The sequence below is a fragment of the Pseudocercospora fijiensis genome (assembly GCF_000340215.1).
Source record: "Pseudocercospora fijiensis CIRAD86 unplaced genomic scaffold MYCFIscaffold_10, whole genome shotgun sequence".
Taxonomy (NCBI): Eukaryota; Fungi; Ascomycota; class Dothideomycetes; order Mycosphaerellales; family Mycosphaerellaceae; genus Pseudocercospora; species Pseudocercospora fijiensis.
Window position 1 is genome coordinate 261,294 of NW_006921541.1, and position 140,829 is coordinate 402,122.

At 44.7% G+C, this 140,829-nt stretch overlaps 19 protein-coding genes across 19 annotated transcripts; 9 read left to right on the top strand and 10 right to left on the bottom strand.

The window, feature by feature from the left end:
* Positions 1–61,851: 61,851 nt before the first annotated feature.
* On the top strand, positions 61,852–71,825 carry MYCFIDRAFT_179068 (uncharacterized protein; the record flags this gene model as incomplete). Its single annotated transcript, XM_007933181.1, has 6 exons — positions 61,852–61,874; positions 71,395–71,442; positions 71,473–71,516; positions 71,551–71,681; positions 71,707–71,753; positions 71,810–71,825. The coding sequence occupies 6 exons, from the start codon at positions 61,852–61,854 to the stop codon at positions 71,823–71,825; spliced, it is 309 nt and encodes a 102-aa protein (XP_007931372.1).
* A 303-nt stretch (positions 71,826–72,128) lies between these two features.
* MYCFIDRAFT_212504 (uncharacterized protein) lies at positions 72,129–73,398 on the bottom strand. The gene has a single exon (XM_007933182.1). It carries the CDS (start codon positions 72,993–72,995, stop codon positions 72,195–72,197), a length of 801 nt encoding a protein of 266 aa, XP_007931373.1. The 5' UTR covers positions 72,996–73,398; the 3' UTR covers positions 72,129–72,194.
* Positions 73,399–75,156: 1,758 nt separating this feature from the next.
* MYCFIDRAFT_216809 (uncharacterized protein) lies at positions 75,157–76,285 on the top strand (the record flags this gene model as incomplete). The annotated part of the gene is made up of 1 exon (XM_007933183.1): positions 75,157–76,285. One exon carries the CDS (start codon positions 75,157–75,159, stop codon positions 76,015–76,017), a length of 861 nt encoding a protein of 286 aa, XP_007931374.1. The 3' UTR covers positions 76,018–76,285.
* Positions 76,286–76,970: 685 nt separating this feature from the next.
* Positions 76,971–78,302, top strand: MYCFIDRAFT_200052 (uncharacterized protein; the record flags this gene model as incomplete). Its single annotated transcript, XM_007933184.1, has 1 exon — positions 76,971–78,302. One exon carries the CDS (start codon positions 76,971–76,973, stop codon positions 78,300–78,302), a length of 1,332 nt encoding a protein of 443 aa, XP_007931375.1.
* A 431-nt stretch (positions 78,303–78,733) lies between these two features.
* On the bottom strand, positions 78,734–81,044 carry MYCFIDRAFT_179071 (uncharacterized protein; the record flags this gene model as incomplete). Its single annotated transcript, XM_007933185.1, has 15 exons — positions 78,734–78,752; positions 78,784–78,809; positions 78,853–78,871; positions 78,915–78,987; positions 79,017–79,065; positions 79,092–79,111; positions 79,159–79,309; positions 79,336–79,345; positions 79,371–79,384; positions 79,421–79,550; positions 79,579–80,589; positions 80,629–80,737; positions 80,758–80,773; positions 80,830–80,866; positions 80,890–81,044. 15 exons carry the CDS (start codon positions 81,042–81,044, stop codon positions 78,734–78,736), a joined length of 1,839 nt encoding a protein of 612 aa, XP_007931376.1.
* Positions 81,045–81,097: 53 nt separating this feature from the next.
* Positions 81,098–82,973, bottom strand: MYCFIDRAFT_216810 (uncharacterized protein; the record flags this gene model as incomplete). Its single annotated transcript, XM_007933186.1, has 3 exons — positions 81,098–82,259; positions 82,320–82,487; positions 82,799–82,973. 3 exons carry the CDS (start codon positions 82,971–82,973, stop codon positions 81,241–81,243), a joined length of 1,362 nt encoding a protein of 453 aa, XP_007931377.1. The 3' UTR covers positions 81,098–81,240.
* A 264-nt stretch (positions 82,974–83,237) lies between these two features.
* MYCFIDRAFT_19863 (uncharacterized protein) lies at positions 83,238–83,447 on the top strand (the record flags this gene model as incomplete). The annotated part of the gene is made up of 1 exon (XM_007933014.1): positions 83,238–83,447. A coding segment is annotated over one exon (210 nt), but the record flags the coding sequence as incomplete, so codon positions are not given.
* A 2,059-nt stretch (positions 83,448–85,506) lies between these two features.
* On the bottom strand, positions 85,507–87,082 carry MYCFIDRAFT_97848 (uncharacterized protein; the record flags this gene model as incomplete). The annotated part of the gene is made up of 2 exons (XM_007933187.2): positions 85,507–86,875; positions 86,931–87,082. 2 exons carry the CDS (start codon positions 87,080–87,082, stop codon positions 85,507–85,509), a joined length of 1,521 nt encoding a protein of 506 aa, XP_007931378.1.
* A 2,647-nt stretch (positions 87,083–89,729) lies between these two features.
* On the bottom strand, positions 89,730–90,490 carry MYCFIDRAFT_191046 (uncharacterized protein; the record flags this gene model as incomplete). The annotated part of the gene is made up of 2 exons (XM_007933188.1): positions 89,730–90,149; positions 90,227–90,490. The coding sequence occupies 2 exons, from the start codon at positions 90,488–90,490 to the stop codon at positions 89,730–89,732; spliced, it is 684 nt and encodes a 227-aa protein (XP_007931379.1).
* Positions 90,491–90,783: 293 nt separating this feature from the next.
* On the bottom strand, positions 90,784–92,398 carry MYCFIDRAFT_60797 (uncharacterized protein). The gene is made up of 2 exons (XM_007933141.1): positions 92,045–92,398; positions 90,784–91,996 (listed from the first exon to the last, which is right to left on the bottom strand). Exons 1-2 carry the CDS (start codon positions 92,329–92,331, stop codon positions 90,940–90,942), a joined length of 1,344 nt encoding a protein of 447 aa, XP_007931332.1. The 5' UTR covers positions 92,332–92,398; the 3' UTR covers positions 90,784–90,939.
* Positions 92,399–92,811: 413 nt separating this feature from the next.
* On the top strand, positions 92,812–93,672 carry MYCFIDRAFT_191048 (uncharacterized protein; the record flags this gene model as incomplete). Its single annotated transcript, XM_007933189.1, has 2 exons — positions 92,812–92,869; positions 92,927–93,672. The coding sequence occupies 2 exons, from the start codon at positions 92,812–92,814 to the stop codon at positions 93,670–93,672; spliced, it is 804 nt and encodes a 267-aa protein (XP_007931380.1).
* Positions 93,673–96,021: 2,349 nt separating this feature from the next.
* On the bottom strand, positions 96,022–96,788 carry MYCFIDRAFT_205223 (uncharacterized protein). The gene has a single exon (XM_007933190.1). The coding sequence runs from the start codon at positions 96,759–96,761 to the stop codon at positions 96,450–96,452; it is 312 nt and encodes a 103-aa protein (XP_007931381.1). The 5' UTR covers positions 96,762–96,788; the 3' UTR covers positions 96,022–96,449.
* A 622-nt stretch (positions 96,789–97,410) lies between these two features.
* On the bottom strand, positions 97,411–99,121 carry MYCFIDRAFT_44922 (uncharacterized protein; the record flags this gene model as incomplete). The annotated part of the gene is made up of 3 exons (XM_007933082.1): positions 97,411–98,804; positions 98,872–98,964; positions 99,064–99,121. The coding sequence occupies 3 exons, from the start codon at positions 99,119–99,121 to the stop codon at positions 97,411–97,413; spliced, it is 1,545 nt and encodes a 514-aa protein (XP_007931273.1).
* A 32-nt stretch (positions 99,122–99,153) lies between these two features.
* On the top strand, positions 99,154–99,889 carry MYCFIDRAFT_179079 (uncharacterized protein; the record flags this gene model as incomplete). The annotated part of the gene is made up of 8 exons (XM_007933191.1): positions 99,154–99,206; positions 99,237–99,298; positions 99,324–99,426; positions 99,454–99,488; positions 99,521–99,605; positions 99,637–99,740; positions 99,798–99,827; positions 99,852–99,889. The coding sequence occupies 8 exons, from the start codon at positions 99,154–99,156 to the stop codon at positions 99,887–99,889; spliced, it is 510 nt and encodes a 169-aa protein (XP_007931382.1).
* A 246-nt stretch (positions 99,890–100,135) lies between these two features.
* On the bottom strand, positions 100,136–103,927 carry MYCFIDRAFT_114189 (uncharacterized protein; the record flags this gene model as incomplete). The annotated part of the gene is made up of 5 exons (XM_007933192.1): positions 100,136–102,073; positions 102,131–102,630; positions 102,759–103,008; positions 103,063–103,115; positions 103,273–103,927. Coding segments are annotated over 5 exons (3,396 nt in total), but the record flags the coding sequence as incomplete, so codon positions are not given.
* A 1,614-nt stretch (positions 103,928–105,541) lies between these two features.
* Positions 105,542–107,848, top strand: MYCFIDRAFT_179081 (uncharacterized protein; the record flags this gene model as incomplete). The annotated part of the gene is made up of 9 exons (XM_007933193.1): positions 105,542–105,598; positions 105,628–105,756; positions 105,788–106,034; positions 106,060–106,108; positions 106,140–106,605; positions 106,631–106,665; positions 106,694–106,735; positions 106,768–107,054; positions 107,109–107,848. 9 exons carry the CDS (start codon positions 105,542–105,544, stop codon positions 107,846–107,848), a joined length of 2,052 nt encoding a protein of 683 aa, XP_007931384.1.
* Positions 107,849–108,347: 499 nt separating this feature from the next.
* Positions 108,348–111,197, bottom strand: MYCFIDRAFT_89066 (uncharacterized protein). Its single transcript, XM_007933194.1, has 3 exons — positions 111,050–111,197; positions 110,365–111,003; positions 108,348–110,298 (listed from the first exon to the last, which is right to left on the bottom strand). Exons 1-3 carry the CDS (start codon positions 111,164–111,166, stop codon positions 108,595–108,597), a joined length of 2,460 nt encoding a protein of 819 aa, XP_007931385.1. The 5' UTR covers positions 111,167–111,197; the 3' UTR covers positions 108,348–108,594.
* Positions 111,198–111,707: 510 nt separating this feature from the next.
* Positions 111,708–112,222, top strand: MYCFIDRAFT_205225 (uncharacterized protein; the record flags this gene model as incomplete). The annotated part of the gene is made up of 2 exons (XM_007933195.1): positions 111,708–111,966; positions 112,062–112,222. Coding segments are annotated over exons 1-2 (339 nt in total), but the record flags the coding sequence as incomplete, so codon positions are not given.
* Positions 112,223–112,540: 318 nt separating this feature from the next.
* Positions 112,541–116,014, top strand: MYCFIDRAFT_60792 (uncharacterized protein; the record flags this gene model as incomplete). The annotated part of the gene is made up of 4 exons (XM_007933140.1): positions 112,541–113,779; positions 113,878–114,726; positions 114,778–115,160; positions 115,346–116,014. 4 exons carry the CDS (start codon positions 112,541–112,543, stop codon positions 115,920–115,922), a joined length of 3,048 nt encoding a protein of 1,015 aa, XP_007931331.1. The 3' UTR covers positions 115,923–116,014.
* Between the last annotated feature and the right edge of the window lie 24,815 nt (positions 116,015–140,829).

A 140,829-nucleotide genomic window follows, 5' to 3' on the forward strand; every position in this document is an offset into this window, starting at 1 on the left:
AATAATAAGTACTAGGATAGCTCCTCCCTCGGTATCGGTATAGTATATAAAAGAGCTATAAGGTAGCTCTATACAACGTTCTACTAGTTACTCGCTATACTAAGGCCGAATACTAGTTCGTTCCTTAGAACTCTTAGTTATTTAGGAGATATTAAGGGTAGGGTAGGTAGTAACTTCGTATTATATAAGGAGGTAGAGGCTACTATAGAGGAGTCCTTTAACCTATAGAAGATAGTAAAAGATATAGAGGCAGCTGTAGGTCTAGGTACCTAGTTGAATTTCTAGTAGATAGAGTATAAGGATATTTAAAGGGAGTATCAGATAGAGTTGCGAAGGCAGGTATATAATATAGTCTAGAAAACAGGGATAATGCCTATAACTATAAGCATTAGGCTCTTTAATCTTCCTTATTTTTCCCTGTTTTCTTTTTATAAAAATCCAAACTAATACAAATCAACCGGAATATCTATCTTCTTTTAGTTCTTTAAAAAACCTAGTAGCGTAGCCGGTAGCGTAGCCGGTAGCGTAGCCGGTAGCGTAGCCGGCCTTTTTACTTCTTAGTACTAACGGGATTTTCGAAGACTTCTATTCCGTACGGCTAATAAAGTATACTATACTATATATATATACTTAGAGAGTATTTAGAGCGCGGTATATAGCGCCGTATAATAGCGGCTTATTTCGTATATAGAAAAGCTTATAGACGATACTACGAACATCCTTCCTACTAGAATATCTATCCTACCTAGCACTATCTCGAATATAGACATTCTAGCCTTTTAGAATCTAATCGAGTGCTTTAAAATCCTTCTCTATAATCGTTATACGCTTCGCGTAGATAGCTATAAGGTTAACCGCTAAAATAGTATTAGTATAGTCTAAAAAGAGGTAGAAGAGAAATATACATTCGAAGATACGAACTACGTAGGCTTCTATAGCCTCTTAAAGGGCGCCTATCGCGGAGGCTTAGAAGCGAAGGTCGGTTCTATAATCCTAGGCAATTTCGTAAATAAGTCGTTAGAAAGGAGCTTTATAGATTAGGAGATTAGAACTCTTCTAATACTTCCGAATCTTACGGAGGGCTACGGCTAAAGAAGGATTAGTAAAAAGATAGTAAGAATGCCGGCTACGCTACCGGCTACGCTACCGGCTATAAATAGGACTTATTTCCTAGGCGCTATCGACGCTTCGTACGATTGTTACTACTAGTATTAGAAGCGCTAGTCGTCGTCTTACGTAGAGCCTTGCCTACCGTTGTCTTACGCGGAGCCTTACTCGCGACGCCCTTTCTAGTACCGGAGCTAGCGGTAGTAGTAGTAGCCTTCTTACGTTAATATACTATACTCGTTCTACTATTTCCGGTCTTATTACAATCCGTAGAAGTAGTAGGTCCCTTCTTACAAGGCGTCGTAACTTAGTTAAGTAGACTCGGTATTATAAAAGTCGTCGAATTAAGGAAAAAAGTACGTTACGAAGGTATACGAAGGCGCGCGTAGAGCGAGGGTATTACGGAGGCAGTAGATACAGAGCGTAGAGGTATAGGTATCGATACGAAGGTTAAATATAGCGAGAGAGATACTATCGCGATATCGCTAGGTAATAGAGTAAGCGTCGCGTAAGCCTAGATTATAGTAACGTTAGAGTAAGGAAAGAAGGCAGGTACGGCTAAAAAAGGCAGGTACGGCAAACTTTGAAATATAGCCGGTATATATAGCTAGTATAGTAATAGGCGAAAGCCTCCTTTTAATAAATAGCCGGCGTAATAATAGTATCCTACTATAGTATAGATATTCTTTAGTAATGCCCTTACTAGCTATAGTAATCTTATAAGTAACCTAGGCCTATTGCTAGGAAATATAAGAAATATTAGGTAGGCTATACTAAACAAGCTAGTTATTTAGTAGGAAAAGGCCTACTACCGTCTCTATATACCGGCTACGAGTGCCGGCTATCGCTCTAAATTTAACTCTGCCCTATCTCGGAGGCTAAGGTACCGAGCGGAAACCCTATAGCTTATATTTACTCGGTTATCGCGGAGCGCTTATAGGTAAGGTATTAGAAAAGAGTATAAAAAGTACGAGAAGAGTATCCTAGGATATAGGTCGTAAGTGAATAAGAGTAGAACGCCTAGTTATATATATAGTACGTTACTCTATACGACTAAGAGCCTATATTATCTCGTACTTCGCTTATAAGACCTCGACTCTACTAATATACTATTAATCTCCTCCTCGGTCGCTATCTTAATTCTTCTTCGAGTTGCCGGACTTAGTACGTATCTATCGCTATATAATAGCGCTACGTATTATAGAGAATTAACTCCGCCGTATCTCGAAGGCTAAGGTACCGAGCGGAAATCCTATAGCTTATATCCACTCGGTTATCGCGGAGCGATTACAGGTAAGGTATTAGAAAAGAGTATAAAAAGTACGAGAAGAGTATCCTAGGATACAGGTCGTAAGTAAATAAGAGTAGTACGCCTAGTTATTTATATAGTACGTTACTCTAAATAACTAGGAGCCTATATTATCTTACACTTCGCTTACAAGACCTCGACTCTATTAGTATACTATCGATCTCCTCCTCGGTCGCTAATACGCTATCTTAATTCTTCTTCGAGTTGCCGGACTTAGTACGTATCTATCGCTATACAATAGCGCTACGTATTATAGAGAATCTCTCGTTAAAGTTTCTCTCTCGCAGGCTTACCATCCACCTCGCAGCACAGAGGATTAAAGTGCTAATACTAAAGAATCTCCTTATAGTTAGGATACTAGGGCTCCTTAGGACCTTTGTGTTTTAGGTCTAAATAGAGATGCATTATAAACGTTCTATCGCCCTTTCGCTTACTACCTACTAGGTCGCGATATGCGAAGAAACTAATCTAAATATAGCTCGTCTCTATAATAGCCGGGTAAATATAAAGCGCTAGGTTTCTACTTCGTACCTTAGATTTACGGACGGCGCGGAGATAAAATTAGAAATATAGCCGGCACCTATAGCCGGCAAAAGGATACAAAAATAGGCCTCCTCCTAGGTTAATCTAACGACTAAATACAATTTCTAACTAATCCGCTATAAACCGACGCCGAATTTTAGCTAGAAGCTATATATCTTTATTTTAAAGAGTAACCCGCTTCGTATAGATAGTAAGGAGGTTTAAAAGCTTAAGCTCGGTTACGAGAAATACCTCCGTAGCTTCCTAAAGAGTACTAATCGCCTTAGCCGTAAATCGTATACTAGACCGAAAATCTAATATAATTTCTCGGACGAGTCGCTAGAAGGGAGTCTTAGGGATTAAAAGCTCGGTCTCTCTTTTATTTTAGAAAAGCCGGATCTAGCGAAGGGTAATAGTGCCTAGTTTAAAGCGCCGCTTCTTTATTATTAAGTCCTGCCTTATTCCCTTTTTTTTAATAGAAAGATAACTTTTCTTCGCGATAGCCTTCGTCCGCCTACTCTTTTTAGCCTTCTCCTATCTACCTAAAGCCTTCTTATTTTTCGGTACTATTTTCCGAGGAACCCCCTTCCTTCGTATATACTACGGAGAGTCTTACTCTTCCGATATCTCGTTCTCGCTACGGTCTCCCTATACTTAGCTTACTTTATAATTGCCCTTTAGCCTCTAAAGATATTTATCTACGCGTTTAGTCGACGAGGGTATATCGGTAGGACCTAGAAAATTAATAAGTATATAATCGTAAGGAGACATTTATACTTCTTACCTTCTAGAATAAATAGTCTTCTATTAAACCGCCTTAGTAGGTTATCGTTAAATTCGTATAAAGGATAGTAGCTTAAGGAAGGGGAGGTAGCCGGCTTAGGAAGGCCCGAAGAGCCGAATCCTTAAGGTATATTTATCTTTAAGAATATAGAGAAAGGGAAGAAGGATAGGAAGAGCGAATAGAGAATTAGAAATAGTCTGTATATAAGCGGGGTAGGTTGCTATAGCAACTAGTCTATTTAGGTCCTAGGAATTCGAAATATATTAAAGATATATACCGGCTATATACGCTAGCTATATTACCTTCTATATAAACGCTTCGTCTCCTTAAAGCTACTCTAAGCTTATATACGTTTCTACTTCTCGACCTAGTATCGCCTTCTACCTCCGCCCTCCTCCTCTTCGTTATCGCTAATTAGGGTTCCGCTTAAACTAAATTTCGTATTCTCTTCGCGCTCCTAGGTTTCTTCGATCTTAAGGTTTTCTAATTCCTCGATTAAGTCCTTTAGTATAATCTTAAGTGTCCTATATTAGCGACTCTAGCAGAGGAGATAGTATCGGAATACTATAATAGATTCGAAGATAGTAGGCGAGTATATTCGATTAAAGCGGCCCTAGTAACGAGCGATACTAAAAGACCTCTTATAGCCTATACCTACGCTCGGGATAGCGAGGACGTCCCGAGCGACCGACGCTATCGTTAGAAACTTAGGCTCTAACCGCTACTATATAGCGAGAATATCGTCTCCGAATTCGTCTAGAAGACTAGTAAGATCTAGAGATTATTAGCCCTCTTTCCGAGCCTACGGGTTTAGTACTTACCCGCGCGCCGATAGAGATCGAACTCTTCTTTATTTACTTTAGTAGTTGCTTCCTCTTCTGCCTCTATTTCCTACCTACGAAATAGGTATAATATCGGAGCCTTCTAAACCTTCTATTTCTTTATAGGAGCTATATTTAGACTAGTTTCTTTCCGACGCTCGTAGAATATCTTTTCTAGAATAGTCTAGTAATACTTAGGCTATTCCTCGTCCCCCTTCTATTCTAGCTTCTACTAGTATATATCCTTTTCTACCGGGTTAAGCAAGTACGTAACGCTATAGATATCCCCGAACGACTAAAAGGTAGCACTATAATATTTATATAACTTAGTATAGGAGGTATCTATAGCTTTCGTTATAGCTACTTTCTAGAGAACGCTCTTCTTAGCTAGCTTAGTATCAGCTAGTAACCGGCCCTACACCTATAGGCTAGTTTTGAGCCTATATAAGAGGCCTCCTTCTATAGAGTAGATAGATTATTAACCTCGTATAGCACATTGTTTATGTTGCACTTCTACAATGCCTATATTACAGGGCTCTCGTTACTAGTCTAAGCGACAGTCTCGTTATCCTATTATGCTAAATATAGCTGCCTATATTGCTATAGGTTATGTTACCCTCGGTTGCCTATACTATTGCTGCTAGTAGTAGTAGTAGTGTTAGTTTCCGTCCTTTATTAGCTACGGTTTCGTCGAGCTCGTTAAAGAGCTAGTTATAGTACGTAAAGATAAGGTAGATCGTCGGTCCTTAGGTTCTTCTAATCGTAGTAGTAACCTTCGCGTAATACTTACTAATATCGACGAGATACTCTACTTAGCGCTATTTAGCGGGAGTAAGCCCGAGCTACTTAATACCCTCGGAACTCTAATAGATCTCGAGAGCGGTACGTAAAGTATATCCTCTCGTAACTATATAGAAAGTTAAATCGAACCGGGTCTTAACGTCTTAGGTAAAACAGAGTAGGCGCTAAGGAGGCCGCTTTTGCTATCGCTTATTCTATACGATATTCTAGGTATCGGTTTTAGGGCGCTCGATTAGGTTCTTCTAAATAGCCTTAAATCGGTTATATCTCTATAAGCTCGAGTTCGTATATATTACTAGACGACGAAGCTAGAGAAAAAGAGTTAGAACTATACTAGGTTGCCGGCTACGGGTACCGGCTACGGACAAAAGTTATACCTTATATAAAACGAGAGCGAGGCTCTCTACCTTATCCCGTCTTATTACTATAACGAGTTTCTCGACTTTCGACCTTGCTTTATCCTTATCTAGGATCTTCTATTAGTCGTCGTTTAATAGTATAATTTTAAGCGTCTTAAAGAGGGCTTAGATTGCGATTTAAACTATATAAGCGAGATAGGGAAACTTTTATAGGGATATAACTAGCATCGACGTCGGCTCCGATTTAATAGGGCTAGGGCTATTACTATGCTCCTCTTTATCGTTATTATCGTACGTATTATCGTACGTATCCGGAATCGTAGCGAGCTTAATATTCGGAAGATTAAGCTAGATTATAGACCTTATAATCTCCTCTACGTACTCGGCCCTATCGATACGATTAGTAATTTTAAAGATATATACGAGTAAATTATATATATAACGCCTTATATAATATTCGATTATTAGTAGCGTTGTCCGTAGTAATCGAGATTACTTTCGTTATTACGCTAACCCTATCTATTGCCGTATAGACAAGCTTCGCTATATCCTTACTAGTATAGGAACCTAGAATTTTAGGGAATCCGATTATAAGTTCCTAGAGTTTCTAATCCGAATTAATAAAGTATAGTGTAATCGAGAGGAAGGAGGCTCTTATAGTCCGGCTTAACTAGCTATCGATAGTAATAGCTGCTTAGCGAGTATTACGGAGGATTTCCCGAATATCGTCTAACGTAGCCTCTTTATTCTTTTCGAATATAATACGCTAGGTTGTCGCGCCGAGAAATAGGGGAGGGTAGTTTATAAGATATAGGTATATCTTCTATATAGACTCCCTTTCGTAGAAGTCTTCCGGAAGACCGTTTATAGCTAGTATTTCGTTTGCTAGTTACTTAAAGTCTTCTAGGGAGAAATCGGTAGCCTTAAATCCTAGAGCTTCCTTAAGCGTAGCCTATAATAATTAGCTAGATCTCTACGGTTAATTAAAGTAGCCGGCAGCTGTAGCCGGCAGCTATAGCTGGCAGCCGTAGCCGACATTTTAGAAGACGTACCTCTTTCTAGAACGCTATATCTATATCAACCCTCCTCTCTCCTTAAGATTCCTAATACTATTTAGAATAGAGATAGTTCGTAGGCGATAAGTTCCTATCCCCTAGTTTCGGGTGTTTTAAGATTAAACCGTAGAGGTTATAGACAATTACTAGTTAACCTTTAAGTTAAGAAGTCGTATAACGGTATAATGCCCCCTCTATAAAGAACTTCTAGAATATATCCGTTCGCTCCTTACTACCCTATCGTATCGAGTACTTCTGGAGTTTATACTCTTTTAAACGTAAGTATAAAGGGAACTATATCTTATAGACCTATTAATTAAACTGCTCGGTATACTCGGGTTTCTAAAGATACGTCTAGCTAGCCTTTTTAAAGATATCCGGGTTAATACTCGATATTCTTATATCTCCGAACAACCTTCTACTTAGACTCCGTGGACCGTAAAGGTAAGGACTAGGTAGTAGTACCCTATAATAAATTCCTACTACTAGGATTCGGAGAAGATAAATCTAGCCCTAACCGTCGTCTAGAACTCGATAGGCTCGAAGGTAAGTATACGACCTCCTCTTAACGTTATCGCAATCTCGCTCGTATACTAGACTATTTCGACTATCGTCTCGTTATTACCCTTCCTAGTATAGCGCCTAGTATTTATATAATATCGGTCGGTATGTTTTAAAGTTTCGTACGGTAAGGTAAGGACTTAGGATTAGTAGATATATACTAGTAGCTATAGGGAAATACCCTTTCTTTTATAGCATCGTATCGTTAGGAATAGCTAGGTAGTAAATAGCTAGCTACCTTTTTTTTTGTTTCCTAGCTACCTAACTACTAGATTTTTTTCCTAGCTACCCTAGCTAGCCTAACTACTAGAATTTCTTTCCTAGCTACCCTAACTACCTAAATTTTGCCTTCTATACGGCGGCTCTCTCCTACTAACGGAACCGAGCTACTATACCTAACGAATCTAAGCTCGTTTTTAGTCTTAATCTATCCTCTTTTAGTATAAGACACTCGATAAGTAAATGCTTAGGCCGAGTCTAACTACGAAACCTAAGACTAACTAATAGCTCTATTAACTAATCCTAATCCTCGAACTCCTTCCGCTTCTTAGTAAAGACCTTAAAGAGCGCTCGAGCTTCTTCGGGTACTAACGGAGTAGTCGAGATAAAGCTATATCGCTAAAATAGGTAATCCTTCGGAGGCTTATATAGAGATTTAGAGAATTCTAACGCTAACCTATCCTACTAGTAGCTTAGATTCCGGATACAAGCCCTCTCTGCCTTAGTAAAGATTTTATATAGTAGTAGTACTCTGCCTTCGAGAAACGCTTTCTATTTAACTATTAGTATCTGCCGGCTACGAACGCCGGCTATATATACCGAGTATAGAATAATTACCTATACCCCTTCCTCCTATAGTAATACTTCTACCGTCCCTAGATACCTAGCCCCGATTGTATTAATCGTAAGCTACTTTGCCTTTATAGATGTAAAGGCTTCGCTCTAATACTAATAAAGAAACTTCTACTCTATATCGAGGATATAAAGACAACTAGTCTCGATTCTAATCCTTACTAGCTTTTTGTAGTAGCTTTAACTATAATTTTCTAGATTAATAGGACTTATACCTTAGCCCTTTACTAGTATCTCGTCTCTTTAACTATACTTGATCTACTCCTAGCGCTTATCGTCTATAGCGTTAGGCCCTAAGACTATACCTATTACTAGATCGACGTATAGTATCTCCTCGCTTTTTTTAGTTCCTTTATTTATAGTATTAAGCTCTATCGCGGTATCCTAAACTCTAGTATTATTATTCTCGGCTATCTAAATATCTCCGTTACTATCGGTCGTATCGATAGAGGTAGCGGCTATAGGTCTAAATGCTATTAGTTAACGTCTTAAAGAAAAATATACCGGCTATAGCTGCTAGCTACGGCCGCTAGCTAGATTAACTTGCGCTACTAGAACTTTACGCTCGAAAGCTAGCCGCAATTCCTTCCTCCTCTTAGCCTTCTCTTAGGTTATCTTCTTATTCTAACCTTTACTTTTTTCTATAGGCGCTAGCTATCGATAAAATGCCTTATTCCGCGCCTTTCTTCTCTTATCCTTAGCTCTTTTATCCTTATTTATCTTCTCCTTTCTCTCGCGGTCTCGTACGGAATTCTTCTTCGTAGAGTGCTCCTCTTTAGTCTTACGCTTTTTAGTTAGATACTTAGGTAAAACAAACTCGCGGTCTTTAGTTCTATCTTCTGTTTAGCGCGCGGCGCGCTTCTCTCTTACTATTATAGGGAAAAGGGGCGGGGGCGTAGCGTGTAGTGGTTATTATTAGTGTAGGTATAGAGGAAGAAGTTAAAAGATATAAGAATATCGCGAAGCCCTAATTGTTGCCGCCTACGTAACGTTATATAGGTAAGCTTTCGCAACTATAGTAACTACGCCCCGGTAATAGCAACTACGCCCTAGTAACGGTAACTACGCCCTAGCAACGGCAACTACGCCCTAGTAACGGCAATAGAGCGTAGTAAATATAACCTAGTAACTATTATAGCCGGCAATCGTAGCCGGTAGTCGAATAAGAGTGTCCTTATAGTAAAACTACGCCCTAGTAACGGCAACTACGCTCTAGTAACGGTAAAAGAGCGTAGTAAATGTAACATAGTTACTATTATAGCCGGCAATCGTAGCCGGCAGTCGAATAAGAGTGTCCTTATAGTAAAACTAATATAGTCTCTAGTTTAAACTAGGAATCTATATAGTTCGAAAAAACCAAACCGGAACTAGGGAGCTAGTTCGCCGCTAAGAAACTAAACTATATACGTTTAGTAGTTCGGAAACCGAACTACTATAGGGTCTATCTACGATTGCTAAGAGCTCTTACTCGTAGGTCTCGTATCGACGCTCTATATCGATTATCTTTCGTAAAAAGAAGGCAATCGGGTACTAGTAGGTATTATTAGCCTACTATAATATAATAGCTAATATAGCGAACTATAAAGCGTTAGTCTCAATTCGGATCTGTTTGCTTAGTACGAAATAGTATAGTAAGGGGACTTTAGTAAAGCGTTGCTTTAGACCGTTAAAAGCGGCTTGTGTTTTATTAGTCTATTTAAACTCTCTAGAAGGATTTGCCTTAGTCTTAGTAAGCTTAGTTAATAGTATTACATGCCTCGAATAGCCCTTAATAAATCGACGGTAAAAGTTAGTAAAACCTAGGAATAACTAAAGTTCCTTAAGGCTAGTAGGGGTTAGCTATTCGGTAATAGTCTTAATCCGATTAGGATTAGCCTTAATACTATTAGTTAATACGAGGAAGCTAAGGAAGGCTACCTCCTTAGTAGTAAAGGTACATTTAGAAGGCTTATAATATAAGCTATAGGTTCTTAGGCGATCGAGTACCTTACGGACTATAGCCTAGTAATCCGCAATATTAGGTAAGTATATATAAACTAGGATATTATCTAGGTAAACTATATAGAGGTAGTCTAATAGGCCTAATAAGGCCCGATTAATATAGGACTAGAATGTCGTAGAGGCGTTAGCTAGCCTAAATAGCATAACTAAGTACTTAAAATAGCTATAACGGGTACGGAAGGCTATTTTCTATTTATCGCCCTTGCGAATACAGATACGATAGTACGCATCCTTAATATCTAATATAGTATAGAAATAGGCGCTAGATAGGCGATCGAGGGTCTCGTTAATAAGCGGAAGTAGATAGCGGTCTTTAATAGTAATAGTATTAAGTCTACGGTAATTAATATATAAGCGTAGGCTACTATCCTTCTTTAGAACAAACAGGATTAGTATACTAGTAGGGCTGTTGCTATACTAAATTCGACTATTAGCTAGGTTTTTATCTAGGTATTTACGCAATATAGCAAGCTCTCGTTTACTAAGGTTGTAGAGTAGCCTAAAAGGAACCTCTTTGCCCTCTATAATATTAATCTTATAATCTGTCTCTTTAAATATAGGCAATGTCGATGCTAGGTAGTGCTTAAATATATTAATATAGGTTTCTCGAATAGGCTATAGTATACGAGTAAGCTAATTAGGGTCTATGCTATTAGGGGGCATAGGTTTATCGTTATTACTACCGAGTAGATCGGCAGTCGGATTAGCTAAGGCAGGTGTTAGGTTGCTAATAAATAGGACCTTAATATTGTTAGGACACTCGCTAACGTTAATGTGCTTAATGTCCTCTTTCCTAGCGATTCTAAATCGCTACTATTAGCTGCCTAAGTCTATAGCTACGGCGTGTTGCTTAAGGATAGGGTTACTAATAACAATATTAGATAGAAGGTTGTCTATATCTACTACGTAGGTAGTACAATCTAGCAAGCGCTCGTTACCGAGGTCGTCTCTTAGAACTATAGGGATATAGTAAGCTCTATAGGTTAAGTGCCGAGCGTTATTAAACTAAGTAAGGATTGGCATATTAGTCCTCTTTAGTTGTCGAAGGTCTAATTGCTTAGCTAGGCGGTAGTTAATAAGGGCACTAACTAAATTGCCTAGGTCTAGCACAACCTTAGTCTTATAGTTAGTGCTATGCGTGTCCCCTACGAAATAGGTACGTATAATAGCTAGTATAATATCGATAGTTTTACGCCGTATAAGGCTAATAGTTAGTGCGGCGCTTATTCCTTTTTCGAAGGTTAGCCTATAGGGGTAGCGTTAGCCGCTAAAAGGTGCCTCCTATACTCGGCGGAAGCACGGTTAATTCGGGCCTAATCCTTAGGTTTATCGTATTAGCCTAGTAGATAGCTAGTGCTATTATAGTTATAGCACTTTAATCCGGTTAGGGCATTGCTATAGCTATTACTACTATTTTTAGCCGAGCGATTAGTATTATAGGGATACGAGCCTCTTCTACGGCCCCTATTATAGCCTCCTCTATATAGCCGTCGGCTACGGCTTCTTCTACGGTTAATGTAACTATTTCTATTATTAGTATTGTTACCTTAGTAGGAACCTTAGTTTCCTCCGTAGGTACTATAGTTGCTACGGTTAGTACTAGCTAGTCGGATCCTCGACTCTAGTCGTTACTAGAGATAAATAGCTCGTTTAGCTGTTTCTACTTCGACTATAAATTAAATACGTATTAGGTTAGCCTATTTAAATACACGGCGGCGGTCTAGTTTAAGGATAAGCTCCTATCTAAGCTTTAGGCGTATTTCCGAGATCTGTATAGAATTAGTCTTAGCCGGAAGGTCGTCCTCGAGGGTCTTTAAATAGGCCTCGAATAAGCGAGCCGATTAATTAGTCTTTTATTTAGCTCGGAGGTACTAATCCTAAGTATATTATTGCCTTAGTATAGGATTTCTAAGGGTATCTAGTATAATAGTTTTGTAGGTTTACTACTAAACGGTAGTCTAATCGTCGAGGGAGTTAAAATAGTTATCCTAGGTGCGTTTTAGGTCGCCGTCGATATACTATATAGCGTAGACGACTAACGAATAGTCGTCTAGAAGAGCCCTCGGTATATTCCGCTAGTTAAGCTTATAATCGCGTATGTAATTATTATACTGCTTGCGACTAGAGCCGTTAAATACGGTATAGTCTCTAAGCTTAGCATCCTTCTTCTAGACTAGTAGTAAGGGAGGCCCTACTATTAGTTTAGCATTAGTTGCTAGGGCTTCCTATAGGCGGCGAATCTCGAGGAGATTATCCTTTAGCTACTACTCTTAACGCAGGGCAGTAAGCCTGTTTCAAGTAGCTTCTTAAAGTCTCCCTACTAGTTAGGGGCTAAAGGCTAGTTAGCTATATCTTCGATTAATAATATTATTAAGAGTATCGTTAATAGGCAATTCTAGATTATTACCTAGAACTATAGGCTCCTTAATAGGCTCTATACTACTAGTATTATTATTGCTAGCGCTGCTAGCGGCGCCGCGGTTGTTATTATTTTGTAATAAACTAGCTATTATAAGGGGTAGTACTAATAGTATATCGTAGGCCCCTATAATACGGATATAGCGGAATTAGTAGATATCGGCCTAGTACGATTAACTTAGTATAATAGGCCGTATAGAAGGCCTTGCTTAATAATTGGTACGGTTGTTTTAGTAGAATAGTACGTATAGGTCCTATTCTTCGGGCGTAATATAGTTAAATCGATAGTTTTTATAGCTATACCGCTAAAAGCTTAAAATAAGGACTATCTAGCTACTACCCTTAAAGGGTAGATCGAATACTATATAAGAAGGGTATATTAGTAGGTAGATAGGATAGTAGTAGGTATAAGTAGTATTCGATAAGGATCTAGGAGAAGAGGGAGGAAAGTAGGGAAGTTAGCCTAACGCTAAGCGCTAAGCCCTACCTAAGGCATTAAGACCCGGGCTTTACTTGGCCTAGTTATATGCCAATTACGTGCAGCCTCTATAGTCCTAACAATAATATATTAAAAAGCAGGGCTTAGTCTCTAGATAGCTAACCTAATAGAGAGGCAATTAATCTATATATTAAAGCCGCTAGCTATTAAGGGAAACGACTAATAACTTTTTAGAAAATCTTAGATCTGTAAAGGAGTAGTAGGATATAGCTATCTCCGATAATAGCTTTAAGTTATAGCGACCTCTAGGGTCTTCGCTAAATAGGCTATCTTAGATACTTAAATACTATTCTAGTACTTTATAGTATATATAAGGCTTCGATAGGCCTAGACTCTATTACGGGGTAACCTTCCTATTTATAGTTATAGATGCCTTAGGCATTAGTTCTTAGCGCTGCGACGACTTTTACGCTTCTCGCGCCCTCTCGTAGATAGACATCTTCGAGAACTCGTTATAAACTATCTACTTAGTTGCCGCCCTTAATATTTCTCGAAAATCCTAAATAGATTAAAATACGACTATTCGGAAACTAAATCGTATCTTAGTCCTACTCGTATATAGACCGGTGCGCCTAAAGCGCGTCTAACTACTATATAAACGGTATAGTATTACAAACGTAACTATAGTGCTAAATAGACTCTTTATAGCTAGAAGACATATTTGTATATATTATTAATAACAAGTTATTAGGTAAGGATAGTATATCCTAGTAGTAGGAGGCCGATATGCCTCTACCGCTAGTTCTATAGCATAGTAATAATAATAGCAACTAGCAGTCTACCTAGTCTTAGACTCTACGTAAACAATTAAACCTAGATCCTACCGACGACGAATCCTTCGACTTTAATACTAGTCTTAAAGATAAGTCGGAAGAGGAGGAAGGTAGCGAGTTCGTACCTATCGGCGAACCTAAGCTAGGGCAATATATATAGGAAGAGTTCGAAGAAATTATAGGTACTAGCTATACCGGCTATACTAACCTAGATATCGACGACGCTCGCTTCTTAGAAGACGACCCTCTAACTAAGAAGCTAGAGAAGCGTAACCGCTTACTATACCCTAATAATACTAAGGACGAAGGCAATATATTACTACGTCGCGGTAGGAATAACCGCTAAGAGTATAAGTCTTACGGTTCCTAACTCCCGTCTCTAATATATTCTCCTCGCTCGGTTAAGTTATTAAGGAACAAGTCTAAGCTACGCGGTCCTAGTCCGAACGCTTCTAGTTCTAACTCTAGACGTATTATCCCGAATAACGAACAAGGCACTAGAGCCCGCCTAGGCCTATATCTCGACTTCTTAGAGTTTATACCTAATAACTATACTTAAGCTAGTAAAGCTATTCTTCGTTATAACCTAAAGCACTTTCGCAATATTATAGACGCTAATAATCTAGCTATACGCGTATAGCAGCACCTAGACAAGTAGCTTAACGTGCTTAATAATACTATCCTCTTATTCGCTAACTAACTAGCTATCCTCTAAGATACTATTAACGAGATCGAATAAACAAAGAAGGAACGAGATAGCGCCGTTACTCGTAATAGCTACCTTAAGAACGCTAATAACGCCCTTACTATCTAAGTAAAAGAGCTAACCGAGAAGTATAAGCGCTACGAGCCGGCTCTTAAGACTGCCTAAGACTATATCGCTAGATACTATTACATTCGAGACGAAGATAAAGCTAATATCGACAAGCTCTAAAGCAAAGTTAAAGATTTAGAGATACAACTAGCAACTGCTAACGCTAAAGCTACCTAGGCTAATACTAGATATACGCTAGCCGAGCGTCGTAAGAAGTAGAAGCTATAGCTACGAATAGATAACGAAGACCTCCTCGCCTAACTCGAACGATACTCTAACGACGACGAGGACGTTTACTTTACTATACGTTAAAACAAAGGTACTAGCGGTACTAGATATACCGGTCGTACTTAGAAGATTACTACAAAGAGCTCGCGTAATACTCCGCTTAAGACGCGCCTCGATCGTAAGCGCGCGCGGCGTAATAAGTTAGAAAATACCTATACTACTATAGACGAAGACGATAGAGACAATAACCTAGGTTCTAACTCTAGTACCTTATCTTTAGATAACGATCGCCGAGGTCGCCGCTACTGCTATAATAGCCGTAACCGGACGTATAAGCGTAAGGACAAATCTACGAAGCTTCTAGCAATCTATACTATAGATAATAAGGCTAAAGATAAGGATATACCCTTCTGCGAATAGAAAAGTAAGATATTGTTCGCCCTCGGAAAGAGTAAGAAGTCTAAGAGGAAGAAGATTCGTATAGTACTAGATAATACGATATCTAACGCTTTTAACTACCTCGAACTAGTTATCGACTCCTTTACGTCCTATAAGGAAGCCCTCTAGTTTATAGAAGAGCGCTAGGTTAATTAGTACTAGAAATATACAAAGCGCGCTAAGTTTACTACTCTTTAGTAAGGCAAAGATAAATCCTTCTCTAACTTCTAGCCGCGGTTTATCTATTATTAACTATTTCTTAGCTTCGGTAATAACGACGAGGAGATAATAGACAACCTACGGGACAAGTTAAACGATAGCTTAGTAAGTACTCGATCCGATTAAAGTTCTTTACGTCGCTAACTACGATACGGGACGAGTTACGTATCTATAATATTAATAATAACTATAAGCAAGCTAGAAGCGGCTAGATTAAGCAAGTCCTATATATCGAATTAGACCTTAACGGTATATAAGAAAAGATTAATATATAGGTTATAGATATTAGCTAGTACGACTTTATCCTTAGTATCGATTAGTAGACTAGATACCGACCTACCGATATCGACTAAGCGGTAGGTATTATTACTCTCCGATTCGGCTATTAGTTTAAATACAAGATAGTAGATTACGGCTCCGCGTTTATAATACCCTCCTTTACTTCCGAACCTTCCTAACCGACTCCTATCGTCCTATAGATCGCCTTTATAACTATTAGCAAAGCTTACTTTAAAGAGAAAGACGACTCTACGTACCTAATATAGAACTTTACGGACATCTCTTATAGTACTAACGACGCGCTAGCTATAGTAGTAATATACGCTTATACTATGTCGCCGGAAGACGTAGATATATATATAAAGGGCAAGGTACCGATTAATAAGCAAATAGCTAAAGACCTACTACTACTAGAATTCTAAGAGTTCTAGGATATATTCTAATAGGAACGCTCGAAACGCCTCCCTATATACCGTAAAGGGCTAGACCTAGCAATCGACTTCTAAAAGAGCGCTAAGCTACTATATTTACGCCTAAGACTAGTTAGTATATAAGACAATATAGTTATTAAGAAGTATATCGACGACTAGAAAGCTAATAGTACTATCCGAGAGGCTTTACTACGAGTAGCCTCCCCTATACTTATCGTTAAGAAACTAGGTAGAGGGCTACGCGTATACGTCGACTACCGAGCTATTAATAAAATTACCCTTAAGGATCGATACCCTATTCCGTAAGTACGAGAGACAATAGTACGTGTAGCCTAGGCTAAGTACTAAGTAGTTTACTATATTAGACGTTGTCGCCGCGTTTAATATACTCTGTATTAAGGCAGGTAATAAATAGAAGACAGCTTTTACTATACGATATAGCATATATAAGTACTTAGTAGTCCTATTCGGGTTATGTAACGCGCTAGCCGTATTCTAAAGATATATTAATAAGGCTCTATCTAAATACCTCGACGAGTTCTATTCCGCCTATTTCGACGATACTATAGTCTTTACGGATAGAGAGAGGGATCTCTATAACTAGTATATTAAGGCTATACTCTAACGCTTCTGCGAGTACGAGCTGCCTATTAATATCTTTAAGAGCAAGTTCTTCGCTAAAGAAGTTAAATACCTAGGCATTATAATTACTTAGGAAGGCATTAAGATAGATCCCTCTAAAGTAAAAGCTATTATCGAATAGGCGACGCTACATAACGTAAAGGACGTTCTAGTATTCCTAGGAATAGCTAATTTCTATAGACGCTTTATTACAAACTTCTCTACTATCGCTCTGCCTATAACGGCACTTACTAAAGGCATAAACGCTAAAGATCCGAAGTAGCGAGCGCTATTGTAATAGACTGCTATATACTAAGCCTCCTTCGAAGCTCTTAAGGATGCTTTTACTAAGGCTCTAGTACTAGTATATTATAATCCCGAGAAGCTATATACCGTCGAGACTAACTCTTCTAACAGAGTAATAGGTAGTATACTATCGCAACTAAGCGATAAAGATAGTATACTTAAGCTAGTCGCGTTCTACTCTAAGAAGATGTCTCTAGCCGAATATAACTACGAGATCTACGATAAGGAGCTTATAGCTATCGTTAAGGCCTTCGAAGAATAGAGACCCGAACTAATAGATATAGAACACGTTATTAAGGTGTAAGACGGGTTATGTTAGCAGGTAGATAGGGTAGTAGTAGGTACGAGTAGTATTTAATAAGGAGCTAGGAGGAGAGGGAGGAAGGCGGACAAGTTAGCCTATTACTAAGCGCTAAGCCCTACCTAAGGCATTAAGACCCTAGCTTTACTCGAGCCTAGTTACATACTAATTACGTATAACCTCTTTAGTCCTAATACACGCTTCCCTTCTAAAGGCCGCGCCCTCGTAGCCGGTCTATATCTAATCTTAACCTCTATTACTACTAACTTAGTAGGTCTAATAAGCCGCTTAGTCCGCGCTAAATTAAACGCTTAACTACCTAATTATATAACTATATTAAACCTTACCTTCTAACACTATGTCTAACTCTAACTGCGCTATCCTTATATATAATAAAGTAATATATAACTAATAGAATTAAGGACTATCGACTAATTATAATATAAGCGCGCCTTCCCTACTATAATAGGTAGGCGTACGAGGTATTATAGCACTGCCTCTATTCTAAGTAATGTTGTACCGAGTTCTTTGCGTCTACTCTTAAAAGACCTAGCAATGTCTGCTCCCGAGGGTTGTTCTTATTGTTACGAGGGCTATTATTTACTGTCGTAGTTTTACTAGCCCTAATTAGTTAGGTTTAGTAGCCTTTAATTGTTAATCTTATCTTATCTCTTTAAAAAAAACACAGTTCGTCTAGTTTCTATAAGTAAAGGCTATTATAAGTGTAATAGTTAAGGTTCGCCTCGCTTAAAAGGTCGGAAAGATCGAGGAGTAACCTATTGTCCGTAAGATCGACCCTAGCTAGCTTAGCTCTATAGTTTTGCCCTTAGTTAGTCTATTAGTCGCTTAATCTTTTAAGCGGCTTAAAGTTTTGCTCTAAGTTTTAATTAAACCCTTAGTAGGTTCAATCTTTTAACTTAGTTAGTATAGTGCTTTAGGCTCGTAGTATAGGTAAGGTTATACCTACGGCGTAGTAATAATAGCAAGTAATATTAACAATAGCGGCGCTAGCCGTCTTAGCGCTAACTTTACCTTGCTTCTAATTTCCTTCTTTAACTAACAACAACTTAGCAATACCGTTACTAATATAGCCGCGCCGGCCGCCGGCATACTGCTAGCTCGTAGCGCGACACTATTATCTTTATTACCGTTATTTATACGCGCGCGCGCGTATCGCTAATTGCCTAGGCTTCGAGGCCCTATAAATAGATAAACAAGAGGTAGAGCCTTTAAAAGAGTAGCGACTAATTAACGCGTCGTAGCGCGCCTAGTATAGTCTTATTATCCTAGTTTGCCGGCCCCTAATTAGTTAGCTAATAGCACCCCGGGGGTGCTATTAATCCTAAGCCTTAGTAACATTACGAGCTTTTAGCCTTCTTCTTATTCTTTACGCTAGTCTAATACTTATCTAACAACTCGGCTATATCCTCGAAGGAGTCTTTAGCCTCCTACGAGTCCTATTTAGGTAAATAGCCCTACTATCTTAAGAGGTATTCCTTCTTGCCTTGCCTAGTCCGGTGCTTTAGAATACGTTCTATAGACTATAGCTCTTCGCTATTAGCTAGTATATCCTCGGATTTAGTAGGCGCTTTATCCCCTTCGCGTAGGTAGTATAGCTTAAGGAGGGATATATAGAAGGTGTTATAGATAGTGTAATAAGGTAGAAGCTATAGTTAATAGGCCTAGGTGCCCCTAGGTTCTCGGACATAGAAAGGGCTAATATACCTTAGTACGAGTTTAGGCCTTGTTTTGCTATTAGGCGAGGGGTGTTTGCGGATGCATAGGTTCTTCGTACTAAGTATAACTATATCGCCCTTCCGGAAGGTTATTAGAAGGTAGTGTTTATTATAGTAGGTCTTCTAATAGGCCTAGGCCTTTGCTAGTTTGTTAGCTATCTTAGCGTGAATTTCTCTTATCTTTTGAACCCTCTTAATAGCCGCTAGTGTCTTAGGGGTTGGTACTTAATACGCTTCCCTTTCCTTACGCTCGGCCTCGAGCGATAAAGGGTCTTATAGTATAGCAGCGTTCTAGCCTATTATAGCTATATATAGTAAGACCTTAGTTAATAAGTAGACACTGTTATTATACACGAATTTAGCTAGTTATAGGAGGTTAACCTAGTCGTTAGGGTTCTTATTAATGTAGCTACGTAGGTACTGCTATAGGGTAGTATTTTGCCTCTCGGTTTAGCTATCTGTTTGTAGGTAGAAGGCTATAGATAGCCGATGCTTAAGTCTTAGCTATAGGCATATCTCGCTCTAATAATAAGATATAAATGTCGAGCCTCGGTCGGAGACTATCCCTTTAGGGGTTCCCTAATAGCTATAGAAGATATTGTTCTATAGTGCTTTAGCTATATTAATAGCTATTTAATCCTTCCGAGTAGGGATATAGCGAGCACCCTTAGTAAATCGGTCTATAACGACTAGTATAGCGTTAAAGACGTCTCTGCTTCCTCTTCGTTTAGTAGAGGGAAGACCTATAATAAAATCTATTATAAGCTCTATAAATAGCTTATTAGGGATTGGTAGTAAAGACAACTCCCTAAAAGGCTAATACTTTAGTGCCTTAATACGTTAATATATAGCATACGTATTAACGTATTCTTTTATATCCCGCTTACTATTTAGCTAGTAGTATATACGCGATAGCAGCTCGTGCGACCTCTCTATACTATAGTAACTAGCAAGCTTACTATTATAGTGTCGCTTAAGAAGTTCTTATCGGATCGAATACTCGGTAGGAACATACAATCTACCCTTATAGCGTAAATAGCTATCGGCATTAATCGACTAATTCTTGCTAGATCTAGTCTTACGGCTACTTCTAAGCTAATCTATACGAGCAGTAGCAAAAGCGTCCCTTTGCTAAGCACGTAATAGCTTATCTATAAACGCTCGTCTATCCCCTTCTATAAGTTCGCTTAATAGTACCCTCGCTATCTTACGTAGTACGCACTATATACATCTAGTAGCACTAGCAGCCGGATTAACTGTATTAGTACTCTAATCGCTATTACTATATATAGCGATATCGACTAGGGAGTTATTATAACTTCTCCTATCTATATTCTTAACACGTACTATTAATATAGTAAGAGTATTAATATGCTTTAAGCCGTCGCAGAGTCCGGTAAGCCGCTTATCCTACGCTTGCTTATTAATAATACGGGCTATAGCAATCTTATACTATAGGGTTAGAAATAGAGAATTAATAGATTAATAAGTCTTGCTATCGTAATTAGGTCGCCTCGATAGGCTATTAGTAGGGTTGCTTACGCCTAGCTAATATAATACATTAAAATTAAACCTAGCGAGGTAGACGGCCTATCTAGCCTATCGACCTATAACCCTAGTAACCTTAGTAATGCTACGGAGGTTGTTATAGTCCGTATAGACCTGTATTGTATATTAAGCCCTATCGAGGTAGTGCCTCTAATACTTAAAGGCCTCGATAATAGCTAGCAACTCTTACTCGTAGGTCTCGTAGCGACGCTTAGCGTCGATTATTTTCCGCGAGAAGAAGGCGATCGGGTGCTAATAATAGTCCTTATCCGATTGTTGTAATATAATAGCTAATATAGCAAACTTTAAAGCGTCAGTCTTAATGCGGATTAGTTTGCTTAGTACGAAGTAGTATAATAAGGGGACTTTAGTAAAGCGTTGCTTTAAACTGTTAAAAGCGGCTTGTGCTTTATTAGTCTATTTAAACTCTCTAGATAGATTGGCCTTAGTTTTAGTAAGCTTAGTTAGGGGCATTATATACTATAAATAGCCCTTAATAAAGCGACGATAGAAATTAGCGAAGCCGAGGAACGACTATAGCTCCTTAATTAACGTGGGAATAGGCTATTTAGTAATAGTTTTAATCCGATTAGGATCAGCCTTAACACTATTAGTTAATACAATAAAGCCGAGGAAGGCTACCTCCTTAGTAGCGAAGGTGCATTTAGAAGGCTTACAATACAAGCTATAGGCCCGCAGGCGGTCGAGTACCTTACGTATAGCGGCCTAATATTCTACAATGTTAGGTAAGTATATATAGACTAGGATATCGTCTAGGTAAACTATATAGAGGTAGTCTAATAGGCCCGAAAGGGCCCGATTAATATAGGACTAGAATGTTATAGGGGCATTAGCTAAGCCGAATAGTATAACTAAGTACTCGAAATAGCTATAACGAGTGCGAAAGGCTGTCTTCTATTTATCGCCCTTACGAATACAGATGCGGTAATAGGCGTCTTTAATGTCTAATATAGTATAGTAGTAGGTACTAGAAAGGCAATCGAGGGTCTTATTAACAAGCGGAAGTAGATAGCGGTCTTTAATAGTAATAGCATTAAGTCTACGGTAATTAACACATAGGCGTAGGCTACTATCCTTCTTTAGTACGAATAGGATAGGTATACTAGTAGGGCTATTGCTATACCGAATTCGACTATTAGCTAGGTTCTTATCTAGGTACTTACGCAATATAGCAAGCTCTCGTTTACTAAGGTTATAGAGTAGACTAAAAGGAACCTCTTTGCCTTCTATTATATTAATCTTATAGTCCGTCTCTTTAAATATAGGCAATGTCGATGCCAAGTAGTGTTTAAACACCTCGATATAGGTCTCTCGGATAGTCTAGGGTATACGAGCGAGCTAATTAGGGTCTATACTATTAGGGGGTATAGGCTTATCGTTATTACTACCGAGCAGGTCGGCAGTTAGATCCGCTAAGGCGGAAGCAGGTATAAGGGTGCTAATAAATAGGACCCTAATATCGTTAGGGCACTCGCTAATATTAATGTATTTAATATCCTTTTTCCTAGCGATTCTAAATCGCTACTTCTAGAGGCCTAAGTCTATAGCTATAGCATAGTACTTAAGATTAGGGTTGCTAATAACAATATCGGATAGAAGGCTATCTATATCTACTATATAGGCAGTAAAGTTTAGTAGGCGCTTATTGCCGAGGTCGTCTCTTAGAACTATATAAACATAGTAGGCTCTATAGGTTAAGTGCCGAGCGTTATTAAACCAAGTAAGGGTTAGTAGGTTAGTCCTAGGCAATTGTCGGAGGTCTAATTGCTATCGATAGTCTTACGCCGTATAAGGCTAATAGTTAGTGCGGCGCTTATTCTTTTTTCGAAGGTTAGCCTATAGGGGTAGCGTTAGCTGCTAAGAGGTGCTTTTAGTGCTTAGCGGCAGTACGGTCGATTCGGGCCTAGTCCGTAGGTTTTTCGCATTAGCCTAGCAGATAGCTAGTGCTATTACAGTTAAAGCACTTCAATCCGGTTAGGGGATTGCTATAGCCGCTGTTACTGCTATTATTAGTTAAGCGATTAGTATTATAGGGATACGAGCCCCTTCTACGGCCTCTATTACGGCCTCCTTTATATAGCCGCTAGCTACGGCCTCTTCTACGGTTATTGTTACTATTCCTATTGTTAGCATTGTTGTTTTAGTAGGAACCCTAGTTTCTACTACGGCTACGGTTGTTAGCGGCTAGTCGTGTCTTAGATTCTAACCGTTGCTAAAGCTATACTATACGCTCTATAGTTTCGACTTCTACTATAAATTAAATATATATAAGATTAGCCTATTTGAACATACGGCGGCGGTCTAATTTAAGGACTAATTCCCATCTTAATTCAGGTCGTACTTCGGAGATCCAGATAGAGCTAGTCTTAGCTAGCAAATCGTCTTTAAGGGTTTTTAAATAGGCCTCGAAGGATCGACAGGATTAGTCGGCCTTTTGCTTAGTACGTAGGTATTAGTCCTATATATATTGCTATTATAATATAGGGTTGCTAAGGGTGTTTAGCATAATAGTCTTACAGTCTTGCTATTAAACAGCGGTCTAGTCGTAAAGGGAATCAAAATAGTTATCCTATATACGCTTAGGGTTACCGTTAATATACTATATAGCATAGACAATTAAGGAGTAGTCGTCTAGTAGCGCTCTTAGTACGTTGCGCTAGTTAAGCTCGCAGTCACGAATGTACTTATTATACCACTTTCGACTAGAGCTATTAAATACGGTATAGTCCTTAAGCTTAGCATCCTTCTTCTAAACTAGGACGGATAGTAATAAAGGCCCTGCTATCGGCTTAGTATTAGTTATTAGGGCTTCCTATAGGCGGCGAATTTCGAGGAGGTTGTCCTTTAGCTATTGTTTTTAACGCAAAGTAGCGAGCCTGTTTTAGGCAGCTTCTTAAAGTCTCGCTACTAGCTAGGGGCTAAAGGCTAGTTAGCTATATCGACGGTTAACAATATTACTAAGAATATCGTCGACGGGCAACGATAGGTTATCCCCTTCGATTATAGGTTCTTTAGTAGGCCCTCTAGTAGGCTCTTTAACAGGTACTTTAGCAGGCCCCGTGCTACTAGTATTGTTATTGCTAGCGCTACTAGCGGCGCCGCGGTTGTTATTGCTTCGTAATAAGCCGGCTATTATAATAAAGGGTAATACTAATAATATATTATAGGCCCCTATAGTCCGGATATAGCGGAATTAGTAGATATCGGCCTAGTGCGATTAACTTAGTATAATAGGCCGTATAGAAGGCCTTGCTTAATAATTGGTACGGTTGTTTAATAGAATAGTACGTGTAGGTCCCGTTCTTTAGGCGCAATATAGTTAGATTAACGGTTTTCGTAGCTATACCGCTAAAAGCTTAAAATAAGGACTATCTAGCTACTGCCCTTAAAGGGTAGATTAAATACTATATAAGAAGGGTTATATTAGTAGGTAGATAGGGTAGTAGTGGGTACGAGTAGTATTTAATAAGGAGCTAGGAGGAGAGGGAGGAAGGCGGACAAGTTAGCCTATTACTAAGCGCTAAGCCCTGCCTAAGGCATTAAGACCCTAGCTTCACTCGAGCCTAGTTATATACCAATTACGTGTAACCTCTTTAGTCCTAATATAAGGTTCTTACTAACTACCGTACTCTATAGTATTTTATAATAATAAAGTAGCTTAACCGTTACTAAGCCTAATAGAGCGAATTCCTCTTAGCCTTCCGCTTTAAGATCGACTATCGCCCTAGTAAGCAAAATATTAAAGTAGACGCCCTTACCTGTCGCGCTTAAGACTAAGACGCTACTAACGATGTCTATAATCGGTAATAGGCTATCCTTAAACCTTATAATATCTCCGAAGGTATAGTACCGTAGGTCGCCTATCTAACGATAGAGATATCTAAAGCTACTAACCTCGTATACGATTAGTATTATCTTGCTCTCGCCGCGCTAGAGGTAATTAATATAGGTAATAATAAATCCTCTAAAGAACTTACTAAGGCCGTATACGATAACGACCCGCTCGTAATCGCGATTCGCGAGGCACTAGCCGCCGATAAAGACTATATTAACCCTACCGTCCTCTCTAAGCTTAATGCCGGCATTTCCTTAGTAGACTGCCGTATCGATAACGAAGGTTATATACGCATTTGTAATAAAGTTTACGTCCTAGATAGCGACCTCCGCTAAGAGGTTGTACGTATATACTATAACGAGCCCTCTATAGGACATCTAGGCTATAAGAAGATATATAAGTTAGTCTCGCGGAACTTCTACTAGCCCGGAATATATAACTACATCCGTAGATACGTATACGCCTACGCTATATATCGTCGAATTAAATCCTAGTATAACTAATTCTAAGGCAATCTACGTTAGCTCCCGCTTCCTAACGGTATTTAGACCTAAGTAACGCTCGATTATATTATAGAGCTCCCTACTAGCCTTAACCGACTCGATAACAATACCTACGAGAATATACTTACTACTACTTGTCGTCTATCTAAGCGTAAGAGATTTATACCTGCCTTAAATATAATAGGAGAATATGCCGGAGACCTCTAGTACTAGTATATATAGCGTAATATAGGTTACGTAGAGATCTTCTATACGGATCGAGATAGTTAATAGACTTTAGTATTCTTTAAGCGGCTAATAAAGAACGTCGGTATAGAACAACGTATATCTACGGCCTTCTACCTAATAACTAACGGCTAGTCCGAGAACACTAATAAGGAGCTCGAGTAGTACCTACGAGTATATATTAACTATACCTAGGACGATTAGGTTAACTAGCTTCCGAATATAGAATTCGTAGCAAATAGTATATAATTATCTATTACTAGAGTTAGCGCGTTCTTCGTAATAACTAGCCGCAACCTACGTACGAGATCTACTAAGCCTATAAAACTAGACCTACCTAGCGCGGCCGGGCCTATATACACGTCCGAGCGTAAAGCTAACGAATTTGCTAAACAAATAGAGCTCCTTTACGAATACCTTATTATTTAAATGCAATACGCGCAAGCTCGTATAGTAGCCGCCGACGACAAAGCGCGACGATATAGACTAGCGCGCTTATATAAAATTAGAGATAAGGTATAGCTTAATATACAAAATATCTAGACTAAACGCCTAGCTAAGAAGCTCGACTATAAGTATATCGGACCCTTCGAGGTTACTCGAGTAATTGCCCTAGATATCTATTAGCTCGCGCTACTAAATACTATATATATTTACGACCGCTTCTATACCTTACTACTACGCCTTAATAACGGTAAACCCTTCCTAAACTAGACTAATATAGAGCCACCGCTAGAGGCCGATAAAGAAGTAAAGAGCGCTAGGAAATTAATAAGGTTGTAGCAAGCTAATAGAAGAATAACTATAGTAAGAAGGAGGTAATCTATATAGTATAATAGATAGGAGATATATTAACCGATAATAAGTACGAAAAGGATCTTAAGGGTATAGCCGAGGACGCGATCGCCGACTAGTATTACGATAATCCTCGAGCCGTAGGCCTACCGCCGGGGTAGAAGAAACTACTAGAATAGATACTATATAAGCCTATTAAGAAGCTGCCGCCGCTAGCTATACCTCGCTACTCTATACGCTATCTATCTTCCGCTTAACCTATCTGCTAAAGTATTAAATACCTTACTAGTATAGCCCTCTAGTATAGCTCTCTCTAAAGAGACCCTAGCTAAGGCTCTAACTATAACGGTACTATATTATACCGCTCGTATCGTCCGTAGGATATAGCGCTATATATATAGCCTCTACTCCGCTACTTAGATACTACCGCCGCTATACGCTCTATCGCGTAAGGGACGAATTAGTAGACGTGCTATAGTATAGTATTAGGGTAAGTATCTACGGTTCTACGGAAAGTATATACTAGGCTTAGCTAGCGTACCGTCCCTATCGTAATAGTACCCCTATCCGACAGAACGAAGGCTAGCGTACTATATTAGCTAAACCCCTTCTTATATACTCTTTCCGCTTTTACTCGTTTTCCTTACCGCTCGTATTCGTATTATACGTTCTCGTACGTCTCGAGTATATCCTCCTCTCCTTAGTCTAAGTCTACTAGTTTAGCGCGCGTCTTCTTAGTAGCCGACTTTAGTATAGCCTTAGTATCGGAGCTAGTTAAGAAGTTTGCGTACTAGCGTCGTCTCTTCTAGTTAGATGTCTCGCTAGTACTAGTACTAGCCCGCTTGCGTTTCGCTCCGCCGCTCTTATCTTATGTTTTCCGTATACCGACGTACTAGACTTGCTTTAGCGTCTTAGGTACGGGCATTAAGGCGGATACCGAAGCTAGTAGGGATAAGGCGCGTACGAAGGGTTAGCTTGTCTAGATTTTTAGTAGCTTAGTCTTGTCCTTGCCTTTTAGTAGGGGGAAGGCCTTACCTTTACCCTTAGAGGCTAGGGCGAGGGTACTAGCGTCGGCGGCGCTATACTAAGACTTAGTCTTACGCTTCTCCGATAGTTGCGGCGTAGCTAGCGCTTCTTTATTAGTAGCTACGGTGCTAACGAGAGTTTTAGACTTAATAGCTACGGCGAGCTCGTCTAGTAGGTAGAGGTATAGGTCGGCGCGTTGCTCGTCGGTAAGCGACTAGTATCGTCCTATAATACCTATACGCCCTAGTCCGCGGTATAGCTTTACCGGATCTGCGTCCTCTATAGCGTAATCGTACTTAATATCTTTTAGTAGTAGGCCCTTCTTATTACGGGTAGTAACCTAATCGTAGTTAGCGCTCGGCGTACGGCCTATTTATAGCTAAAGATACGCTATACGTAGGAAATAGTCGAGCGCGATATCCGTCGGTATACCGTCTTCGTTAGTCGTATTATAGGCCTATATGTTTACGAGGGCGTAGTCTAGGATTACTACGATATCGATCTCCGTTAGCTACTCTACTATAGCGGCCTTAAAGGTAAGCTAAGACGGGGAAATAATTTAGAGCTACTTCTTATATAGGTCGTAGTTTAGGTCCTTATAGTACTTCCGCTAGCGCGCCTACTATTAGCGTAAAGAGGTAACTAGCTTAGTTTCGCCCTCGATATCTAGCGGTATTATAGTTGTAATTATCGCCTAGTTGCTTACGTTGTCGATATGCGTCTAGGTAACCTAATCTAGGGCCTTATAGCGGAAGGTACCGCTGCCTATAAGTATAGTGCGATAGATAATAGCGGCAATCTTGTGTGTTCCGTTAGGATACTGCTCGTAGTATAGGTATAGCGGGCCGATTAGCTTACGCTTAGAGCGTAGATATCCCTATGCCTCGACGGAGTATATATACTACTTTCCGAGATCCTTTAAGCCGATAGTCGTATCGTTAACCTTGCGGTATATTATTCCTAATTTGAAGTCGGATAAGCGGGTGCCTATTAGTAGTATATAATCTATTGTCTTAAATCCTAGCGTATTATATATTAGTACTGCTATATTAGCTTAATACTGCGACTCTAACTAGTCTTCTATACTAGTATACTATATACTAGAGCGCTAGAAGTTCTTGTCCTTATCTATATTAACCGCTCTACGGCGTACCTTCTTCTTGTTTATAAAGGCTAGGGCGTCTTCCTAATCGTCGTCCTTATCTGCCTTGCCCTTATTTATCTTAGCTGCTCTAGCCGCTCTACGGCGCTGCTTCTTCTCCTTTATATCTATTAGGGTGTCCTCCTTATCGTCGTCCTCCTTTTATCCCTTAGGCGTATCTATCGCGTCGTCGATAGTAGATATATCGCTAGCGTTATCGATATAGTCCTCGGCTTATATAAGGTCCTAAACGTTAGCGTCCTTAGTATCGGCTTATATAGAGTCCTAATTGTCCTCGGTGTCGTTAGTAGGCTTATCGTAGATAGTAGGATCGGCGCTATCGGTAGGCTCGGCGTAATCGGTAGGCTCGTCCGATATCTCGTTTTTATAGTTAGTAGCTAGGGGGTTAGCGTCGTACTCTACTGCCGTACGTATTTGTAGTAGCGTATAGAGTAATAGGGTCGGTCCTAAGACTAGCGGGCCTCTATAGTATCCTTAGACGCGGTCGAATATAGCTTAGAGCCTACTACGTAGGTCTATACTAGATACCGGAGTAGGGTAAAAGTCGCTAATAAATTCTTTAAAGTACTCGTTTATACGAGTAGTCTTATATACCGAGCTACGGAATTAGTGTTCGTATACTAGTTAGAGCGTAATATGCCCTATACGGGCTAACTTGTCTATTATTATAAGACGCTCGATAGTATTATTATCCTCCTTTATAGCGGCCTTAATAGCGTTTACTATCGTTATATAGGCGAGGGCGGCGGTGCGCTAGCGGGCGCCTAATAATTTTATAGCGTCTCGTATATCTCTATTTATATCGACGCTGTCTAGAATCGGGTATTGCTATCGCTTACCGTTATTCTAATCGCCGTACTATAAGTCGTCGCTATTGTCGGTATTTTAATATACTAGAGAGTCGTCGCTGTCGTTAGAGTTCTTATATACTAGGGAGTCGTAGTCGATAGGGGCTAGGGTATCGTTATACTCGGTCTCCTCGTCGTATACTTACTCGAGTGTTTTAGCCTTAGGGTCGTTTGCTACGACGTACTATCCTAGATTGTACTCGTCGTTAAAATAGGTAGTTTCTATTACGCGAAGCTTCGCCCCTAACCTACCTTTCGAGGTTAGAATAAACGCGTCGCCTACCTCGGTAAGGCTTATACCGACGTTAGCTTCTAGTAACTCCTACGCGAACTTAGCGTCTAGTATAGTCTTTATACTTAGGAACGCGATAGGGACGGCCTCGGTTAGCTACACTACCGTTATAGGCTCTATTACGTAGGCTAGAATTGCCTCTATTGCTATCTCCTAGAGCTCTTCGTTACGTTCTCGCACCTCTATAGAGTCCTACATTTCGATGTCCTATCCTAGAGCCTTACTTCCTACTACGGCTATCTATATAGCGACTAGACCTATATCCTCTATATTCTCGGCGTCCTTAGGTATAGCCTTTAGCGACTTTAGTTGTTCGGTATTAGCGTTATTAGGTATATCCTTTAGCGACTTCTTAGTAGTAGCGTCCTATACGCTATCGACGTTCTTCGGTAGTTGTAGCTACTTAGTAGCCTTTTGCGGTTGCCGCTTATTAATAGTCTTTAGCTAGTATACGCGATCTTGTAATAGCTTAGTATCCGCCTAGGGAAGCTTGCCTACCGCCTTTTTATATACTACTTAGCCGTATAAGGTAAGTACCTACTCGCCGTCTACTATAATTACCGTACTATTCTCGTCTTCTACCTACCTACCGAGCTCCTTGTCGACGGAACGCGCTATTATTATAGTCCTAAGGAGGATCTAGACGTTCTTATAAACGGCGTCGAGCGTTATCTTACGCGGGAAAACGTTCGTAAGTACCGCCTAGATTAGCGTCGGCTAGTGCTTCCGTAGCGAGTTCTTAAGGTAACGGCCCTTAGGTAGCGGTAGATTAGCTTCGGTGTTCGCTATAACGTACTATATCTTAGTGTCTTTTATTAGGATCGTCGCGCTAGACGTTATAGGCTCTAGCTCCTTAGTATCTTACTTGTCTTACGCCGCGTCTATACTTAGCGGGTCTTGCTTGTTATTTACTATAGTCTTGCTTAGCTCGGCGTCCTACTTGTCCTTTAGTGCTACTATAGTTAGCTCGGCGTCCTACTTAGGTTGTAGGGCCTTCTTATTTAGATTTAAGCCCTCGTCGCTCTAGTAGTAGTATAGCGTATTATAATAATCCTTCTACTCTCTGCTTATCTTACGCTTTTATATAATAGTATTGTAGTCGTAGACGACTATAAAGGTACGCTTAGGCTAGTACCGGTATTTAGTCTAGAAGTCTACCGTTAACGCGGTCTATATAGAGTATCGTAGGGGCGTCGCTATCTCGCTAGTAATAGGGTCTACTAGCTCTGCGGCTAGAATCTTCTCTTGCGCCTTAACGTATATTACTACTGTTTACTAATTACGTATCTGTTCGGCCGTAAGGTTCTACTCCTAGGGATACTATCCTAGTAGGTCGTCGCGGTTTAGGCGCTATTCTATCTCGTTGCGGCCTACGACCTAAGCGATCTAGTCGTAGGCTACGACAAGGTCGACGTTTGCGTTATACTATCTAGGTATATCCTTAAGTACCTCGTATAGAGTGCTAATAGCGTTAGAATAGAAACTATACTTTGCTAGCGCGCCGAATAGCTACGTCGCTATCTAGATATAGCCTCTACTATATAGCGCCCCTATCTATAGGTAATTAGTTATACTAATATTAAGCCGCGATAGCGTCCGGATAGCGTAGTATATATCGTAGTTTCGTATAGGTATAGGGATATCGTCTAGGTCGTAGAAAAGCTTCGTATACTAGGGATTAGAGAGCGTAACGACCGCGCCCTCGTCGTTAGTATCGGCTACGTTAGGCGCCTAGTCGAGGAACTAGCAGAATTCTAGCAAGCTAAAGAACCGGGCCTACTCGGAGCAGTCGTCCTTTTTATACCTATAAAGGCTCGCATTTTCCTAGAGTATAATCTTAGTATATTGTAATAAGTTATAGTCCGTTATATTAGGCTCTAGGTCGAGGAGTAGTAGGGCGAAGTCTGTAGCTTCTATATAGTCCTACGCGCGAATGCGCGTAATAAAGGCGCGGTAGGAGCCGTACTTATATAGGAAAAAGTCTACGATCGTAATTAGGTAGATCTTAGTAGCGCGTCCGCGAAGGAGAACTCGTAGAATCGGCGTATTATAGATTCGCGTCTAGATCTTAGCGCTTATAAACTTACCGACGTAGTCGCGGAGCGGCTAGTCTAGTTTGCGGTATACTAGTACTAGCACCTACTCTACTAGGATACTATAATTAAGTTTCTACGCTGCTTCTATTAGCGTAGTAGCGTAGTCGTCGTATAGCTCGAATTTAGGCTCTTAGGAGGCGAAGAATAGTAGGGACTTATAGCGGCGTTTATTTAGCTAGGTCTAGCTAGGGTCGGACAACTCGTCCTAGCGGTATATATATAAGGCAATAGGCGGCAGGCCGTAGTTATTATTCTAAGGGCGGTAGCGTACTATTGCGGTAATATTGCTAGGCGTACTAGCGTCGCTCGATATAATAAGGTTGCCGATAGGGTAGCGGTATATTACTAGAGGGCGTCCGTAGTCGTAGGTTCGCTAGAGTAGGGAGAGGTTAATATCGTATTAAGTTTGATATATACGTAGCAACTAAAAATTTTTAGAGCGTTACTAGGGCGTTCCGCTTTATTATAACGCAAACTTTACCTCGCCTACGCTACGCCGTTTATATATGCGGTACGGCCCGTCGGATTAGAGTAATAATAGGGGAAAGACAATAAAGTAAACTATTTGCGTTTTAAAAATAAAGTAAAGTAAGGTACGATTTAAAATAAGGTAAAGTAGGGTACGATTTAATTATAGACAATAATACTATAACGTAGCGTACTGCGGTAAAGATGCCTATTATTACGTATAGTCCTGCTTAGTTAACCGCCTATAAGGGTGCTCGTTAGGAGTTACGTAAGCTAGGCCTCCGAGAGGGCCGAGCTTGTAGTTCTTCTACTATCGAGGGCGGCGCTATATATTGCGGTACCTGCTATTATAGCGCTTATCGTCGCGTCGTCTGCTATAGATAGAGGCGGTCGTACTCCTAGACGAGTTCCGCTAAATCGCGGAAGTCGTCGATATTATACTAAACGTTATATACGTAACTATAGCTACGCTATTTAACTAGGTACTATGTTTTGCCTCTCGAGATCCTACGTCCGAGGAGCTTTTCGACCTCGTAATATAGCGCTTTTAGGTATAGATAGTCGTTATCGAAGGGCGCTTTATCTACTAGGCCCGGCTCTAGTATCTCTCGGTCGTATAGGTTATAGCCCTTAGGACACAGTTCTAGCTACGAAACTAAGATTATAGGATAGATACGTATTACTAGGGGGAGATCGAGCTCGTACGCGAGGTTGCTAACTAGGCGTAGCACCTTAAATAGTCTAGTACGCTATATAGAGAGCTTACGATTAGGGTTCCCTAGTAGGCGGTATCCTATATATAATTTAAGTAGTACCTTTTAGCCTATATTAAAGGAAATAGGGCGATACTTACGGTCGTATCGGTCCTTTATTATCGCTACCGCCTACGTAAGAGAGTCTGCTACCTAGTCGCGTGCCTCCTATCTTAATACTAAGTAGTCCTTAGTAGGGAGCTCGGTTAGGGGGTTTAGCGCGTCTAGGTTCGTCTTAAATCCTTAAATTAGAATATTAGGTACCTCTCTAGTCGATGTATTCCTAGCGTTATTAAGCTTAGCCTAGATATACGGTAGCGCGTCCGTCTAATTAGCGTCCGGATAATTAGAGGTAAAGAATTAGAGCGCGATCTCTACGGACTAATTAGTTCGCTTAGATTAGCCGTCCGACTAGGGATAGTACGCTGTCGTTACGAAGAACCTCGTACCTAACTTCTTAAAGGCCGCTTTTATAAATTCGCTAAGCTAAATAGGGTCCCGGTCGCCGATTATAATAGCCGGAAGGTTGCGTTCTATTTCGATATGTCCTTAAATCTAATCGCTGCCGTACTACTACGCCGTCTACGTTAATTTGTACTTACGTAGTATAACGCGCTTAGAGTACTTATACGTCTTAGTAAGGAAACTATCGTAGCCGTCTTTATTAGGTAGTAGGCCGTAAACCTAGTCCGTAGTAATAGCGTACTATAGAATAGGCTAGCATTTAATCGGTTGCAATTTACTATATAGAGGATAGCGTAGCGTCTAGTTTAGGATATACTCGGAGCAATAAGCGATATACTTAGAGACCTTGCGCCCGAGCCGGCGTATATAGAAGCTAGCGTATAGACGAGCGTATATGCGGTAGTAACCTACGTAGTAATAATAATCGTAGGCTATTTAGAAAACTTCTTTATATAGGGAACGGGGAATATATAGCCTCTCTCTACCGTTAGTATCGTCCTTAAAATAGATAAGGTCGTTACGTAAGAAAAAGCAGAGTCTTAATAGGCTTAACTCGGCCTCGCCTATAATGTCTGCCTCTTTATAATTAGGGTTAGCGTCCTTATCTAGAGTCCTCTTAGCGGTATCTCGTAGCCGGCGTTCCTCTACTACGTTTAACTACGCTAGAATTGTAGCCTAATAGGGATCCTCGGCGTATCCTACTTTTAAGTCGTCCTTAAATTCTATAGCGAGTTCGACGAGTACGGAGTAGAAAACTATAGGCTTGTTAGAGGTATACGTTCGGCCGGAGTGCTCGTTAATTATAGTAGCGTAAAAACAAATCGCACTCTCGCTTTCGTATAGGTATATATAGTACGTGTTACGATATAACACTATTGTATATACGATAGCAGGCAGCGGTTACTATCGACCGCTGCGGTCGCTATTGCTACTAATAGTAGGACTATTATATAGATAGCTTGCCTCGCGGTACCTTAGAGAATGCATTAACTTTTACACCGTATAACCGTTACGATACCTTCGTACTATAACCGTGTGCCTAGCAACTTAGTAGCTTCGCTTAGCACTTAGTTAGCTTCTATACTAACTACTAGTCCTCTACCCGAATCGACCCCGGTCGTTACGGCTACGACGAGAATCGACGCGATTAGCTACGGGTCCTACCGATCTTCCGCCGATTACTACGATTTAACTCCTACCCGTTACGACGGTACCTATTCGATTTACTACCCTTCCGCACTATACCCTACCGACGCGCGAGCGCCTTATCGGCGATCCTATTAGTACCCCGAGGAGACAGTAGTAGTAGTTTCTACCTTTAGTAGCAATTGCCTACTATACCTAGGTCTAGGGGTAGCTGCTTTCCCTAGGAGGACCTGCCCGATAAGCTACGCTCCTCCGCCTTTAGTCGGTTCTCCGTTATTGTTCTCCGTTTAGAGACTATCTCGCCTCTACCCTCTTACTAATAGTTCACCCGCTTGCCGTAGCTCCTTCGGACTCGCTTTTAACTCCGGTAGAAGCCTCGAAATTAGCTAAGCTAGCGGTTCAACCGCTACCCTAGTACTACAATCTCGGATTGCTAGATATAGAGCCCTATATCCTACGCATCTGTTCCTATATTTAGAACTACGTCGATTATAGCGAGAACTTCGCGACCTAGCTTAGAGCAAAGTACGGCCGAATCGACTTGCTTGCCTTATACGTTCTATATTATTACCCGCTCGTAGGAAATCCGCCGCCTCTATAGACTAAAATCGAGGAACTCTACCTAGACGCCCTTAACGGTTACAACTTCCTAGGATAGTAGGTAGTAGATAAAGGAATCCTAACTAAATCGGTTAAGGAGCTTAAAGCCGCGCTCCTAACGGTGCGCGATTTACGCTATTACCGTTAATTCTACCCGGAGATCTATCTACTACCTATAGTAGAGTAGCGCCTACTAGCCCGACCGCCTTAAGTCCTACCGCGGCCTACGGTTTCGCCTATTACTACGGTAGAAACAACCGTACCGCCGGAATAGCGTCCTAGTTCGCCTAATAGCTCGCTTAAATCGGTTTTCTTACGAAGGCTACTTAAGCTACGATACCCGGCAGACGAGAATCCTTAGAAGCTAAGGGGGCCTCTACCTAAGACTTCCCCTAAGGAACCGTTAGCCGGGCCTTCCGATCTGTCGACGTCGCTATTCTAGGATATCGGTCGCGGCTAATTATCTCTAATAAACGACGGCCTCGCCGACCCGTAGGCTAACGAGCCGCGTAGTCGTTTCTAATATCGCACTCCGGTAGATGCCTCGTAGACAACCGAGGAGATCGATAGGGCGAATATCGCTATATAACAAAACCGTTAGCGTCGTAATTATCTTCGCGAATTAGCTAGACGGAGAGGAGTCTATCTTAACGAAGTCGTATTAGACTTTCTAATAGAACAGGCGATTTTACCGCTATCGGCTACGCGTAAGCTAAGTCCGCCCTAGCCGAACCTAGGTTAATACGATTACTAGTAGAGGGCAGACGCATATATAAATGCCTGTAGGTATAGCCGCTTGCGGCGGGGTAGGTTTGCGCTAGGCGATCCGCCTAGCAATCCGCCTAGTAATCCTCCTAGCAATCTACCCGGAAATCCTCCTAACGATCCTCTACTACCGCTACCTAGTAACTTCGATCCGGATAATTCCCCTTGTAACCCGACGTAGGGTTAGCCTTTGCCCTTTCCGCTATTAGACTTATAGGGTCTGCTATAGGAAGGTAAGAAGCAACGCCGGAAACACCGTCGGTATAGGGATAATCCGAGTAAAAATAGATCTTTATCTAATAGTAAGGATTCGGACGACTCCGATTAATCCTCGTCGGATAACGATAGTTCCTTAGATAGTAGTTATTATAGACACGCCCGCTATCGTAGATACTATTAGCATTATCGGGACTACGTCGTAGAAGCGCTAGTTTCTAAAGCGAGTTATGTCTAGGGGCACTACGCCCGCCCCTAGCGGCTACGGTTCGATCTAGCGTATCTTAGGTTCTTCGATCCCCTACTTAGCGTTACGGATTATAGCGAGGGAGACTACGCCTTAGTCGGGAACAAGATAATATACCGTTCGGTATATACTTTTATCGAAGCGGCTAAGGATTATACTTATATCGTAGGGCGAGAGACGGTTCGTCTTAACCTCTCCCTTTACTTTCAAGGGGTAGCGCTTAGTTAGTATTATAGTTACCTTTCTAGCCGTAACCGAGTAAAGCTCCGCGGCGGACACGGTCTAAAACGCTAGGAACGTTGTCTTAGCAAGAAATAGAAGGTCCCTCTAATAAAGGCGATAGATCTCCTCGATAAGTAATACTTCGACCGGTAGGATATCGCTTTAGGGCGTTTAGTAACGGACTTTATTATTAAGACGGTACGACTCGCTAAGGATACCGGTATGCGGAAATCGAACCGGCTCTTAGAAGCTTATCGTCGAATAGATCTGCGCCTCTAATTAAATATAGACGAGCTAAATCGTTATATAAAGGTCGATAAGTAGGTTACGTACTACGAGAAGTAGGCATTAATCTAGGAACATATACTTTCGTCCTCGTCTAATCGTCGCCTAGACGCTACGACTAGGAACATTAGCCGCGCTAGTAAGGCTACCTAGTAGAACCGATACGAAGGGAATGCCTCTTATGCCCTAGCGAGCTTCGCTCTAGTAAGAGCGTCCCCTAACTACTAGAACCGCGATACTAACCGACCGAACCTACTACGCCTTACTAACGCCTATTAGCAGAATCGCCTACCTAGCGCCCCTTAGTAGAATCGCCTGCCGCCGGTAGGAAATAGTAAAGGACCGTCGAAGGGTAGTAGCCCTATCTTCCTTTCGAAAGACCTAAAGCGAGTCGATTCGCGCCTATTTAATCGATAGAATAGAAAGCGCAACGATCGAGCTCGTAAGTAGGCTAACTTTGCCGATAATAGTAAGAGAGTAGGCGATACTATAAATAATACTAACTAAGCCGACGACGGCTATCGGGAGGATAGTTAGGAGAATAATCGGAGAACCGACGCGGATAATTATAGCTATTTTAGTAACGCCGGAGAAGACGCCGACTACTTTACCGACCTATACGACTCCGATCCGGGCTTAGGAGCTTACTTTACGAGCGTAGGCGATCGCTCGCTATTAGCGTTAAACTCGGTGCTATAGGCTAAAGCGTCCCTACTAGCGGCGATCTAACTATTTGCCTCTACGAAGCATGCTTACAAGGTCTATAGGCGGCGATTTAAGTTAGGCAACCTTCTATACTAGTATGTTCGTAAGGAGCACGTAGGGGCGACGACGCCTTCTACTATTATCGAACGCATATCGGCAAACCCGGAAGTAATTCAGTCGAAGGCGCCCCCGTTAGCTTAGTAAGGTTACGCATTCCGGAATTAGTAATATATAACTTTCCCTCTTCGGTTGTTACTATCCGGTACGTCTATATAGGTCTACCTAGATACCGGCTATACGCTTACTATTGCGGAAAAAGACTTCGTTTTAAGCTATTACCCGGACGTAGAGGTACGTAAGCTACGCGAACCGATCGAAATCGGCGGCATTACCGGCGCGTATCGCTCCGAGGAATACGTCGTATTAGATATATTTGTCCTAGTAGCGAAGACGGACGGTGCAGTCTCCCTAGTACGAATAACTCGCGAGGTTTACCTAGTTCCTAAACTAAAGGCAAAAATCCTAGTTAGTATAGATACGATTACCCTAGAGGGAATAAAAATCGATATTCCCGTACGGACGGTTACCGTAGCTAGTTAGGACAACGCCCGCTTTAAAGTAGCCGTTAAGCGTAAGAAAGGGAAGTCGGTCTAGCGCCCTATAAGGCTAGCGGAGGACGTAACATTAGCGCCGCGTACGGTCGCCCTCGCTCTAGTTAAGTACGGCGGCGACCTCCCTAAGGGCCGGGATTTTATTCTTAACGCCGGTTTCTTAGTCTAGCTAACTAGCAATATATAGGGATTGTCGTTACAAGCTCCGCTATTAGTAACGGCGTATAATTAGGTCGTAGACGCTAATTTTTCTTATATATATATTCGTAACGATGCGACGACTCTAGTAACGATTCGAGCCGGACAGCTGCTCGGTTTATTAAGTAATAGGACTATTGCTAGGGCCTACTATATCGACGTAGCCGACTACAGACTAGCGGGATTGAGTCCTAACGCTTTTACGGCTACGCGGGATATGCTAAATACATAGCGGGAATACCGGCACGCGTTAGGCGTAACGATCTACGGTAACGATAACTAGGCAGACTAAATCGCTATAGCGGTCGAGCGGTACCCGGAGCTTTTTACGGATCGCTAAACGGTAGTCGATATTCCCGAGTACGATTACATACCTATCCTAACCGTACTAAATTACCTAGATCTATTGCCGCCCCCCGTATAATTAACCTAGGTAAGAGGGATCGTAAAGTAGTAGATAAGATATATAACGACCTATACCGCTAGGGGAAGATGTAGTATACAACCGAGCCTACGCCCTTCGGCTTTCTAGTGTTTGTCGTATAGAAGCGCGTTGCTAACGGTAAAGGTAGCATAATTAATAAGCCGCGGGCGGTAGTCGATATATACGCCTTAAATAAGGTAACGATCCCCGACAGCTATTAGATACCGCTCTAGGCGGATCTCTTTACACAGTTAGTAGGGTGCTAGTATATTAGCACTATAGACTATCTAACCTTCTTCTACTAATAGGGCGTAAAGCCGGAGGATCGTTACAAATTAACGATTAATACTTATCGTAGCTAGGAATAGTACAAGGTCGCTATTATAGGATATTCGAACAGTGTCCAATTCGTATAGCGGAAGCTAGATTAGATCCTTCGCGACTATCGTAGCTTTGCGCGAGCTTATATCGACGATATCGTAGTGTTTTCGAAGACGTTGCCGGAGCATCTCGATTATCTAGAAGCGGTCTTCTAGAGATTAGACGCCGTAAGGATTAGCATTAGTCCGAAGAAGACTTTCTTAGGCTTCCCCTCTGCGACCCTTTTAGGCTAGCACGTTAGCGGCCTTAGTCTAGCTACGAGTAAGGAGAAAATCGCGGCGATTACCTTACTTTAGTTCCCGGAAAACGTATAGAAGTTAGAGTATTATCTCGGTCTAACTAATTAGTTGCGGCAACATATCCTATACTACGCGCAGATAGCGGCGCCTCTATAGGCGGAGAAGACGCGCTTATTAAAAGGGGCGCTAGTTACTAGTAATAGTCGTCGCCGGTACGTCGCCGTTACGACGCTAGGTAAAAACGATTAGTACTGCGACGAGCTAGTAAAAGCGTTTCGCTTGTTATAGTCGATGTTCTACGAGCCCTCCTTCCTATACTATTTCGACCCTAACTGTCGCTTATACGCTAATATAGATTCCTCTAAAGAGTTTAGCTATAGCGCGGTGCTCTACTATGTCGATAGGGACCTAGACCCTATTCTGTCTAAGGGAAAGGCGTAGTTGTTTCCTTATTACAAGGTTTAGCCTATTTTGTTCTTAAGCCGAGGCCTAACTTAGGCGGAGATACGATATTAGCTAATAGAGCTCGAATACTCGGGAATCGTATAGATAGTAAAGAAGGTAGGCTATTTAATGTATACTTTATCGAGGCCGACGACTATCTTTATAGACTACTATACCGCGGTCGGTCTTACTAACTCGGTGTTAATAACTACGACTACCGATATAGGTAAGCAGAACCTAAAATTAGTAAGGGTATCGATGTTCCTTTCCTAATATCGAGTCGATATAGTTTACCGTCTAGGGCGGATATACCTAGTTCTAGACGCCCTTAGTCGACTTCTAGGGGATACGGAGTCGCCTAAGCTAACGCCGGACGAGGAGAACTTAGACCCGCTCTCTTACTATACCGACGCTACGCCCTCTTCGGCCGATCTAGAGGAAGTAGCCTACTTCTATACGATATTAGTAGAGCTAGATCCGGATTTCCGACGTCGGTTAAACCGAGCGTACGATAACGACGAATATTAGTCTAGGGTTTTGCGACTAGTTCGATAAGCGTAGGCGCGGAATGCTTTAAAGCGTCTCTATTCGGAGGGAGCTAATATACCTTCGGTAACGAAAACGCTAGTTCGGTATAAGGGTAGCAAAAATCCGGACCTATTCGTAGGTAATAAGTTTAATAGTCCGCTAAGCATTCGATTCTTCGAGAGGGACGGCCTCTTATATTTCCGTAACTAATCTTTAGGGCGCGAGCGACTCTATATCCCTCGAGCCTTAATAGGCGAGATCTTCGAGTAGGCTTACGATAACCGTTGCTACTAAGGCTTTTAGCGCGTCTTCGACCGCATTTAAGCTTCCTTCTTTATATATCGACTCGCTCGCTACCTTCGCCTCTATTTAGATTATTGTTACTAGTATCTCCTTTTACGTACCCCCCGATACGCTCCTTACGGCGAACTTTACCCGATCTAGAATGCGGAGGGCCTATACTATACTATAACGATAGATCTCGTAACCGCCTTGCCGGTTACGACCGATAGATTTAATACACTATATACAATTACTTGTAAGACGTCTAAGCAGGTAGCAGTCGTCCTAGGTAAAGAGGACTAGAAGGCCTACGACTAGGGTATCGCTCTAATCGATAGGCTTTGCTTAATAGATATAAGTATGCCGGCAGTGCTTATCGCTAATCGTAATCCTCGCTAGCTAAGCGACTTCTTTAAGGGCGTTTTCTCGCGCCTACGTACGAAGCTAGCTACGTCTACGGCCTACTATCCTCAAACCGATAGTTAATCCGAGCGAACTAACTAAACGGTCGAGACGGCGATTCGTTACTAGTTAGCGGATTATCCTAGCGAGGATTGGACGACGTTTATCCTATAGCTATAGGCTACGCTTAACAACTCCCGTAATACGACTACCGGTTAGTCGCCGAACGAGGTTGCTACGGGCGTAAGGACGAATCTCGACTCGCTCGATGTACTATACGACTATCCGTATAATAGGGCGGTAGCGTATAGCCGTATCTAGAAGGAAGTCTAGGACGCGATTGCTTAGGCGAACGTAAAAATAAAAGAACAGTATAATAGCAAGCATAAGCCCCTGTTCCTTAAGCTAGGTAACTGTATTATACTTCGCCTATACCGTAGTTACGAAGTGCTAGGTTAGTCGTACAAGTTTGGCTACCGTTTTAAAAGGCCTTTTACGGTTTTCGAGAAGGTCGGACGACTAGCCTACCGTCTCGAGTTGCCGCTATTAATACGTATCTATCCGGTAATATCGGTTTCGCAGTTAGAAAAAGCTCCTAAAGACCTAGATCCTTTTAAGAGAACTATTAATTATAAGCCCCCGCCCGTCGTAGCTAAGGATAGTCTAGGTTCTAGCGACGAGGGCGACTCTTACGAAATCGAGCGCTTTCTTAGGTAACGGACCGTCGTCCGAAGAGGCTAGCCCGTTCTCTAATACCTAGTAAAGTAGAAAGGGTATAGGAGCGCCTATAATATATAGTATAATATCGACGACTTAACGGGCGCGGACGATCTACGTAAAATCTACGATAACGTATACCCTCTAGAGGAGGCACCGCTATCCCGTACCCTCCGTAAGGTAGTAAAGCGGACGAGAGCTCGCTAGCCTTTTTTAGAAGTTGCTAGCTCCGCCGATAAAGGCGAGGCCGGACAATCCCTCGCGGTTCGTCGTAAATCGATACGACTCCGCGGCGCGACTCCTCCTTCGGAGTCGTAATCCGCCTAGGCGTACCCTTATATCGTTATCGTAACTACGTTACTTAGGCAACCGTTATACGTAGACGCGGGCTATCCCTTATTTAGTATCGATCTTTCCGGACGATAAGAGAGCTTTCTATTAATTACCGACGACAATTAGAAACGGCCCTCGAGCGCAATAACCGCGTCCGTCGCGGGGAACGTAAAGTAGCAGCTTTTCGGCAAAAATTTCTATAGTACCGATCGCGACGTAAGCGCTTAAACGTTACATTATACGAGGCGGAGTTATAGCGCGCGTCTCGCTTATACTATAAGGCCGATACGCTCGACCTCCTCTAAGGAGCGATAGCTAAGGAATATCGTAGAAGCGAGGATCGAGACCCTTAGGATACCGCGATAGGGAATAGTAAGATTAACGCTCCTCGCGGGGAACCGCTACTATTAGACGGTCTAGGATCGGCCGGATAGTCCTTATTTGTTACCGGCTCGACGCCTACGCCTAAGCTAGAGAGTAAGGCAAGTAATAAGGATATAGTATTAGATACTACGGTTAAGAATTATACGGCCGCGCCTAAGCTAGAGGACCTAACGGACGAGGCGAATATAGTATTAGATACTACGGTCGAGAGTCGTACGGCCGCGCCGGAGCTAGAGAATATAATAGATAAGGAGGATACGGTATTAGACGAAACGGTCGAGAATCGTATAGCCGCGCTAGAGCCTAGGGCCGTAACGAGTAGAGAGGATGTAGCCTTAGATACCCCGATCGAGATTCCTACGCTCGCGGCTAAGCTTAAGAATATAACGAACGGAAAGGATATAGCGCCTAGCGCTACGGTCGAGATACGTACGGCTACGCCTAAGCTAGAGGATATAGAGAACTCGATAAAGGATTCGGTAGGCAGAGAAGACGCAATAGCGGATTAGATCGGCGAGTATCGTAGGGAGATAGATAACGCTACGCTTAACCCGCAATAAACGTGTCTAGAGGAATACGGTATTAACCTAGCGTAGACGTTAGAGAGCTTTACGATCCTCGCTACGGTAAAAGGCAATCTTCGATAGACCTTTCGTAAGGCGCTATCGCTTATTTCTACTAACAGTAGTTTAAGCACCGGCGAGGTTTAGGCGGTATTAAGCTACGCTACTAAGAATAGACATATACGGCCTTTCCTAATATTTACCGAGGACGGATTAGATATAGAATTATACTACGTATTAACGGACTCCGGCCGACAACTGTTATAGCGATACGCACCGTTGTTCTTAGGCCGTAGTCGCATTAACGATACGCTAATAGCGAGCTTAGCACCGTTACCCCCGGCTAATAATATAGACGGATCCGATTTCGACTTACTCGAGGTAATAGCTCGCCTACAATCGTAGGGGACGCCGGGTAGCGAGTTTAGTACTATATAGCGTTAGACTATTACTAGCCTGTCGATAGTGCTTCCGAATCTAGACTGTCCGCTCTCTAATATTAGACGATTTTCCTTTCTAAAATATTACGTACTAGCGGTTATCGCGGCAGTTAATCTAGATTACGTTTTCGATAGGAAGTCGTTTATATAGGCGGTTACGGCGCTTACTACGAAGAAGAAATAGTTAGCGGAGCTAGCGAAGGCGTTGCTAGGCGAGGGCCGATAGACGGGCCGAGCGCTCTATAAGGCTATAGCCGACTACTTTATCGATAACGACGACCCTCCGCCGCACTATTTAAGTAAATAGGAGTTTGTTTAGAAGGGTAAAGCGTTATAGGTCGAGATCCTAGAGGCCGAGAAGCTATAGGACATCGTACCGGGCTTCTTTACCCTTTACCGAGACGCCGCTACCTACGCGTCTAGTAGCCCGGCTAACGGTACGGAAAGCGGCCCGATTGATCCCGTTAGCGCGCAGCCTCTTAATGCGCCTTCGGCTTTAGAATCGGTACTACCGTTAATAATACCCGCAAATCGACCGGCTTTACTAGAATTACTATCTCCGCTAGCGCGCATACTTCCTAATTTACCGCTACTATAGGTAACCGCCTCCCTAACGCAGGCGCCGAGTAACGGCTCGCTATAAGCGCCCGTACTAGCTCCTCCTAAGCTCCTAGCTACTCCGATCGAGTCGGTTTTTAAGGAACCTCCGGTCCTATCCCTTAAAGAACTCAAGTTCGAGCGGTAGCGGCTTCGAGGCTAGCGCGCGCGCTAGACTTTAATTAATAAGCGTCTCCTTCGCGCTAACGAGACGCCCGAACAAGCTACAATCCGGTAGTACGTAGAGTACGAGGACTGTAATAAGAAAGTCGATACGCTAATCGCCGCTAATCCTATAGAGCGTAATAAGAATAGAGACGTACGCTTTATCTAGGCCGCGAAGCTCGTACGTAACGCGTACGCTAAGGACGCTAACGGTCGGCTGCCTAATCTCTTTCGCCTACGCCTATATAAGCGAATAGTCGAACACTATTTAGTAAGGCTTTAGCATTACCTATATTATCTACACCTTATAGCTAGCGATCGGCGCTTCTAGATTCTACGCGAATTGCATTAGTATATAGGCAAGCTAGTTACCGATTTTGAAAACCTACTCTTTACGTAACCGTACTCCTTCTAAATCGTAAACGACGATCTCGCTCGTAAATACTCTATCTTTAGGACCGACCTCTACTCGGACGGTTACGATACGTAGTAGGAGATTTACGCGATACGCTTTAGCGAGTACGTAGCGCTTATAACGGCGGGCGAATTAAAGGAGCTTCCTAACCTAGCTAACCTCGATACGAATTTTCTGCTAACTATTACTTTCTACTACGCAAAGTTGTAGCACCGACTCCTAGTAAACATTACCCGCTTACGCGAGAACTTCCTCGGCTTAAGTACCTATACCGGCGACTTACGATTCTAGCTAGCACCGTCTCCAATCTGTAATAGAGCCGTCGGTCTTATAGTACGCGCTATCTTACACTTCCTATAGACGGTCGACCTCGTATAAGAGTAGTTCTACCGCTTCGTCCTAAAAGAACATCGCGATAGTATTATAGTAGGCGGTTACCCGGTCCTATATAAGCGTAGCGAGAACGGTAAGGATGTCTCCTACCGCGATTACGGTAAGGAATACTAAAAGACGGGCAAGCGACCTATTAGTAAACACGTCGGAGCGACTAAGTATTATAAGATCGACCTAACTACCTACGGCGAAGTCTAATTCTTGTAGATAGTAGCTACCGGACGACTCTTAATAGTACGCCTGCCTCTACTAGACTCCTAGCTTAAGGACTACACCGTTTAGCTACTACTAATCGGTATAGAGCTTAGTGCCTAGTTGGCTATACAGCTCTATAAGTAGTATAAGTCCTCCCTAAACTCTAGTAGTCTGCCCTACCTACACCGTCGCAACCTAGGTCGCCTAGCTATTACCTAGGACGTCGTCGCTTACACCTAGCGGTATGTTATAGTCCGTAACGCCTATACGCTCCGCGGCGAGGGCTATATATCCGCCCTCTGTACTAATAAGGCGCTTACGGACACGAAGGCTACTAATACGTCGCGTATAGAACAGTACGCTTAGCTTACAGGTAGCGGTCGCTACTAGAACGGTACCTACGCCGCTAATAAGGGCAAAGGCATGCCTCTACTGCTCTTTAACCGTTAGTGCCCGGTAGACTTCGGCCTAGTCTGCTAGCTAACGTAGATCGATCCGGTATACGCCTTATCTACCTTTATCGCCTATATCTAGACGCTTAAGGACGGCGCTATCCCTAATAGATTGTAGCCCGCGCTAACGCTATAGTTCTATAAGTTGCCGTAGACGGCCGCTACCGATCTAGTCTTCGATCCTTTAGGCGTCTAGGAGCGTATTATATAGGGCAATACTATTTTTAAGTACGATAAGATAGTAACGAATAAGAATTACTAGTAGTACAACATCGACTATACTTAGGATCCTATAGGCGTATTCCTAGTACCGTTACCCGACTACTCGCTAGACGAGACCGACCTTACTAACGCGCGCCTCTTTAGTAAAATTATCCCTCCTAAGCTCGCGACTCGGGCTAAGCCGCAACCTCCGGCCGTTGCCCCGCTAACTAAGGCGATCTAGCTAAATTCCTCGCGCGTATTACTATTAACTAAGTTAAACACTCGCTAGAAGCTAACCGCTAGCCCGTTCTTAGCGCCTCGCCTACCGTCGAAGATGCCGCTACCGTCTAACCTATTCTCTACGCCTACGAAGGCTCTAGTTGCGGCTTAGCTACTACCGCCTAACAATACGGTTACGTAGCTATAGTACAAGCTCCTATCGCTTCCGATACGCTTGCTACCTTTGCCCGCCCTATAAGAGAACACTATAGGCGCCTACGGACAATACTAATACAATGTAACGGCAATTAGTATACGTACGCTTAACTTACAAGCTCTCTACTATATACGCTAGTCCGAGTTAGCAGCAACCGAGGTGCACTAGCTTTAATAGATGCTAGCTAAGGTATAGATCCGCGAAGCAACTAAGCGCTAGATAGCCTAGTAGTGTCGTCTTTCCGCTACGGTCTTAAAGGAGTCGCTTACGCTATCGCTAACCTATTTTTACTACGATTTCTTACGCGTCGCGCCGTAATAGGCAATCCCTATACTATACCTAATCTACGAGGACGCTTTTAAGCTACTCGGCGGCGTATAAGGCAATACTACTAAGGATAAGATCGCGAAGCTTAACGTATAGATAGCCGACTACTTTAAGCTATACGGTACTATATACGACGCCGACACGCTGCTATTGCTAGGTACCGACTTCCCTAATATCCCTATCGATTAGTTAGACCGCGCTGCTACTATAGCGGACGCAGTTAATACCTCGCTGTCCGATAATAAGACTATAAAGACCGTCGCGCCGCAGCCGCAGCTAAAGGCGGTTTAGACTATACCGACTAGCTTACGCGACGCCCTTCGTAACCGTCGTAACAAGTAGGCATAAAACCGACGCAGTTATTACTAGAGAGACACGATTCTACACCTAGTATTACCGTTCTAGCATACTGTTTAGGCTTAGCCTTTATACGACGCTATTACGCTCTTTTGCCTTAAACCTTCCTACGGTACGGCCTGCTAAGGACCTTTGTTTTAGGACACTATAGACAGTGCCGACCTTTTTTATAGGGGGGGAGGCTGTTACGATATAATACTATTGCATATACGATAGCAGGCAGCGGTCACTATCGACCGCTACGGTCGCTATTACTACTAATAGTAGGACTATTATATAGATAGCTTGCCTCGCGGCACCTTAGAGAATGTATTAACTTTTATACCGTACAACCGTTACGATACCTTCGTACTATAACCGTATGCCTAGTAGTACGCGTCGATTATATTATTTATAGGGGCCGGATTGTCGTATGCTAGGGGATCTAGCGTATCGTATACTTAATCTGCCGCTCGGTTAAGATCCGCTACGAGCCTACTTAGGGCGTCCGGTATTCTATAAAGGCGTCTTAGGCGGTAGTATACCTTAAGCTTAGGGTACTAAGAGAGGTACTAACTAGCCTATACTAGACGGAGGTTAAGCTTGTCCGTAGACGCAGTTGTCGCTAGGCTCGCTACCGTAGTAATACCTAGGGCCGCTATATAGTTAGAAAACACATATACCGGCTTACGTGCGGCCTATAGGATTATCCGTACCTTGCGTACCGTCTAGACTAGTCCGCCGACCTCGAGCTTAGTAGCTAGGTACCGCTTCTCTACGTCCGTAAGGGCTTTACTAAGGTATATAATAACCTGTACCTTATCCGCCGGGAAGCGTACGGCCTTGCTATTCTCGATAGTCGGCTCTAGGTTACCCTTAACGTAGTATACTACTACCGCGAATCCTCCTACGTAGGTATCTAGGTCGATATATATAGGGCGATTAGGGTCCGCGTAATAGGAGAACTTAACATCGCGGTACATCTGTCTTAGGATGTTAAAGGCCTTATACTCGGTTTCTAGTACCTTATCTACGTCGAAGGCTAGGGTCCTTATAGCGTAGCGCTTGCGCTTATTGCCTTTATTAGCTAGGCTAAAGCGTAAGAGCTCTTTCTTGCGGTTCTCGAATAGTATCGTAATCGTAGAGTAGTATAGAATATGCTAGCGTTGCTAGCTAGTTAGTCCTAAATAAAATTCAATATCCTTTAGGGTAGTAGGGAATTTTAAGTCTAGGATAGCCTAGACCTTTTCCTTATAAGTAGTATATCCTAGTCCTAACACTCGTTAGCCTAAAAGCTTCGTAGATAGATATACGAGGAACGACTTATACGGTGCGATACTAATGTTCTTGCCTGCTAGGCACTCGAATACGGCGTTTAGATACTATAGGTGCTCTTCGAAGGTATAGGAGTAGATAACAATATCGTCGATATAAGTACGGTAGTAGGATTTATATCGCTTAAGGATCTTGTTAAGCTAGCGCTAGATATATTATACGCTATTCGAGAAACCTATAATAGCTATATATATCTATTCCTAGCCGCGGTAGCTATTAACCGCGAATTTGCTATAGTCCTTTTCGGCTACTACCTATTAATAGAAAAACGCGACGGCGTCTACTATTATAATATAGGTAGAGCCGCGTAGCGCCTTAATAATATCCTCTTATCTAGGGAGTAGATAAGAATCCTTAACCGTAATCTTGTTTAGGCCCCTAATATCTACGACTAAACGTCCTTTACGGACTAGCTTACCGTCTACTATCGTTGTTTTCTAGACTACGAAGACTAGGAACCTAAACTAAGTAGGCTTAGTAGTAAAGGATATCTTTCCTTATACGTATAGCGGGTCGAACGTCTTATTTACGACTTCTTTATTAGGGGCGCAGAGTAGGTACGCTACTATAGGAACTTTATCGTTCTTATAGCCTAGCTTTAGCGTAACTTCTAGGTAGTTAGACTTAGGAATGTCTACCGTAGTGCCCTTATCCTTCTATAGATCCTCGTACTTCTTTACTACGGCCTCGATAAGTTATACCTACTCTTCGGTACTATAGGCCGTTACGCTATTAAAAAGCTAGGTCTCCTTTATAGGGTTCGGTAGGTCCGGTAGCGGAAGGCCGGCTACGCCGTAATCTTCCGGCGCGATATAGTAGTAGCTGTAGTAGTTATACTCGCGTATATATCCTATTTTTGTATATCGTAGTAGCGTCTATAGCCGGTTAGTATCGTTACGGACCTATACGAAATTTACCGCAGCGTCTACTACTACGGCGTAGATAGTTAGGGCCTTATTCTTAAGTTCCTAGTTCTACGGGTAGAACGCTACGTCTCGGTCCGAAGGGAGGTGCGTTCTAAACTAGACGGGTACTAAAGTTATAGCCTACGGTACTAGAACGACGTTCTTATCGCCTAAGTATACTACCGTACGGAACTTAATCTAATCTTTACGGCCTACTAGTAGGGGAATCTTCGCCTTTTTATAGGAATTAATCGTTGCGGTACGGTATAGTATATCAATCTTAATACCCTCTAGGCCGATAATATCTATCGCTATAAGAGACTTAGCGCTAAGCTCCTTAACGACGTATACCTTATAACGTATATAGGCGATAACCTTAGAGCCTTTAACGATTCCTAGTACCTAAAAATCGAGATCTACGTACTTACTAATATCCGTTAATCCTACGCCTTTAACCTTTAGTAGGGCTACTAGACGCTTACGCTCGATATCTAGGCGCGTCTAGCGTAGGAAGGCCTTATCGATAAGAGATACGGTAGCGCCTATATCTAGGCAAACCGCGTATTCTATACTGTCCTTCTATAGGCGTACGACTATACGTAGATAATAATAGCCTCGAAACGCGTATCCTTCTTTAACCTTTAGTAGTATAGCGGACTTAATAAGCCTAGCGTCCTCCTCTACGCTATCCTTCTTAGGCGTTAGCTCCGTAGCGTGCTTAGTGCGCCTATAGTCCTATAAGAGATTGTTACTATCGAACTTCGCGCTACAATTTGCGTATAAGAACTTTAAAGGCCGTATCGTAGCAAAGGGTTCTATAGCCGGAGGGAGGTACTTACTAATATATAGAGAAAAGGGCGATAGTAGCGGAACCTCGCTATAGTATACTAATACGGAGTCTTATAAAGAGGCATCGTTATCTACGTCGTCTAATCTATAGTAGATATCTACCTAGTCGTTAAAATATACCGGTACGGAGTGCGGGCTTACTAGCCTCGCCGAGTAGCGTAAGCTTAATTATAGGCGTAAGTATAAACGTAGCTCTAGGATAGATATAGGCTCTCCGACTAGAGGCTCCGGTGCCTGCTTATTAGCGTAATAGTTGCGCGGGGCGTTATTGCCTTAGCGGCCGCGCTCTTACTAACCCTAGGTATTACGTACGTCGTTTCGCGTACCCCTATCTTATCGTTACCTACGATTAGTATTTCGATTACCGCCGCGTGCCTCGTAGCCTCGATTATTATTACGTAGCTCCCTATTACGGTTAGAAGCGTACTCTTTTAGGCGTCCCTCTCCCGCTAGGGCTTGCCTATCGTTTCCTTAATCTCGGCGCTAATACTAGTTTTAATTAGTATAGCTACTATCTCTAGGGCGCTTATTGCCGTAGCCTCCGGCGTAACCGCGACCTAAACTATCGCGATATCCGCGTACTACTAGAGTATATCGATTATCGAAACTACCGGCGTAACTACGACCTAAAGTATCGCGATATACGCCCGAGGAATCGGCGTATCGTTCGTTATTACGAGCGCTTCGATACTATAACTTACCGTTATACCTATTGCGGCCTCGTATAGTACCGTAGCTATCGGACTATAGGTACCTGCGGCACTATGCTTCGTATTTGTCTTCTACGGCTCGCGTAAAAGTGTAAATCGTATCGCTTAGTAAGGGCTTATTAAGCTTGTCCTATAGGCGAGGTTCGAACCGTAACTACGCTTAGTAGAGAAAGGCATAAGGCCTGTTTAGATCTATCTCGAGCCCGGCTTCGCGCACGTAGCGAATGCAATTTATAATAAACTACTAGAGCGCTCTACGGTTGCGTACGTCTTATATAGTATAGGATTCGGCGTATAACTTGTCCTAGGCCTCGATAATAGATCTACTAAATTTATCCCTTAGGGCTTTGTACTAGCGTTTAATACCTTCTCCTCCGCGAATAGTATTACGATTATTGCTCGTAAGCTCGTAAATAAACTGTTACTATACGGCCCTACGTAGGCACTTAGTAAGTTAGGTACGTACGGTGCGGGCGTAATTAACTATAGCGTAATTACAAGCGGCGTCTAGAAAGAGGTATACCGAAGTAAAGGTAACCTTATTGCCGTATATATAGATATCCTAGCCTTTAGAGTCTACGTATAGTACGTCTAGATAGAAGTACCCGATATCTATAGGGTTAAATCTCTCTAGGCGCTAGGAACGCTATAGGCTATAATAGGGCGAGCGGGTAAAGCGGAAATTGTCTATATAGTAAGGGTTAAACCCGTAACCTCGCGGGCTAAAGTTCCTACTATAGGTACTAGAGTCGCTAGGGCTCGGGCTTAGAGGCCCTCCGCTAGTAGTACCGCCTTAGCTATAGCGGCGTTATCTAGCCTCGGCGTTGCGTTATACGTTACGCCGTAACTAATAAGGCTAGGCTTCGACTAGGTTAGGTAGTAGGGCTAATAGAACCTGCTCCTACGGGACCTGTTTATACAAACCTGCCTACGCGAGGCGTTTAGCTCGTCTAGTGTCTAGCCTATCTTATACTAAGCTCGAAGGGATACTTTAGCGTAACTAGTCGATCTCGTCCTAAATCTTATCCCTAAGTTATTAGGTTTAGATAACCTATTAATTTAAGAGTTGTCTAAATAGCTAGCGTATCTTATTACGTAGGACGGCTAAGTTAGCGGCGTTTAGGATTTCGCCGTTAGCGTCTTTAGCGGCCGCGTTAGCGCTAGCGGCGTTCTAGTTCTCGCATACCGGGACCTCTCGAGGGCGTTAAGACTATAGATTGTCGTATATAGGCTGTTTGCCGTTGCGCTAGTTCTAGGAGGATAGTCCTACGCTAGCGTTACGTACTTACTAGCGGTCCGCGACTAGGCGTCTAGCCTCTATACCTAGGACTAAGGAAAGCGTCGACTAATCTATTATAGCGCTACTAGCGAGGAGGCGGGTTACGCTCTATACTAGGCTCTATATATACTAAGTCTATACGCTAGATATCTAGGTCTATATCTTAAGACATATCGACTATATTCTTAGCCGATATAGGAGGGAGTAGTAGCTCTTACTCTTGTCGTCGGGGTCCTCGCTACTAAGTACCTTATCGCTAAAGCTTAGGAGCTAGTAAAGAGGACTCTAGACTGCTTAGAGCCGGGAGCTCCTACTATTCGGGCTTAGGGCTCTATTGCTCCGGAGCTTACTAATTGGGACTCTACTACTCCGTATCCTAGTACTCGGGCTTAGGACTGTATTACTTAGGACCTTGCTATTTAGGACTCTACTGCTTAGGGCCGACTAAACCTAGTAAGGACAAATTAGGACTACTTGTATATAACAGCTCTAAGGCACTAAGTTCTCGTAGACCTAGGGGAAAAACAATTAGTAAGAACCTATAGCGTACGTACGTAATACATTACGTACTAGCTGCCGAAATCGTCCGACGGCGACGTAGCTATAGGCTAGTATCCGGACTTATAGGCACTACTATATCTAGTAAGGGTAGTGCTAGTTCTAGAGTAGGAGCCGCTAAGTCGTTAGGCTCCGTCGTATCTAAAACTACGAGTTAATTACGAAGTGCGATTAGCGTTTTCGCGGCTACTATAACTAAAGGGCGGTTTACTATCTAATCCTAGGGAAAACCGAGGGTAGTACCGCCTCTAGCGTCCGAGAGCTTTCGTAGTATATATTCTTCTAGGGGCTAATAATAAGTAGTAATTGTCGTAACGACTGCTTTTAATAGGTCCCTCTATTTCTAGTATACTAACTTAGTATAACCGGCGTTAGCTAAGAACTCCTTAAAGCAAAAAGCGATGTTTAACGAGTAGGCGTCTAAATCGGGGCGTACGGAAGCTAGTATATTAGTAAATTAAGCGTAGGCTCGCTAGTCTTATAAAAGTAGGATTAGTATAGCGTTAAAAAACTAGACGAAAGTTAGGTAACTATTAGGGTGCCTACAAGCTCTTACCTCGAGTAGTGCCCGCTTCGGCAGGTGCTAGTATCGAGTAAATAAACCTAGATAAGGAAGGCGGGCTACCCGGTCTAGCAATTAGAGGGCTATAGGGCGCCGTCGGTATATAGCTATATATATATAGAAGATAATATATAGAATTTTAGAGGACTGTCGTAATCGTATCGGTATCGAGCGTAGGTAGTTATTATAGTTAGGTAGGTAGGTCGGTGCCGCTAGTACGGGACCTCGCGGTCGCGTTAGGCAGCGGCGGTAGGGGTTTTTTTTTTGTTTTTAAGGTACCCGATCGTCTAGTACTTAGGTACTATTTAATCGGGTCTAGATCTAACTAAAGCGAAGCTACTAATTGTCGCGCAAGGGACGAATTAGTAGACGTGCTATAGTATAGTATTAGGGTAAGTATCTACGGTTCTATAGAAAGTATATACCGGGCTTAGCTAGCGTACCGTCCCTACTATAATACGCTCTTATACTCTATAACGATTTATATAATATACTTCTGCTTATTAAGCGTCGTTACCTCTACTTAAGAGGGGGGGGTAGTATTATAGAGTAACCCTCCTATTTATAGTTATAGATGCCTTAGGTATTAGTTCTTAGCGCTACGATAACTTTTACGCTTCTCGCGCCCTCTTATAAATAGACCCCGTAGTAGTTCTGTTTCCGAACTACTAAACGTATATAGTTTGGTTTCTTAGCGGCGAACTAGCTCCCTAGTTCCGGTTTGGTTTTTTCGAACTATATAGATTCCTAGTTTAAACTAGAGACTGTATTAGTTTTACTATAAGGATACTCTTATTCGACTGCCGGCTACGATTGCCGGCTATAATAGTAACTCTATTACATTTACTACGCTCTTTTGCCGTTGCTAGGGCGTAGTTGCCGTTGCTAGGGCGTAGTTGCCGTTGCTAGGGCGTAGTTGCTATTACTAGGGCGTAGTTGCCGTAGTTACGAAAGCTTACCTATATAACGTTACGTAGGCGGCAACAATTAGGGCTTCGCGATATTCTTATACTTTTAACTTCTTCCTCTATATCTATACCGATAATAACTACTATACGCTACGCCCCCGCCCCTTTCTCTTATAATAGTAAGAGAGAAGCGCGCCGCGCGCTAAACAGAAGATAGAACTAAAGACCGCGAGTTTGTTTTGCCTAAGCGTCTAACTAAAAAGCGTAAGACTAAAGAGGAGTACTCTACGAAGAAGAATTCCGTACGAGACCGCGAGAGAAAGGAGAAGATAGATAAGGATAAGAGAAGAAAGACGCGGAATAAGGCATTCTATCGATAGCTAGCGCCTATAGAAAAAAGTAAAGATTAGAATAAGAAGACAACCTAAGAGAAGGCTAAGAGGAGGAAAGAATTGCGGCTAGTTTTCGAGCGTAAAGTTCTAGTAGCGTAAGTTAATCTAGCTAGCGGCCGTAGCTAGCAGCTATAGCCGGCAGCCGTAGCCGGCAGCTATAGCCGGCATATTTTTCTTTAATACGTTAACTAATAGTATTTAGACCTATAGCCGCTAGCTCTATCGATACGACCGATAGTAACGGAGATATTTAGATAGCCGAGAATAATAATACTAGAGTTTAGGATGCCGCGATAGAGCTTAATACTACGAATAAAGGAACTGAAAAAAGCGAGGAGATACTATACGTCGATCTAGTAATAGGTGCAGTCTTAGGGCCTAACGCTATAGACGATAAGCGCTAGGAGTAGATCGAGTATAGTTAAAGAGACGAGACACCGGTAAAGGGCTAAGGTATAAGTCCTATTAATCTAGAAAATTATAGTTAAAGCTACTACGAAAAGCTAGTAAGGATTAGAATCGAGACTAGTCGTCTTTATATCCTCGATATAGAGTAGAAGTTTCTTTATTAGTATTAGAGCGAAGCCTTTACGTCTATAAAGGCAAAGTAGCTTACGATTAATGCGATCGGGGCTAGGTATCTAGAGATAGTAGAAGTATTACTATAGGAGGAAGAGGTACAGGTAATTATTCTATACTCGGTATATATAGCCGGCGTTCGTAGCCGGCAGATACTAATAGTTAAATAGAAAGCGTTTCTCGAAGGTAGAGTACTACTACTATATAAAATCTTTACTAAGGCAGAGAGGGCTTGTATCCGGAATCTAAGCTACTAGTAGGATAGGTTAGCGTTAGAATTCTCTAAATCTCTATATAAGCCTCCGAAGGATTACCTATTTTAGCGATACGGCTTTATCTCGACTACTCCGTAGGCACCCGAAGAAGCTCGAGCGCTCTTTAAGGTCTTTACTAAGAAGCGGAAGGAGTTCGAGGATTAGGATTAGTTAATAGAGCTATTAGTTAGTCTTAGGTTTCGTAGTTAGACTCGGCCTAAGCATTTGCTTATCGAGTGTCTTATACCGAAAGAGGATAGATTAAGACTAAAAACGAGCTTAGATTCGTTAGGTATAGTAGCTCGGTTCCGTTAGTAGGAGAGAGCCGCCGTATAGAAGGCAAAATTTAGGTAGTTAGGGTAGCTAGGAAAGAAATTCTAGTAGTTAGGCTAGCTAGGGTAGCTAGGAAAAAAAAATCTAGTAGTTAGGTAGCTAGGAAACAAAAAAAAAGGTAGCTAGCTATTTGCTACCTAGCTGTTCCTAACGATACGATACTATAAAAGAAAGGGTGTTTCCCTATAGCTACTAGTATATATCTACTACTCCTAAGTCCTTACCTTACCGTACGAAACCTTAAAATATACCGACCGACATTGTATATATACTAGGCGCTATACTAGGAAGGGTAATAACGAGACGATAGTCGAAATAGTCTAGTATACGAGCGAGATTACGACAACGTCGAGAGGAGGTCGTATACTTACCTTCGAGCCTATCGAGTCCTAGACGACGATTAGGGCTAGATTTATCCTCTCCGAATCCTAGTAGTAGGAATTTATTATAGGGTACTACTACCTAGTCCTTACCTTTACGGAGTCTAAGTAGAAGGTTATTCGGAGATATAAGAACATCGAGTATTAACCCGGAAATCTTCGAAAAGGCTAGCTAGGCGTATCTTTAGAAACCCGAGTATATAGAGTAGTTCAATTAATAGGTCTATAAGATACAGTTCCCTTTACACTTACGTTTAAAGGAGTATAAACTCCGGAAGTACTCGATACGATAGGGGAGTAAGGAGCGAACGGATATATTCTAGAAGTTCTTTATAGAGGGGGCATTGTACCGTTATACGACTTCTCGACTTAAAGGTTAACTAGTAATTGTCTACAACTTCTACGGTTTAATCCTAAAATACCCGAAACTGGGGGATAGGAACTTATCGCCTACGAACTATCTCTATTCTAAACGGTATCGGGAATCTTAAGGAGAGAGGAGAGTTAATATAGATATAGCGTTCTAGAAAGAGGTACGTCTTCTAAAATGCCGGCTATAGCTGCCGGCTATAGCTACCGGCTATAGCTACCGGCTACAGATTCCGGCTATAGATTCCGGCTACCTAAATCAACCGTAGAGGTCTAGCTAATTATTATAGGCTACGCTTAAGGAAGCTCTAAGATTAAAGGCTACCGATTTCTCCCCCGAAGACTTTAAGTAACTAGTAAACGAAATACTAGCTACAAACGGTCTTCCGGAAGACTTCTACGAAAGAGAGTCTATATAGAAGATATACCTATATCTTATAAACTACCCTCCCCTATTTCTCGGCGCGATAACCTAGCGTATTATATTCGAAAAGAATAAAGAGGCTACGTTAGACGACATTCGAGAGATCCTCCGTAATACTTACCGAGTAGCTATTACTATCGATAGCTAGTTAAGCCGGACTATAAGAGCCTCCTTCCTCTCGATTATACTATACTTTATTAATTCGGATTAGAAACTCTAGGAACTTATAATCGGATTCCCTAAAATTCTAGGTTCCTATACTAGTAAGGATATAGCGAAGCTTATCTATACGGTAATAGATAGGGTTAGCGTAATAACGAAACTGATCTCGATTACTACGGACAACGCTAGTAATAATCGAATATTATATAAGGCGTTGTATATACAATTCACTTATATATGTCTTTAAAATTACTAATTGTATCGATAGGGTCGAGTACGTAGAGGAGATTATAAGGTCTATAATTTAGCTTAATCTTCCGAATATTAAGCTCGCTACGATTCCGGATACGCACGATAATACGTACGATAATAACGATAAAGAGGAGCCTATTAATAGCCCTAGCCCTATTGAATCGGAGCCGACGTCGTTACTAGTTATATCCCTATAGAAGTTTCCCTACCTCGCTTATACAGTTTAAATCGCGATCCGAGCCCTCTTTAAGACGCTTAAAATTGCACTATTAAACGACGACTAATAGAAGATCCTAGATAAGGATAAAGTATAGTCGAAAGTCGAGAAACTTATTATAGTAATAAGACAGGATAAGGTAGAGAGCCTCGCTCTCGTTTTGTATAAGGTATAACTTTTGTCCGTAGCCGGCACCTATAGCCGGCAACCTAGTATAGTTCTAACTCTTTTTCTCTAGCTTCGTCGTCTAGTAATATATACGAACTCGAGCTTATAGAGATATAACCGATTCGAGGCTATTTAAAAGAACCTAATCGAGCGCCCTAAAACCGATGCCTAGAATATCGCATAGAATAAGCGATAGCAAAAGCGGCCTCCTTAGCGCCTACTCCGTTTTACCTAAGACGTTAAGACCCGGTTCGATTCGACTTTCTATATAGTTACGAGGGGATATACTTTACGTACCGCTCTTAAGATCTATTAGAGTTCTAAGGGTATTAAGTAGCTCGGCCTTACCGCCGCCGAATAGCGCTAAGCAGAGTATCTCGTCGATATTAGTAAGCATTACGCGAAGGTTACTACTACGATTAGAAGAACCCGAGGACCGACGATCTACCTTATCTTTACGTACTATAACTAGCTCTTTAATAAGCTCGAGGAAACCGTAGCTAAGCTAGCTAAGAAAAGCGTTCCCTAGAAAGTAGCTATAACGAAAGCTATAGATACCTCCTATACTAAGTTATATAAATATTATAGTACTACCTTTAAGTCGTTCGGGGATATCTATAGCGTTACGTACTTGCTTAACCTAGTAGAAAAGGATATATACTAGTAGAGGCTGGAATAGAAGGCGGACGAGGTATAGCCGAAGCATTACTAGACTATTCTAGAAAAGATATTCTACGAGCGTCGGAAAGAAACTAGTCTAGATACAGCTCCTATAAAGAAAAAGAAGGTTTAGAAGACTCCGATATTATATCTATTTCGTAGGTAGGAAGTAGAGGTAGAAGAAGAAGCAACTACTAAAGTAAATAAAGAAGAGTTCGATCTCTATCGGTGCGCGAGTAAGTATAAACCCGTAGGCTCGGAAAGAGGGCTAATAATCTCTAGATCTTACCGGTCTTCTAGACGAATTCGGAGACGATATTCTCGCTATATAGTAGCGGTTAGAGCCTAAGTTTCTAACGATAGCGTCGGTCGCTCGGGACGTCCTCGCTATTCCGAGCGTAGATATAGGCTATAAGAGGTCTTTTAGTATCGCTCGTTACTAGGGCCGCTTTAATCGAATATACTCGCCTACTACCTTCGAATCTATTATAGTATTCCGATACTATCTCCTCTACTAGAATCGCTAAGGTAGGTTACTAAAGATTATACTAAAGGAGTTAATCGAGGAATTAGAAAACCTTAAGATCGAAGAAACCTAGGAGCGCGAAGAGAATACGAAATTTAGTCTAAGCGAAACCCTAATTAGCGATAACGAAGAGGAGGAGGGCGGAGGTAGAAGGCGATACCGGGTCGAGAAGCGGAAATATATATAGGCTTAGAGTAGCTTTAAGGAGACGAAGCGTTTACGTATAAGGTAATATAGCCGGCGTATATAGCCGGTATATATCCGAAATATATTTCGAATTCCTAGGACCTAAACAGACTAGTTGCTATAGCAACCGACCCCGCTTACCTACGGACTATTTCTAATTCTCTATTCGCTCTTCCTCTCCTTCTTCCCTTTCCCTATATTCTTAAAGATAAATATACCTTAAGGATTCGGCTCTTCGGGCCTTCCTAAGCCGGCTACCTCCCCTTCCTTAAGCTACTATCCTTTATTCGAATCTAACGATAACCTACTAAGGCGGTTTAATAGAAGACTATTTGTTCTAGAAGGCAAGAAGCATTAATGTCTCCTTACGATTATATGCTTATTAATTTTCTAGGTCCTACTAATATACACTCGTCGCCTAAACGCGTAGATAAATATCTTTAGAGGCTAAAGGGTAAGGATAAAGCAAGCTAAGTATAGGGAGACCGTAGCGAGAACGAGATATCGGAAGAGCAAGGCTCTCCGTAGTATATACGAAGGAAGGGGGTTCCTCGGAAAATAGTACTAAAAAACAAGAAGGCTATAGGTAGATAGGAGAAGGCTAAAAAGAGTAGACGGACGAAGACTATCGCGAAGAAAAGTTATCTTTCTATTAAAAGAAAGGGAACAAGGTAGGACTCGACGATAAAGAAGCGGCGCTTTAAACTAGGTACTATTACCCTTCGCTAGATCCGGCTTTTCTAAAACAAAAGAGGGACCGAGCTTTTAATCCCTAAGACTCCCTTCTAGCGACTCGTCCGAGAAATTATATTAGATTTTTAGTCTAGTATACGATTTACGGCTAAGGCGATTAGTGCTCTTTAGGAAGCTACGGAGGCATTTCTCGTAACCGAGCTTAAGCTTTTAAACCTCCTTGCTATCTATACGAAGCGGGTTACTCTTTAAAATAAAGATGTATAGCTTCTAGCTAAAATTCAGCGTCGGTTTATAGCGGATTAGTTAGAAATTGTATTTAGTCGTTAGATTAACCTAGGCGGAGGCCTATTTTCGCATCCTTTTACCGGCTATAGGTGCCGGCTATATTTCTAATTTTATCTCCGCGCCGTCCCTAAATCTAAGGTACGAAGTAGAAACCTAGCGCTCTATATTTACCCGGCTATTATAGAGACGAGCTATATTTAGATTAGTTTCTTCGTATATCGCGACCTAGCGAGTAGTAAGCGAAAGGGCGATAGAACGTTTATAATACGTCTCTATTTAGACCTAAAACATAAAGGTCCTAAGGAGCCCTAGTATCCTAACTATAAGGAGATTCTTTAGTATTAGCACTTTAATCCTCTATACTACGAGGTAGATAGCAAGCCTATAAGAGAGAAACTTTAACGAGAAATTCTCTATAATACGTAGCGCTATTGTATAGCTATAGATACGTACTAAGTCCGGCAACTCGAAGAAGAATTAAGATAGCGTATTAGCGACCGAGGAGGAGATCGATAGTGTACTAGTAAAGTCGAGGTCTTATAAGCGAAGTGTGGGATAATATAGGCTCTTAGTCGTATAGAGTAACGTACTATATAAATAACTAGGCGTACTACTCTTATTTACTTACGACCTATATCCTAGGATGCTCTTCTCGTACTTTTTATACTCTTTTCTAATACCTTACCTATAATCGCTCCGCGATAACCGAGTAAATATAAGCTATAGGATTTCCGCTCGGTACCTTAGCCTTCGAGATACGGCGGAGTTGATTCTCTATAATACGTAGCGCTATTATGTGGCTGTAGATACGTACTAAGTCCGGTAACTCGAAGAAGAATTAAGATAGCGTATTAGCGACCGAGGAGGAGATCGATAGTATACTAGTAGAGTCGAGGTCTTATAAGCAAAGCATAAGATAATATAGGCTCTTAGTCGTATAGAGTAACGTACTATATAAATAACTAGGCGTGCTACTCTTATTTACTTACGACCTATATCCTAGGATACTCTTCTCGTACTTTTTATACTCTTTTCTAATACCTTTGATAGGGCTAAAGAGGCTACACGTAATTAGTATATAACTAGGCCAAGTGAAGCTAGGGTCTTAGTGCCTTAGGCAGAGCTTGGCGCTTAGTAATAGGCTAACTTGCCTGCCTTCCTCCCTCTCTTTCGAGCTCCTTATCGAATACTACTCGTACCTACTACTACCCTATCTACCTACTAATATACCCTTCTTATACAGTATTCGATCCACCCTTTAAGGGTAGCAGCTAGATAGTTCTTATTTCAAGCTTTTAGCGGTATAGCTACGAACAAGACTAATCTAACTATATTACGCCCGAAGAACGGGACCTATACGTACTATTCTATCGAAACAACCGTACTAATTATTAAGCAAGGCCTTCTACACGGCCTATTACACTAAGTCAATCGTACTAGACTAATATCTACTAATTCCGCTATATCCGCATCTTAGGGGCTAATAATACATTATTAGTATTACCCCTTATAATAGCCGGTTTATTACGACATAACAACCGTGCTACCGCTAGCAGCGCTAGCAACGACAACGCTAGTAGCACAGTGCCTACTAAAGTGCCTACTAAGGCTCCTGCTAAAGTGCCTCCTACTAAAGGGCCTGCTACTAAGCCTGCTACTAAGCCTGCTAAAGAACCTATAATTCTAGGCGACGACCTAGAATTGCCTATCGACGACATTCTTAACAATATTATTAACCGTCGATATAGCTAACTAGCCTTTAGGCCCTAACTAGTAGGGAGACTCTAAGAAGCTACCTAAAACAGGCTTACTACCTTGCGTTAGGAACAATAGCTAAAGGATAATCTCCTCGAGATTCGCCGCCTATAGGAAGCCCTAATAACTAATACTAAGCCGACAGTAGGGCCTTCCTTACTATTAGTCCTAGTCTAGAAGAAAGATGCTAAACTTAAGGACTGTACCGTGTTTAATAGCTCTAGCCGTAAGCAGTACAATAATTATATACGTAATTGTAAATTAAACTAGCGGAATGCACTAAGGGCCCTGCTAGATAACTACTTATTAGTCGTCCACGCTATATAGTACATTAATAGCGACCTAAAGCGTACCTAGGATAACTATTTTGAATCCCTTAACGATTAGACCGCTATTTAATAGTAGGACTACAAGACTATTATACTAAACACCCTTAGCAACCCTATATTACGCTAGTAGTACGCCTAAGATTAATATCTACGTACTAAACAAAAGGCCGACTAAACCTCTCGATCCTTCGAGGCCTATCTAAAGACCCTTAAGGACGATTTGCCCCCTAAGACCGACTCTATCTAGATATCCGAAATACGCCCCAAATTGCGATAGGAATTAGTCCTTAAATTGGACCGCCGCCGTATGTTTAAACAGGCCAACCTAATACGTATCTAATTTATAGTCGAGGTAGAAATAGCTAAACGAGCTATCTAGCTCTAGCAACGACTAGAATTAAGGATCCGACCTACTAGCAACCGTAGCAACCGTAGCCGCGGAGGAAACTAAGGTTCCTACTAAGACAACAATGCTAATAATAGGAACAGTAACGATCGTAGAAGAGGCCGTAGCCGGCGGCTATATAGAGGAGGCCGCGATAGGGGCCGTAGAAGGGGCTCGTATCCCTATAATACTAACTGCTCGACTAATAATAGTAGTAATAACAGCTACGGCAGTCTACTAACCGGATTGAAGTGCTTCAATTGTAATAGTACTAGCTATCTACTAGGCTAATACGACAAACCTAAGGACTAGGCCCGAATCGACCGTACTACCGCTAAGTACTAAAAGCACCTCTTAGCAGCTAACGCTACCCCTATAGGCTAACCTTCGAAAAAAGAGTAAGCGCCGTACTAACTGTTAGCCTCGTGCGGCGTAAGACTATCGACATTATGCTAGCTATTATACGTACCTGTCTCCTATCTAGGCCCGATACTAACTATAAGGCAAAGGTTATACTAGACCCTAGAAATTTAGTTAGCGCCCTTATTAGCTATCGCCTAGCTAAGCAATTAGACCTTCGACAACTGCCGAGGACTAACCTACTAACCCTTGCTTGGTTTAATAACGCTCGGTACTTAACCTATAAAGCCTACTATATTCCTATAGTTCTAAAAGACGACCTCGGAAATAAACGCCTACTAAACTTCACTACCTACGCAATAGATATAGACAGCCTCCTATCCGATATTGTTATTAGCAACCCTGTTCTTAAGTACTATACTATAGTTATAGACTTAGGCAGTTAATAATAGCGATTTAGAATCGCTAGAAAAGAGGACATTAAATACATTAATATTAGCGAGTGCCCTAATAATATTAGGGTCCTATTTATTAGCAACCTAACCCTAGCTAATCCGACGGCCGACCTGCTCGGTAGTAATAACGATAAACCTGTGCCCCCTAATGATCCTAATTAGCTTGCTCGCATACTAGAGCCTATCCGAGAGACCTATATTAATATGTTTAAACACTACCTAGCGTCGATATTGCCTATGTTTAAAGAGACGGATTATAAGATTAATATTATAGAGGGCAAGGAGGTTCCTTTTAGCCCCCTCTATAACCTTAGTAAACGAGAGCTTGCTATATTGCGTAAGTATCTAGAGGAAAACCTAGCTAATAGCCGGATACGATATAGTAACAGCCCTACTAGTGCACCTATCCTGTTCGTACTAAAGAAGGATAGTAGCCTACGTCTATATGTTAATTACCGTAGGCTTAATGCTGTTACTATTAAAGACCGCTATCTACTTCCGCTTATTAATAAGACCCTCGATCGCCTTTCTAGTGCTTACTTCTATACTATACTAGACATTAAGGATGCGTACTATCGTATCCGCATTCGTAAGGGCGACGAATAGAAAACGGCCTTCCGTACTCGCTATAGCTATTTCGAGTACTTAGTTATACTATTCGGCTTAGCTAATGCCCCTGCAACATTCTAGTCCTATATTAATCGAGCCCTTTTAGGCCTATTAGACTACCTCTATATAGTTTACCTAGATAACATCCTAGTTTATATACACTCCCCTAACATTGCGGAGTACTAGGCTATAGTCTATAAGGTGCTCGATCGCCTACGAGCCTATAGCTTATATTACAAGCCTTCTAAATGTACCTTTGCTACTAAAGAGGTGTTATTCCTCGGCTTCCTCGTATTAACTAAGGGTGTTAAGGCTAATCCTAATCGAATTAAGACTATTACTAAATAGCTAATACCTACTAGTATTAAAGAGCTTTAATTATTCCTAGGTTTTGCTAACTTCTACCGTCGATTTATCGAAGGTTACTCGCGGCACGTAATGCTACTAACTGAACTTACTAAAACTAAGGCTAACCTAACTAGAGAGTTTAAATAGACTAACAGAGCACAAGCCGCTTTTAACGGTTTAAAGAAGCGCTTTACTAAAGTCCCCTTATTGCACTATTTCGTACTAAGCAAACAGATCCGTATTAAGACTAACGCTTCCTAGTTCGCTGTATTAGCTATTATATTACAATAGGCTAATAACAATTACTAGCACCTAATCGCCTTCTTTTTACGGAAGATAATCGATATAGAACGTCGATACGAGACCTACGAGCAAGAGCTCCTAGCAATCGTAGAAGCCTTTAAGCACTAGCGCTACTATCTTAATAGTGCATAGCACACTATTTAGGTCTATACGGACTATAACAACCTACGTAGGATTACGAAGGTTACTAGGGTTATAGGTCGATAGGCTAGATAGGCCGTCTACCTCGCTAGGTTTGATTTTAATATATTATATCGGCTAGGCGTAAGCAACCCTACTAATAGCCTATCGAGGCGACCTAATTACGATAGCGAAACCTAACACATTAATTCTTTGTTTCTAACCCTGCAGTATAAGATTGCTATAGCCCGTATTGTTAATAAGTACGCGTAGGATAAGCGGCTTACCGGACTCCGCGACAGCTTAAAGTATATTAATGCTCTTACTGTATTAATAGTGCGTATTAAGGCAAGAGCTAAGGATACAGATAGGAGAAGTTATAATAACTCCCTAGTCGATATCGCTATATATAGTAATAGCGATTAAAGCACTAATGCAGTTAATCCGGCTGCTAGTACTATTAGATACATATAATGCGTACCTCGTTTAATAGCGAGGGTGCTATTAAATAACCTTGCAAATAGGGATAGTTAATCGTTTATAGATAAGCTATTACAGGCTTAGCAGAGGGACGCCTTTGCTACTAAACGTATCGATAAGCTTATAAGTAGGCGAAAGACTCGATCTAGTAAGAGTAACTAGTCGATCGATAATAAAGGTTATTTAAAGTTTAAGGGTAGATACTATGTCCCCGCTAAACATTCGATCCGATAAGAACTTCTTAAGCGACACTATAATAGTGAGCTTGCCGGTTACTATAGTATAGAGAGGTCGCACGAGCTACTATCGCGTACATACTACTAGCTAAATAGTAAGCGGGATATAAAGGACTACGTAAACACGTATACTGTATAATAACGTGTTAAGGTACTAAAGCATTAGCCTTTTAGCGAGTTGTCCTTATTGCCAATCCCTTACAAGCTATTTACAGAGCTTATAATAGATTTTATTACAGGTCTTCCCCCTACTAAGCGAAGAGGAAGCAAAGATATCTTTAACGCTATCCTAGTCGTTATAGACCGGTTTACTAAGGGCGCTCGATATATCCCGGCGCGGAAAGATTAGACTGCTATTAATATAGCAGAAGCGCTATAGAATAACATCTTCTATACCTATTAGGGGACCCCTAAAGGGATAGTCTCTAACCGAGGCTCGATATTCACATCTTATTATTAGAGTAAGATTTGCCTATAGCTAAGACTCAAGCATCGCCTGTCTATAGTATTCTACCTACAAATAGATAGTCAAACCGAAAGGCAGAATGCTACGCTATAGCAGTACCTACGTAGCTACATTAATAAGAACCCTAATAACTAGGTCAATCTCCTATAACTAGCCGAATTCGTATATAACAATAGTGTCTACTTATCTACTAAGGTGTTACCTTATTTCGCTATAATAGGCTAGAACGCTACTATGCTACAAGACCCCCTACCGCTCGAGGCCGAGCGTAAGGAAAGGGAAGCGTATTAAGTACTAACCCCTAAAACACTAGCGGCTATTAAGAGGGTTTAGAAGATGCGAGAAATTCACGCTAAGATAGCTAACAAACTAGCAAAGGCCTAGGCCTATTAGAAGGCCTACTACGACAAACACTATACGCTAATAACCTTCAAGCAAGGTAATATAGTTATGCTTAGTATAAAGAGTCTCCGCATTCGTAAATACCTATTACCTAATAGCAAAACACGCCCTAAACTAGTACTAAGGTACATTAGCCTATTCCGTATTCGGGAAGTTAAGGGCTCTTCCGCATAGGCCTATTAGTTATAGCTCCCACTATACTACACTATCTATAATACCTTCTATATCTCCCTCCTTAAACTATACTACTACCGCGGAGACTCTAATAAAGAAGCCCCTACTAAACATAAAGAGATACTAGCTAACGGTAAAGAGCTATAGTCTATAGAACGTATTCTAAAGCACCGGACTAGGCAAGGCAAAAAGGAGTACCTCCTAAGATAGTAAGGCTATTTACCTAAATAGGACTTATAGGAGGCTAAAGACTCGTTTAAGAATATAACTAAGTTGTTAGATAAGTATTAGACTAGCGTAAAGAACACGAAGAAGGCTAAGAGCTTATAATACCTATAATGTCGCTAGGGATTAATGCTACCCCCGGGGTGCTATTAGCTAACTAATTAGAGGCAAGCAATTATTAGTAACAAAAGACAATAAGACTATACTACTATAGAATCTACCTCTTTACTAGCGCACCCTATAAGACCCTTCTCTTAGCGCCCCCTCTTATTCCTTTATTCTATAGAGGCCCTAAGGCCTAGTCGGTCGACGGCGCGCGCGCGTATAAATACTAGCGATAATAATAATAACGGCGTTACGCCTATACTAAAGGGCGGCACGGCCGGCGCGGCTATATTAGTAACAGTATTGCGGAGTGTATTGCTGTTTAAGAAAGGAAGGATACAGCTATGTTAGTAACGGTATTGCCGAGTTGTTGCTAGTTAAAGAAGGAAATTAGAAGAAGGTAAAGTTAGCGCTAAGACGACTAGCGCCGCTATTATCAAACATTACCTACTATTGCTACTACACTTGTAAAGACAACCTTACCTATACTACGAGCCTAAGGCACCTTTAATCAAACTTTAATTAAAACTTTAAGGCTAAGTTAAAACTTTGAGCCGCCTAAAAGACTAAGCGACTAATAGACTAACTAAGGGCAAAACTATAGAGCTAAGCTAGCTAGGGTCGATCTTGCGGACAATAGGTTACTCCTCGATCTTTCCGACCCTTTAAGCGAGGCGAACCTCTACTACTACACTTATAATAGCCTTTACTTATAGAAACTAGACGAGCTGTGTTTTTTAAAAAGATAAGATAAGATTGACACTTAAAGGCTGCTAAACCTAGCTAATTAGGGCTAGCGAAACTACGAATAATAAGAATAATAACCCTCGGAAGCGGACAAACCCTCGGAAGCGGACATTGCTAGGTCTTTTAAGAGTAGACGCAAAGAACTCGGTACGACATTACTTAGAGCGGAGGCAGGGCTGCAATACCTCGTACGTCTACCTATTATAGTAGGGAAGACGCGCTCGTATTATAATTAGTCGAAGGCCCTTAATTCTTATAGATATATATTACTTTATAGTTTATTATATATAGGGATAGCGTAGTTAGAGTTAGACATTGTACTATATTAGAGGTAAGGTTTAACATAGTTACATAATTAGGTAGTTAAGTGTTTAATTTAGCGCGGGCTAAGCAGCTTATTAGACTTGCTAAGTTAGCGGTAATAGAGGTCGTAGAATATAGATAGGCTACGAGGGCGCGGCCTTTAGAAGGGAAGCGTATATTAGGGCTAAAGAGGCTATACGTAATTGGCATATAACTAGGCTAAGTAAAGCTAGGGTCTTAGTGCCTTAGGCAGAGCTTAGCGCTTAGCAATAGGCTAACTTGCCTGCCTTCCTCCCTCTCCTCCGAGCTCCTTATCGAATACTACTCGTACCTACTACTACCCTATCTACCTACTAATATACCCTTCTTACAACCTTACCTATAAGCGCTCCGCGATAACCGAGTAAATATAAGCTATAGGGTTTCCGCTCGGTACCTTAGCCTCCGAGATAGAGCAGAGTTGAATTTAGAGCGATAGCCGGCACTCGTAGCCGGTATATAGAGACGGTAGTAGGCCTTTTCCTACTAAATAACTAGCTTGTTTAGTATAGCCTACCTAATATTTCTTATATTTACTAGCAATAGGCCTAGGTTACTTATAAGATTACTATAGCTAGTAAAGGCATTACTAAAGAATATCTATACTATAGTAGGATACTATTATTACGCCGGCTATTTATTAAAAGGAGGCTTTCGCCTATTACTATACCGGCTATATATACCGGCTGTATTTCAAAGTCTGCCGTACCTACCTTTTTTAGCCGTGCCTACCTTTTTTAGCCGTACCTGCCTTCTTTCCTTACTCTAACGTTACTATAATATAGGCTTGCGCGAAGCTTACTCTATTGCCTAGCGATACCGCGATACTACCGCTATATTTAACCTTCGTATTGATACCTATACCTCTACGCTCTATATCTACTACCTCCGTAATACCCTCGCTCCGCGCGCGCCTTCGTATACCTTCGTAACGCACTTTTTTCCTTAATTCGACGACTTTTATAATAGCGAGTCTACTTAACTAAGTTACGACGCCTTATAAGAAGGGACCTAGTGCTTCTACGGGTCGTAACAAGACCGGAAATAGTAGAACGAGTATAGCATATTAACGTAAGAGGGCTGCTACTACTACCGCTAGCTCCGGTACTAGAAAGGGCGTCGCGAGTAAGGCTCCGCGTAAGACAACGGCGGGTAAGGCTCTACGTAAGACGACAACTAGCGCTTCTACTACTAGTAGCAATCGTACGAAGCGTCGATAGCGCCTAGGAAGTAAGTCCTATTTATAGCCGGTAGCGTAGCTAGTAGCGTAGCCGGTAGCGTAGCCGGCATTCTTACTGTCTTTTTACTAATCCTTCTTTAGCCGTAGCCCTCCGTTAGATTCGGTAGTATTAGAAGAGTTCTAAGCTCCTAATCCGCAAAGCTCCTTTCTAACGACTTATTCGCGAAATTGCCTAGGATTATAGAACGGACCTTCGCTTCTAAGCCTCCGCGATAGGCGCCCTTTAAGAGGCTATAGAAGCCTACCTAGTTCGTATCTTCGAATATATATTTCTTTTCTACCTCTTTTCGGACTATACTAATACTATTTTAGCGGTTAACCCTATAGCTATCTACGCGAAGCGTATAACGATTATAGACAAGGATTTTAAAGCACTCGATTAGATTCTAAAAGGCTAGAATGTCTATATTCGAGACGGTGCTAGGTAGGATAGATGTTCTAGTAGGAAGGATGTTCGTAGTATTATCTATAAGCTTTTCTATATACGAAATAAGCCGCTATTATACGGCGCTATATACCGCGCTCTAAATACTCTCTAAGCATATATATATAGTATAGTATGCTTTATTAGCTGTACGGAATAGAAGTCTCCTAAAATCCCGTTAGTACTAAGGAGTAAAAAGGCCGGCTACGCTGCCGGCTACGCTACCGGCTACGCTACTAGGTTTTTTAAAGAACTAAAAGAAGATAGACATTCCGGTTAATTTGTATTAGTTTAGATTTTTATAAAAAGAAAATAGGGAAAAATAAGGAAGGTTGAAGAGCCTAATAGTTATAGTTATAGGCACTATCCCTGTTTTCTAGAGCATATTATATACCTGCCTTCGCAACTCTACCTAATACTCCCTCTAAATATCCCTATACTCTACCTACTAGAAATTCAACTAGGTACCTAGACCTATAGCTGCCTCTATATCTTTTACTATCTTCTATAGGTTAAAGGCCTCTTCTATAGCAGCCTCTACCTCCTTATATAATACGAAGTCACTACCTACCCTACCCTTTATATCTCCTAAATAACTAAGAGTTCTAAGGAACGAACTAGTATTCGGCCTTAGTATAGCGAGTAACTAGTAGAACGTTCTATAGAGCTGCTTTATAGCTCTTTTATATACTATACCGATACTAAGGGAGGAGCTATCCTAGCACTTAATATTGTCGAATAGTTCGGTAGGAAAGTATTAGAACTTCTTAAGGAGGAGGACTTCTAGGGAAATCGATAACTTATAAGTTCTACCTAGATCTAGATAATAACATTCTACCGAGCAGTTAGGGAATTAAATAGCGAGCGAAAGGATAAAATTTATACCTAATAAGTGCAGTTTCTGAACTAAACTATAATAGCTTGTATATATATATACTTTTAATTAGTTAGTGCCCTTAGCTAATTATCTATAGATTTAGGGTTATATAAGTACCTTCCTATAACTGAAAAATGCCGGCTACGCTACCGGCTACACTCTCGTATCTTATAAAGGGCTTGCTTCGAGTTACGTAGACATTCTTATACTTCTAATAAGTGTAGTTTCTAAACTGAACTATAATAGCTTATCTATGTGTATGCTTTTGATTAGTTAGTGCCTTTAGCTAATTGCCTATAGATTTAGGGTTATATAAGTACCTTCCTATAACTAAAAAACGCCGGCTACGCTGCCGGCTATACTCTCGTATCTTATAAAGGGCTTGCTTCGAGTTACGTAGACATTCTTACACTTCTTAGAAACCGATAAATTCTATAGTTCGAACTAGCTACTCTTGTAGTTGCTTAGCAAACCAACCTAAACTAAACTAGATCTTCGGCTTAGCAAACTAAACTAAACTAACCCGAACTACTACGGGGTCTACTTATAAATAGATATCTTTAAGAACTCGTTATAAACTATCTACTTAGTTGCCGCCCTTAATAGACTCCGAGAGCTTAGTATATCCTAAAATAAGAGGGTAATTTTATACTACTATAGAAAGAAAGCTATAGATATATATAAATAGAATATTAATATAAACGTAGAGATACGAAATAATAGCCTATATTATATATTATCTAAAATACCTCTCTCTCTCGATAATCTAGTAATATAATACCTATCCCTTTACCTACTTTCTAGGTAGAACTATATAATATATAAATAGAAGTTATTAGACTTATCTAAGTAGCGGGTATAGTCTAATTTTACGTAAAGTCTAAAATCTAGCCTAAGACGTTTTAGGTATAGACAATAGTAGTAGCCTTAATAGCAACGTAGGAGAGAGGTACAATTAAGCATTAAGCTCGAAGTTAATAGTGTCTAGAACAATACTTCCGTTTGTTGCGTACGCGGAGATTTCAGAAATTTTGTCTTTAGGTATACGAGGTCGAGATCTGTCGGTATATACCCAATCGAGACCTTTAATTTCGCTGTAGTGCAGCTTCCAATCTAATCTTCTTTCTTGCGGATTACCGTGTAGCGAGGTGGAAAGGTAACTGTTGCTTATGGGATAGGCTGCCAGAGAGTCTTCCATGGCAGTTGTTCAACGCAACGAGAAGTCATGGTAGTAATCGATGAAAATCAGACGCGAGCACGAAAAGATAGATGCACGCCACAGGCTCATTGTGACGACGGCAGCCGTATGGCCATACCTGGAAGTACTGGCGGCGTGTACAGCATCGAGGCAATCGAGACGCCTTCAGTCCTCAGTGAGGGCTCTCCTGTGCACCTGAACTTGGGCTTGTGAGTCCTCAGAGGTTAGACCTCGCGACGGAGCTGCTGACCAGACGTTCCCGTAATGCTCGATGATTACGATCCGCGGTCGACCTAGGATGAGACACGAACCTGTAGGTATTGGCACACTTAACGGCCTGAAGGCGAGATCCAGCAGTGTCTTAGTCAATTGCGGTGGTGGGCATCCCTTTGAAAACTCGACGAACAAGATCGTTCATGCAGGTTGCCCCAGTTTTGCCTGTGCGCTCATACAAATTCTGTCTGTGCACACAATTAACCGCCTTTTCTGCTCCACTTATGTTCGCCAAGCACAACCGGTATAACCTGCAAAGGGATGATAAGAAAGAAGGGGAAGAGAGAACGAAGTCAGAACTGATCAGGCGCGGGCTTGGCGACCCCAAATCTCAATCACCAGCACAGCGACACAAAACAGTGTGGGGTAGAAGTATCATCATGATTGGAGTGCGATATCTTCATCCTAAGTGACTTCCAGCCTTAATTCCTAATCCTCCAACTTCGGCACATACCTCTCAACAAAAGCACAAACATCCCTCAGCACAGCTCCATTCAAACTATGTCCCAACCCCTCATACTCACGAACCTCAAGATCACTCTCGTGCACGCCCAACTCCTGCAACTTCTTCAAACTCTGATTCCAAACACTTTTCGGAATCATCTGATCCTTCTGTCCTTTCGCCAAAAAGATCGGAACGGACCCATGATTTGGCGGGAGACCGGCGTGAGATCTCAAATCCTCGATTCTGCGAGCGTTCGCGAGAGGTAAGTATCCCATAAGTCCGACGATGCCGCCTAGTCGGCCGGCGTATTTCTTGGAGGTGAGGTCGAGGAGGAGGGACAAGGCGCAGCCTTGAGAAAAACCGCCGAGGATGATGCGTTCGGACGGGATGCCTTTGTTTCGGCATGCGTCGATGAGGCTCTCGATGTATCCGATGCTCTTCATAAGACCGATCTCGTCTTCTTCAGGTGCCAATTCTGGACGATCTGATGGGAAAGCTGAGAAGGAGTTTGGAGTGTACCAAGCTTTTGTCATGGCTTCTCGACTCTCCATTGCGTTGGGGAGAATCCAATGCATGTATGGGAGCTTGTGGTTGTTCTGGAACTGATCTGCCACATCTTCAAGACCTTCTGCGCTGTCTCCCAGGCCATGTATGAAAATGAAGACTGCTTGGTGGCCGGGGTCTTGAGGTGGGTTCTCTGCGGGTTTGTAGATTGGGTCTTCGCGTTGTGGTTGCGAGGGAAGGGTCATGCGACGCTTGATCGGAGCGATTGGAGCGTCTGCCATGCTGTCTACGGTTCGATCGACGTATTTCTTCGCGCTGATTGTGCCGTAGGCGTAGCTGGCGGCTCGGAAATCGTCCAGCGTGAGCGTGGGTGCAAAGATGGCCAGGCGGGCTCTCAGCTAGATGTGGTTGTTCCTGGGTGAGGAGATGGACGTCCTAAGGCGGTGTATGGGACCCCGCGTGCGTATCTTCTTGTTCAGCCTTGACAGCACGAACTCATGCAGCTCTATGCTTGGATTCCTCGTCCAAGATATACAACAGTAGCCAATGCGTGGTATTGAATGGTTATGCGCTTCGAGTTGCCTCTCTGCCAGTGTCCAGATCTTTGCTTTGTGGTAACAAAGTCGTTCAAGCAGGGAGGCCGTCCAAGAGCAAGACCCGTAGCTATAATAGCTAGACCGTGAGATAGAGGTAGCTGGATGGAGCTCTAAGACTCTGGGTCGCCTATGTACTTACCGAGTGCCTACAGTTACCTGCTCCTGCATACGCTTATTACGTTTAGAAGACCATCCAGACTCGTGCCCCGCCTCTCGATTGCTGCGGCCGTTGTTTGTCTGCCACGATTGTCGTGAGCTCGATGTACTCCGCAGCACCTCGGGTCATATCGGCTGTTTACGCGAGTCGTTGTCAGCAAGCCAAGCGCCATGTCGTCAGAAATCACGGAACCGGCTAGACTAGTGCGGGAAGAGCCGCATCGTGGATCTCCACATGCTTGTTTCCGCGTGCTATGGATGAAGACGTGTTTGAACTTTTTCGCCAGTTCTTCGGTTCTGACGACAAGTCTCTCATGTTGACGAAATCTCTGTGAAAGGTCCTCTCCCTTCATCCCAGCGATCGAACCACACCAACGGCAATTGAGCTGTCTGGGTGTTGCAGTCGATCTCATATCGATCGATTTGACCGACCCATGGGCAGAGTAAAGGGATGGAGGACGGTATAGAAGGTCCAAACTGGTCAAAGATGATGCTACTCTGCCACAGCGCCTCCACGTTTCACCACTCTTCCAACCATGACAGTAATCCGATTATCGAACGTACCTTTCCCGCCGCCTAGCATCTTCGACAACGCCTACTGTAGACGGGCCTGAAAGATGTGCATACACACATCCCCGATATTCTCGCTGCATATCGTTGCCGCTTTCCCGGACACTTCTTTTGTGCACAGAAGTAGTCGTTCTTCTCGACCCATACGCGCTGCCCATCTAGGAGCAGACATCCCAGAGCGCCGAAATTCACACAAGCATCGCGAGCTTGAGCACAACACAAGGAATTTGTAGAGGGTTGGGCAATGGAAGCATTAGTCACAATCCGTTGAAGAGCAGGTGGGTCTTATAAGTTCGGCAGCGCACTGATGGAGGCTACCACAATTTGCTGGAGCGGCACAACAGAAGCGTCCAACGTTCAGGTCTTCGCAGCATGGACACGAGCCAGCGCGTGGATCAGCACCTCCAAGTGCACAAGTGACTTCGGTACGGCGTGAGACAAGTACACCAAGAGTTGCGAGCGCAGGCCGATATGATCATGTGGAATGGGAGGGTGCAAATTACAAGTCCCCAGAGCAGTGAATAGAGGCAGAGCTCGTCAATATTCATGTCTATACAGGTCAACTTGGGACCAAGACCGGGAATCTGCAAATGGCAATTTGCCATGTCGTGACAGAACATATTGTAGCTTCGTCTGCTGAGATGGCCGCGCATGCAGACCACCCCCTACCCGGTTTAGAAAAAGATATCAACGCCGCTCTTGTCTCAGGACATCGTGGTTGGGTCATACTGATTCGAGAGTGTTCGAAAGAGTAGAGTATAAGCAGAGAAAAGGATATCAGGGCCGCCGATCTTTGAATCGATAACCAGCACGCTTTTGACCATTGAAAAGGATTGTAACACCCATACAGTCACGCCGAGGTCCAGCATTGGCAGTGTCACTCGCTTTCTCCAAAGAAAAGCTGGCCTGGCCTGCACGGTGTTTCGTGACGAGTGAACACCTTGACCGCTTACGTAAGCTCATGTAGACTTCGCGTCTCGCGACTGAGATCCGCTTGACAATGTTGCACGCCATCGTACTGTCTCTGGTCCAAGGCATGTATGAACTGAACTAACCGGAATCTGTAAGTAATGCAGTAGGAACCGCCGAAGCTTATTAGGAGGAAGTCTTGGTTGTTATAATGGCGACTGGAGCGCTGCGATTTCGAACACCGTACATCGAGGAGCTGCCTACAGGCACTGCAACGAGACAGGCACCTGGATTTGCGTGGGTAGCCGTAAGCGGTCCATCACAAGACCCAGCTAAGAATTGGGGCACGACAAATCGAAAGCGAGCAAGAACGACAGGCCAGCAGAATGAAGCGCAGCGGGAAGCGCAGACTGCGAGGCAGCAGAGGGACATCGAGCGCAAGATACGCGAACTGAACAGTGACGGCCACAATCGAGAAATCGCCATCCCAGCATCGAAGAAGGAAGGCGGAGGGGCTGCAAGAGCGGGCAAAACGTCCAATACAAAGAAGATCTTGGCCAGCGGCAAGACATTTGCGCATTACTTAGACGATGAAGAGGCAGAAATTGCTCGCACGGGCAGACGGGATGGTGAGGATGTAGAGGCTCGGCCAAAGGAGCCACAGCGAGCGAGTAAGACTCCCATCGCAAGACGAAAAGCACAACTCCAGCGCGAAGAAAGCAGCATGAGCAGTAGTCCAGCTCCAAGCGGAACTTCTACCGCTATACTCCCTCTGACCGCCATTCCTCTACTGCCAGATTTGATGGATCTAGACGCAGACGATGACGAGCTCGATCCGATCGCAGCGCTGCCCTCTCAAGCCGAGATGGAAGCACTTCTGAACGCTCCACCTCTCACATACAATCAGGCGCGATCCGCTCCTCCGCCTGCAAATGCGCCACCACCACGCAAGTTCTGCGAGATCTGTGGATACTGGGGGAGAGTGAGATGTATGAAGTGTGGAAACATGACTTGCAGCGTGGTCTGCAAGGATGCGCATGACGAGCACAAATGTCTCAAGTTCTATGCTTAGCAAGCTGGGACGACCAGGCGTGGACGCTCGGGATGAGAGTATGAAATTTACGATGATGTATGAGCATGGAGTTATGGATGATGTTGAGATGCCCCGATGGCGATCGGAAAGGGGTCAAGAGATTGCGCATATTGGAACTGTGCTTCTTCTTCGCTCGCCTCATCGCACATCAGATCTCCGAGGCGGAGGATGCTTCCGACGTGCTACAAGCTGCTCTATCGCTTGTCCTCGCCAAGCCTTCCGAAGGACGCAGCTTTTGCGAAGCCGTTGAAAGAGCATTGCAGGCAAAATAAAAGTGCGTTGGCAATGGTCCAATGGTAAGACACTCATCTCATCTCCATGTGAAACTACGAGGTTCGGCAAAGACTTGTGGAGTGAAGTGCGATTTTAAGGCCGCAATCAGTGCGTTGAATGAGCGACGCGAATGCAGAGGGAGCCGAGATGAGGGACGCCAGTTCGGGGTTGACCTTCTCCAAACATTGTTCTTTGCTGGAGCGTGTTGGCGTCGGAGTATCGTTTCAATGACATCCTCTGGACCCATGGGACCACTGAGTGGGGTTTCTCTGCAAGAGACAGCGGTGTTCCAGTGAAGATCGGGAAACACGACGGACACTTCACATTACGCAGAATATGGCCTTCACGAAGATTCTCACCCGAACTCTCATGGATCGCAGTCCCACTCCAACTTGCTGGTCGTCCGAAGGCGCACGTTGAAGAATGGAAAGATTTCTTTCGACTCCTGCATTTCGCGCTGAGTACAAAGACGCAGCTGAAATCGAAAGTCGGTGACAACCTTTGAGCAAACGTAGCATAAAGGATGAGCGTGTTGTGTTTGCTCCCGCCAACAAACACCAAGAGTCTGGAGCCCAAGACAGACTACATAAGAAATACCACGTGCTACTTCCACCTCATCCATATCCGGCTTTGGGATCACACTGGACGCACCACCCATCATGCCAAGAAGAACCGTCAGTTCTGAACGCAGAAGTGAGCTTATCAAGGAGCGAGATTCATTCACTCGTGTGGAAAATGGCTTTCAATGCCCAGATATAGGGTGCAAGTTTCATTCAAAGCCAATGGACACCAAGTACCCGGAGAAAATGCAAGCGCACTACCAAAAAGAACACACACGCGGAGGTAAGGTCGAGCTTTTGTGCCGGGAAGAAGGTTGCCCGTCAGTTCTCGGTAGCTACGAATGCTGGGCCTGTCACCCAAGATACCACCAGGAAATCACATGTCCCGTGTCTGCTTGCGACACCAAGAAGAGAAGTGATCTCATGCTTGATCATCTGCGGACTTCCCACGCGATACCCCTACCCGTTGAGCACGGAAGAGATGCTCAGTTCTACGAAGATTGCGACACGATAACTCGAACTTGGGAGGAGACACACAACGTTCAAGGTTTCGATTATCACTTCTACGAACGCCGACGAGGTCTCATTTTTGACCCCGCTGAACATGGCGGTAACAACGATGAATCATCAACGGCTGACATATCGCAAGAAGATCAGGACATCAGTGCTGCAGCTAACGAGGCGCCAAGTATCTCAGCCACAGAGACCCCTGTGCCTGCTCTTGCCTCGTCGACTGTCGTCTCTACTTCAACCGGCAAAACCCGCGGACCACCTCAAGCTCTTCGAGACTTCCTCTCAGATCTGTTCAATCGTCCAAATGAACTTCGCAAAACCGACCTATATCAGACATTCAACAAATCTTTCTTCCTAGGAAGCTTTGTCAACAAGAAACTGTTCCGCAGCTATATCCCGGGGTACAACAACTCTCCTTCATACAACTGCTTCATGCTGGCCTCTAGCATCATGTGGCTGGGCAACGTCGACCTAAGCACTACACTGACGGAGTGCCTCGATCGACAACTCGAAGTCGCTAAGAACTATGGTGACGACGACAGGTCCTTCTTGAAATATCGATCAAAATCCAACAACGCCTTCTACGACTTCCTGTACGGTCTCTACGTCAAGACAAGAATCGACCCCGAGCATGATTGGCCCTCGAGACCCGGATCGGAAAAGCTAGCTCAGCTTGTGTACGATCTTGCAGGTTCTGAGGAACAGGAGGGAATGTATGGCTACGACCTGAAGACGAAGGACATGGTGGCCCTTGTGGATGAGAGGAACATCGACAGGGCGGAGCTGGTAAATTCGGTCTGGACTGACGCGCTAGAGGAGTGGCTTAAGCACTATGGTGAGCCGCAGCATCGCACTTTTGGAGAGTATCTGGGCGAGATTGTGGAGCGAGAGGTCAAGAGGATCAAATTGGAGAAGTAGATCACGGCACCGACATCTTGGGGTCGTGCGTGCGAGACGGCTTCATAAACGTGCTGCTTACACAGCCTCTCCACCACTTGAACTTTCCAGCACTCCGAGAGAAAAGGGTTCGCATTTCAGATCGTAGGATGCATTCATCTCGCTCGCGGGCCACATAAGCTCACAGCCCCATATCTGCCGTCGGTAAGTAGTTCAGCCGCGCACAAGAAACGCAAGATTGATGTAGAGCTATGTAGTGAAGTCTGGGCGCGAATGGAGTCCAAAAGAATCCCCGATACGATACGCGACCCCCGTTCCAAGACCGCCATTTGCTCCTCCATCCAAAATTTCATCCTTTCCACCAACATGCCAAGAATCATCGTGAGTGGCATTCGCACCAGTCCTTCCCAAACATTCAGATAGAAATTCTTCCCCTATTTTCCCTAATAACCCTACGCGCACAGTCTTGGTCTGAAAGGCACTCTCACCCTATCCTCGACACACCACGCTGAATGACTCGTGTGTGTACTGCAGATCAGGCTGTTGCTAGCTACTTCAAATTCGGCTGAACCCGCTGAAGTAAGAGATCACTCGTCGGCCGGTTCGAATCAAAATACCTATATAATAATGGACCGGATGAGGTAATTTTCCAAAGTGCACTTCGACACCGCGGTCGTGCCTCGCTCCAGAGTGAGTGCAAAATTCACTGGGCTTGGTCACATTATCGATGATTACTGGCATCATCTAGCGCTGTTTCGGCAACGGTATCACCTTTCGTTTCGCACTCACCACCTTCCACAATGTCCGCACATGCAGTTCGTATTCACTCGCTCTCAACGCACAGACCACGTACTATTTCCTATCTTCTCTCTTCGACAAAGGTTTTGATGCGAGGTGCGGGGATAGATCGTGTCAAAGGTGCGGGTTAAGAAGATAAGAGGGGGCGGTTGGGAAGAGGTAGGTGCAGGAGAAGGAGCGGCGGCGCTGAGACGGGAGGTACTCGTGGGTTGAACAGCAAAGTAATTCATCTGACTATCTAATCTACACCTTCCACCTTGACGTATCTTCAGATTTGATATTTACACGTACTTCCCAAATAACTCCTAGCAGGCAGGCAGGTTTGCTCGTTCGGTTCCCACGCTCTTTCGCAAGATCGACCAGCGAGGGGTAAGAGCAAGACCAACTTCCAGCCGAACCCCTACCTCTAGACGCTCAGCGGAGTGTCGAGCGCTCAGAAGACTCCATAATCGGACTCTGCTCCCCACCTCGCTGTTGTTGCGCTGCCGCACCAACAAACCCATAATTTCTCCTACTCTCCTCCTCCTCCTCCTCCTCCTCGGGCATAGGTCTACAACTAGGCTCAGTGGACACCTCTCTTTGATCCGAAATCGTATCCTCGGAGGAGTGTCGGGAGAGAGTTCGTGAATTCGAAATCGTACCCTCCGACTCCATCGAAAGAGTTCGTGAATTCGAGACCGTATCCTCCGACTCCTCCCCCTCGCTCCAAGCAGACCGACTCATCTCAAAAAGAATCTCCGCCGCGTGTAACGCCTCGGCCTCCAACATCCCATCCTGTTTCTCCTTCTCCCTCCGCTGAATTCCAAACCTCAAAACCGCCAACTCCGCTCCCTCCTCAGGAGAAACTCCAGCGTCTCGACGATCTTGCTGAAGTCTTCGAACGCGCGAGGCCAAATCTGGTTCCTCCGGATACGCATCGGATAGACTCTTTGGAGAGAGTTTTGGGTCGTTCAAGAGGTCGGAGAGATCTTGAGGGGTGGGTTTGGGTTTTGGGTTCGGGTTTCGAAGTTTGAGGCGTGGAGAAGGCTTCTTCTTTGCTGGAGACTTTGGGGGAGGGGATGCTTTGGCTTTGGCTTTGGGAGTGTTTTGATTCGGACGCTTGACGACTTTGCTGGGCTTTTGTAGAGGTCGTGCTTGGTGGAGAGGTTTGTCTTGCTCTAATGCCAATGCCCGAGCGGTGGGTTTTCGTTGGCGTTTGCCTGAGATGATGTTGGCAGCGGCCTCTGTGCTCCCTGGATCTGCTGGCAGCACCATTTTTGGCGAGCCGTCGGGCACAAGAGGGGTTGAGGGCGCGATTTGGTTGGTATCTGTTTGCATTTGGCCGTATGTGTATCCTTCGTTTGCGTTGATGGAAGACATCTTGAGGGTGTGGCAGGTTTTTCGAATTGTATTCTGTACTTTGATCGCCCAGATATGCTCTTCTGGATCTTCTATCCTTTGTCTTGAATTCTTGTCGCAGGAAGTGCCATGCCAGTAGTATATATACTCGCCTTCCCCCAAAGTTTCATGACTGAGGACATGAAATTTGGGCATATCGATTTGTCCTCACGCCCCAGAAAAGCAAGCCCAGTAGCAATGTGAGCATTTTGTGTGATCTCCACCAGCCTGTCGCCAGTCTTGGATTTCTTCGGAGGCATCTCGTGGTCGTTCACGAGGCTCTGTAGAATTGTGATTTCACGGCTGCGGCGCTCAAGCTCGGTACTTTGCATCATGCTTACTTATATAGGCTTATAGCTATCTCTTCTGCAACATATTGGGGTCGGGAGCTTGACGAAGCAGTTTGGTGACTCGTGATGTGCAATGCATCCACTCGACAACGAGAGAGCGACGTGATGCGGATCTCAGCCTCGGACGGTAGCAAAGTTTGGCTTGGCAGCCTTGGCCTGTCGGGCGTCCTGCCAGTCGTGGAGAGATTTGGGATATACGACAGTAGGCAGGAACTATGCGTCTATTATCGTGGGTCATGTCGCATAGTTGTCGTCACTCAAGGGAAGATGTTATCGCAAAAAGAAAGCAAGCGCAGGAAAATGTGTCTTGACCCTACCTATATTCAGCTCCCCAAAAATGCAATCCATGCCGGCGCTCATGCAACAATACAACTACAATGCCGCCCAAGTCGTGCCGCGTTCATCATGACTTCTCTGAATCGTATCCGGAGCCACTATGCTCCGTTCTGCGCTCCCGCCGTCGTGTCGCTACCCTGAAATCTGGCAGTCATCTGCTCGCGCATGACCTCGTAGAGAAAATTGAATTGGGCTTCGCCTTGCACCATCATCATACGCTGCTGGCGAAGTTGGTCCACAGTTTCGGCGATGGGATCCCTGTCTGGAGGGACAGCGTCGAGCTGGCCGGAGAACATCAAGCTGAGCAGGTAGTCGAGTGCGATAAAGGTGCCTGACCGCCCGACACCTGCCGAGCAGTGGATGATGCGTGGGTTGTCCTCATCAGTGGATGCGAGGTCCTCGGCGAAGGAAGAGCCTGCCGTATTAGTGGCCGTGCTGGAAGAACCGGGCTTGTTCAGCGCAGCCGATAGCCGCACAAGCTCGACAAGTGCTGCTCGATCAGCACCCTCTGGTACCAAGAAGTCCGGCCAACCCGAGAAAAGCAGGTGTAGGATGTCCCTCTCCTCTTGTGAACCATTCGCCGTGGTCGTCTTCATGCGCAATTTCCTCAGCTCGCTGCGAGTCTTGGCATTCTCCTCGATGCTGACTAGTTTCACCTCGCCCTGAAAACCATCCTGAAAATGCTCGTCCGGCCGAATGGTAAGCGGACTCTCCTCCGTCGACAGCGGAAAGTATTGGAAGCACTTCTCCTTGCCAGCCTCGTGCGTCTGAGTAAGCATGACCACCACGGCAGGGCTTTTCAGCTCGGATGCAAGCATGCGATAGAAGTGATTGACACTCGAGTCTTTCGGGCCTTGCGTCGCAATGTACCTCCTCTTGCCCAGCTGGATTGGCGAAGCATTGATGTAGTCATTTCCTCCTTCCGCGACTCGCAGTTTGATTCGATTTTGTGCGTAGGGTTCAACATTCATGTATCGGTTGCGAGCGATGATGGCGGCATCGTTGTTGAGTCGAGCCCATTTCGAGGGTGGGGCGTCTGGTTTCGCAGTAGACTGAGTGCCTTGTAGAAGTCGTTCGCGCTGCTGCCACTCGAGGTCCACGAATTTGGTGTGAAGTTCTAGCATGATGTCAGCATATTGATAGCGACATGTTACGACAGTTGTTTCAGACGGCATACCAGGCCTAGATTGCTTGAGAAAGGCGGGAAGTGGGCGTCGCTGTGTCGCCATGTGTCGGATAGGTGCAGGTGTGTCGCATGCGGCAGCCGAGTGCAGTATTCCTGTGCCTGTGCCTGTGCCTGCGCCTGCGCCTGCGCGTGATCCACCTCTATGCAACTTGGCTCGGGCTGAAGCGATTAGGGAGCGTGGGAGGGAAGATGAGAAGGTCGAGGAGGAGGACGAGGAGGCCGTGGTTGCTGTTTCTACTGCGCCGTCACCACCACCACCGTACTGCACTCTCTCTGCTCGGGTCTAACAACAGTGATTCCGACGATCGCGAATGGTGATATCGATGGGTGTATCCTTCCCTCCGAAGTGAACCAACTGAAGCGGAAACGGAATCGGAAGAAGGCAGAAATGCACAGCGCAAACACACTCGACGAAAGAAAGAAAAAAGAGCTTTTCTAATGTGTGGCCTTCCAGACATTCACACACACACGCTTCCCTGCCGCCGCCTCCCAAAAGTGCTTTGCGGCTTTGGTGAAGTGAAGCTGGGCTGACGAATGACAAAGTCTTGCGCCAGTTTGAAACACCCATGCCGCTACACATCCGCCGCTTGAAGCCTTGTGCAGCCGACCTGTGGCGATGGCCGTCGCGCCTATCACGTCCACCATGACGCCTTGAATCCTGACACCAACCGCATACTACATGCACTTCACGCAGCTTCCTCTGAACTAACGTCGTGACTCCATCGAATCGTTGCACCGCACCTTAGCAAACTGTATTGTTGGTGCTGCACCTGCGAACAACCGAACTCCCGAACCGCCTCACGACAGGGAATACTCACCTTCGACCGGCCTTCCAGAAAATCGTGGCGGCTTGCAGAATGGACAGGTGATCCATGAAACTTGACGTCGGCCACATTTAGACTTGCCGCAATGGCACCGTGGCTACGATTCCTGGAAGCATGGGCGGTTCAGCAGCTGTTGCGGACGCCAGCATTCCACAGAGCTGTCGAAAAGGTTGCGAGACAGGTACATCGTGCGCGGCATGGAACGCCGCCGGAAGAGCTGGGTGGTACGAAGCTGGACGATCCCAACCAGCCCAGCTTCATCAGGCACTTTGCGGATGAGTTGAAGACACAGCTCGGGAATGCTGAAAGGCAGGAGGTGGGTGGGTCGGCGAGGACGGAAGGGGTGAAAACGAAAAGAAGTCGCGGCGAGCCCGGAGAGCATGACTCGGATGCTGCTTGGGAGCATATTAGGCAGACTGCAAGGAAGACGGAGAGCAGGAAGCCTGCTGAACCCGCGGAAGAGAATGCAGACGATGCCTGGCGTAGTGCACAACAGAATGGGAGTCAGGCGCCCAAGAAAGGCTTCATGGGAGAGTACGTGAATGCTCTGAGAGATCAGATCAACAACAAGAATGGGAGATGAGCATGCGTCCCAATGGGCCATATCGGCGATGACCATACAATGAGGTACCGCAACATCATGTAGCACAGTGAAAATTTCGGCCGAGGCCATGACAGCCTTACGACACGGCATCGAGCAGCCCGATCATCTTCAGGATGCCTATGAAGATATGTCGAGGGAGGTTCTCTTCTGCTGCGACGTGGGGCGCACAACAACTGGCAGCGAGGGGAGGAGAGGAGCGTGCAGTGATGGCAGACTGAGTGGAGTCGGAAAGGTGGTGTCGGACTGGTCCTTGGCGACTTGCTTTGCAGTCAGGTATTCCAGCAGTCTCTTCTCCACCATCGAAGCCCGCACGATGCAGAGTGGTTACGGTGAGAAGTGAGGTGCCGTTGCATATGACGCCAAGAGCCGCAACGCGCTTGCCGTTTGAAGCTCTTCGCGACGCGCCTCACTTCGACGACCGTAAACAATCTTGACTCACCAAAAACAAGAACAATCCCCATCAACCTGCCAAAGCTCGACTCAATCAACCACACCACCGACCATGGAGACCATCCAACTACTCAACTCAAACTCGACTGACGATATCATGGAGAAGCAGCAACACGAAGAAGAGCCAAAAGGGTTTCGATCGCTTCCGCGCGAGCTCAGGGACAAGATCTACAAGCTAGTGCTACTGCCAGAGCCTCGCTGCATTACTCACTGCAGCGTTGAAGGTTTCGGCGGCGCCCATCTTGCAAGCACACACCAATCAGCTGAGACGCAGTCACTATGCATGGATATCAACTCGATTCGCTCTCGTGCGTGGAGCAGAGGACAACAGATGCCTAAGCTATTCAGAACCGCGTCAATTCTGCTCGCATGCCGTCAGATCTTCCAAGAAGCATCGCAAGTCCTGTATGAAAACACGCAGCTTCAACTCGAGACAGAGCATTGGCCTGGTTCCGGTACCAAGTTCTCGGAGTTTAGCCAGATATTGTCTGGCTGTCAACCAGACGCGCTCCGGCACATTCGAGTCTTGAGCCTGGTATTTCCAATGTCTACGAGGGATCAGTTCATATTACATCCGCTAGATCTGTGCGTTGATCGGTCAAGATTGCCAAACCTGAAACTTCTCAAGCTTCACTTCGACCTTCATGGAGATGCGCCGCCCGACGCTACTCGATTCGAATGTTTGTATGCCGTTGCAGATCATGTGGAGTTCGTGGTCGATTTCCATATCTACAGCTTCTTCCTCGACGATGGCACCGGCTGGGGAGAGGCAGTGTTTGACGGTTTCAGCACTCGAGAAGAAAACCCAGTGACAAACGCATCAGCCTGGGCTGCGGCGAAAGAGAGGGCAATTCAGATGAGGGCAAAATTCGTGAAGGAGCTCGGCGCGCTCCTTCAGCAGTACGGCAAGGAGCTGAAGATCAAGGGCGAGTGAGGGAGGCACTTGAAGATGCTGGGCTCAATGTGTAAGAGACAACTGGGTACGGTGCGGCTGAGAGAGCTTTCGGCCGAGTGAGGCACTTGGAATATGCTAGGCTCAGTCCGTAAGCGCCAAATGGGTATGGTGCGGCTGAGAGAGCTTTCAGGCGAAAGCGGTATGGACTGAGCTGCAAACCTCATCATCAAATTTCATGTAATTCTCGGCAGGAGACAGAACAAGAGAGACAAGGACAAGGCCGAGACAGCACCTCAATCAAAAACAGCCACTTCGGCACTCGTGTATCCGTCACACTGTATCAGTATATCCCCCTTCCCACCACCACCCCATCAAACCCCATCCATCCATCCCTCGCCCTCATCATCACCCTCCAAAGTTTCCCTTCGGCACCGGCCTAACCCAACAAACCACGGCATTCACCCCCAAAATCACAACCCCAACAATCCAAATTCCTTTCCTCATATCCTCCCCAACACACCGAAACACACCCGCAAAAACAATCCCTCCCAAATTCCCACTCGCCCCCGTAACCCCACTCACAACCCCATTCGCTCGCGGATACACATGCGGCACCAACGAGAAATTCACCCCATTCCCCCCTTCCAGAAAAAACGCCAAGGCCACTCCGATAAGACAGACTAACGTCGTCAAAGAATGTGGATCCGTGGTGCCGATCACGACTAGGAAGGTTCCGGTGAGGAGGTTGTAGGTGTGTAACAGCGCCTTCTTCGCCCAGATATTTTTGTGAAGTTTCGAGTATAGCACGTCGCTGATTGCTCCTCCCAAAGGTCGGAAGAGGATGTTCATGAGGCCGAACATTGCGGCCCAGTTGGAGGCTGTTTCGGGGGTTGGGGACGGGCGGAAGGTTTTGAGGTAGTAGGTTCCTAGGATGCTGTTGAGGGAGAGTTCGGCGCCGAAGGTGCAGAAGTAGCAGGAGGCGAGGACGAGGGTTTGGGGGGAGAGGAGGATGTGGGAAGTTTGGGAGAGGGAGGGGGGTTGGATTGTTTCGTTGAGGGGGTGGGTTGAGCCGAGTTGGGGGGAGGTGGTGGGGCGGGCTTGGTCGAGTTTCTTTTCTTCGTCGTTGACGGCTGCTGGGGTTGAAGTACCAGAGTTAGAGGAGGATTTTGTCTTTTCGTTGACTTGGCCGGGGATGTCGACTATGAGAGGTGGTTGGAGGCGGAGATTGGCTTGGGCGCGTTCGGACCATTTGCCGGTGGGAGTGTCATCGCAGAGGAGGAGGAGGGCGAAAGCGACGGATGTGATGAGGATGCCTGGGACGATGAAGGTGACTCGCCATGCGACGTGGGGAGTGAGGCCGTCTCCGACGAGACTGTTGTAGACAGCTGGCATGACGAAGTAGGTGATGCCACCTCCGGCATTACCAAGACCAGCGGTGAGGGCATTGGCGGTTCCGACGATGTTCTTGTCGTAGAAGCCGGTGGTCCACACCTGGCATGGCACGAAGCTTCCTCCGAGGATGCCGATGAAAAATCGAAGAGCGTATAGCTGGCTCACGTTGTATGCTGTTCCGGCGAGCCAGGTTGGGATGGCACCGAGGAGAAGACATCCGGCGAAGGTCCGTCGTGGGCCGAATCGATCACAGCATGGTCCGGCAACGAGACGCACAAGAAGCGTGGCGCAGAGAGCAATGATGTTTGAGTTGCTCACTTGGATTTGCGTGAGTTTCAAGTCCTTGGCGATGACCTCGTGGAGCAGAGGTGGAAAGGCGTACCTGGAGAGCGGAATTAGTGGTCGTAGTGTGACGATCAGGGAAGTGTTGTACATACCACGACCAGAATGCGAGCAGGAAACCAAACCACGAGAAGAAGAATACACGACCGTAGTTGTTGATGGGGTTGAGAACTGGGATCGTTCGTGCTTTCCTGTTGATGGGGTTGACTGCTGGAGCGCTCCACAGGTAGCTGATCCTGAAGCCCATCCTGTGTCTCGGTTGCGCTGACTACTGCTTCCTATCGAGTGCAATATGGAAATCGCACAAGCACCCAATAGTCACTGCGTCGACTCGGCTGAATTGTAACGAGCTACCGAGCAAACAGATCTGCTCGTCACAGCAGAAATGTCGCTCAAATATTCTATCGCCCAAACCGTTCATCTTTACGTCGAAGTTGCTTCTCCGGTAGACGTACAGATCTCGACGATATCTGACGAACCGCCTCTAGAAAGAAGTAAATCCGCGGATCCTAAGCTTTTAGATTCAGGACGGGGATTCTGCGGAGAAGACGAAATTGTGCTGCTGTAGAGCCGCTGTTGAGGCAGTTTAAGGTGCGGTTGGTTGGGTGTGCAGGGCTGGCCCGTGGTGGGCACTGATAAGGTCGACTTCAGCAGCCCAAAGCCAGCGCGATTCCTGATCGTGAATCCCTTTCGATCTCTCACCTATCCCGCCTCTACGCGGTCAGCCTGATACATGGACGAGGCGTCCTTGTCGATGCTTCTGCATTGTCAGCCATTTGATATTTGGATGGTTGTCGTTCTCCGGGACAGTGTTCTTCGAGAACGCCAGACACAACTCTGCTGCTTCTCACTATCTGATGTGCCAGATATTGGAACAAGGCTAGCGAAAGGAGTCGTCGGCCCCCACAGCGTGGCTTGAACGTGTGAAGACAACGTGGCCAGCGAACCACGGACACCACTGACCTCGCACCAAAGGTTATGAGCCAGTGTCATCAAAGCCAAACGACATGTGAAACTGTATGCTTATCAGAGCCTTTCCCAAACGGGACGATCCTCTGACAGATGGGGTGATAAGAGATCCTGGCCTCCAGCGACGCGACAAACTGCAGTGTGTTCAACACTTTTTCAAGGCAGGCAGAAAGTTGCTGTGTTTCCGCGGTTTACATTTCTTGACAGTAGTGAGCTTGCTTCATATAGAAGAATTCTTGGCTGCTTATCCGACTGTTCGTGCAGGGTGTTGAGTTGAGGCCGGCGAGGATGACCACCACACCTTCTTTCCACCTCGGATGCTTTAGTCTTGCAGGTTTTAGCGGTTGGCTACTTGCATCAGAGACCATGTTGTCGTCGCGTGAAATGCTAGACTTCAAGATTTTCCAGTCTCGCGGTGAACATGTGCGGTGGCATTCGCTGCCGATCTACGGAAGTTCTTTCTGTGCTTATTATAACCCCGGCGGCCTAAACGTAGCAATAGACTGTATCACGCATAGCATAGTGGATTACTTACGTAATACTGCATTGCCGGCGGTTAAATTCGTATCGTTAATTGCCTCTGTTCTATCTCTTCTATAGTCTAAAATATAGTGTAAAAATTCTTTAAGCTAAGAAGTTACGTGCCTGTTATATAACTAAGCTAACGCGTTATAGACTATAACCTAGGTTTCTCGAATTTTCCTATTTCTTAGTTTCCCGGGGTTTTTAGTTTCTTAGGGGTTTTAGTTTCTTTACTATCTCCTCGATATAGAATAGTATTATATAAGTAGTACGGTTGTTTTAGCTATAGTATACAAACTTAGTACTATAGCTAAAATAACCTTATTACCGCTATTCTACCTACTTTCGGAATATAGGTAATTTAGTAGGATTTTTATCTTTATCGTCTCGTCTCTAATAATCTCTATTTTTAACCTACTATCGAGCGAGTATTAACTATATTTTTTCTATCGATATATACTATACTAAACTCGAAACTATCGTACGCTATAGTAATATCGACGTATACTATAGCAATATCGACGTAGCGAAACTACGAGAAATACTATATTATATCGATATTAAAGAATATTATAACCTTATTTAGTATATTCTCTATATCGAGAAACTACGTATATATTCGATACTATATATACGTATCCTATAGGAAATAGGTACCGATATTAAAGAGCGTCTTTTAAAATAGCGGTATTTAGAATAGGGCACTTCTATTAATAGTAGGCCTATTATAAATAGCAGATGTCTTAAGGAACGTGTTAAAAATGACTTTTAGTAGTACTACAGCCTAGGCGATAAGAAGATAGTCGATATATTATATACCGAGGGCTTTATAGTCTCCTTCTAGTAATACTAGCGTTTACGGCGGAAGTTCGGTCTTCTACGAAGGATAGTACTCGAAAACAAGAGAGTACTATATAGAGCGATTAAGCGCGTCCTTAAGACCGTAATTTCCTCTAGTATTAAGTATAATAGCGGATACCGCGCTATTATAAGATATATATAATTATATAGGAAGAACTATTTTATTAGTAGGTTAGTTTAAGCATTCTTTGTTATTCTATACCTGTTTGCTTATAGTATACTACTATATATATACTATAGCTAAACTACAATTTACGTCGCTAGAGGGTCTAGATACTAAAGCCCTATAACGACTATCCTATCGTACCTTTCCCTAATAATAGGCTAATATGTGCTAGGCTACGATTTATCTGTAGTATAATAAACGTTATACTATAGATAAATCGTATTCGATATATAGGGATATCTCGAAACAAGAGATTAAAGAGATCCTAAAGCACTATTAAACTGCCCTATACTTATACTACTTAGTGAGCCTCTATCCTCCTCCTAGACCCCTAACTCCTAATCGTAAACTAACTATTACGTATATTCGTAAGCTCCTACGTCTTAGTAAGAAGCCTTCCTTTCTCCTCTATCTCATCCTCCCAGTCCCTAGCAGCACCAGTAACAAAACACGCAGCCATGAAATGATCATCCGTAGCATGTGCATCGCGATCCTGAGGATGCTTCATCAATCTCGTGACAGCCCGTCTCAACGCCGGGCCCCGATTATTCTGAAAGCAATCTTCAACACTTTGTCTAAACTCCAAAGCCCAACCCTCGGGCGGTGTGGGCTGTGCAAAGTTGTTGCGAAAGTTGAGCATAGGCTCCCACACGTTGCGGAAGAGAATGTGCACGGCACCTCCCGTGCCGATGAGTAGGTGGTTTTCGTTTCGAAGCGGTCTCAATGTGCTTCCGACCTTGATGTGAAAGTGTGGGTCGAAGCGAGCGTTCATTGAAAGGATCGTTGTCGGCGGGCACTTGTTCGGAAACATTCGAATGAGAATGAGATAGAATACGTGTCGTGAATCCATTCGAAGTTATTGTTGGGTTGAACGTTGAAGCCTTCGTCTTTGAGGATTCTCATGCAGCGCTCGCCGGTAGGGAGATCTGGTTCCAGCTTGTAGTCGACGTACTTCGAAGGGTGGACAAATGCAACGGGTGACTTGCCAGGCTTTGGGTTCATGGCAATTTCGATCACATCTCCAGTGGTATCCCAATGCGCACCCATCATGATCACACCTTTGATGCCATTTGCAAGTGCTTCGTCGCCGGCCTTCTTCCAGTAATCTGCAGACTCTGATTGCTCTCCCAACATCATCGTCGAGCCATGTGAGAAGAAATGGACTGGTGTGAGTCCTACTCTCTATGTCAGCGCAGTTTAACAGCGGAGGGCGTGGATGTAGCGTGCCCATTGTGCTTGTGCTTCCCCAAAACCTGTGTTTTCGATTCGGGTCAGTGGTGTTCAAGTTACATGCGACTATACAGAAAATGTGTATGTCTCGTGATGGTTCGCAGGTATGCGAGCTGGTTCATTTCCAGGACAAAGCTGTGACCGAATGTGGTATGTCCCAAGCTTCCGGTGGCGGCTGGTGGGCGAGAAATTATTGCGCTACGCCTTCCATTATGCTTACTGCTGACTGTAGTCATAGTGGCATGGAGATCGAGATACCATACAATGGAGCTCCAATCCATGACTCTGCCATGAAATGGTCCCTGTTTGCTGAAATCACAAGTTTCGTTTACAACGTCGCCATAGCCGGACTCAGCTCACAAATCTTTGTGATAGTAGCCACCCTTCTCGCCAAACGTCCTCGACTTGATGACATCCTTCTCGCCACTCTGAATAGCCTGCTCAAATTTTGCGGCGCCCTTTGGATCATTCGCGAACAAGTGATCACGCACGTTGCGTTGAGGCGTCTCGCCAAGCCATTGGAAGAGGGAGAAGTCCTGGAATTCAGCTGCGCGGAAAATCTCCAAAACTTCCAGAGGCTCATCATCGCTCAGATTCTCGATGAAATGTCCCATATTTTTCGGAACGATCCCCACATCTCCAGCAGTGTAGTCAAAAGTGCGAGCGGTGCCGGATGAGCCAAAGATGGTCACGCGAGCACGTCCTTTGATGAAGAACGACCATTCATCAGCATTAGGATGCCAGTGCATCTCACGCATTGCGCCAGGGTCGATCTCAAGATGTGCAGCAGCGACGGTCTTGGAGATGGGGAAATTCCTGCTGTCGGTAATTCGAACTTTGCCACCAGATGCAATGATAGGCTCTTGGGCGTCCATCTTGTGCTTGAAATTCAGCTTCGATTTTTTGTAGGCTTGCGGCTTCTCCTTGTCGAGAGGACCAGGCAGTGAGCCTTGGAAGATGTACTTCTCCTCCTCGGGAAGGGTTTCGAACACCTCAGGTGGCAATCTGAAGTTTTCAGCAACAACGGACTTGGGAGTGTGTATGAGCCAGTCGGTTAGGAGGAAAGTACTCTCTTCGCTGAATCCACCATCGTCGAAGATGAGGAGAAATTCCGTTCCGTTCGGACTTAGACCCTGCAAAGAGTGAGGATGACCCGGCGGGAAGTACCACAGATCACCCTTTTCAAAGTCGTCGATGAATGCTCCGCCTTCAGTGTCGAGTGCGGTCACTCGAACGCTGCCTTCAAGCACATAAGCCCACTCTGCTTCTTTGTGCCAGTGCAGCTCACGGATAACGCCCTCGTCGAGACGCATGTTGACACCGGCCAGTTCTACTGAAGTTGGAAGCTCCTTGCTGGTGGTCTGTCGAGTCCAGCCTCCCTCCTCAATACGGATATGAGAGTCGGCGTAGCTCCTGCTAACTGTCAGCAATGTTCAAATGTTCATCGAACACCGAACTTACCATCGCATATTCTTGAAATCACCATGGTCTGTTGACGGCGGTCTGATCATGTCAGGGTTCTGCCTCTCGCGATCTCGATTGCGCGGTCCAAGAACATCAGTGCCATCTCCATTTCGCAGTGGCTCCGGTTGCAGGTTTCGGCCAACGCTATCAATCTTGTGATCGTACGGGTCGTTGTGGTCCTTCCGGTATGGTGTTTCAGTATGCACCAATGGATGTTGCCGGACCGGTGACGCCAAGCATGACGCCGACAGTAAAGCTGATGCGAACAGGGTGAGTGAATGCATCTTGGCCAAGCCTCCCCGTACCTTCAGCGAGCTCGATGAAGATCGAAGAAGTATCCAACCAGCTCTCGGAGGTCAGTGATATAAAGAGACTTCTAAGTTCCGGCAATAGCCAGGGTGGACGGCGTGCGAACTCCGCTTCCTTTGCCGACGTCAGTCACACCACCGACCATCTGCTCATATACGACTTCACGTTCGCACATACGCGCTTTTGCCGCCTTGTTAACGACGACAGCCCGACTATCTACGAGAAAGCATTAGCGACATTCAGACCTCATCGCCGCCCGTGGCTAGCACAGGCAAATTAATTGAGGAGAAATTTCTTGGCTGGAGGAGCAACGGCTCGAGCGCGTCAAGCGGAGAGGGAGGGTACTACACTCAGCCGCAGTACCCTTTATACCCGCATTACCCGACATTGGTAAAATCCATGCTCGGCCACGTTCCTCTCAATTCGAACAGCAGTCAAAGGAACAAACCCAGACCATGTCTAACACCACATCATATGGCACCATCGAAGACGCGCGACCAGCCGGAAATGGTCGTATCTTCAGCAGCTCCAACGAGGAACGAATAGGACTGCTTCATGGCAACACGAAAGCGTCCAATGGCACATTCTCGCGACTGAGAAGCCACTTCGCAGCCAATGTGAGCAATACGTGGGGCGATATAGCTCTCCTTCTGTGCTACATCATCACAGGTCTGCTCGACAGTAGCAGTGTGTATACCTGGGGATCATTCGTGTCAATGCAGACCGGAAACACGATTTATCTCGGAGCAGGAATTGTCGCTCCGAATGAAGACAATCGTTGGTTTCGAGCGCTGGTCTCAATTGCAGCTTTCTGCATCGGATCCGCCTTCTTCTCTCGCTTCCACAGATATTTTGGAGCGAAGAGACGATGGGTAATTGTTGCGTCCTACACGATTCAACTTATTTTCATCATTGCCGCTGCAGTGATGGTCACGATTGGACCTGACACTGGGCCCAAAGGTCCAATCACTGTTTGGAGTGTTGCGCCGATTGGACTCCTCGGGTTACAGTCAGCAGGTCAGGCGTACATGAGTCGGGTACTGAAGTATGGCGGATTGACCAGCGTGGTCCTTACATCGATCTACTGCGACTTGTTCGCTGACGAGAAGTTCTTTGCTGCACCGACCGGGAACGCGGAGAGGAACAGGAGAGCGGCAGCCGCGATTCTGTTGCTCATCGGTGCCATGTTCGGCGGACTTTTCGCACACAGCTCGATCGGCCTGATGGGTGCAATTTGGACGGGTGCTGTGCTCAAACTAGGCATTGTACTTGCCTGGTGCTTTTGGGCTGCTGAGAATGTAGGAGGCGATAGCTGAAGAGGAGTGACGACCCTTCCAAAGGATTGTCATTGTCTCTGCAAGTTGGTGCGAACTTCTCGAGGAAAAACCTGCTGCATCACCTCTTCTGATGAGTTCATGAGTATCGCGGCTCTGATATTGGTTGAGCTGCGGCACTCATGCCTTGTTTACCCCTTATCAGGCAGAATAACGGCAGCAATTGCACTTGCAGGCAGCAGAACCGTTTCAGCAGAACTGCATAGATACAAATTATGATATTAAATCAATCAAAGCCACAGTAACTTCCCTCATCTCTCCATCGTATCATCGGTTACCCACAACCTCCAACAACAAAAAGCCTTGAGTCCTCTAACCCAGCATCACGGGCTATACTCACACATGGAACATTCCCTCCACCACCGAATTTCTCAAAACCTGCCCCCAACTCATCACAGACGCCAGACTCATCGTTAAAAAATCTGAATTCGAGCTGACAGGACCCGAAGGTGAAGACGATCCCGAAAAAAAAAATCATAGCACTAAATGTACAAAATCCGGAAACGGACTCCAAAGCTTGAATTCTCGAGCCCACTTCCAGTCTCAAGAATTTCAAATTCTGTAAAACGGCCCGGAAGTTGCTATGATTCCGTGTTGAGGGCGAGGCTGCTATCGAGATTAGGTGAGTTTTGGTTTCCATCACATGATTCGCCTCGTGATGAATGATGGATGGAATGATACGTAGCTCCGATGGTGATTGTAGCCAATTCTTTAGTAGCATTGGCAGGATGCCATGAGAAAACTCTAATACATGTTGTAGTTAGTGTACGAAAGATCACCATGACTTTCCGAGATTAGAAGTTTTGTACAGGGCGCAAAAGCTGTATCGGGAATTCATGCTGCTGCTATTCGTGGACCATCACCAACCCGGCGCGAAGATGAGAATGACTGCAAATTCCATTCGCTTACTACCAGTCCGTACCATAACAACTTTATTCCAATGCCAGCATCCATCTCACCCCAATCCCATCATTCAAACCAACCTCATGTATATCTCTCTTCAAACCCATTCAAAACCCCCCCTTCCCCTACAGTACCTCAATCCTCCCGTCCCCACCACCCCCTCCACCACCCACCCCCTTGCTGCTCCCCACTCTTATACGGATACGCTCCAGGCCCAGCATAACTCTTCGTAGCATACGGGATGGGCACACCATAGGTCGGAGCCTCTTCTGTCGTAGTAGTGGTGCAACTCGTACTCGTAGAATCCGGACCAAAAGTCGGGAAAGTTTCCAAATTGGTGGCAGTGCCTGGCAAGCGAGGACGGGAAGAGAATGAAGGGGTGGGGGTAATGCTGAGACTTGGAGAAGGATAAGGGTAGGGATTTGGAGGTGTTGGGAAGCCGGTTGAGGGGGTTGTGGAAGTGTTGCGGGTGTTGGTGATTGGGTCGCCGAGGGTGGAGGTGGTGAGTCCAGTGCTCAAGCTTACACCAGTAGATAGGCTCAAAGATGGATATGGGGCGGTTGGGTAAGGGTAAGGTTTTGGAGACGAGGAGCGAGTGTTTGTGATGGGCGAAATTGGGGTTGATCCAGTGCCGGTTAACGACCACGTTCCAGTCCTAGGTCTGCTGGAGAAAGTTGGAGTGAAAGAAGAAGTGTTGTTTTGCAGGGTTACGTAGGTGGTGGTGCCGATGGTAGTAGTGATCGTAGTGGTCAAGAAGGAGCTCGTTGTGGAATTGGAACCATAGTACGGCGGTCGACCTGGATTGGTAGGATACGAGCTTGGTGGGACTGCGGTGCCAGTCGGGAAAGGACCGTAAGATTTCGTGATGTTGTACGAAGGTGCTGTGTACGAAGGAATGTAAGACGAAGCACCGGTAGATAATGAAGGCAAGGTCACAGTCAGAGTGACTTGAGATGTGGAAGTCAAAGTCGTATCAGTCGACGACTCAGTCAAAGTACCAGTGCGAGGTCTACTAGTGAAGCTAGGCGTAAAACCCGTAGATCCAGGCACCGAACTCGTGTTGCTAAAACCGATGGGATCTCCAACAGTCGAAGAAGAGGAAGTCGGGAAGCCAGTAGACAAAGAAACCACAGAAGTGACTGTCACCAGAGAAGTGCTGCCGGTGCCATAGCTGCTGGGTGGGCCGTAAGGCTTTGGAGGCCCATATGGTTTTGGCGGCCCGTAAGGCTTGGGGTTGTAGCTGGGCGGCGACAAGGCTTCTTTCTTTGCGAATTTCACTAGAGAAGATCAGTGCTGCGATTTTAATGTGCAGAGAGAGTGCGTACCGTCAACTGGCTTGGCCGTAGTGGCCACGAGCAGTGTGACCAGTGGCAAAGCTGTCGAGAACCTCATAGTTGCTGACTTTTGCTTGCCTGATAATGAAAGAAAACCGGCTGGCGACTTGATGAGCAGGTACGGCAAGGCAAAAGCAGCAAGAAACGAATGACTGCTCGAAAGGACGGAGCGTGCAACGGAAAGACAGCTGTGCACAAATGCTATTTCTTATACTTGTTTGACATGTTCTGCGGAACCATCGACGAGCCTCCTGTCGGGATTGTGTGAGCAAGACCGAAACGCAATCAATGCGACTTTCCACTTGCGATGTTGACGTAGCGCGAGTTCCTGCAGCTATCACACACATCTTGCTTCGGAAAATGGCCTTGATCGTTGTCAAATTGTCGATGGGCGATAGACTGCTCAAGGGATGACGGAATCAGGCAGAAATTGGAAGCCGTGGCGTTTGCTGAGATACCTGTACATTGGCAGTCGCAGCAGACCGTTCCTGGGCCACTTCCGACAGCCAGGTTGGTGTGGCATCACAGTATGCAAATGTTGGTGCGGCTGCATGATGTAGCTGCACAAAGCCGCGGGTGTAGCGCATACTGACAGCCCGGTATGACTCCCCGCAAGGGAACCCGCTGATGTACGCAGTGCAACGAGCCAGTCGATCGGCGCCTGAGCCTCATGAGTCCAGATTTGCGTTGTCGAAAAGACGACAGCTCTCCGTCTTCCCAAGGCGCGCAGCTGTCTTCAGATTGCACAGGCTTTCCAGTCATTCTGCTGCCCAGCTCCTTCTGACAAGCCATTTGGAGATGCAACACATTCTCGTGCTTTCGGAAAGATCTCATATGGGACAGATCATTTGGTGTCACCTGTCCCCGTTTGCTGCCGAAATGATTGTCTGCAGGTTGCAGAGCCGCAGATCCACTCGGAACATGAATCACATTTTCAGCTTGGATTCAGTCTCATCTGATTTGATCTTGCTTCGGTGAGGACGTGTGCTACCCAACGCTTGTGGGTTTATTTGGAAGCTGAATTCAAGTTCCTTGGGCACGAGTTTGAGATGTCGTGGTTGCCACACCTATTCATATTTCGAAAGGCCAGCTGCGGATTCAGATAGGCGTTTTGTGGCTTATGCAAGGGGTGATTGTGCATGAGGCCAAATGCAGGTGAAGCTGCAGGTACTGTGCGACACGACTGAGCCTTGCCGTCGTGAAGCTCGCACAGCGTCGTCCGTTGCATGACGCGTAGAAGACCGTCACAAAGCTTCATTTGCAAGCTTCATTTCAGCTTTCCTTTCTCAGCGCTTACCGGTTTCATGCAGAGGAGGCAGCAAAATTTTTGAGGTCTTGCAGACTTCGCATAGCTCGCATGATGGCAGCAAGGCGGCCAGCGTGGCTCTATATTGCCAAGAAAGGTTTCAGATACCACAAAACTCCTTGCTCTTAGCCAAAGGAAATAGTCGAGAGCTAGGTGGGATCAAGCGAAAAGGTTTGATCAGGTCTCGGCGTTTTCATCGGCGAAGGGACTTCTGGTATCATCCCGCGATATCGCAGCTCCTTGGCTCGCTGCATTAATCTTCGGCAGACTGGTCGGTTTCCTTCTCGCCTTTGGTGGTGGTGGCTTGGGAGGTACTTTAAGAAGCTGATCATCGCCGTTCGTCTTGCCATTGACACCAGGCTTGCTCATCTTCCGCATACGTCTGGGGAGGGGTACACTTGGCTTCTCCTTCACAACCTTTGCGCTCACATCTTGTACGCTCAGGCTGCTGACTGATGCTTCTGCAATAGACATCCCCAAAAGCTTCTTCGCGACTTCTGACTCTGATGGCGCGCCTTCTTGGAGCTTTTCGTTGAGCTTTTCCTCGAGTTCATGGTCGTCCTCGTCGCCTTCATCTCGTAGCCACTCGATTTGCTTGCATCGAATCACCAGTCGGATGACAGTCTCATCCACTGGCGCAAAGTGTGCTGATGACCTGTTCACAAGCAGATATAGAAGCTTCCGGACCTCTTCGCGCTTGTAGTTGTTACCCTCTTTTGCAAGTTGTGTGTTCTTCAACAGCGGGCAAAGAACACGGAGATAGGTGTGTCTCAATGCTCGCTGGCCGTCCCTTTCCACGCCGTCAGGCGAAAGGCCCGCGTCTGCGCTACCAGGATCCAGATCAAGCAGGTTCCTGATGATAACGTCGACCAGAACGTGCAAGTCATTGGTATAAAAGTACTCGTAAGTAGCAGGAGTCGTGAATAGGAGATAGAAGAGCTTCAGAATCATGAGTTGGCGGCCGAGCTCGGTCTCGCGATTGAGAAGAAGAATGATGTTCTCTCCAAAGGTGCGGTATGAAGGCCCATGCATCGACAAAAGCTTCAGTATTCGATTCGTGACCGGCGCGTTGTGCTCTCCCGGAGATACAGGCGCGTTCGCCAGCACCATGTATTGCTCATTCAGAACCAGCAGAACTCTAATGATCGGATAGTGGTAAGGGTCTTCGGCGTCGTCGGAAAGTTCTTCTATCAATTGAAAGAGGTACAGAATGAAAGCGTCATCGACGCTGATTATGTCCTCTCGTGTCAGTCTCTGAATGCGGGACATTTCGAAGAGAAGCTCTAGTAGAAGTCGATGGAGGCCGACATCATCATGCCGCTTGGCGCGGACCAATTCTACGAGACGTGGAAACGCGCGCTCGCCCTGCATCATTTCGAATGTAGATTCATTGTAGCGGCCGTCAAAGAGCAGCACCGCTGCAGCAAGGTGCAGAGTGTCCGCATCGTCTTCTTGGAGCAGACAGTATAGGATTTGCCTGCGGACGTATTCCTGGTTCTCCTTGAACACTGGCGCATCGAGCAGCTTATAGCAGCATCGTGCTATGTCATACTCCGACTGCAAATACTCCTCTTACGCAAGTCAGCATCTTGCCCAGGGTCTGGTCCATGCCCAGCTCGGCCGCCACTCTGTACCTACTCTTGAAGTTGGTGGTATATTGCAAATAGCTTCTCAGGGTATTATCGATCTGCTCGTGGTTCTCGCTGGGCGCACCGACAATCTCGTCCAGCTCTATATCGTGCCTCTATCAGCTTGGCCTTCAATTGCGCCTTCACATGCAAGTGATCATAGGGCATTTTGGCGGCGGGAGGTCGAGGTTGGTTGCCGTACCTGCCCAGAACTGCTCTTCATTCTCGACTGTGTATTGCACTCCATCTTCTTCCTCCATATTCAATCAGAAATTCTTCAGCGCCCGAGCGCATGCATACTGCCGCGCTGCGGTATCACAAGGCAATGTTCGCGAGGCTCAAGAAGTGGGAAGTTGTGTTCTGCTGGTGACGAAGCAAGCAAGCTACTGGAACTATTTTAGGCTCGCCGCGCGGCAGTGGCCTGAACCATCACATTGGTCGAAACAAAAAATGATTATCTAGACAGTTGGCAGGAACTGAAGATGTGGCGCCGAAGTAATCATTGTAACGCTTATGCTATTCACAACAGTCCTGCTTTATCTACATACAGTGATGAGTTCTGTTCGTGACCTCTTTGATGATGGTGATGCAGTAACGATGCTTCAGCGCCGACCCGATGTATCATATGTGGACTTGCCATCATCAACAGACGTGTTAAGTGTGCTTTCAGACATGTCGTCAATACCGAAAAGCTGCAGCGAGTGGGGAGATAATGGCACAGGGCCTGAATCCGTGGTGTAAGACGTGACCGCTTCAAGAAGCGCAGCCCGTGCAGTATCTTCCGAGTCCATTCTACGCCCTTATGCCATTCCGTCTTCACCATTCTGAGGAAGTCCTTCCTATGGACTGGTCCTTCCTACGCAATGTCGAGTAGCTGGCGTGTTTGACTTCTCGTCCGGCCGCGGGCGGGAGAAGATCCACACACACTTCTACCAGAATCATGGCGTCGCCAGCGGTGGCTGGATCGTGACAATGCTCGCTCTCGGCGAGCCTTTCGTGGCGAAGAACGTCTGGTTTTTGGACTGTGAGCATCGAATGCATTAGCAAATTGGAAAGCCGACATGTCTTTACCATTTGCCGTTTCCTGCAACCTGCCTCTGCTTGTCCCAATCGCCATCGGACTCTTCGTGCATAGTTCGTGGCCCTACACCGATCTGAGCTGGCTGTTCCGGATCAACGCTTTCGAGTGGAGGCAGCCGATCATCGGTGCCGTCTTCCATGATTTCGTCTCTTTGCCACCCATTAAGCTGTGGAGACGGTGCTTTCTCGGGCGCGCGACAGACTGGAGAGATGATCTCAGCCTTAAGCTTCTCTCTCACATACACGGCATAAGTTGGTGTGCCATGATTCCAGTTGTTGGCCTCGTAGATCTCGTTCAGCTTCGTGAACTCTTCCACTCGTTCGTCGTTGTAGCTACGCCAGATGTCCTTCTCAAAGTCGTGAATATACAGCCAGTAGTGACCATGTCCAGTGTTACCACGATGTATGAATACGGCAGCGAGGCGATACTTGATCTCTTTCATTTCGTCAAAGTTGCCACGGAGGCGCAACTCAAGCTCCCCGATCTGCTTGTCAAGGGCGGCGACCTTCTGTCTCTGCTCGAGGGCATCTTCCGAGAGAGCATCAGATAGGCGAGCATCGACACTGATGGCTCCGAGCCCGAGGGCTTCTAGATCTGCGTTCGAGTCTTCGATGGCACTCAGAAACTTTGCGCTTTCGGAAACCGCTGTCGGTCCATCCAGGTCAAGCGAAGTCTTGGTGAGGGACCGTTGTTCTTTTCTCAATGCATGTAGTTGTCTACGCCAACCCCAGCAAGCCTTTCGCCGTGGCAGGACTTGCTCATTGATGTGGTCGCAGTAACGGTCCAGATACAATTCATCAGGCAATTTCACGCAGGCGTCTGATTTGGTCGTACTTCCAGTCGCCGCATCCCAATTGATTCGAGAGATGTTGATCTGAAATAGAGGTGGTATCGTGGTCAAAGATTTGTACACTTCCACCCCCTCTGATCCGCTTGGTTGAAGATCGAATACGCCATCAAGCAGGTTGTAGATATCGGTCGTCTCGTTGGGCACCAGAGTCCTGATGCTGCTGTCAAACTCCGGGTCAGGCGTGCTCGCCTCGCCATCCTTGACAGATGTGCTCGCTAAAGTGATTTTGAAGATTTGCGCAAGATCGTCAATCTGCTCTCCTCGCGAATCCTCTCCTTTGGGTGTCATACCAGCCCTGAGACGAAACATGACGAGATCAAGAGCTTCGGTAACATCCTGCTGAAGTCGAGCTTTTTCCTGGGCCTTCTCCAGAGCCACTTCTCGCGTTGTGGAGAACCGACGTGGTGCAGGACGAGGTGGTAGTGGTGGCAGATCAGCTAGCTGCGGCTTCGGAGATGTTGGTGGTGTCAAAGTCGCCGCACTCTCTACCATATTCACATCTGTGTCGTTGTCATTGGCGGTATTCTGGTCATTCGAATTGCTGGTGCTATGTTGCCCCGTCGAATCGACCGATGCTGAGGCATCTACTTTATCGTCGATGGCGCTCGTGTCAGCCGAGCCGTTTGTGGAGGCCGCTGCTGTCACCTCCTTGCCGTTCAGGAGTGCGTACTCTGAGGGCTCCAGGAAGGTCCTGCACACCAGATCTTCCGACGGCTTGACGTGCTCTGCCGACGCCTTGATCATAAGCTCGAACAGTTCCTTCAAGTCGTGTGCAAACCGCTGACCACCGCTGATCTCGGTCTCTGAGATTACGCGCTGACCAACACGTTGTGATTTGTGTGCGCACACGGCAGTGTCAAGCTTATATTCGTCATAGTTGAGAACAATGTTCCGTAGTGGCTTGATGGAGAAGTAGTACTGAAGAAGACTGTTGAGATAGCAGGTGTTGCCGTGACTGGTGAGACCGACCGGCCAGGTCTCTGGGCTGTGCTTCGACGTTGGAATATTGCCGGCCAAAGCCTGCTCCAGCGTCTTGACGGCCTTTTCCGTTTGTTCACCGGGTCTGTCGATGCGAGCGCCATCAAACATCATCGGCAGCACAGTCTTGTCAATCTTCTCCCACTTGTCCTCAACGCCGATTATGCGCAGAGCCTCCTCAATGCCCATGGTGTTCTCGCCGTCCTTCAGCAACCACTCGTTCAGTGTATCGCTCTTGCGTTCTCGTGCAATAACAGAAATGGCTTTCTGAGCCAGTTCCATATTCTCGGCATTGTCTGTGGTCTAAAGGCAAGATCAGCGCGAGACGGGCAGGGATGTGTCTTGGCAGGGCAGGCGCACCTTTGTCGCTACCACAGCAAGCAGCGACTCATCTGGAGTGTCCTTTGTAACGCCATTGCCAAGCCAGGTCAGCGCATCATCGTATGTCTCCAAGGTCTGCTTGGAAGCATTGATAAGCCGTTGACTGCCTCGCGAGACGCCAATCTTGTAAAGTGCTTGCCGCGCTTCTTCCTGGGCTTGTTTGCCCAAGTCGCTTTGACGCGAGTGGAAGAGGTTGATAATGCGCTCATCGTCAACATGAGCTCCTGGTTCGATGTCCAAGTATCGATATGCTGCAGTGAGGTCGCGTCGGCTGATGAGGTCTTGGGAAGACATGGTGGCCACTTTGAGCTGCAGAGATTCGGAATTCGTGCGGCTGTCGGTGATGACTTGCAAGCACTCAAAGTAGTAGGGACGGCGCTCTGGGTCGCACATACACTGGCGATCAAAGCAGAATTCAATGAGCCTGTCGCCAAAGTCTGGCAGGGCGCCGAGAGATGCGTAGAATCTGCTTGCATTAGCTTCGCCAAACGCGGGTGGGAGAAAGGGGTGGCAAACGGCAACTCTTCGTTCGACACTTGCGCGCGTCGCAGCGAGGAATAACGCGTGTCTGCAAGTGCTTTTTAGCGTATTTCGCGCGTGTAACGACAGTAAATTCGCTTACATCCTTGGGCTGCGAGAACCCGTTCAATGTCTCTATCCGCGAGCGGCCAGCCTTCAGCGATTGCGGGATTGACCAAGGTGGGATTTTCCGAAGCCAGCTTGTAAATCAAGGCAAGAAGCTCAGCTTCACAGTCTTCCAACAGTTCGCGGAGGCTGCTACCATCCGCCTGCAGCCTATCACCAACGTCTGTTGGAGTGGGAAGGCACCATTGTGCTATCTCATCGCCTTTTGCTTCCTGTTATCAATCAGTATCGTCTCGACAAGCCATTTCACCCTGTCATCTCACCACATAGGTAAAGCCAAGCCGCTGAAGGAGCCCATAGCAATCCCTTCCATACAGGCCTAGAGAAGAAGGGTACAGCGTCAGCGTGTGTCTCCAAACGAAGTTGTCGACTCCAAGAGAAGAACGAAGGCGAAGGCCAGCCTACTGTGTCCGAGACAGCACGCCCAGCTGCTGTCACTCGATAGAATCATGCCCTGCAGCCTTCGATGGACTTACCAAATGCTTCTTGAAACCGTTTATTGTTCGCAGGAAATGATGTCCTCGTCCTGGCGGCTGCCAACGAATCTTTGATGTACCTCCGCAACCTGTTGAGAGCCTCCATTGGTGTAGCCTGTCGCAGGCCTTCTCTGTCCGGATCATCCTTCATAAGGGCCTCGTATCTCTGCTTCAAGTATTCTGTATTTGTCAAAAGATCCTTCTCTGCCGGCTGAAGTCTAGGCGTTCTGAATGTGATTTTCAGCTTTGCTCTGCACTCCGGCGCCGAGCATATCCAGCCATAAGCTATCTTATCCGAAAGCCTCACATCATCACTCGATGCCCTCTGAAAATGATGAAGGTCGTAGTCGGAGTTTGGGCACGGATTTGTTGCATGGGGAAGAGCAATATGCACATCTGCGTGTATCCTACACTTCTTGCAGACAACTGCTGCTTTATACTCGTCTCCCCCATCGGGTCTGAGGTCGAGCGGCGGTAGAGCGCTCTGCGTGCTCTTCAAGGTGTATTCATGTTTGCAGCTGCCTGGTTCAGGTGCAAGTTGCCTTCCTTCTCCTGCGGGCGGGGTGAAGTCCGCTAGGTAGTTCGAGTTCGACGAGCAGCGGATGGGATCGAAGAGGGAGAAGTCATGCTTGAGTTTCGGCGCTGTCTTTCCAGGGCCTTGAGCACCTTGGGACATCGAGTCGTGATTCGCGCCGAGGTGTGGCTGCTGTCGCTTTCGAGCGGTTGCAGTTTGGAAATGCTGGGTGGAAAGGTATCTAGATGGATCTGGTGCTCTGGAACTGATGTGGGCGTAATTGTGAGTTGGCAATCAAGGCAACAGAATTGCGTATAGTTTGGAACAATCATCACATGCGCGCGCGCATACGGAAGTCAGGTACTACGAAGCTGGAGGCTATTAGGTAAGCATCTTTGATGGACCTGCCAGTGAGTTTTCATGGATCCTCATCATCTCAGGCTGAGGCGTTAAACTTTGCGTCGGGGCCAACTTCACTTTACTGTACATCATCGTGCCAGCATTCGTGAATATCATCGCTAAGGAGGACACCGCTATACAGTACGAATGCAGGTCTGTAGGTCGCAGATAGCAGTCTAGTCCCGAGCATCGGACGTAGAGCGTGCGCATTGCTGCTTACGATATGACCTTTTCGTAGAGCTATTGAGATCTAGCCTCTTCTGCATTGCCGCAAATTCCTCGTTATCAGGCTCAAGGCTGTATATATGGTACCGTGCCTCGCAGACGGTTGGCGAAAAGATCAGTGTCCAGGTGAGACCTGGAGAAAAGCGATATCGTAACGCGACAGACTTCGATTCTATTCTTTTGGCACTGCCTGCAGACGGGTATCTCTGTGGGGGCCTTTCAGAAAGAAGATGAAAGTTGCAGCATTTCCTGGACATGGACCGGTACCCAGATCAACATTCTGCATCATTGCAAGACCGAGATGAGCAGCAACCCGTCCCAGAAACAATGTGATCGAAATGCCGAGGAGCTCGAATGGGGCTTGTATGACAATGTCGGACACGGGAGACGTCTCGCGGATCATCTGACTTTCTCCATGACCACCCATTACAGATACTGTGCGCTTTCGAGCACTCCACAACCAAAGCTGCATGGCCTCAGCCGTACTCGGCATAATGAGTGCACGCGCTGAATGAGTGCAAAGTACACATCCATAAGGCTTAGCATTGGGCTCACTGTGAAAATGCCACGGATAGCAAGCTTGATGCTTCGAGACCGTCCATCGAGAGCATAGTAGCGCAGACGGATGCGAGCAGACTTCGCTGGATTGGGAAAGGCTTGAGCAGGCGGACTGAGCATATTACATAGTATGCAGACGTGTGTAGATGACTTACTACCACTCTCCAATGAACTTCATTGTGCGATACGCAGTCACACGCTCATCGCTTCCATCGTTGATCAAGTGCTCAATGACGTCCAGTTCTGCAGTGTCGAAGTGCTAGCAGCCAAGGTCTGAATCGATAGTCAGGCCCATGTCGACCGCTGGCGTACTCGTTTCCCATGGCACCCAACAGGGCAACACCATTTGTGGGATATCTGAAGATCAATGTTAGTCGGCCAAGGACACGATCCGGAGAGGCGAGTGGTCAGTACTCCATCTCGGTTATAACCAGTTGCTCGACCAGGAATGAGATTCAATCGAGTCGGCATCAGCTCGAAACTGGCGCATTGATAATGAATGAATCCCTTCTCGTCTTGGCTTTTCACATTCATGTCGTGGACCTTCGTTAGTTCTAATTGTAGCCAGCAGCCATGATATGCTTGGGATATGTCTTTGGCCGTCTCATCAGGGATATACATCGGGCCATAGTTGGAGCTGAGCCGTTACCGCGGATGAGATGAGGATCTATGATCAGCTGCGTTTGCTGCTTATACAGCAGAGGAAGAATACGCGTATTGCAAACGGCATCAGCCTGGACTTGACGCAACACGCGCGGCGGACGCGCGCCTTCGCCCAAAGCATGTCGGTGAGAACAACATCGTTTGTCTGATGACAAGATGGAGATGTGGAAAAAAGGTCTCGCGCGTGTTCCAGACGCGATTGCTCGGTGTAATCGTCGTGTGAGAACTTGGAAGGAAGTAGAGATCTCGGTATCAAGCATACGTATACGGTACTCAAAATACGCCTGGCTGAGGTCCCTGGGCGCAGCAAATCTGCCAGTGAATTTTGATGGCTTTCACGACCTTCTCCTTTCCATAACAATCGACATCTCCTTCGAATTCCTGCAGAGGCCATCATCGCCACGTATGTAGTGGTAGGAGGCAGCCAGCATTGAAACGCCTCGAGCAGCGCTTCTTGAACTCCCGCGAACCTTCTGAGTGCGAGGCGCTTCACATTTCGGAGTTCGAGCTCGCAAGGCACCAACCCGCTTCAGCCAACGGTAGGCGATATCTCAGCCCGTCATTCCTCTCATCAACCAGATCTTCACCAAACAGGAAACATGCCGGCCACAATGCTGCATCTCCCTCGAGAGCTCTACCTCGAGATCATCGACTCCCTGAGCCCCAAAGACAGATCAACGCTCGCGCGTCTGAGCAAAGATCACTACCTCGCAGTTCAAGAGCCTCTGTATGCTCATACCTCGATCAGTGCCTGGCCGAGGCTGGTCGTTCTAGTTCGCACTCTCATGAAGACTCCTATCGTCTCCTCTCTGAGCGCTAAGCAGCGACTTAACTGGCATAAGCTTTCCGACCACCAACTACGCGAGCGCAGCATCAAGACCCTCGATATCACCCTCAAGAGCTCAGAAACTAGGAATGCCACCGGAGCTGATCTTGCGCGTATGGTCGGCGCGATATCGAGGGTCAGTCCTGGCGTGAAGATCCACCTGCAATTGCAAGGTCCGTGGTAAGTATCGATCGGTGTCTAGGGACTGGTGCCCTCCAATCCATCATTCTCGCGAGGAAAAGTCGGAGATTCGCGACTGTGCTCGAGAAGAATCGCAAGTCTTGCTAACACATTGACCCTTTCGGCATAGGTACACTCTGCTCACGCAGCTCCAGAATTTGTCCCTGCCGGATGTAGTTCGTCTTACAATGTATCTCGGCTACTACGTAAGCGAGGCAGAATGGCGACGCCAAGAGATAGATATCAATCTGATCCAAGAGACCAAAATCAATCTTTGGGATCTGTGCTTCGGCGGCAGCGTGTTGCCAGACCTCCGCCACATCGAAGCGGACACACATCATCACTCACCAGAAAAACGACCCACGACACTTGCTGAAGCTTCCAAACTCCAAAGAGCTCAGTATCGACTTCGTCGAGGTCAGTATCAAGTTAGACATTGAAGTTATACCACCAGCTAACTCTCGCATCCAGGTAGATTTTTCGATGTCGTAGCCAAGCCATTTGACGTACTTTACGGAATAAAGAAGATGGAAAGCATCAGCTTGAACTGCAACCACCTTCTAGAATCCTGCGTGCTGGAGTCGCTCTTCGACTCCAACATCATCCCGCAGAATCTGACGAAGCTCGAAATCACAAACTGCCCCTCCTTGCACCAGACAGTGGATCTTGCAGCATTAAGCATGCTACTCAATCGCGGTCTAAGATTGCTCCAACACCTCAAACTCCACATCCAAGGAATCAGAGGCTATATGGCAGAATCCGAAGAAACAAGTTACAAGAACCACATCAACAATATCCCTCACCACCACCTCTGCAACGTCGTACGCGAAGCAGGCCAGCAAATCAAACACTTAGACCTCGCCCTCCCTTTTGCATGCAAAAACATCTTCCTCCCCATCCCCCGCACCAAACGCGATCGCGTCGAACCAAGAACCCACCCACACATCCCCTACACTCCCCCATCAACTCTTCCCGACCGCCTCATTGCCGAAGGGTACCGTCACCGGCGCCTCATCGTCTGGCATGGCATTTGTCGCGAAAGTCATGATTGGAGAGAGATGAAAATTGCAGCTGATGATCAGGGCGAGCGTGTGAGTTGGGAGATTGTGAGTTCGGGAGATGATTGTGCCAGTTGGCATGTGGATGGATGTTTGGCGTTGGGGTATCAGGGTGGGGATGTTTTGGTGAGGGAGGGTGGGGTGGAGGGGTAGATTCTCTACTCTACTTTACTCTGCTCTACTCTACGACCAGATGGTGATGATCACGACGAGATACTTGTAATAAGAGACGGGAAAGCTTTTATACAAAATGAAACAAAATTCTCAACGGCCACAGAACGAAGCTTCGAGCGATGGGAGTTACCTTTTTTCCTCCTAAATCCTTATACTACTTCCCCCCTATCTTAGCGCGAGTCCGCTTCATCTTCCCCACGCTACCTACCTACCTAAATAATCCAAACTCCTCGCTCGTACTATTAATTTAAGTCTCCGAGTACTACACTTTCTCCAAAGCCCCAACTTTCCCCTTCTATTTCTTCTATTTCTGTAGATAACCACCTCCTTCCAAATTCACAACTATAATATACAGTCTTTAACGAATTTACCCTACCGAAACTTTCCCCTCTTCCTATAGAAGCCGAGAGCTTTATATATATATAAATAACTTCGGCTAGCCAAGTCGAGTAGTAGGTGAGTAGAGTTCGTAAGTAAGAAATTTGTCACTATAGTGTTGATTATTTCAGTAGAAAGAAGTGCCAAAAGGCTTATATATCTCACGAACGACACGCGGCCGGGGGGATCTGTGAGATGGAAGCACTTCATACACACACCTCAGCTCTCGCGGCGTGTCGTGTTCTTGCGAGGTTTCGGGATGCGGAGATGGAATGCTGTCTGCGGTAGTACCGACAACTGCTCATGTTCGACGTGTCTTTCCCATCCCCTCACACTCGACGATCCCCCTAACTAGAAATCTCAACCCTCTGCCGCAAAACCCCCCTCGCATCCTGCTCACTCAACGTCTCAAGACCCAACTGCTCAAGCGCGTGCCTCGCACTCTCATTATCCATAAAAACAAGGCGTTCGGCTTGGAAAAGACTCATTTTACTTCCGGACTCCTCATCTTCGTCCCAGGCGGAAGCGTCATCCCAGGCAGAAGCATCATCATCACCTGAGCTGCTTGCTTGTACACGAGGAATTTCGCCTCGCACTGGTAGATTAAGTAGAGTTACGGCTTCTAGAAGTCTTTGCATGCCGATTTGGGATTGATTTGGTCCGACGTATCGGTCGATGGTTGAGCAAAGGGCGCGGAGATCGGTGGTGAGTTGCGTTGCACCTGCGGTGGAGAAGTGACTTTTTCCATGTAAGACGTAGCGGAAAAGGTAATCGTCGATAGCGTGGCAGATGTTTCTTGCGACTCGGCGGAGGGGTGCTTTGCCGAGGGCTTTCCGGAGAAAGGCAAAGTATTCTGATAGGAGGTTGAGGGTAGGGTCGAGCTCGGCAGAGACTGCATCGCTGTTGGGGGAGGAGGATAATGAGGCCCAGGTATTGAGGGCAGAGAATGGCTTCAGCACATTCTGCACATCGTACTTGATCGCGTCGACGAGAACTTTCTCGGCTCGGGTGCGCAGCCGGCGGTAGCTGTTGGCTGTTTCGTCAAACAGTGCGCCTTCCAATGCGCCGTCGGTTTCAGAGCCGAGTGCAGAACTGGTCTTTTGTTGGATCTCTTGCCAATTGCCGAGTGGTCCGACTCCGCTGTCACGGTTCTTGTGGCGATAGTCCAGCTCGGCCCAGAGTTCGATGAAGAAGACATCGTCGCTCCAGTCTCGCATGGCTCGCTCGAGGTAATCGGCGGAACCAAATATTCGGCAGATCCGATCGAGGCCCTTGACACCTTGGAACTGTGCAAGTTCTTCCTTGGTCAAGCCAGTATGCACCGCTCGGCCAATTGTTGATGTGAGGCTCAGGTATGCATCGAGAGCATCTTGGAGCCTTTGATGGTATGTGTCGAAGATCTTGATCTGAATATCGATCAGAAAGTCGATGCGCTGAGTGTAGCTCGAAAGGTCGCGATAGCGTTCGGTGATGGTCTCGAGAAGATCATTCAGGCGGAGAGCAGCCTTGCTTGGTTTCGTGGTGTCTGCAGCGGTGCCATCGAAATCGATCTCGCCAGCATCGGGAGCTTCGAGAATGGCTTGGTAGCGGGAAAGAGCAAAGTCACGCTCGGCAGCAAGCCATTGCGGGAAGTAGCCGCGAGTGTCGAGGAGATAGAAAGACAGTCCTGACCAGTTTACGCTTGGCGAAGACGGCGCGTAAGAGTACGAGTCCTTGAGTACATTGTCGAAGCTAATTACTTCCTGGACGAGGTGGCTGAGTAGGGCAGGTTGGGAGGCTACCTGGTTCGCCACGGAATCAAGCTTCTTCCTGACCATTGGCAGGAGCGCAGTGATGAACGCAGAAGTAGCATCAATATATGCAGGAGTGAAGGCGAGATGGGATTTTCTGAAATGCTTCAGCAAGATGGGCTGGATGTTGTCCTGCACAAAGTCTGAGTACTGAGCAACCAAGTCGGTGATGTGGTTGAGGAAGTATTCCGGCTTGTCGAGTCGATTTGTTGGCTTGTTGCCAGAAAAGTGGTAGTCGAAGCGTTGTTGTAATGGGTGCACCTAAACGTGATATTAGTATTTGACTTGATGTTGGGATGGACGAGACGGAGGAAGAGAAGATCCTACCAAGACTTCAAATGGCAGCAAAGGTGATGGGTCAGTGCTTCGGTCTTTGCCAAGGTTCTGTTCTTCTGCTTCCAGATCTCTCTTCTGCAGATCTAATAGTCGGCCAATGTTGATCGCCCAGTCCTTCTGCAACGCCGCTGGGACAATTCCAGTAGCTTTTGGCCAATTCAGCTTATCTTTCTGCAGCATCCTCTCGAGGTTCTGCGACAAGGCTCGCCGTATCGTCTCTCCAAGCCCTTCTACAACACGATTGATGTGATGGAGAAGATGCGGGGCAGCACCTTCGGCAGCATCTTGCAAAGGTTTCAGACTTGCCGTGAGCTGTTGAAGCCTCTGATATGGTATTAAAGCAGCATCGTCGTCCTTTCCCAGTTTCGATTCAGACTCTTGTCTCAAGGCATCCACCTCTTTCAACAGCTCGACATATTCTGTCGCAACTTCCAACTTCCGCGAGCGTTCCATACTCTCGTCGAGCTTTTGCACCGCATCGTCGCTTGTTTCGGACTGGGTCACCATGAGCAGTCTTCGATCGATGTCCTCCTGTTCAGCGTCGAAGTCGCGGGCTTTGCGCTCGATCTCGTGTGCGTGTTGCTGTGCTTCGTTTTGAGCTTCGGCATGTTCTCGTCGAGCATCATCGAGCTGCGAGTGTCAGGCGTTGTGTTCATGATGGATACATCCTACACACCTGTTTCTTGAGGAGGGTCTGCTGTTCGTGGACATTTGCTAGGAGGGAGTCTAGCGATTCGAGATCTGCAGCGGACTGTAGTTTATCGTCGAGATAGTCCTGCACTCTCGGATCCATTTTGTGTGCAGACCTCCACACGCAGAACAATATTGTAGACAATGCTTTCCGCTCCAGGAATGGCGAACTCGAATGCTCTTGCCAGATGTTCATGGTGAATCTGAAGAACAGGGAAGCAGCGGTCTCGGCTGTGGGGTTCCGATTGGCTCGACAAGCGAGCGGCACAAGGATGCTGTGAAAGCGACACGTCAGGTCAAGCTTCACGCTTCCCTTCACGCTTCGACGCGCTTTCAGACATGCCATGCTCAGTCATCACAATCATTCTGTGAGGGCGGCGGTGTGCATCAAGCCGTCCCCATGCAGGCAGCGCGTCGACAACGACATGCGAGGCTGCATGAAGTTGAGATGCATCCACGTATAGCGAAGGCTGATTGAATCGGGCAGAAGCGTAGGCGCACAAGCCAGACTTGTTGGCGTTACACAAACGACAGCGACAGGCGGCCGTTTGTGTGTGGGGTACGGGGCGGGGCGGGGCGGGGCGGAGGTCCGCTGAGTGCTTCCCATCTCATTCTCGTGCTTCAACTCCGCCCGCCCTCGCCCTCCATCGCGCTCAGCCAGACTTGTCCATACAACGGAGTCGACGCCGCTCCCCACCAGCGCGGCGCCATCGACAGCCAGTGCCATGGACGTCTTCTGCTCGCGCCTCCCCCACCACATCCTTCACGCTCAGCTCCAGCGACTCTTTGCAGGACCGCTCAATGATTGTGGCGTCTACGACTTCCACATAGAGAAGTTGCCCAACAAGGGCCTTGCCATCATCACCATCCTCGACGTGAATGCCGGCCAGGTTTTCTTGAGCCGTGAGTACACCGTCTCTCATCGCTGCGAAGAGCCATCGACCCAGCTCCAACGACTTCATCGTGGAAAACATGCATCCGCTAACCCACATATCCAGGCTATGGCGTTCCGAATGCCTCCCCCCACAACCAAATGGCCCTCATGCGCATCAGCTACGCTGGCAAATTTGTTCGACTGGAGAGAAGCAATCGCGAGCCGACCGATCTGGCAATCCAATCTCTGCGCTATATGGCAAATGAACGCACCAGAGCCCGTCTGGTCGGCGCAGCCACTCAGCGATCCAGGCCCAACGACCGTCAGGCCTCCGAATTCCGCGTGAACATCCTCCAATGCGGCTCATTCGACTACCCGAAACACGCCCAACTCAGGAGCGACGCAAACCTCCTTTTCCTCCCCCACTTCACCGACCCTCGCCAAGGTACCATCCACTTCGGACAGAAGCAAGCCATCGCCATTCTTGGTCCAGAAGGAGGCGACCAGTTGCGCTTGGATCTGCCATACAACGACTGCATCGACATCGTCCTCGGCACCTACGAAGAGCCCTCGATTACATTTGCATTGGCGCTGCCACCAAAGATGTACGAGATCAACAAGCTTGCAGCCTCTATTCTTGCACTCAGCCTTGGCCCGAAGGATGCTGCCAAAATCCCGCAGTCCAAGAAGACTCGCATTCCCGCCATCAACAGTCAGCATGCGAAGATCGCAGGGAATTGCTTCGTCTATCGACTGCACGTGAGCGACCATAGGCAGCTGTCGAACATCAACAGCATTTTATCTCGCCACAAGAAGTCATGTTCAGTCCTCTCGGTCAAGACTCGGACCGAGTTCCCTCAAGAACCTATTGAAAACACCTTCACACGCCTCAACTACGAGCTCAGCGACACGAATCGCTTCGGTGCAAAGCCATTCAAACTGCGCTACCAGGTGGACAGGCTCGCAAGAAATGGCTTCCTCCCTCCCCAAAAGGTCATATCTCTGCTGCCTAAGATCTCTGAGCTCCTCACCTCGTACGGTCTGGAAGCCACTCTCTCCGGACTTCGCCGCTTCAGTCGAAACACCCCTTACCCTGGTCCCACGGTTGAGTCAGTCGAATTCACGATCGCCACTCTTGAGCAGAGATTGCATGAGTTCGTTGCCCTCTACGATGACCACGCGCCAGACAACCCCTTCGAGCTGGCTAAGCGTCATGTGCACATCAACTTGATTCACAAAGTCATCGTCACTCCAGCTGGCATACGTCTCGAAGGTCCTGAGCCTGAGCCGACCAACCGCGTGCTCCGCAAATATGCCGAGAACATTGACGATTTCGTGCGAGTGGTCTTCCAGGACGAGCATGGTGGACCAGTGCGCTACGATCCCCGAACCGATCTCGCCCGCATTTACCACGAGCGCTTTAGGAACGTGCTCGATACATCCATAGTCATCTGTGGTCGTGGATTCTCATTCCTTGGTTTCTCGCACTCTTCCCTGCGCTCTCAATCTTGCTGGTTCATGGCTCCATTTGTCAATCGCAACGGTCGACTGATCTTCGCCGAGAAGGTACTCAAAGGTCTTGGTGACTTCAGCAGTATTCGTACCCCTGCGAAATGCGCTGCTAGGATAGGTCAGAACTTCACCGATACCAACGCCACCGTTCATCTCGAGCCAGACCAAGTATTCGACCTTCAAGTCATTGAGCGCAACGGGAGGGACTTCTCCGACGGCGTGGGCACTATTTCTGAAGCGCTTTTGCGCGAAGTTTGGCGTAGGTACGGAACTAAGAAGATGCTGAAGCCAACAGTCCTCCAAATCCGCTTCCAAGGAGCCAAGGGTATGGTGAGTATAATCACGACATAACTTGAGTCGAATTACGAATACCAAGCATGATTGCAATGCGTTCACTGAAACATGCTAACCTTGTGTCTTGCTCTTAGGTATCCTTAGATCCTCGCCTCCCAGGCAAGGCGCTCATGCTGCGCGCGAATATGCGCAAATACGACACTGAGACTTCTTGGGTGCTGGAGATCTGCGGCGCTGGCTTCAAGCCGCTGCCTATGGTGCTGAACCAGCAGTTTATCAAGATTTTTGAAGACTTGGGCATTCCGATGAGCGTGTTCCTCGACCTCCAGCGTTCCGCCATGAAGCATCTTCGCCAGATGACTGCCCTCTCAGTGAATTCGGCCAAGCTCTTAGAGGACTCAGGTATTGCAAGAGCGACAGGCATGCCTCGGCTTATAAGAGATCTGGCCCAGATCGGCTTCGACTATCACGAGGACCACTTCCTGTATTCGATCGTGGAGATGGCGGTTGTGACGCAGCTTCGCGACATCAAGTATCGTGCACGCATCCCCGTCGAAGCGGGCGTAACGCTATACGGCATCATGGACGAGACAGGCTATCTGAAGGAGGGCCAGATCTTTGTCATCACCGAAAAGGCTCCTGAGGGTGGCAAGCACATTCTCATCAAGGATAAAGTGGTCATCACACGATCGCCGGCAATGCATCCTGGTGACATACAAGTGGTTGATGCTGTCGATGTGCCTCCGAACTCCCTACTGCGGAGGCTGTCCAATGTGGTGGTGTTCAGTAAGTGGGGAGATCGTGACTTGCCCAGCAAGCTGAGCGGAGGGGACCTTGACGGCGATATCTACAATATCATCTGGCACGAAGGCATGGTTCCGAGGACTACCTATACCGCTGCAGACTATCCGCGTGTCAGCCCATTGGTCCTAGATCGCGAAGTGACGATCAAAGACATGTCCGATTTTTTCGTCACATTCATGGTGAGCAATCAACTTGTCAATGAAGCACGGTCAGACTAATACTCTTTACAGGAAACCGACTTGCTGGGCATGATCTGTACGACCCACAAGCAGCTGGCAGATCAGCGAGAGGCTGGCTCACTTGACCCGGACTGCCTCACGCTAGCTGGTCTGGCATCTACAGCCGTGGACTATTCCAAGACTGGCATCTCTGTCAAACACACGCAAATCCCCAGAAATGACAAACACATATTTCGACCCGATTTTATGTCTCCCACCCCACGGGTCGTTGTGTCTAGCGAAGGCTTGGCCGATCTAGAAAAGGAGGAAGAGGTAGACGATGATGCCTTTGAAGGTCTTGACTCCGAGCGTCGATCATATCGGTACTACCCGTCTGAAAAGACACTTGGTCACCTCTACCGCGACATCGATGAAAACCAATTTCTGCGGACAATGTAAGTCGTCCTTCCTTATGACTGCATAGTTCTGCTTCATGACTGCATAATTCTGCCTCATGGCTGCATATTCTGCCCCATGACTGCAGCTATTAATCTCAGCCTACGACACACAACTCCGCCACAGACAGCACTCTGATCTTTGGCATCGCCTTGAAAGACACATGCTGACACTTCGCTTTTAGGCAGCAGCAGTATCGCGCAATTGCACCTCGATCTAAGACACAGGACCTAACGACACGACTCTTGGCGTACCTGAAGCAGAATGCAGTCAACGTCTTCTGGGACCAACACACTGCTCTAGCTTCCGACATCCGCTCCAGTTTCGAGGACAGTCTCGCCGACCTCCTCTACGAATACGAGCCCACACCTCACCACCCTCTGAGCGAGACAGAAGCCTTCTCCGGCCAAATTCTCGGTCGTCAAAGCGGTCCTCAAGGCAAGCCTCTGCGCGAACTCGCCAAGACCATGACCGAGCGCTTCGAAATGGTCATGGAGCACACTCGCATGCGCATCCGTTTTGGCGATGCAGTCTACGAAACTCAAGACATCGACGACCTCCACGACCCTCGCTACCACGATCGCGATGTCGAAGCCCTGCCCCGCGCCATCGCTTGCTTGCATGTGGCGCTCAACGAGGAAGGCTATCACGATCGTAAGATTGGGGAACTGAAGAGTTTCAAGTATGTTGCGGCTCAGATTGCTTTGGAGGAGTTGCCTAAGATTTTCCGTGGCTTTCGGAACCTGCCGATTGGCGTTTGAGGAGTTTCTATTGTCAGTTTGAGACAAGCGATGAAAAATAGGATGGATTTGTATAGATTAGAATCGCATCCAAGTGCGTGTGAGAGAGCTCGAGGTGCGGGCACAGACCTAGACCTAGACACAAGGAACGAACAAATGAATAGGCATTGCATTTTATTATAGAACTTCTCCTTCTAGATTTATCCCCGTAAGAGCTAGTATCTAGACTAGATTCTTTTCTATTTCCCGTTTCCTACTACCCTTATTCTATTTCTACTTTACTAGGCTTATTTCGTAATTAAGGCTCGATCTACTCCTACTTACTCCTTAGTACTTATTATAGTAGCTACCTAGAAAGTACCGACAAGTCCTATAAGCTAGCTACTATACTATAAAGTAATATCGGATTTAAGTTGCCTTAGTAGTAGAGGCCCCTAGCGAAGTAGATCGCCTAGTTAGCCGCCTATTTAGCCGTATAACGTAATATCTTAGGGACTCCTATAGAGGCCGTATATAGTAGAACAATACGTTATATATTAATATATAAATAATAGGACTATACTAAACTACGCGTACGTATATACGGACGATAGTAAGCGAGATATATAGAGTCGTAGGATAGATCCGAGTAGTAAGAAGTGTTTTAAGTAAGCAACGCGTATATAGATACTAGATATAAGACTTAATAGGTTCGATAAAGAGCTAAGTCTATCTACGTAAATCCGAATGGTTTTGTACGGTGCGCTAAGCGCTAAGTAGTAGGTTAGAGTCGCGTAGGCCGAATACCGAATACCTAAGGCTAGCGCTTTCTACCTAGGGCGTAGCCCTTTATATTACCCCCGTCCTCCTCCCTTTCTTTAGTAGGGATAGAGAGCCCTTTATAGTTTCTATCGCTATTACTTTATCCGTTAGATCTGTACCTATCTAAGCTTCCCTAAAGTAACGCGCTCGTAGTTTCCTCTTTTACGATCGAGGTTTCCGCTACTTTCCGGTCGGGGTTGCCGTACCTAGGGTTTTAACGACTATAACTTTCTTCGCGACTGCTAAACCGCGCTCTTTTACCTGTTTACCGCCTTCTAGAACGCGCCGTAACTGCGCTTTTAAACGCTTTACTTATAATCGCGCTTTCCTTTACTTTCGCGACTTTTACTTCGGCGCCGCTTTCTAGGAGTATTAATATTTCCCTCTTCTTCTTCTTCTTCTTCTTTTCTTTATATATACTTCTACTACTACTACTACTACTAATACTACAAGTCCCTCCCCTTCCTCCTTAGTTCCCTTTATAAAATTAACTTGTTCTAGACAGCTCGTCGAATTTACTATATTAGTTGCTATAACTCTAGCGAAGACTACGCCGACTAATCTATAAGGTTCCCGTCCGATTTATCGTAGGGTCCGCTAACTTTTCTTAAGCCCGCTAGCTTAAGGGCTTACGCTAATTGCGCTCGTAAGAGAATTGCTTACGCCCTACTATAAGTTATCGCGATTCCCGTACCGAATCTCTCGCTAACTATTTAGTCCTTAAATGGCCTACGTAGCCTACGCTAGCTATACCCGCGCGACCCGCGCTAATATCGCCGAGAAGCACTCCGAGCTTCTTAAGGTTCTTAAGGTATAGAAAGCTCTTAAGTCTCTCTAGCCGTAGGGGTTATTATCTAGGTAAGATTCCCCGTTTCCCTCGATAAAACCCTCGCTAACCGTTTGTTTTAGCGCTATCGCCTCGGAGGTAACGAACACCGTCGCTAATATCGTAGCTTAATAGACTTAGACGTAAGTTCCTCGCTACCCTTCGACTTTCTCTCGCTAACCTCTCTTTTTTAGTAGCGTTCCGACTACCCTCCGCCTTAGTAATAATCGTCTAGGTCCGCTAGAGGAGTAAAGGTTTCCGTAGGTTTTCTAGTAGGCTCTAGGTAGTTTCGGATATATTATTATTATTTTTGTTATAGTCCTAAGGTAACCTTCTAATTTCGGGCAGAGACCCGACACTTACTTATAAATACCTAAATAAAATTCTTCTTAATTCTAAATTATGTTTCTCTTCTCTAGTATTCTAGTAAACCTAAGTCTAATAAGTTGGTAAGAAAATCTAAACTCTAGAAGTTAGTAAAAGTCCCTAGAATCTATAAACCCGTTACTCCGCGGAAAAAAAAAACTCTAGGTTGCCGTATTATTTCTTCCGTTTTCCTCTCTTCTTCTAATCTCCTAGAGGCCCGTCGTTCTCCTCGATTTGTCTATATTTCGCTTCGAAGTCGTCTAGCGCGGAGGCATCCGCGATATAGTCTAGGGGTTCCTACGTAGGTTTATAGTACCCGCTCTATTTTGCGAGTGCTTCTCGCCCTCGGCCTTGCTTCTTTTTCTAGATATATAGGATTTCTTCGACCTACTACTCTTTATACGTCTCGAATAAGATAGGGTCCGGCTATTCGTCGTCGGTTACCTACCCTAGAAGGGGGTCCCGGCTCGTAAGTCTTAGAAGGTCGGTATAGTATACTAGATAAATATTGCTAGGTATCCCCGAGAGTTATACTAAGATAGGCGATAATACCTCTTCTACCGTATACTTAGCGTACTTCGAGTCGAGGCTCTTCTTTAGTCTACCGGTCTAGTAATTCCTTAGGTCGAGCTAGACCTTGTCTCCGATACGATATACCGGCGCTAGAGTTCTAGTCTTGTTCGCGCTATCCTCTTATTTCTATACGGCTTCCGCTATTTGTACTTAGTACAGATCTAAGATCTTCTTAATCTTGTCTACGAACTCCTCCGCCCGTTTCGCTATAGTTAGCCGTCTATCGATAGCTAGGTCCTCTTCTAACGTAACGAGGGAGGTAGATTCGTAACCGTAAGTCGCGAAGAAAGAGCTTATTCCTAACCTAGCTTAGTGTCTCCCGTTAAACGCTAGTTCTACTATAGGAAGCTATTAGTTCTAATCGGACTATATCTAGTTAATATAGTTCCGTAGGTAAGCTTATATATCTTAGTTTGCGCGCTCCGGACCCCCGTCGGTTTGTAGGTAGTAGGCGGAGCTTAACCTCTACTTTACGCCGAGTAGTCGATATATCTCCCTCTAGAAAGTACTTATCTAATTCGTAACTCTATCGCTAGTAATAGTACGAGGCAGTCTGTAATACCTAACCTAGTATTTTAGAAATAAAACCGCGTATTCCTCTACTTTTATAGAGGGAGTACCGATAAGCGCGATCTACTTACTAAGGCGGTCTTTAATTACCTATAGATACCGGTTCCTATCTAACTCCGGTAGGTTAGTTATAAAGTCTATCGAGATTTCCTAGAAGAAACGGTCGGGTACTAGTAGTAGTTTTAGGAGGCCGTGTTTATATTCCCTCTATACCTTATTACGTCTATAATAGTTGTAGTTCTATAGGAATTGCCGTACCTGCTTCGACTATAGCGGCTAGTAAAAGTCGCGACCTAGTATAGAAGTAGTAGAATCCCGGCTAGGGTAGCCGTAGAGCGGCGAGTCGTAGATCGACTAGATAATCTTCGTATATAGTATATCCTACTATAGTTCCTCGGCCCCTATATCTTTATATTCGGTTTCCGTCGTCGCTAGGGCTCCTAGAACCTAGAGCTTACCGCGGTAGCGAAGGAACCCTTTAGGATCTATTATATAATCCCCGATCTAAATTTTTGCTTTAATTTCTAGTTATAATGTTCTATATCCCTTACGGACTTTCTATACTACCGTCTAGTATACCGTATCTTTCTCGATAATACTCTTCTATATATCGTTTATCTCTAGGTCCTAGAATAGTTTAGCGCTTTCCGGTAAAGGCTACGCGGGCTCCGTTTCGTTCGCGAGTAGGGATAACGGGCTCGCCTTTATTATACGTAGGAAGCTACAAATAGTAGTACTAGAAATCTAGACGTTTTCTAGCTAGTTTAGAGAGAGGTCCGGCTCTAAGAATCTCCGGAACCTCGAAAGCTTGTCGTCTTAGCCTAACGTGTCTTATTCTCTCTTCGATAAGGTATCCGGTAGGATAGCTTCGATTCCCGGCCGGTAGACTAGGGTAAACTAGTACTTCGCTAGTTCTTCCTACTATCGGATCTGTCTTTCGGATAGTGTTAGGACTAAAGAGGTTATACGTGATTAGTATGTAACCGGGCTCGAGTAAAGCTAGGGTCTCGATGCCTTAGGTAGGGCTTAGCGCTTAGTAGTAGGCTAACTAGCCTACCTTCCTCCTTCTCCTCCTAGTTCTCTATCGAATACTACCTATACCTACTACTACGCTATCTACCTACTAACATAACCCTTGTTACAGATAGCTAGCGCTTTACTATAAAGTATTCTAGGTTCTTATAGTCCGTCTAAATTATAAAAGGGCTATATAATTTTAGCTCGGAGTCCTAAAACTTAATACTAGATACGACTACGAGCATTTCCTTATCGTAGATATCGTAATTAATCTCCGCTTTATTTAGTTTCTTCGAAAAGAAGCCTACCGGTCGGCGGATCCCTACCTTTTCTTAGATAAGGGCGCCCCTAATCGCGAACCCGCTATAATCCGTCTTAAGGAAAGTAGGAAGGGACGGGTCCTACTAGGTAAGTACTAGGGCGCGGTAGAACTTGTCCTTTAGCGTCTCGAACGCTTTGTCCTATTCTTCTCCCTAGGAGAACGGGGTTCCCTTACCGGTAAGCGCGGTTAATAGTGTAGAGATCTTAGAATAGTTCGGTACGAATATACGGTAGTAGTTCGTAAATCCTAAGAAACGACGAACTTCCTTTTAGGTCTTAGGTGCTACCTATTTTTATACGGCTTCTACCTTTTCGGGGTCGGCTAATACTCCTCCTCCGTCGGCGTAGACGATAAATCCTAGGTACTTAATCTTTTTCTAGGCGAATTCGCTCTTTTTAATATCGAGGTAAAGGCCTCCGTCCTAAAGCTTCTTAAGAACCGCCCTTACCTTATAGAAATAGTCTTCCCTCGACCCGCTCGAGTAGATAACTACGTTGTCTATACATACTAATACGAAGTCGTCTAGATACTCCTATAGGAGAGTGTTAATATACCGTTAAAATATAGCCGGGGCTCCGGACAAACTAAACGGGTATACTAGCTATTCGAACGAGCCTAGCCTAGTCCGGAAGGCCGTCTTATACTCGTATCCTTTTACTATTCTAATCTTATAAAAGGCCGAGACTACGTTAACCTTAGTTGACTGCCGGGCCTCTGTTAGGTTCCTTATAGTATCCGGGATTAGTAGGAGGGGATATCTATCTTGCTTCGTTAGAGCGTTAAGCGCCCTATAGTTATAGTAGAACCGGAGCCTACCGCCGGGTTTCTTAACGAACAATATAGGCGCCGCCGCTTCGGAGTTCGCGGGTCTAATAAATCCCTTCTTTAGGAGTTCGTTAAGTAACTTTCGTAAGACTAAGAGCTCCTATTTCGATATACTATAGAGCGGGCTCTAAGGGAGCTACGGTTAGGATCCGTCTAGGTTTTTACGGAGTTCTATTATATAGTCGATACTAGGGCAATAGGGCGCTAACTTATCGGCTTCCTTTTAACAAAATAGCGTAGCTATATTACGAACCTCCGGAGGTAGCTTTTTCTTTAGCTCCTCGATCGTCGGATATTCTTTCGTCTTTAGGGCCTTTTTAATATCCTCGGCAATTATAGCGGCAAGTAGGCTCCTAGTAGCGTCGATCGTAGCGATATTCCCGCTTATATCGAATTCGCGGTAGTAACGCCCTTCGTTAACCTAATACTAGGCTCTCCCGTAATAGTACTAACGCTTTTCGGGCGCGGTCCTAACCTTGTTATATACCTTCTATAGGTTCCCTAGGATAAGGGGGAAGGCTAATCCCGGTACGACGTAAGCGTATACCGTCTACCGGAATCCGTTAATTTCTATCTAGAAGGCGACGACTCCGACAATCTTCGCGTCCTATATCGTAGACGACGCTCCTTTTACTTCTCGGGACTCTCGGCTAATATAGCTAAGCCCGAGGCCTTTAGCTAGGCCCGTATTAATCGTAGCGTAGTACTAGTATCCTTCGTCGATAAGAGTAGAAGTTCCGACGTTATTTTCGAGGACTATATCGGTATATATAAGGTTCCGGTTTATATCCTTTTTAACTTCTTCCTATTTCCTTATCCGTACTTTATCTACTCTCGACTCCTAACTCTAAGCGAGAGTTACTCTTTTCCCGAGTCGGAACTGCTTAAGTCCGACTAATCCTTCGCGTTTTCTAGTATAGGTTATACGGAGGTAACGCTAATCTTAGTAGGTTAAACCGGCGGTACGTACGGATAGTCGCGAATATAGTACCCGCTCGCTCTATAGTAGAAGTAGAGCCTTTTCTCCTTACGTTTCTCTCTCTCTATAAAGTCGACCTATTTAGCCCTAGGCTTCCCTACTATTCCTTACTAACCTCCGCGGTTCTTCTTACGGAAGGCGTTCGTTTAGGTAGGGTTTATAACTACGTCCCTATCGGAGTCGACCTTCGGGTTCGCCGCGGGAGCCGTATAGGGTAGAATAACTACCGAAGGGCTCGCGGTCTCCTTCTTCCTTTCTTACTAGCGTTTCGTAGCCTATTTAAACTAGTCCGTCGATTCGAGGTTCGTTATAATTCGCTCGACTTCCTCTATATAGAGGTAGTAATCCTTAATCTTTAGTATAGCGGCGGTATAAGTCTTAGCCGCGTTCGAGAAGGTATTCTTTAAGTATCCGATTTTTATATCGTCGGTCTAGCGGTCTCCGCCTACGCTTAGTAGGAGGCCGTCGAATTCTAGCTAGTAGTCGTACTAGGGTTGTCCTTAAGTATACCTTAGGGCTTAGAGTTGCTCTAGCGCCTTAGCGGCTTCGTTACTATCCGCGAATACGTCCTCGAGTTACTAGAAGAAAGCCTCGGGATCCTTTCCTTTTATAAGGCTTCCTCTTTCCTAGAAGTAGCGCATTCTAGCGCGTTCCTTCGCCGGTAGGGTATCGTAGATAGTATCCTAGTAGTAATCTTCGGAGAGCTTTAGTTTTAACCTAGAACGAACTCGGTACGAACTTCTTAGTCGTAGTAGGTAGTCCCGAAACGTCTTAGCTTTTCCGTCCTACGATAGTAGCTTCTATTCGCGTAACGCCGTTACATTTTAGCCGGTAGCCGAGAGGGTTTCTAGGAGTCCTTTTAGGATCTCGTTCGTAGACTAGTCTCGCGTCGTGCTAGTTTCGGCAGACCCGGCCTAGCGAGATACTTCCGCCTATTAGAGCGTAGAGCGCGTAGCTTATAGCTAGGCTTCTATTGTCTATTGCCTAGTATAGAGACTCTCGAAGGCGCGATAAATCTTATCCCTAGTTATCTCTAGCGTAGTAGGGGCAGCGTTCCCCTAGCCTTCTTACTCGGGTTCCTAGTAAACCTTAGCGTTTTCTATAATAAAGATCGAACCTAATGTTACGGGTAAGCAACGCGTACGTAGATACTAGATATAAGACTTAATAGGTTCGATAAAGAGCTAAGTCTATCTACGTAAATCCGAATAGTTTTGTACGGTACGCTAAGCGCTAAGCAGTAGGTTAGAGTCGCGTAGGCCGAATGCCGAATGCCTAAGGCTAGCGCTTTCTACCTAGAGCGTAGCCCTTTATAAGAAGGAACCGGAAGATAAGAAAGAGCTAGGAGAAATATATTTACTTAAGAGTAGTCAAACGAGTTCGTATACGCGCGCTACGTAAGTTAGCTAGGAAATAAAGGCGCTACGAGATAGCGGACAAGCGGGATACGCGCGTACGCGCTTAGCGCGTAAAGAAGGACCTAAAAGCAGAGGTTTGCTAAGAAGTAAGTAAGTAAGATATATATACCTACGCTTACGCCTTAGACGCGCTAGACGCCCGTAGGGCGGGATACTAAAAAAGGGGCTCTTTCTTTAAGATATCCTTCTTCCTTTCTTCGTAGTTCGTCTTATATAGATAGTAGCTATATTAATTTAGTACTCCCTTTAGTTTAGTTTAAAGTTTAGTATATATTCTTACTACTTAGCCTTTAACCCTTATATTACGAATTACCTTAAAAAACGCCTCTATTACGATAGATACTCCCGACGAGTAGATTTAAAATATAAGACTTAACGAAGTATCCGATTTTTTAAGCTTAGTATAGAAGGAGATCCCCGCTATACGCGAGTAACTAGATTACGCCTATACTACCGACCTAGAACTACTCGCTAACCTACTTAAGGCCTATAAAGACGCTATTTGTTTCCTCTCGGTCTCTCGTACTAGCCTTAGTACTACTCTTAACGACGCGAATGCCTCTATTATAGAAAAAGAAGACGAAGTAGGCCGCCTCTAGTCGTAGCTCGCCTCTACTCGCTTAGGCGCCGCGGTATCCGCCTCTTACCTATTTATACCTACTTCGACTAAGAGTAAGAAACTTAGCAATCCTAAACGCTTTACTAGTAAGCGTAAAGTATACGAAGAATTTAAGATATAAGTTAAAATCCGCTTCCTCGCTAACGCCGACTACTATCTAACTAAAGCTTTAAAGACTAGATTTATATTCTCTCTACTCGGCGGCTCTACTCTCGATTCCTACTATAGCCTTTTAGAAAACGTAGAAACTACTACGACGACTAGTATCTAGAAGGCCCTCGACGCTAGCTTTAGTAACCTAGACTATAAGTAAACTACGCGCCTAAACTTAGACAAACTTAAGTAAGCAAATGGGACCTGCTAAGAATACTGCGCTACCTAATACGAGATTAGGTACGCTAAGTAGTAAGTACCTCTCGGACGTCGCTAAGTAGATCTTCGTACGCGGTCTTAGCGAAGAAATAATATTACAAGTCCGCGATAAAGATACAGAGACTCTAGATATTACCGAACTATACGTATTACTTATGTATATCGATAATGTAACTCGAAACTTCGTAAAAATTATTACTAACCGCGAAGGCGCCTATACGAATACTAGCCGCTTTATATTGCCGTTCGCTATACTACCGTCGAAGTTATAGACACCTTAGACGCCGGCTTTAGTACTAGCTCCTACTGTAGCCCTAATACCGCTAGGCGCCTAGCCTACCGCCGAACCGATAGATTTAAGCGCTACCTCGCTCGGCGCCTATCTACGCGCACCCCTAGTAAATAGTAAGCTTTCGGAAGAAGAGAAGTAGCGTCGCCGTATAGTAGGAGAATATATCTACTACGGTATAAAAGGATATATTACTCGCCTCTATCTATCTCTCGTCGGCTAGCTAAATACGCTAACGATATAGCGAGTCGCCGCTACGAATGTTATAACTCTAGATACGCCTTTACTAGCTAGCGCTACTTTAAGCGGCTAGGGAAAAGCTTAAACCTTATATATAGTCGCTTATAAGGTTTATTCGTTCCGAAATTAAGAGTATTTACTATTACCTTTTCTTTCTCTAGCTTAGCTATAGAGAAAGAGTTAGTTTACTAGTAGCCTTTTGTAGTAGAAACGTTAATAGGAAATTAAAAGAAATTATTAAAAACTATAGCTCTTATTAATAATAGCGCAACCGGCGGCTACTCGTTTATAGATTACGACTATACGAGAGAGCTTAGCTTAACGTTCTAAGACCTTACGTACGCTCGGGAGTTAGAGATGTTTAACGGTACGACCGCGGCCGCTAGTAAGGTAATCTAGATCTACTACTTATCTATTATTATCGGCCTGTATACCGAATATATTATGTTTTTTCTTACGAAACTCCTAAAGACCTACCCTATTATTCTTAGTCTTCCTTAGCTTAAAAAGTATAACCCGGTTATTAACTAGGCCTCCGAATCTCTATTCTTTACGAGTAAGTATTATATAGAGCACTACTTTAGCGAATTTAGTTCTACCTCCGAGACTCCCTAAGATCGTACTATATTCGTTATTAGCGCGGCTACCTTCTCGCGTCTTGCCCGTAATAAACGTACTTAGATCTTCGCTACGATAATATAGAATTTTAAGAAAGCTATCCGAAAGTTTAACGAAGAACTAACGGATCCGAGAACGAAACTACTAAAGGAGTATTAGTACCGACTCTACTAGTTTTCGAAGAAGAACGCTAATATTATACCGCTATACTAGCCGGATATCGACTATAAAATCGAACTAATCGACGGCAAACCGCCGCCGTATAGCCCTCTCTACTCTATATCTTAAGATAAGCTCCTTATACTAAAGAAATGCCTAGAAGATAACTTATAAAAGGGCTTTATCCGCCCTAGTTCCTCCGAAGCTACTATACTAGTTATATTTGCCTAGAAACCCGGCGGAGGTCTCTACTTCTACGTAGACTACCGGTGCCTTAACGCTTTAACGAAAAAGAACTACTATCTAATTCCTCTTATAAACGAAACGCTCGAACACCTTTCGAAAGCCCGCTAGTTTATTAAGCTCGACGTAATCGCTACCTTTAACGCGATCCGTATTACTAAGAAATACGAATAGCTAATAGCCTTCCGAACCCGTTATAGCCTTTTCGAATACCTAGTCTTACCGTTCGGACTTTATAACAGACCTAGTACGTTCTAATTATATATAAACGATACGCTTAAAGAGTTCTTAGACGCCTTCGTCTTAGTATATATAGACGATATCCTAATCTATAGTAAAACGAAAGTAGAATACTACGAATATATCGAAAAGGTACTTTAGAAACTCGAAGAAGCTAGACTATATATCGATATTAATAAGTACGAATTCTGTAAGTAAGAGGTAAAGTTCCTCGGCCTTATTATCTCTTTAGAAGGTATTCGAATAGATCCTAGCAAAATCGAAGCTATTCTAAACTAGGGAGTACTACGAAACGTAAAAGAAGTTTAAGGCTTTTTCGGTTTCGCTAATTTCTACCGGAGATTTATAAGGAATTTTAGCGGAATCGCCCGTTCTCTTATAGTACTTACGTAGAAAGACGTTAAATTCGAATAGTCTCTAGCCTATTAAGAAGCCTTCGACTAGCTACGATAAAGTTTTACGACTATACTAATCCTATAGTACTTCGACTTCGATAAGGAACTTAATACGTTTAGAAACTAATACTTCTAACGGTACGACTAGCGCCGTTCTCCTTTAGCTAGCGACCCTAGAAGATACGTAGCTATCTATAGCCTACCTCTTTAAGAAAATATTCTCTATAAATATATAATTACGATATCTACGATAAAGAACTCCTCGTAATCGTTAAGGCCTTCGAAGAATAGCGCCTAGAGCTCGAAGGCTCCGAATCGCTAATCTAGGTTAGCTCGGATTATAAGAATCTCGTCTACTTTCTTAAGAGCAAAATCCTTAGCTATAGGTAAGTATACTAGAGTAAGTTTCTTTCCTAGTTTAACTTCGTAATTTAGTATACGCTCGGTAAAGCAAATTTATAGGCCGACGTACCTACAAAGCGTAATAGAGACTCGCCTTTAGATCGAGGCCCGTAGCGTAAAGAATAGTCTATCCTTAAAGAGTATAACTTAAGCTAGGAACTATACGAGCTCCTCGGAGACGACTTTACTAGCCTAGAGCCTCTTATAGTATCCTTTATACTAATAGCCGCTCCCGCCTTTCTCGGAGATAATAATAGCTTAGACGACGAAGATACGAGCTTAGAAAGCTTAGATAGCGACTAGGAAAGCGAGAAAGAAGCATAGAACCTCCTCGAACCTACCTAGCTCGAGTAGTAGCTTACGACGGCGTACGCCGAAGACGCTTTTACTAAGGGCCTAATTTACGCCTTATATAACGAAGAATAGTTATACGAGAATATTTCTCTCTCGGAGTACGAGCTCCGTAGAATTCTAACCCTAGCGCCCTATATAACGTTTAGGAATACCCTCTACGTCCCGGATTTCGAAGATTTACGCGATTAGATTATACGTTCCGCTTACGACCCTCTTAGAAATAGTATATCCCGGTCGAGCTAAGATATTATTTTAGCTCTAGAAGTAGTACTACTAGCCTAATCTATACCGAGATATCGACCGATTCGTTAAGAACTACGTAGTATACCGTAGAGTAAAAGCAGATACGCGTAAGCCGTAAGGACTACTAAAACCTCTTAAAATCCCTCTACGACCGTAGTAGTATATTTTAATAGATTTTATTATAAGCCTACCGAAAGGATCCGACTTTAATAGCCTCTAGTTTTAAAATATACTAGTCGTAGTCTACCGCCTTACTAAACGTAAGAAGGTATTAAATGCCTATAGCCTAATAGCGAAGAATACGGCTTAGGTCTTCTACCGAGATATATAGAAAGATATAGGCCTACCTAAGTTAATTATATCTAATCGCGGCCCGAATTTCGTTGCCTATTTCTAGAAGCGCCTCTACGAGCGACTAAAAATTTAAGCGCGCCTTCTAACGGCTTACTACCCGTAGACCGATAAGCAAACTAAACGGGCTAACGCTTAGATCGAATAGATTATTAGGTGCTTCTATAATTACTATTAAAATAACTAGCTAAGATTAACGCCTTCTATTAAATTTACTATTAATAATTAGGAATTAGCTACGACTTAGACTACACCCTTCTACGCTTCGACTAGATTTTACTCCCGAACCGGTATAGAACTAGTAGAAATCGAACTAAAGCCTCCGGTAAACGATCCTAAAAGAGACGCCGATACCTTCGCTCTTTAGATAGCCTAGACCTACTAAGAGCTCTAGAACGAGATAAGATATACCTAGGAAGTATACGAGTACTACGCTAATTAGTATAGACGCGCCGCGCTAGATTACTAAGTCGGAGATTACGTTTACCTCGACTTACGGTATATTAGAACTAACCGACTTTTAAAAAAGCTCGACTAGAAAAATCTAGGACCCTTCCGAATTATAAAAAAATCGGTACGTACGTATACGAACTAGATCTCCCCGAGAATCTTAATATTTACCTAGTTAAACACGTTATTAACCTAAGAACCGCCGGAGAAATCGCGGACCCCGAAGACATTCTACTAATTCCGGAAGCTACTAAGGCTACCGATTAGACCGAAGACGAACCGGAATCTACCTTAGGTATAGTATAGGCAATTATCGGATAGAGCTTTAGTAATACAAACTTCGGCAATCTTAACCCTCCCGAGTCCTAGTCCGTAGAGAGAGATATAGTAGGAAGGGTACTTAGACGAAGATACGACCTAGGAACCTCTACGCTATATTATCTTCGCCCGCGATAGACCCCGTAGTAGTTCGGTTTCCGAACTACTAAACGTATATAGTTTGGTTTCTTAGCGGCGAACTAGCTCCCTAGTTCCGGTTTAGTTTTTTCGAACTATATAGATTCCTAGTTTGAACTAGAGACTGTATTAGTTTTACTATAAGGACACTCTTATTCGACTGCCGGCTACGATTGCCGGCTATAATAGTAACTCTGTTACATTTACTACGCTCTTTTGCCGTTACTAGGGCGTAGTTACCGTTGCTAGGGCGTAGTTGCCGTTGCTAGGGCGTAGTTTTGCTATAAGGACACTCTTATTCGACTGCCGGCTACGATTGCCGGCTATAATAGTTACTAGGTTGTATTTACTACGCTTTATTACCGTTGCTAGGGCGTAGTTGCCGTTGCTAGGGCGTAGTTACCGTTGCTAGGGCGTAGTTGCTATTACCGGGGCGTAGTTGCCGTAGTTGCGAAAGCTTACCTATATAACGTTACGTAGGCGGCAACAATTAGGGCTTCGCGATATTCTTACACTTTCAACTTCTTCCTCTATACCTATACCGACAATAACTGCTATACGCTACGCCCCCGCCCCTTTCCCTTACAATAGTAAGAGAGAAGCGCGCCGCGCGCTAAATAGAAGATAGAACTAAAGACCGCGAGTTTGTTTTGCCTAAGCGTCTAACTAAAAAGCGTAAGACTAAAGAGAAGTACTCTACGAAGAAGAATTCCGTACGAGACCGCGAGAGAAAGGATAAGATAGATAAGGATAAAAGAGTTAAGGATAAGAGAAGAAAGGCGCGGAATAAGGCATTCTATCGATAGCTAGCGCCTATAGAAAAAAGTGAAGGTTAGAATAAGAAGACAACCTAAGAGAAGGCTAAGAGGAGGAAAGAATTGCGGCTAGTTTTCGAGCGTAAAGTTCTAGTAGCGTAAGTCAATCTAGCTAGCGGCCGTAGCTAGTAGCTATAGCCGGTAGCCGTAGCCGGCAGCTATAGCCGGCATATTTTTCTTTAACACGTTAACTAATAGCATTTAGACCTATAGCCGCTACCTCTATCGATACGACCGATAGTAACGGAGATGTTTAGATAGCCGAGAACAATAATACTAGAGTTTAGGATACCGCGATAGAGCTTAATGCTACGAATAAAGGAACTGAAAAAAGCGAGGAGATACTATACGTCGATCTAGTAACAGGTGCAGTCTTAGGGCCTAACGCTATAGACGATAAGCGCTAGGAGTAGATCGAGTATAGTTAAAGAGACGAGATACTAGTAAAGGGCTAAGGTATAAGTCCTATTAATCTAGAAAATCATAGTTAAAGCTACTACGAAAAGCTAGCAAGGATTAGAATCGAGACTAGTCGTCTTTATATCCTCGATATAGAGTAGAAGTTTCTTTATTAGTATTAGAGCGAAGCCTTTACGTCTATAAAGGCAAAGTAGCTTGCGATTAATGCGATCGGGGCTAGGTATCTAGGGACGGCAGAAGTGTTACTATAGGAGGAAGGGGTATAGGTAATTATTCTATGCTCGGTATATATAGCCGGCGTTCGTAGCCGGCAGATACTAACAGTTAAATAGAAAGCGTTTCTCGAAGGCAGAGTGCTACTACTATATGAAATCTTTACTAAGGCAGAGAGGGCTTATATCCGGAATCTAAGCTGCTAGTAGGATAGGTTAGCGTTAGAATTCTCTAAATCTCTATATAAGCCTCCGAAGGATTACCTATTTTAGCGATACGGCTTTATCTCGACTACTCCGCAGGCACCTAAAGAAGCTCGAGCGCTCTTTAAGGTCTTTACTAAGAAGCGGAAGGAGTTCGAGGATTAGGATTGGTTAATAGAGCTATTAGTTAGTCTTAGGTTTCGTAGTTAGACTCGGCCTAAGCATTTGCTTATCGAGTGTCTTATACCGAAAGAGGATAGATTAAGACTAAAAACGAGCTTAGATTCGTTAGGTATAGTAGCTCGGTTCCGTTAGTAGGAGAGAGCCGCCGTATAGAAGGCAAAATTCAGGTAGTTAGGGTAGCTAGGAAAGAAATTCTAGTAGTTAGGCTAGCTAGGGTAGTTAGGAAAAAAAATCTAGTAGTTAGGTAGCTAGGAAACAAAAAAAAAGGTAGCTAGCTATTTACTACCTAGCTGTTCCTAACGATACGATGCTATAAAAGAAAGGGTGTTTCCCTATAGCTACTAGTATATATCTACTACTCCTAAGTCCTTACCTTACCGTACGAAACCTTAAAACATGCCGACCGACATTGTATATACACTAGGCGCTATACTAGGAAGGGTAATAACGAGACGATAGTCGAAACAGTCTAGTATACGAGCGAGATTGCGACAACGTCGAGAGGAGGTCGTATACTTACCTTCGAGCCTATCGAGTCCTAGACGACGATTAGGGCTAGATTTATCCTCTCCGAATCCTAGTAGTAGGAATTCATTATAGGGTACTACTACCTAGTCCTTACCTTTACGGAGTCTAAGTAGAAGGTTGTTCGGAGATATAAGAATATCGAGTATTAACCCGGAAATCTTCGAAAAGGCTAGCTAGGCGTATCTTTAGAAACCCGAGTATATAGAGCAGTTCAATTAATAGGTCTATAAGATATAGTTCCCTTTATACTTACGTTCGAAGGAGTATAAACTCCGGAAGTACTCGATGCGATAGGGGAGTAAGGAGCGAACGGACACATTCTAGAAGTTCTTTATAGAGGGGGCATTACACCGTTATACGACTTCTCGACTTAAAGGTTAACTAGTAATTGTCTATAACTTCTACGGTTTAATCTTAAAACACCCGAAACTAGGGGATAGGAACTTATCGCCTACGAACTATCTCTATTCTAAACGGTATCGGGAATCTTAAGGAGAGAGGAGAGTTAATATAGATATAGCGTTCTAGAAAGAGGTACGTCTTCTAAAATGCCGGCTATAGCTACCGGCTATAGCTGCCGGCTATAGCTGCCGGCTATAGCTACCGGCTATAGATTCCGGCTATAGATTCCGGCTACTTAAATCAACCGTAGAGGTCTAGCTAATTATTATAGGCTACGCTTAAGGAAGCTCTAGGATTGAAGGCTACCGATTTCTCCCCCGAAGACTTTAAGCAACTAGTAAACGAAATGCTAGCTATAAACGGTCTTCCGGAAGACTTCTACGAAAGGGAGTCTATATAGAAGATATACCTATATCTTATAAACTACCCTCCCCTATTTCTCGGCGCGATAACCTAGCGTATTATATTCGAAAAGAATAAAGAGGCTACGTTAGACGATATTCGGGAGATCCTCCGTAATACTCGCCGAGTAGCTATTGCTATTAATAGCTAGTTAAGCCGGACTATAAGAGCCTCCTTCCTCTCGATTATGCTATACTTTATCAATTCGGATTAGAAACTCTAGGAACTTATAATCGGATTCCCTGAAATTCTAGGTTCCTATACTAGTAAGGATATAGCGAAGCTTGTCTATACGGCAATAGATAGGGTTAGCGTAATAACGAAACTAATCTCGATTACTACGGACAACGCTAGTAATAATCGAACATTGTATAAGGCGTTATATATACAATTCACTCGCATATGTCTTTAAAATTACTAATTGTATCGATAGGGTCGAGTACGTAGAGGAGATTATAAGGTCTATAATCTAGCTTAATCTTCCGAATGTTAAGCTCGCTACGATTCCGGATACGTACGACAATACGTACGATAATAACGATAAAGAGGAGCCTATTAATAGCCCTAGCCCTAACGAATCGGAGCCGACGTCGTTACTAGTTACATCCCTATAGAAGTTTCCCTACCTCGCTTATATAGTTTAAATCGCGATCCGAGCCCTCTTTAAGACGCTTAAAATTGCACTATTAAACGACGACTAATAGAAGATCCTAGATAAGGATAAAGCAAAGTCGAAAGTCGAGAAACTTATTATAGCAATAAGACAGGATAAGGTAGAGAGCCTCGCTCTCGTTTTGTATAAGGTATAACTTTTATACGTAGCCGGTACCTATAGCCGGCAACCTAGTATAGTTCTAACTCTTTTTCTCTAGCTTCGTCGTCTAGTAATATATACGAACTCGAGCTTATAGAGATATAACCGATTCGAGGCTATTTAAAAGAACCTAATCGAGCGCCCTAAAACCGATGCCTAGAATATCGTATAGAATAAGCGATAGCAAAAGCGGCCTCCTTAGCGCCTACTCCGTTTTACCTAAGACGTTAAGACCCGGTTCGATTCAACTTTCTATATAGTTACGAGGGGATATACTTTACGTACCGCTCTCGAGATCTATTAGAGTTCCGAGGGTATTAAGTAGCTCGGCCTTACCGCCGCCGAATAGCGCTAAGTAGAGTATCTCGTCGATATTAGTAAGCATTACGCGAAGGTTACTGCTACGATTAGAAGAACCCGAGGACCGACGATCTACCTTGTCTTTACGTACTATAACTAGCTCTTTAACGAGCTCGAGGAAACCGTAGCTAAGCTAGCTAAGAAGAGCGTTCCCTAGAAAGTAGCTATAACGAAAGCTATAGACACCTCCTATACTAAGTTGCATAAATATTATAGTACTATATTTAACTCGTTCGGAGATATCTATAGCGTTACGTACTTGCTTAACCCGGTAGAAAAGGATATATACTAGCAGAGGCCGGAATAGAAGGCGGACGAGATATAGCCGAAGCATTACTAGACTATTCTAGAAAAGATGTTCTACGAGCGTCGGAAAGAAACTAGTCTAAATGCAGCTCCTATAAAGAAAAAGAAGGTTTAGAAGGCTCCGATATTATACCTGTTTCGTAGGTAGGAAGTAGAGGCAGAAGAGGAAGTAACTACTAAAGTAAATAAAGAAGAGTTCGATCTCTATCGGCGCGCGAGTAAGTATAAACCCGTAGGCTCGGAAAGAGGGCTAATAATCTCTAGATCTTACCGGTCTTCTAGACGAATTCGGAGACGATATTCTCGCTATATAGTAGCGGTTAGAGCCTAAGTTTCTAACGATAGCGTCGGTCGCTCGGGACGTCCTCGCTATCCCGAGCGTAGGTATAGGCTATAAGAGGTCTTTTAGTATCGCTCGTTACTAGGGCCGCTTTAATCGAATATACTCGCCTACTACCTTCGAATCTATTATAGTATTTCGATACTATCTCCTCTACTAGAATCGCTAAGGCAGGTTACTAAAGATTATACTAAAGGAGTTAATCGAGGAATTAGAAAACCTTAAGATCGAAGAAACCTAGGAACGCGAAGAGAATACGAAATTTAGTCTAAGCGAAACCCTAATTAGCGATAACGAAGAGGAGGAGGGCGGAGGTAGAAGGCGATACCGGGTCGAGAAGCGGAAACGTATATAGGCTTAGAGCAGCTTTAAGGAGACGAAGCGTTTACGTATAAGGTAATATAGCCGGCGTATATAGCCGGTATATGTCCGAAATGTGTTTCGAATTCCTAGGACCTAAACAGACTAGTTGCTATAGTAACCGACCCCGCTTACCTACGGACTATTTCTAATTCTCTATTCGCTCTTCCTCTCCTTCTTCCCTTTCCCTATATTCTTAAAGATAAACATACCTTAAGGATTCGGCTCTTCGGGCCTTCCTAAGCCGGCTGCCTCCCCTTCCTTAAGCTACTATCCTTTATTCGAATCTAACGATAACCTAATAAGGCGGTTTAATAGAAGACTATTTATTCTAGAAGGCAAGAAGCATTAATGTCTCCTTACGATTATATGCTTATTAATTTTCTAGGTCCTACCGATATACCCTCGTCGCCTAAACGCGTAGATAAATATCTTTAGAGGCTAAAGGGCAAGGGTAAAGCAAGCTAAGTATAGGGAGACCGTAGCGAGAACGAGATATCGGAAGAGTAAGGCTCTCTATAGTATATACGAAGGAAGGGGGTTCCTCGGAAAACAGTACCGAAAAACAAGAAGGCTATAGGTAGACAGGAGAAGGCTAAAAAGAGTAGGCGGACGAAGACTATCGCGAAGAAAAGTATCTTTCTATTAAAAGAAAGGGAATAAGGCAGGACTCGACGATAAAGAAGCGGCGCTTTAAACTAGGTACTATTACCCTTCGCTAGATCCGGCTTTTCTAAAACAAAAGAGGGACCGAGCTTTTAATCCCTAAGACTCCCTTCTAGCGACTCGTCCGAGAAATTATATTAGATTTTCGGTCTAGTATGCGATTTACGGCTAAGGCGATTAGTGCTCTTTAGGAAGCTACGGAGGCATTTCTCGTAACCGAGCTTAAGCTTTTAAACCTCCTTACTATCTATACGAAGCGGGTTACTCTTCAAAATAAAGATATATAGCTTCTAGCTAAAATTCGGCGTCGGTTTATAGCGGATTAGTTAGAAATTGTATTTAGTCGTTAGATTAACCTAGGAGGAGGCCTATTTTCGCATCCTTTTACCGGCTATAGGTGCCGGCTATATTTCTGATGTTATCTCCGCGCCGTCCCTAAATCTAAGGTACGAAGTAGAAACCTAGCGCTCTATATTTACCCGGCTATTACAGAGACGAGCTATATTCAGATTAGTTTCTTCGTATATCGCGACCTAGCGGGTAGTAAGCGAAAGGGCGATAGAACGTTTATAATACGTCTCTATTTAGACCTAAAACATAAAGGTCCTAAGGAGCCTTAGCATCCTAACTACAAGGAGATTCTTTAGTATTAGCACTTTGATCCTCTATACTACGAGGTAGATAGTAAGCCTACGAGAGAGAAACTTTAACGAGAAATTCTCTATAATACGTAGCGCTATTATATAGCTATAGATGCGTACTAAGTCCGGCAACTCGAAGAAGAATTAAGACAGCGTATTAGCGACCGAGGAAGAGATCGATAGTATACTAGTAGAGTCGAGGTCTTATAAGCGAAGTATAAGATAATATAGGCTCTTAGTCGTATAGAGTAACGTACTATATAAATAACTAGGCGTACTACTCTTATTCACTTACGACCTATATCCTAGGATACTCTTCTCGTACTTTTTATACTCTTTTCTAATACCTTACCTATAAGCGCTCCGCGATAACCGAGTGAATATAAGCTATAGGGTTTCTGCTCGGTACCTTAGCCTCCGAGATAGGGCGGAGTTGAATTTAGAGCGATAGCCGGCACTCGTAGCCGGCATATAGAGACGGTAGTAGGCCTTTTCCTACTAAATAACTAGCTTGTTTAGTATAGCCTACCTAATATTTCTTATATTTACTAGCAATAGGCCTAGGTTACTTATAAGATTACTATAGCTAGTAAAGGCATTACTAAAGAATATCTATACTATAGTAAGATACTATTATTACGCCGGCTATTTATTAAAAGGAGGCTTTCGCCTATTACTATGCCGGCTATATATACCGGCTATATTTCAAAGTCTCCCGTACCTGCCTTTTTTAGCCGTACCTGCCTTTTTTAGCCGTGCCTGCCTTCTTTCCTTACTCTAACGTTACTATAATATAGGCTTGCGCGAAGCTTACTCTGTTGCCTAGCGATACCGCGATACTACCGCTATATTCAACCTTCGTATCGATACCTATACCTCTACGCTCTATATCTACTACCTCCGTAATACCCTCGCTCCGCGCGCGCCTTCGTATACCTTCGTAACGCACTTTTTTCCTTAATTCGACGACTTTTATAATAGCGAGTCTACTTAACTAAGTTACGACGCCTCGTAAGAAGGGACCTAGTGCTTCTACGGGTCGTAATAAGACCGGAAATAGTAGAACGAGTACAGTATATTAACGTAAGAGGGCTGCTACTACTGCCGCTAGCTCCGGTACTAGAAAGGGCGTCGCGAGTAAGGCTCCGCGTAAGACAACGGCGGGCAAGGCTCTACGTAAGACGACAACTAGCGCTTCTACTGCTAGTAGCAATCGTACGAAGCGTCGATAGCGCCTAGGAAGTAAGTCCTATTTATAGCCGGTAGCGTAGCCGGTAGCGTAGCCGGCAGCGTAGCCGGCATTCTTACTGTCTTTTTACTAATCCTTCTTTAGCCGTAGCCCTCCGTAAGATTCGGCAGTATTAGAAGAGTTCTTAGCTCCTAATCCGTAAAGCTCCTTTCTAACGACTTATTCGCGAAATTGCCTAGGATTATAGAACGGACCTTCGCTTCTAAGCCTCCGCGATAGGCGCCCTTTAAGAGGCTATAGAAGCCTACCTAGTTCGTATCTTCGAATATATGTTTCTCTTCTACCTCTTTTCGGACTATACTAATACTATTTTAGCGGTCAACCTTATAGCTATCTACGCGAAGCGTATAACGATTATAGATAAGGATTTTAAAGCACTCGATCAGATTCTAAAAGGCTAGAATGTCTATATTCGAGACGGTGCTAGGTAGGATAGATTCTCTAGTAGAAAGGATATTCGTAGTGTTATCTATAAGCTTTTCTATATACGAAATAAGCCGCTATTATACGGCGCTATATACCGCGCTCTAAATACTCTCTAAGTATATGTATATAGTATAGTATGCTTTATTGGCCGTACGGAATAGAAGTCTCCTAAAATCCCGTTAGTACTAAGGAGTAAAAAGGCCGGCTACGCTACCGGCTACGCTGCCGGCTACGCTACTAGCTACGCTGCTAGGTTTTTCAAAGAACTAAAAGAAGATAGACATTCCGGTTGATTTGTATTAGTTTAGATTTTTATAAAAAGAAAACAGGGAAAAATAAGGAAGGTTGAAGAGCCTAATAGTTATAGTTATAGGCACTATCCCTGTTTTCTAGAGTATATTATATACCTGCCTTCGCAACTCTACCTAATACTCCCTCTAAATATCCTTATACTCTACCTACTAAAAATTCAACTAGGTACCTAGACCTGTAGCTGCCTCTATATCTTTTACTATCTTCTATAGGTTAAAGGCCTCTTCTATAGCAGCCTCTACCTCCTTATATAATACGAAGTTACTACCTGCCCTACCCTTTATATCTCCTAAATAACTAAGAGTTCTAAGGAACGAACTAGCATTCGGCCTTAGTATAGCGAGTAACTAGTAGAACGTTCTATAGAGCTGCCTTATAGCTCTTTTATATACTATACCGATACCGAAGGAGGAGCTATCCTAGTACTTAATGTTGTCGAATAGTTTAGTAGGAAAGTGTATAAACTTCTTAAGGAGGAGGACTTCTAGGGAAATCGATAAGTTCTGCCTAGATCTAGATAAAGACATTCTACTAAGCAGTTAGGGAATTGAACCGTAAACGAAAGGATGAAATTTATACCTAAGGAGTGCAGTTTCCGAACTGAACTATAATGCCTTATATGTGTGTGTATATGCTTTTGATTAGTTAGTGCCCTTAGCTAATTGTCTATAGATTTGAGGTTATATAGATAGATAGATAGATATTTCATTTGCCTATTGTAGTGCCTTTCGGCCTATGCAGGTCTGTTTCTATATATTGTTTTAGGTAGGAAACTAACTTAGTTAGTAAAAACCTCCCTCCTGTCCTATTTATAAGTGCTAATCTTCCTCGTTTTCTTGTTTTCCTTCCTCTAGGGTAGACTAGTATTATAGTTGTTACCCTCTAACTACCTTGCCTGCTACCCTACCCTTCTTTCCCCCTCTTCTTCCCTCCTTCTTATCTACTCCTTAGTTTCCCTTGCTAGTGCGAATTGTTGTACAAATCCCTGTTTAATAATCTACTTTACTATCCTCTTTAGGTCTTCTTTGCTCTAGATTAGCTTATCGTATTCCCTTTCTATTGCTTTTAGTCTCTAATTACTTCTACCTTCTAACTATTAAGGGCAGACTAGTAGTATATACTTAGGGTTCTAAGATTGGTAGCTATATTAGTAAGCTCTGCTTTCAATTCCTAGGACGTTTCTTCTAAATAGGTAAGATCTAAGTCTAATATGTTTAGATCTGATTTGGATAGCTAGGCTTGCCTCGGCCCTATTTAGGTCCTTATAGAGCTAGTAGTTGTATTAACTAAATTTGATTAGTGCCTTTAGGGTTCCTAGTCTAACTTGTGTTTTGTTCTATTCCTACTCCTATAGGTATCTAGCAATTGATTCGGCTAGGCTTTGTTTCTCTCCCTTTAGCTTGTCTTCCTTTAGCCTTATATTTAGTCCCTAAAGCTCTTTCTCTAGCATTTCTCTTATTAAGACTCTATATTGCTCTAGGTCTTTAACTTTCTAGGGAGTTATTTATAGTCTGTCTCGCCTCCTAGTCCTAATGCACTAGGCTTTTATCTTATCTAGTGCCTTTTAGATAGTCTATTAGGCTAGGTATTCTATTGTCTTTGCTATATATTAGTGTCTTAGTCCCTTAAAGTATTGTTTAACTAGTAGGATCCCTAATTCTATCTCTACTACCCTTATTAGTATAGTTTTATATACTCCTAGGATTTTCTTTAGGCTTTAGGTTTAGGACCTACTAACTAGTTGCTTAATCCTCTTTAGTATCTTCTCCTAGGCTGTCTATATCTATGCTCTATATAGCATTGCTAGCTTGACAATTGCTTTGTATATAACTTTAGCTTTCTCGAATATAGCCCCCTATATAGAGGCTATAAGCCTATTAATAGATTGTATATTAGCATCTGCCCTCTGCTTTGCCTTCTTTACTTATAGTCCCTAATTTAGTTTTGGATCTAGCTAGATCCCTAGTACCCTAAGCTCTACTAATAGTTAGGTTTTAAAGCCTTAGATAGTAATTGATTGCTTTATATTATAGGTTGATTTAGCCTTGCTAAAGTGGATAAGCTAGTACTTTTCTAGGGCGAATTTTGCTCTATACCTCCTTACCTATTTTTTATACTCCTAGTGCTTCTCTTCTAGGATCTTACAGTTGGTTTCTATTATCTTAGACTAGGCTAGGATGTTTGTGTCGTCTACAAACCCTAATACTAATATGTTTTTTAATTCTAGGAGTAGGAGTAGGTCTGCTATAAAGATAAGGAAGAGGATTAGGGAGAGTGTTAATCCTTAGGGGATTCCCTTTTTAGTTAGTATTGGGTCTGATTTGAATTTGCCTAGAATAAGCTGTATTGATCTTTCCTATAGGAAGGACTAGATAAATTAGACTATCTAGTTTGGTATAGCTTTCTATTTAAGTATATATAGGAGCCTTTTATAGGAGATATTGTTAAAGGCTCCTAAGATATTAAGGGAGAGGAGGGTTACTACCTAGTTTTGACTATAGTGCTAGATATGCTTAATCTGTTCTATAATTAGTTCTATAGCTGTTAGTATTAACCTCTTCTTTCTTCCCCCTATCTAGCCTTTAGGAAGGATATTCCTTTCCTCGGTAAAGGTTATTAGCCTTTTAGCTACAATTTTTTCTAGTACCTTGCCTATTATATTAAGTAGGGCTATTAGTCTATAGGCCTTAAGCTGTATATAGTCTTCCTTCTAGGGCTTCCTTAGCACTACTGTTAGGGACTTCCTAAATAGTCTTAGGTAGTGTCCTAGTGCTAGGCTTTATAAAAAGATATTAGCGAGTGCTAGGGCTAGCCCCTTCCTATATGCTTTTAGAAGTTTGTTGTAGATCTTGTCTTCTCCTAGTGCCTTATTGCCTAGAATTTTCTTTAGGATCCTTTTAATAGTTTCGGGTTTAACCTAGGTGTCTCTTAGTATACCTAGTAGTAGAGTCTCTTATTCTTCCTCCTTTATATCTAATAGGTCTGCTTATACTTTTCTATAGAAGAAGTGTTAGCCTAGGGCTCTTGCTTTCCCTTCTATTATAGTCTACATTTGTCCTTATTAGTCTATAATGTCCGGGAATTGTAGTAGTATATCCTTATCCTGTTTAGGTCTCCTTACCTATTTAGCTATTGATAAAGACGATAATAAGATTCTTTA

Bases quoted from the DNA above. Each gene is read 5' to 3' on its own strand.
- MYCFIDRAFT_212504 (XM_007933182.1), bottom strand. From the start codon at position 72,995: ATGGCAGACGCTCCAATCGCTCCGATCAAGCGTCGCATGACCCTTCCC.
- MYCFIDRAFT_205223 (XM_007933190.1), bottom strand. From the start codon at position 96,761: ATGAGATCTTTCCGAAAGCACGAGAATGTGTTGCATCTCCAAATGGCT.
- MYCFIDRAFT_60797 (XM_007933141.1), bottom strand. From the start codon at position 92,331: ATGCATTCACTCACCCTGTTCGCATCAGCTTTACTGTCGGCGTCATGC. The intron at 91,997-92,044 runs GTAAGTTCGGTG...GACAGTTAGCAG, and splicing joins GATTTCAAGAATATGCGATG to GAGCTACGCCGACTCTCATA.
- MYCFIDRAFT_89066 (XM_007933194.1), bottom strand. From the start codon at position 111,166: ATGGATCCGAGAGTGCAGGACTATCTCGACGATAAACTACAGTCCGCT. The intron at 111,004-111,049 runs GTGTGTAGGATG...TGACACTCGCAG, and splicing joins AGACCCTCCTCAAGAAACAG to CTCGATGATGCTCGACGAGA. The intron at 110,299-110,364 runs GTAGGATCTTCT...TATCACGTTTAG, and splicing joins TGCTGCCATTTGAAGTCTTG to GTGCACCCATTACAACAACG.